This window comes from Malus sylvestris, chromosome 8, assembly GCF_916048215.2.
Source record: "Malus sylvestris chromosome 8, drMalSylv7.2, whole genome shotgun sequence".
NCBI lineage: Eukaryota > Viridiplantae > Streptophyta > Magnoliopsida > Rosales > Rosaceae > Malus > Malus sylvestris.
In genome coordinates this window covers 29,654,257-29,756,801 of record NC_062267.1, presented here as the reverse complement: position 1 = coordinate 29,756,801, position 102,545 = coordinate 29,654,257, and the positions used below count along the sequence as shown (strand labels likewise).

The window sequence follows — 102,545 nt, the reverse complement described above, 5'->3', positions numbered from 1 at the left end:
AACATTCTCCCACTGGTCTACACATATAGTATTTATGTTTATACTTGAAATTGGAGATTAATGTCACTTTAATGGCCATGTAGTTGTGATAACATCCTATCCTTGATACAAGTTTCTGTCAAATAAGTCTTTCAACATGGAACTAACAAGGTTGTAAGGTTGACACAACCAAAAACCTTCATAATCACACATGCTAAAATCCTCATCCACATGAAACACCGTCAAATTATGATTGCAAAGATGAACTTTAATTACCTGAATGTGTCTCAACTTTTATCATCTCAGGTCCTCTTTAATGCAAACTTCTACTGCAGTGGCAAACAAAAACTTCATAAAACACAATTAATTCAACACCTACGAGCAAGATGAATTAACATGTTTTTGACACTAGTTCATATACCATATTAGTTACTTTCGTGAGAAAAATTTTCAACACTTATGAGCAAGATGAAAAAACCCTCACAACTAATACAACATATAAATCATGTCATGCCATTTTAAGTCGAACCAAAAGAATTAATCCACACCTACGAGCAAGAAGATTAACCATTCCTTTATGACTTAAAATGCAATTTGCTTAACTGGATATCAGATATATCATCATCTGATAATTGACCAACACATAAACATGTGACTTCATGAATCCAACCGGAGATTAAACTGAATGAATGGATTCAATCAACCATACATACCTTATAGGTCATCTGCAAATGCAAGGCATCAATTACATGAAACTCAAGCTCCCACTGATTTGCAACATCGTCACTTAATTTGCAAATCACTACTTAAATCATACTTTTGAAATATGCTTGTGGGAACACCCTTACTTAGTCAATGAATGCATATCACTACAAAATTGTCTTTCTTTAACCTTTCCTTAACACCTTAAATAGCATAATCTCAATGAAAGGTAAAACTAAGACATTCACCGCTGTTTATACAAAACCATGCATTTCACAACCATCTATTTGCATTAATAATTCCATATTTGTGCTAAGTCCCCACGACCCTCAAAATTATTTTCTAAAGATTAACAAATAATCAATCAAGGCATCTAAATGATTGCAAGTAAAAATATACACATACACCAAGTACTCATTCTGCAACTTAAACATATTATTGTCATTCGAGTCATGGCATAATTCTAATTTCATCAACCAAAACACATATTCATGGAAGATAGAATAAAACTTTATGCAAGTCCACTTAATGCTCAAAACTTTAGAACAACTCCCACTAAACTTTTAGAGTTTATACACTTATTGCAAATAAGTTAATGAGTCAATCAAGGCATCCAAATGATTGCAAGTAAAAATATACACATACACCAAGTACTCATTCTGCAACTTAAACATATTATTGTCATTCGAGTCATGGCATAATTCTAATTTCATCAACCAAAACACATATTCATGGAAGATAGAATAAAACTTTATGCAAGTCCACTTAATGCTCAAAACTTTAGAACAACTCCCACTAAACTTTTAGAGTTTATACACTTATTGCAAATAAGTTAATGAGTCAATCAAGGCATCCAAATGATTGCAAGTAAAAATATACACATACACCAAGTACTCATTCTGCAACTTAAACATATTATTGTCATTCGAGTCATGGCATAATTCTAATTTCATCAACCAAAACACATATTCATGGAAGATAGAATAAAACTTTATGCAAGTCCACTTAATGCTCAAAACTTTAGAACAACTCCCACTAAACTTTTAGAGTTTATACACTTATTGCAAATAAGTTAATGAGTGTGAAGCCCAATTTTCTTTCACTAATTCTCCCACTTGGGCAAACACTCATTCATATATTCTTTCAAGGATTTACCTAAACAAATTTGCTTCATATTTTAGACATAATATCACAACCAACATAAAGTTATCAAAAAGAATTTCAGCAATGAGTTACACTTACTCTAGAATTTATCATAATTAATTTACAAGCTTAATTGCTACCAAAATTTTACAGATCAAAATAGACATACTAATCTTCATAAATTAAAAATATAGGGCCGTTTTAGGTCAAACTAATTGTCTAAAGTGACGTCTCGAAAGACAAAAACAATCTGCCAGCAAAACTGTCTGTACGAGTATGGGTTACTAGTAAATTCACCATAATTACACTACATGGCAAAACTTTACGAAAATTTGCAGACACATAGTAGACATATATATGTTGAACATATCAAAAATTCAGGTCGTTTGGTGATCATTAGACGTATCATTCACTCAATTTAAATCAAGACATGCAATCTGCCAGAAACAATCATGTGCATCTATCATGAATTTATACATCCATAACAATTCAATTTCATATAATTTCAATTTTGATGTCCAAGGGAAACTCTAGTAGTCAAATTTCATCATCTAAAACGACATCATACTTCAAATTGAAAAGATTTACAAGCATAAGACTTAAATAATGTGTACCTTAGCAATCCTTGATTAACCTTCATGGGTCCAATACTTTGCATCAACAAGTCTCATGAAGAGACACAAAATACATAATGATGCAACCGATTTCCAAGCCTTAAAACCACAACCTATTATGGGGCTCATAGTGGGATTTTGTAATTGATGGCATGGAACTTTATCCCCAATAAACTTCATGAAACTAGATTAATTTACACCTACGGGCAAGCAAATTAATTAGTTTCTAGTACTGAATTATATGTCACAAGAGTTACCTTCATAAAAAAAAAAAACTTCAACACCTACGGGCAAGATGAAGTTTTCACAAACTCCTGTGAAATAAAACTCATACTATGCCATCTTAATTAAAACAAAGGAAACGATCCACACCTACGGGCAAGAAGATTATCCCTTTTATTCTAATTAAGATGCAACGTTGATCAAAGTAACTTAAAACCATAGTCCCAGCATCAACTAAGCCGCTACGGCTTGCTTAGTTGACAAGACATTGATCATCTCCAGCCTTCATGACTCCCTTCGATATCCAATTAATCTCAAAAAACCTGACAACATACTTGAAAGGAGATTAATCACATATAGATCAAGTTGTATAAGAGCTATAATATCAATCTTCCACCACAAGGATATCAACACGTATGAGAAAACATGATGGAGCTAATAGATTCAAAATGGAAACACTTTAAACAATATAGTCGCTTTTAATTCAAAAGCCAAATTGTGATATCACTTAAATGCTCTCTTAAGTCAAACGAGTTCCTTTCCTTTTGTACCTTTATTTCTGCAGTACAAGACTCCTAAAACATTAGCATCAAAATCGTGCATTAGCCTTGTAAATACCAAATTAAGTAAAGGAACAACCAAAAATTCTTTTCTATTTCTAAGAAAAGAAAAAATTCCAATACATGCCATACATTAGCCTTGAATAATTTCTTTTCTTCTCCCCTTATGGCACATAAAATTGACTCATCAAAACGTTGTTTAAATTCTTTAGGCATAGGAAAAACTGACAAACTATATACAAGTTTGAAAACTTATGCTTATCAATTTTAGTCATATGCTTTGAATGAAATACATACCTCATGCCTTCATATGTTCATCACTTCTTTGTAAACATATGTATAATCACATGACCAACCAAAATTCTCATATAAGAATAGATATAAATACAAATGAGAATTGTCACATAATTACTACAAACCTTAGTCATTTGTATAATACCCTTGTTATTGTCACTGGATGCTTTCTGTCATTCTTAGTCAATTCACAAATTATACATCAATTTTTCACAAGTAACTAGTCATGTATAATTTAAATGACTTTTGAGATAAGAAAGCAAATTGTAGACAAACTTGATTGATTAGTCATGCATATTTCTTGTGCTATTAATGGCATAAAAGTTCATTCACATCTCGTGAAAATTAGTGAAAACAACACTACAATTCACTATAGTCCAAAACCCATGGAAATATTAAAAATATGTTATCTCATGCTTGAACCAAATTAGCCATACAAGCAACACTATACATGCCATTTGCTTAACAATATTAAAATTTTGGTTCAAGCAAATTAGTTACAATTTTATCATATGCTACGGTCATGGAAGAAATTGTGTCACCTTATACATCTTTGAAACATATCCGTGATGCTATAGATGCAATAACAAAAATTGCCAAATTTATATTGACCTGCTTTCAAATATAGACATATATAAACTTAGCATATGCATTCTTGCAACACAACTGTAATATATGTTACCACAATCATATATATAGGCACAAATTATATACCAATAATAGTATTGAGACATCTAAAAGTGAACAATTCCGTTACCAACATTCCAAAAGATGTCAAGCAATATTTGAACTGTTACGCCTCTTTCTTAATTCTAAGAATTAGGTTGCAGTCAAAATTGGGTTCTGAATAATTAGTTGGTTATGCTAATACGCAAACTCTTTGATGCCACCAAAACAAGGAACCAAAAACATAATATTCCAAGTAATAAGGAGATGTCACGGCATATGTTAGTTATGCAGGAACCAAATAATCACCTTTTAAATCCACCACAAAATCTTGTCAGCAATTAAGACCAAGGGAAAAGATTACACCAAAAACCCAAAATCCGAATTGAGTCGATGAAACACAATGCTCTGCTTTGGCAGAGGTCGGCTTGCTAAATTGAGAGGCCGCATCACTTTTCCAGTGTAAATGTGTATTTGCATATGCTTACAAAATTGACAAAGACATCCGTAGTACATGGTTAAACATTCCAACCAAAAACATCAACTTTAAAATAGAAAATCTGAAATATGCCATGGTTTCCGGTCATAGTTAATCCAATGAACTAACAAATCAATTTTCTTTAACATCCCCTTATCAGAACTATTGGTGGTAATCAAATTTGACTAATCAAATAAAAATTACATGCTCTTGCTTGATCAAAATATTAGCAATCTCCAGACTTTGGTGGTTCGACCCAAACATATTTTATGCAATAAAGATGCCTGATCAAAAACTATCAACTAAACCATATTGTTTGCAATTAAAATAGGTATAGTTTAAAAAACTGTTGGGATTTGAAGCTTATTCCATATTTGGATCATCACCATTATTTTAATTTTATACTTCAACACGGTTTATATATATACTTCTCCGCATGCGGCATGCCACTATTACAGTATTGATCCACGATTTGCTGCTATTCTTGATAAAGTTTCCCAGATTCATCATGCCTTAAGATTATTAAAATTCTTGGCTAAAACCGAATGGTTATATAACCTATTAACAATCATCAATTGTACCGATTGAAACAACATGGTGGTGTTGCCAAGTATATGCAATCATAACATGGATTAAAAACGCAGCTCATAAAAATATTATATAGTCCAACCTAAACCCTAATAGGCTTTAATCATATAACCAATGGCTCTGATACCACATGTAAACTTTATGTGGTTATATAATTAAAACACAAACAAGGAGTTGGCTAACCTGATCGTGAAGCTATAGCCATTGGATACCAAGCGGAATGATGTAGGATGCGGCAACACCAAAGTCTTCTACAAAGCACCTAGCCGGATACAACTACTTTATGGGAAGTGTTTGTTGTGTATCTAGGGTTTGCAGGGACCTTAGTATTTATACTGGCTAAGGCATTAAGGTTCCATCCATAAAGGAATCCCAAATCCCACTTTTTAGCCTATCAGTTAGGTATCATAATCACATAAAATCAAGGACTCCATCAATCTTACTTGTATTACAAGACACCTAATATAAGATTGATATCTTTAAGAAATAAATCACAATATCTACATTAATCTCCAATATTACATTCCTATTATATGTTGTAGACCATTTAAGGTTGATTTACATCGGAATAAATCCAACATTCATATCATGAATCATGATCTTGTGTCAACTTCTGGCATTACCTTTTGCCATTGATCTTTTTTGGAGAAGTAGAATATTCATTAATGTTTTGAACAACTAAGACCTAGTTTGGTTTTTTTTTTTTTTATACCAAAATTGCTTCACTTTAAAGTTAAGCAGTACAAAAATATTTGTGAAAATAAAATATACGTCTTATTTTAAAAACAATGGCTCCAGACAACAACTTTTAAAAGCAGCATGTAGGTTGCTTTTAAAAGTTTTTTTTTTATGAAAAGCGGAGTTGAACCTTTAGAATATTTTTAATTCTTGTAATAAACTCCTTAATTTTAAACAATAACATTATTTATTTTTGTAGACACTGCTTTTATTCCCACAATACTTTTAAAATACAATTTATCAAGCACTCAATTGCTTTATTTTGCAGTTGATTACTTTTAAAGAAAAATTAATAAAAATGGTTTTCAAAACTTTGCATTCTAATAAAAAAAAATCATCTAATAACTTTATTTAATAATAAAAAAAAAACACATAAAATAAAAACATGTGCCCAGAGCACACGACTAATAACTTTGCATTTTAATAGTAGCACACAAAGGGTTGGATTATCGTTCAGGGCAAGAAATACCAAGGTTCTAAAAGACGCTAGGCGCTAGTCGGGCGGTGGGCTGGAGCCTAACGCCTAGGCATCTAGGCGGGGCTTAGGAGGGCACATAGGCGAACTAGCCAAATTTGAGTAAATCTATTATATTTCGTGTAAAAAGTGTCTGCTTATACTTAAAATATATATACTTTCATCATAAACTACAAAATAGAATGACATACATATTATGAAGTATTGGAACATAATGAAAACATAGGGAACAAAAATATAATGCGTGTTCATTTAAGTATGCAACAAGTCTCTTACAGTTTATTGAAAAAAAAAAAAAAGTTATCTATTTTTTGTCTAAATGAGTCACGACCTAGCCATGGGTGCCTATGAGGTCTAAAAGGGCACCTCAGCAAGTCTAGGCGTCATTTCTTAATTTTCAAATGCCTAGACATTAATCGGGGCAGTGACCGGCCTCCTAGTACCTAGGCGGAGCATAAGCGGGGATTTTTAGAACAGTAAGAAATACTAGCAATTTCAAGATAGGTAGCCTCGGGGTTTCAAACAGGAGAATACATGGGTATCAAACCCATGTGCCTAAGCTGCTCTCTCACTGAGCCGCCCATTTGATCATCACATCAAAGTCATTGACGTAGAAAAATTTATGTTTACATTCTATTGTTTGTTGAAAACGTTGGCATTGTTATGAATGCCCCCACACACATTTCCAATGCCCATGCAAAGTGAAATTGAATTTGGAAATGCATGGAGATTGTATTGTCAAGGGAAGTGCTGTAAATTTCAAAAATTTCAATGTGCAGTTAATACATTAGTTTGGAGTTGCTCTAACCCTCTTCCTAATATAACTAAATAAGAAAAAGTACATAAAAATACACATACATATTATATTATGTAAGAATTAGCTAACAGTAACAAACGATGGCACACATTTTTAGGCCTTTGACAAAGCAAGATAACATAAACATACATCTGGTACTATAATCTCGTAAGATATATTTTCATGTATACAATAAATAATATATTTAAAAGTGATATATGTAAATTTCACTCGTACCTACTTAAGGCAAAAAAAAGAAGATACATAAATAAATAGTGTAGTATCGTTAAGTTTCATAAACAATGTAGTAAGTTTCATAAACAGTTTATTACCGTTAAGTTTCATAAACAGTGTAGTACCGTTAAATTTCATAAACAGTGTAATATCATTATTTATCAAAAAGTAAGAAAATTTGTCTTTAAGAAAGAAAAGAAAAAAAAAATTGAATGATTCTTATTTAAAATTATATTTGAAATTATCATAACTCTTTACTTTAGTTTAAAATCAATAAAAATGTTTTTTGAAATTGTCCACCGACAATCATTTTAGTCCAAATCTCTTTTAAATTGAGGTACTTTTGTCAAATCAACCCTTACATTGAACTTGTGGTTTCTTCAATTTAACGAATATTTTTTGCGAAATGACCGGAATAATTAAAAGTGAACAATATCTCAACCACTCATATCAATTTTAAAGGGAATTGTTATTAGCACTCCAAAAATCTCATTATACGCTCTAAATTTTATATATTTGAAAAGAAATATACGCTTATGAATAGTGTAGAATAAGATTTTTGGAATACTAATAACACTTCCTATTTTAAAACTCAGGATTTAAAATAACAAGTGATGTTAATCCGGAAAAACATTTTGGATGAAAAGTCAAAAGTTAAAATTATGAACGTTAGCTTTGGGCCGCCGTTCCAACTTTTCAAGTCTGAAACCTTTGACGGAGGAAGGAAGTAGAGCAAAAGCCGCTTCTTTCTTCGTGTCTTCAAAACCCCGAAAGGAAACTTGCCCCAACATTTTTCGATTTCAATTTGCAGCTCAATCATGAGCAACGAATAGTAAGCCATTTTCCTTCTCCCCAAACTTCCCCTTCTCCTAATTTTCCCTCCCTTTCTTTCAATTTTTTTTTTTTTATCGCGTGCCTCAATTATCTTACGGATTTTGAATTTTCTTCTGTTGTTTTGGGTTTTTATTTAGCGATTATTTGTTCAAGCTTCTGCTAATTGGGGACTCGTCCGTTGGAAAATCTTGTTTGCTTCTCAGATTCGCTGTGAGTTCATTTCCTCTGCACTTATTCTTTTCTCCCTTATTTGGAAAATTGTTTGTGCTAATTTGGAAATAAATTTTAGGGTTTTGAGGGTAATTATTCTGTAATTTCTGCTCGAATTAATGCCTTTCGTATTTTTTTCTCAGGATGATTCCTATGTTGACAGCTACATAAGCACCATTGGAGTTGATTTTGTGAGTATATGTATCTAATATATAAAATATATATATATACACACACATACATGTTTATGCATATATATGGTCGGCTGTATTAATCGTAAAAAACCGCCGCACTCGGTTTTGCGCCAAGTATTACGTGAGCTCCAATTACTTCATTGAGTCACTTTCCAAGTCTTTCTAGGTCTTTCTCTACCTTTTTGTTATGAACTTCTCTATCATAACCGCATCTTCTAACTGGAGCATCTGTAGTTCTTTGGTGCACATGTACTCATATATATGTACATGTATTTGTATATTTACTTTGTTGTTTATAGCTTATTTGTTGATATTTTGATTTTTGATTTTCAGAAAATCAGAACAGTGGAGCTGGATGGCAAGACGGTCAAGCTGCAGATTGTGAGTAGCGGTTGCTTTCATTTTTCTTATTCTACTAAATGAAATTACTTGTTGGGGCCAGCGAGTCTTCATGTATGTTTGGCAAAAATCAAAAGTATAGTTATGGGCCTATTACGGGTTTTGAATCAATTGGCGGTATCTGATTTATGTATGTATATTGGGTTTTTGGTAAAAACTGTTCTCCAAAGTTTGATAATCTTCTGATGTAAATGCACGTTATAAGTTGTCTATTTGCATTCCGTTTATGATGAAAACTTTAAGCTTAACAGAACTTTAGTTCCAAAACAACTACAAAATGTACGTCTGTGTCATATAAGAGGATAGTTCTAACTAAGTCTAAGTCTAATTTAAACGTCTTTAAGTTTATCAAGTCTTACACGGGCAGATCAGTAGAAATATCTAAATTGACAGCGGGGATATATTGGAAACGTTAGGTGTGATGCATCATGGAAAACTTAATAGGCTGTTCAATTTCTCTTGCTCCTTGATTGATCAACATTTGGTTGGAAGTTAACATATTCTGCTTTTCTGTCACCTAGTGGGATACTGCTGGACAGGAGCGATTCAGGACTATAACAAGCAGTTACTACCGAGGAGCACATGGGATAATTGTAAGAATGCTTTGATTGCTTTTAGTATTTTCTTTTGTTCCTTGGGTTGGGGAAAGTTAATTGTAAGAATAGATCTTGGGACCCGTGAACTGGAATTATTAATCAATACCCTTAACTGGGATGGATGCACATGATTTTTTCGCTGGCTTTTGACTTACAAGTTACTGATTTCTTATGCAATCATTCATGATGTAAAAACAAATGTAAAAACAACTGCAGTTACATTTGTTTTTACATTCATGATGTAAAAACAAATGTAACTGCAGTTGTTTTGTTCATCATAAAATATAACAGTTATCCCTGTGGAATGTTAAGACTACTATTATTCTGAGCTTAAGGGCCCGTTCGATAACCTTTTCATTTTATTTTTTAATTTCCATTTTTTTCAATTTTCACTGGAGATAGAGAGAGTCGATGGAAGGAGGGAGGAATCAAGAACATGGAGGGAGTGTAGTGGGAGGAAGGTGGGAGAATTGCACATGGAATGCCAAGCAAAATGAAAACCAAAAACTAGAAATAGAAAACCTATTTAAAGTTTTCCGTCTTTCGTTTTTGGTTTCGTGTAGTATACTATTGTCTTGTTGCATGACCACATGGTTTAGTGAAATAGCATGGACCTTGTGAAGGACCTGCCGGATCAGTCATTTGCTGCAATCGATCAAACTTGCATGATGAAGTTACCTGAGATAAATGTTGATGTAGATTATTGCTACCTCTTTGTATATATTTTCTTTTCTTTAAATCAAAGGGCGAAATATTACCTTAACTATATTTCTTTCTTTTCTATGTTGAAGTCAATAGTTAATGAAAGTGACTTTTTTAAAGCTATTATGCAACATTAACGATGCATAACTTTTCGATTGTAAACAATAATGTAACGTGTGGTTTAACTCTTTATCGTAAATGAATTCTCAATTCTTTTGGAACTGCTACAGATTGTGTATGATGTTACTGAGATGGAGAGCTTCAATAACGTGAAGCAGTGGCTGAATGAGATTGACAGATATGCAAGTGACAGTGTGTGCAAGCTTCTAGTTGGTAATAAATGTGATTTAGTTGAGAACAAGGTTGTCGATACACAAACCGCCAAGGTAAAGATTGTAGTTTGGTTGCCTGAACCATTAAACAATTTACTTTAAATGCTGATTTTCATCATGACACTTTTGGGCAATTGATATGCTCAGTCCCCTAAAAGCATCACTCGTTCCATAACCGTAGGCATGTATTATGTGTTACCTTATATATCTATATGCTGTTGCTAATTTGTTGCTTCAGATCTCCAGTCTGATTCATGCTTTGTAATATAAATATATATATATATATATAATTAAATATATATATATATATATGTATCATTTGTTGCCTTTTCTGTGGGATTGATATTCATTCGACATTTGACGTTTGTTTTTTTGCTTCAGTTCTCAACTGCCAGATTAGGGAAAAAAAATCCATATTCTGGTTATGTTTATTCACCCACGTCTGGTTACAAATCTGGTTATGTTTATTGCGTATCATAATGCTATAATATAAATTCTTCTTTGAAAATAAGAAGTGTACCTCCGAGTGCTTCGCATTATTAGAGCGGTGTAACAGGTTGGAGCTTTTGGGAAGACATTTATGGTAAAATGCTCCTCATGACTTTCAGGATGATTCACGTAAAATGTTGAGTTGGAGAAAGTGATTTCCATTGATGAACATACAATCTTTGTCGATTAAGCTGTCTGTAAATAACAATGTTTTGTTAATAACTGCTTCCTGTAGCTTAATTTTTGTTTCTTGTTTGTGCTGATGCACCGTAGGCTTTTGCTGATGAGCTTGGGATCCCTTTCCTCGAGACAAGTGCTAAAGACTCGATCAATGTTGAGCAGGCTTTCTTAACAATGGCAGCCGAGATAAAGAAAAAGTAAAACCACTAATCAACTCTTTCATGCTCTAATCACTTGCTTAAGACTTTCTTGTTATAGACGTTCCTAAATTGATCTTACTGAATTGCAGTTGTTTTTTTGTTGTTACTGTTTATTCTTGTCGATGGATAACTTGCTTGTAATCTCGTATCTTCGTAATTGTTTTCCTTTAAAATTTTGCAGAATGGGAAGCCAACCAACTGGTAACAGGTCGAGCGGAACTGTTGAAATGAAGAGCCAGCCAATTCAGCAGAACAGCAATTGTTGCGGTTAGCCATTCCGTTCCTCGTAAGAAATCTGTTATAAAATCGTAGAACTGTGGAACTGTGTTGACTGAATTGTCATGTGGATCTTTCAGAAACTTGTAAAATATTGCCTACTTTGAATCCTTGCCTATGGGAAAAATGGAATTAGGCCTGTTAGATGTTCGGCATTACTCTCTACAACGATTGAAAGAACAAACTTGCAGGATTACGAAAACTGTTGAATTCAAGTGAATCAAAACCTGATAAAAAATTAATGAACCTGATTCCGGTCCAACATATTGAGTAAAAAAAAAAGGAAAACTAATGAAAATGACTTGAAAACTTTGAGTTTTAATGATAAGGACAAAATAAAGGGTAAAGTGAATAGTACCATGATTGACTTTTTAGTGTAAAAATGTGGTTTTTTGTTAAAGTGAACAATACCGGATGCTTTTCGTTAAAATTCCCTAAAAAAAAATTCATAGAAGCTGCAAAATTTAGGAAGAAAACGCTAAAGGCCCCGTTTGATGCCATTTCATTTTTTCATTTTCATCTTTCGCTCTATAGATAGGGGGAAAGTATGAGTGCCCTGTGCAGTGGCACCACGCCTACCCTCAAGGTTTAAATAGAGGCTAAAAAGGGTTGTGTATGGCGTTATTTTCTCTTGTTTACAAAGATAAAACGACAAACGAAAGAAGAAGAGGAAATGCCGCTCAAAGGAGAAATGCTGCCAGAAGAAGAGGAAATAAGACTCGAGTTTCTGGAAATGTTTCACGAGGGAGTTCTATAGGAAGAGGAAAATTCAGAAAAAGAGGAAAATTATTAACCTAACATACATGGCACCGACCTATCTCAGATCAATTCAATAATTTGTTGTACCATTTTACTTTTCCTTTAAAAGCAAAACATTTGGGGAAAATGGTTGAATACAAGAACTACTTGAACCATAAGCCTCTTGCATAACGCTTCCAATTCTTAAAAAAGGTCGAATACTGCAAACTATTTTTCGTTTCAATGTACACGCCCAAAATATTATTGTCGTGACTATGGAGCAAGAGTATAGACATATCCTTGCCTATACTCCATGACTCCCTCAAAGAACATCTTGTTACGGTTTCTAATAGCAATAGTTCAAAATTTCGAATGCAGGCTTCCTGTAAATAGTTAGAAAATAATAATTTTGGGTCTGGCCTGTTAAGTGTTTCTGCAATAACAATCCAAAACTTGCGAGGCTTCATCTTACTTATAGGCTTATCATCCATCTAATCATCACTGTTATATATCTCATAAATATACCCCTTACAGGAAAAACCCGGGCAACGAACAAATAAATTACAGTTTGACATAGCAGTAAACAACAAAAATAAGTTGAAAACAATAACCACGACAGCAAGGAATATGAAAAGACAAACTCATTTTGATCAACCTCAGGTTGAAGAACAGCAAGTCTTCTTTGTATTGACCTCTGATCCTCCAGTGACTGCAATAGTCTTCCCTTCTTTGACGCTTGCAGCTGTTGGCTCGCCTGATGAGAGAGACTTCTTACTAATAATCCGGTATATCTCTGCCAGAATTGTCTGGAAAGCCTTCTCCACGTTGATTGCTTCAAGAGCGGACGTTTCAATGAATGAAAGGCCTTCCCTTTCGGCATAACCCTGGGCATCTTCAGTGGCAACTGCACGTAGATGCTTAAGATCAGTCTTGTTCCCGATCATCATGATCACAATGTTTGCATCAGCATGGTCTCTCAATTCCTTCAGCCACCTGCTTACGTTCTCAAATGTTGTTGGTTTTGTTACATCGTAGACAAGTAAAGCTCCAAGGGCGCCTCTATAGTAGGCGCTAGTAATTGCTCTGTATCGCTCCTGTCCTGCTGTGTCCCATATCTGAGCTTTCACAGTTCTCCCCTCAACCTGATAAAATCAAGAGGAGGTCTTAAACAACACAATATTCATCCACTCAAGTGGAAACAAAGTATGGACTTGTCGACCGAGGGAGGTCTTAAATGTGATCTAATGACAATGAGGTGGTGGATGATAGAGGTGAGACTTTGCTTGTACAAACCTGACCAATCTAAACTTTGGACAACTTGGCCCAAAATATTCAGTAAGTTCAGCAAGCGCAGACATAATTTAAAACATAAGTTAAAAGTCGGGAAAACGTAAGAAGGGGAATCACCAACACAAGCAACTCGAGCAACTTATAAGTGAATCTGTTTAATACATACCCACATATAAGGAAGGACCGATATACGTCCACATCATTGAAAAAATGAGGACATCAAACCTCTGGCCACCTCAACTCGTGGTCCATTTCTTAGGTTCATTTCATGGATCATTTATGGTAAAATTAGCCAAATTGGAACCCGTTAGTCATCGAACTTGTGCATACAAACACAATGGATCTGACAAATTGAAATGATACCTATTTTTAGTCAAAATGGTCCATGAGATTTGCATAACACATAACTTTGGTCCTTGAGATTTAAAATAAATAGAAGTGGTTCCTGAGATTGTCCACTATCCATTATTTTGGTCCTTCCGTTAAAAAACTCCGTTAAGTTAAGGCTATAACACATTACTTTGGTCCCTGAGATTTGCAAAATACATAATTTTGGTCCCTGAAATTTGCATAACACGTAACTTTGGTCCCTAAGATTGTCCACAATCCATCATTTTGGTCATTCCGTTAAAAAACTCAGGGACCACTTATCGGAGTTTTTTTAATGGAATGACCAAAATAATGGATGGTGGACAATCTCAGAGACCACTTCTATTGATTTTAAATTCCAAAGAACAAAGTTATGTGTTATGAAAATCTCAAGGACCATTTTGGCTAAAAAGCCAAATGACAATTATGGTTATCAAATGGCCAAATGATTTCCAATTTGTCTAATTTATAACACCACAAAAAACCAAGAAACTAACTTGGGAAGCTGTGACCAACCCCTCACATGAGTTCCCTGGGATCTTAAGGCAAAGTGAATGTCTAAGGTGGGCAAGCAAGAGCAAACCCCTTCATCCACCTATGCCTACCACTAATCGATTCCAGATGGTCAGGGATGATTTTAGTATCTAGTTACGAAATTTGGATTTCTCTTATAGGCAAAAGGATTTGGCAACTATCCATCTAATCCCACGAGGTATCATTTCTTAATTTTTATAATTTTTTTAACAAAATGCTTAGTGTTCGGAAAACAAAAAGTAATCAGATCACAAATTCGGGTACTCTATGGGAGTGAAGAACAAACCCAATTGAATCGTTTCTCGAGAATTCAACAAACCCCATTCTGGAACCAAGAAAAATAGCAGATCTGGAACAATTTCGCACTATACAAATTGGAAACCGATCCAAATTCCGGTTCAATTATGCATTTCTCAAAAAAAACAGGTCCAAATTAACTGAAAAAACATTAAGAACAAGCATAATAAATGAGATCAATTCCGGTCCAGTAACAAACACAAACACAATTGGGTGTGTGTATAATCTTTCTCTATATATATATGCAAGAGAGAGAGAGAGGTGGTGAACCTGGAGAGTCCTGGTGGCAAATTCGACGCCAATGGTGGACTTAGACTCCAAACAGAACTCGTTGCGAGTGAATCGGGAGAGGAGGTTCGATTTCCCAACGCCAGAATCGCCGATTAGTACCACTTTGAACAAGTAATCGTATTCCTCGTCCGGCCTTCTCGCCATCTCTCTCTCGTTTTTTTGCCTTTTTTGTAATTTCGTTCGAAATTAAGGCGAGCGAAGAAGAAGCAGCAGCAGCAGCAGCAGCAGCAGATGTGTGGAAACGGACGAAAAATCAAAGCGCTGACGTGGGTTTGGTTGGAATTTTGTGCAGGTCCAAAATGTCCCCAATATTTTGACTGAAATACCCTTGAATATTTAATGGTTTGTTCACTTGTTATATTGGAAATAAGAAAGGGTAGAAAAAAAACATTGTTCTATCAAGTAATCTAAATACTTTGTTTAACTTTTTATTTTAATAAATTTTAAGTATTTTATTATTAACAATTCAAATTCAATCCATTCATTTTTTAAATATTGTTCTATCTATACTTTTCTCCTTGCTCAGGGATCATACTTAGTGTTCAAAATATCGGAGTCAGTGAAAATATCGAATTCGATATGCAAATTTGTGAAATTATCGATGGATATATCGATATCGGTTGCCTTAGGCGGAAATGATAGAAATTTGCTTAAAGCATGAAAATTTAAAATGAAACTTTAGGGAATGTCATATGAAAATTTGTCGATAATTAACCGATCAATTGGAAATCTGTCAATTAGACGACATTTAATAGCTTATCCAATATCTTCACCCTGCTTTACATATCTTTCTCTAATTTTTCCGAAATATCGACCATCAAAGAAATTTCAACCACTATCCACAAGTTTTTTTTTTAATATTTAACAAGTAAACTGTAACTCTCTAAATTTAGAGTGTAACTAGTCATTTTGCTATAATAGAGAATCTTTTACAACAATTTCTTGAAGATGAATTTTTTAAATTTCTCTCTTTAAAATAAAGTTTTAGTTGTTTTACAACATCTCCTTTTACTTGTGGCATTTTCTCTACACTCCATCTCAATACTCCGTGTTCATATCAGATAACGATATCAAGGATAAAAAGGCCATCATCAACGAGACGTTGCTTCGAATTCCGAAGCATCAAGTGGCGTCAATGAGAGAGGAAGTTATAATATTGATTCCGAAAGCAACATATGCAAATCCAATGGCACCTAAATTAAAGACAGTTGAAGATGCACCTGACATAGCAGTAAAATGGAGTGCTTGACAAAGGGAAAGAGATCCTATCCGGATCTTTTCCACTAAGGTCACCGGATCAAGTGATCCGGACCTTCCAAATTTCATCCAACAGTCCACTGTTTTGATTCCTTAAAAATTGTGATAATTTTTTACCGTTTGATGAAATTTGGAAAGCCTGAATCACTTGATCCAGTGACTTTGGTGGAAGAGATCCAGAGAACTAGGAACCAGGAGGGACATGAAAGAGGGGAAGGATCCTGCCATTGCTAGCTTTTTCAGAACAAAACGGTACAAAAATTCATATGCCTCGTTAACTCTTTTGCAGTTGTAGCAACAACTTTTTCTTTTCCTTTTTATGTTTTCAGTTGAAGGGTACCATTTAAAGGATTCCAAGTCTTTACATTTAGGGGGTGTATTTAATTGAGAATTTGAGAGATTTTAATAAATTTTTATGGAGTTTAACGGCCTGTTTGGTAGTGTACTTGAATCCAATTTTTTAAACTCAAAAACAGTTTTCAAGTTTTAGGTCTTAAAAACTTGTTTGGTATGACTATTTTTAAAAACTGAACTTGAGAATAACTAAAAAATATAGTTTATTCTTTAAAAACATAAAAAGTAAGTTTTTAGAGTTTTTAAACTTAAACTCACTCATTTATTTTCTCTTTCTCTTCCCCTCTCACTCCAAATATATCTCTCTTTTCTTATTTCTTTCTCCTCTTTTTTTTTTTTTTACCTTTTTCGTCTCTGCTCCAATCCAATCACGTTTAAGTCGTATGAATTAAAAATTTTAAATCGCAAACCAATCAAATTTTTGAATCTTAAAGAAAATTGTTTTCAAGAAATGTTTTTAAGAAATGTTTTGAGAAATGATAAAAAATTTCAAATAAGATACAAAACATGCCCTAATTGATTTTTAGAGATTCCGTGTAAAACTTTGATTCAATTCCCTCAAAATCTCTTGGGAAGAGGTGAAATTGTAGATGCTTAAAATACACTACAAAATCTCTCAAATTCCCTCTAATTCCTCAACTTTTTCAAATTCTTTAAAATCTAATTTTAATTGAATACACTTGGAATGTTATTGTGACAATTTGGTAAGTGGGCCCGGGAAGTGGTGGAGCGGGCCCGGGAAGTGGTCCGTCCCGGGGCGGGATGTGACAATTTGGTATCAGAGCCAATCCCTGGCCGGAAGTGTGCCGACGAGGACGTCGGGCCCCTAAGAGGGGTGGATTGTGACATCCCACATCGCCCAGGAGAGTGATCCTTAAATGTATATTCTCATCCCTACCTAGCACGAGGCATTTTGGGAGCTCACTGGCTTCGGGTTCCGTAATAACTCCGAAGTTAAGCAAGAAGGAGGCCAGAGCACTTCCATGATGGGTGACCCACTAGGAAGTTGCTCGTGAGTTCCCAAAAACAAAACCGTGAGGGAATGGTAAGCCCAAAGCGGACAATATTGTGCTACGGTGGTGGAGCGGGCCCGAGAAGTGGTCCGCCCCGGGGCGGGATGTGACAATTATAAACTTCTTTAAAATTCTAATTGAATACACCTGGATTTCTAAGGATTTTAATAAACTATCTTAAAATCCTGATTGAATACACATAGAGTTTCAGATAATCACTTAAATTCCTGATTGAATACCTCTAGATTCATTAAAAGAATTAAAATCCCTCAAAATCTCAATTGAATACACCCCTTAGTCTTTGCACATTTACCTACATTTCTCTAATCTCTGCCGTAATTCAACGATTCATAACATGACACATCACCCAAAGGCGAATTTGAAAGTGAGAGGTTTTAGGTACAATTATTACCAAAAGCGAATTAAAAAAAAATATTTTAATAAATTTTAATATTTTATTATTAACAATTCAAGTTCAACCCACTTATTTTTTAAATATTTATTTTTTGAAACAAATATTTTTTTGGGGTGTGCTATTCACACACGTTTTTTTACTTCTCACACACTTTTCTAATTTTTAGTCGTCAGATAAGACGAAATGAAGAATATCAAATGACATAAATTAACAAGGGGTGTGAAATAAGTAAAAATGGGTGTGTGGCACCCCTATTTTTTGTATTATTATATCGATACTTTTCTCCTTGCTCAGGATCACTTACAATGGTCTAAGCTTCACAATGAGCTCACAATAATGTAATTCAAATTCGTCTTTGGCTAGATTCGAACTGAAAACCTCTCATTTACAAGTGAATAGGAATGTTACTTGATCGTAATACTAAGTGGCAAATTTAGCTCTTTAAAATAAAGATTTAGTTGTTTTCCACCATCTATTTTTTCTTGTGGCATTTCTCCAACCCTCCGTCTAAATACTATGTGTTCATGTCAGAAAATGATATCAATAATAAAAAAGCGACCATCAACGAGACGTTGCTTCGAATTCCGCATCAAGTGGCAGCAATATTGAGAGAGGAAGTTATAATACATGCAAATCCAACGACATTGTTTTTTCTGAACAAAACGGTACAAAATTCAATATGCCTGGTAACTGTGTGCGGTTTGTAACAACTTTCTCTTTTTCTTTTTCTTTTTATGTTTTTCAATTGAGGGGGACCCTTTTAGGGATTTCGAGTCTCTACATTTAGTTTTTCATGCATTTACTTGCATTTTTTTTAATTTTCATCATAATTCAACGGTTGAATTTTCACCATAATTCAACGATTCATAACATGACACATCACCTTCAATTAAGTTGATTTATAATTAAAAAACGTTTTAGTTTTTATAAAAAGAAAATAAGTTTGTTGACGTCTGTTAACTCTCTTTCCCGTTAGGGTTACTCCTTTTTGCCGCGTCTCTTGTGTTCTTTCTTTCTCCTCTCTTCCAAGGTCATTCATTTGTCTCCAATCTCATTAGAAACTGTATCTCACAAAACAGCACTGAAAAAACTAAATTAAGAACAGGGTTTGCATAGGTAAGGGAAGAACGACACTTCAGAGTATGTAATAACAAACTTCCTCTTTTCAATATTTATCAACCTCGTGTATATAATGTGGAGCAATTGTCCTTTTCACTAATTCTGTTAGAATTTATCTTCAAAATAAAGAGTCTAAAGGGCGAAAAAATATATAAAATTCTAAAGGAGTTTGCCAAAAGAACTATTGCTCTGCATTATTACAAATTCAGGAACCAATATTCACAAATTTTAGTTCAGAGACTAAAGCTCCAATTGAGTTAAAGTTGAAAGACTATTGTTCCAATTATCCCAATAAACCTTCAAGTGACTAGCATATCATGGAATATAACACACTCTAAATGGAATTTTAATTACGAAACAATACAATACATAAGTTCGAATCATAAACATGGAATTTTGGAATCTCTAAATGCGTTCCAATTTGCATTCAATTTCTTCCAAAATATTCGGATTCGAAAACTTTTGAATCAAATTGAAATTTTTACTCATGGAATTAAAAATCTGAATCCAACTTCTACCCCTAGGTGAGCTATTGGGCCTACCATATTCACACACTTCTTTTTACCTCATACACACTTCTTTTGATTTTCAGCTGTCGGATCGAATGAATTAAAAATATCAAAGTACATAAATTAACAAAAAACGTGTGAGAAGTTAAAGAAAATGTGTGGGCTTAAAATGGGCCGGATGGTAGTTTAGAGTGAAAATATGACCCGACCCATAAACAGTTGCAGTCGTTTTCACTAGGACTAAAAACCCTAGCACTTGGCTTTTCCTACACCGTCTCTTGCTCTCTTATTCGCATCACTCCACTTGTGCTGCTGCTCTCTCTCTCTCTCTCTCTCTCTCTCTCTCGCGGAAGAACGCACCGCCTCACAGGTCTCTCTCTGTTTGTTTCTCGAGAAAATTGAAATGAAAATTCTTCTCTTCCAATCTACCAATTTTTTTCCTACTGTAATCAAATTGCTGATAACAAAGTATTTTTTGTGGCCTTGCATGTTTCAGATCTCAAGTCTGAGCGAAACGTTTTTCCGGAACAGCCATGGCTTTGGTGAGTTTAGTTTGTTTCTTCTTATCTTTCGATTCGAATTGTTCTGATTGTACTGTAGTCCAATTCTTATCGCTCACGGTGGTCGATTTATGTTTGGTTTGCATCTCAAAAAAGTTCTTAATTTTATGAATAATATGATCGTATGTGTTCGGTTTTACCAGTGGCCGATTTAGATTTGGTTGATGATACAATTCAAATTTAGATGTTCTTATATTGATCCGTGTTTGAAATCGGATTCATTTTGCAATAAGGGTTTTGTTGATCTGATATTATTGATAAACACTAGAAAACGCATCAGAACTAAAGCAATTTTAGGGGTTTGTTCTGCTTTAGTTCACTTCATATTCGTACCAGTTAAGTTTCTTATATGATTTGTGGAAACCACCCGATGTGTTTTGGTTTCAATTATTATGTTATTGACTTCAATTTTGGGATCTCCGTTTACTAATAGGGTTGTATTGTTTACTTTTCAGGTCTTGCATGCAGGGAAGACAAAAAATGGTTACAAGGTGCTCATTGTTGCCGAGTACAGTGGTGTGAAAGTACTTGCACCCAACTTTGAGATTGGTGTCACAAACAAGACTCCTGAGTATTTGAAGTTAAACCCTATTGGAAAGGTAGAATTTCGTTTTCTTTATATCTACATGCTTGATGAAATTTTAGTTTATTTTATGTATTAAAGAATCTATCATATAATTCCAGTATCCACTGTTGACAACACCTGATGGTCCCATCTTTGAGAGTAACGCCATTGCACGCTATGGTAAGACTATGTTTTTCATCAAATTACATTTATCAATTTGTATTGGTGTATTAGAAATTAACTATGTTTTTGTGTTGCTTCAGTCGCACGCTTAAAGCCTGACAATCCTCTGTGTGGTTCTTCTCTGATTGACTATGTAAGAAACAATATTCCTTCCTGAGTTGTTTTTCCTTGAGTAAATCTAAAGGCTCAAGTGCATTTTTCCTTTTTATGTTTTATCATTTGTCTCAATCCTGGTGAAATAAGATGTTTGTTATGCTTACATTTGTTTGTTATTCTTTAGGCCCATATTGAGCAATGGATTGATTTTGGATCCATGGAGATTGATGCTAACGTACTTAACTGGTGGTTACCTAGAGTGGGACAACGCGTGTACCTTCCTCCAGTGAGTTGCATAATCATGATTCTTTATGTCTTTTTATATTCTTCCCAATTTAGATAGCATCTTTATCCGATTTGGGTGCTTAAGGTGTGCTGATTTTGTTTATTCTTTTGTCACTATTGAAATTGATCATTTATCATATAGACAAGATTAGATTTACATTTTGTTGAGTTAGTAGTGTCACATTGTGAAGATTAATGGCATACGATTATAATATTAGTTGTACTCTGTAAGGCTAGTTACAATGGATCCTGTTAGGTGTTATGGTTAGATATACAATCATGTCAAATACCTTGGCTGAAATAGTCAACAAAAACTTTGTGGTGACTGGTGACACTTGACCAAATTGAAATATATGATTCTTTTTCCCTGATTTACAGTGCACAATCTATATTGTTTATAAACCCCCTTGTTCCTTCCAGCTTCTTTGATGGTTCTTGGAGTCTTTCTAACTTTTTTGTATATTCTATTTAGGCTGAGGAATTTGCAATTTCTTCGTTGAAGAGAGCACTAGGTGCCTTGAACACCCATCTTGCTTCCAACACATACCTAGTTGGGCATTCTGTAACCCTTGCTGACATTGTTGTTGGATGCAATTTGTACTTTGGGTTCACCGAAATTTTGACTAAGAGCTTCACCTCAGAGTTTCCCCACGTTGAGAGATACTTCTGGACCCTGGTCAATCAACCAACCTTCAAAAAGGTAATTGGTGATGTCAAGCAGGCTGTTTCAGTTCCACCAGTTGTATCTGCAAAGAAGCCTGCCCAGCCTGCTAAAGGCAAGGCCAAGGAGGAGCCCAAGAAAGAAGCCAAAAAGGAGGCGGAAAAACCCAAGGCAGAAGCTGCTGAGGAAGTGGAAGAGGCTCCAAAGCCTAAACCCAAGAATCCTCTTGATCTGCTTCCCCCAAGTAAGATGGTATTGGACGACTGGAAGAGACTTTACTCTAACACAAAGACCAAATTCCGTGAGGTTGCTATTAAAGGTAATCATCTCAACGCTTGGTCTTTCTGGAATGTTGGAAGTCAAAAACATCAGTTGGGTTAAGTTGATGTTTGCGTCCTTGTATATTGCAGGATTCTGGGACATGTACGATCCCGAAGGATACTCTCTTTGGTTCTGTGAGTACAAGTACAATGATGAGAATACAGTTTCCTTTGTGACACTGAACAAGGTGGGTGGATTCCTTCAGAGGATGGATTTGGCCCGCAAGTATGCTTTTGGAAAGATGCTTGTGATTGGCTCAGAGGCACCCTTCAAGGTGAAGGGGCTGTGGCTCTTCCGTGGGCAAGAAATTCCCAAATTTGTGATGGATGAGTGCTACGACATGGAGCTCTACAACTGGACAAAGGTTGACATTTCGGATGAAAACCAAAAGGAGCGTGTCAACCAGATGATCGAAGACCAGGAGCCGTTCGAGGGAGAGGCTCTTTTGGATGCCAAGTGCTTCAAGTGAAAATATCTAAATCTAGTCCCTTCACTGGAAATGGTGTTTTTTGTCTTTCTTTTTTGTTAGGGTTTGTTTCTTTGGTGTCTGAGTGGCCGAGTATAATTTATATTTCATGTTTCTGCACTTTAATTTTGGAGAATGGTTTAGACATCTAAAATTCTATATGATAGTCTTCAAATGTTTATGTTCTGTGGTTTGAATCAGTTAGGTTAGCACAAGGTTAGTGATACTACCAGCCTAATCGTATGTACAGTTTTTAATTTTTTTAATTTTAACGAGTTAGATTGTATCGGATTATATCCATTAAAACTGATAAGATATTGTTTGTCATATATAAATATGAGGCATGATATATTTTTGCATGACCAGTTTCCGTGACACGAAGAGACACGGTTCATTAACAAATTGGATTTTTATCGGGTCACAACACGAACACGACTTGTTTGCAAGGTCTAGGGCGTATGACATCACTAGTAATCAAAGAATATGAAAAAGTTTGGGATCTTGGAATCTTGTCATTGAATCGGTTCTGCGCGAGGCCACAAACTATTTGGATACAAAACTCAACGCATTGTTGATCTATTTATAGTCTTTAAAATTGAACGATAGTTAGATGAGATCTAACTCTTAAGAGTATGGGGGCTCTTAATGGTGGAGTATTCAATACTCATGAACATTGTAGCCTCAATATTGTTGATTATCTAAATAAACTATTGTGTCGTTCGGTATTACTACGTCAATTGGGTGATACTCATGCACAAAGTTTCTAACATGTCTCGTTTTATGAAATATATACAATCAGAATTGAAACTCCGTGTCTTACCCTGTAAACAAAATTGAGGAGAGTGCAATGTTTTTCCTTTGTCGGCTTTCCTTGTCACACTTCAACCATCTGCTTTCTAGGTCACTTGTAGAACTTCAACCATGCAAATAAATTAACCAAATTAGAAATCATTTAACCGTTTATTAAACATAGTTTGTCCACTCTATTCTATCAAATAATCATGGCTAAATCGCCAAAATGGTCCATGAGATTTGCATAATTCATCAATTTGGTCATTGAGATTCCAAATCGATAAAAGTGGTCCCTGAGATTGTCCATCATCCATCATTTTGGTTATTTCGTTAAAAACTTCGTTAAGTGTCCTGGAGCTCTTGGTCGGAAGTTTGGGCAATTTTCAAAGCTTCGTAACTCAGTTGTTTCTTAACCAAATTCGACCCATAATATATCAAAATGAAGATAGAAAAGTGAAGAATAAGATTATACCTATTTCGAAGCCCAATGGTTGCTGGAGATGGCCGGAAAATAGCCTCAAAATTGACTGGTCCGAGCGAAAACTAGAAAACTCGTCGAAAACTGGGTAAACTTTAAACATTCATAACTTCTTCAATACTTAACGAAATCAAGTGATTCAAATGCGAAAATCATACTTCTCGATGAGACGAAGAGAATGGTACCTTTTTAGACTCGTCGTGGTTTGGTCGGAAAACGGCTCGAAAGTGGCTGTCTTGGTCTCAAGTTAGCCACTTTCGAGCAGTTTTCGGCCAAAACCACGACGATCTAGTTGTCTAAAAAGCTACCATTCTCTTTGTCTCGTCGAGAAGTATGATTTTCGTTTTTGAATCACTTGATTTCGTTGAGTATTGAAGAAGTTATGAACGTTTAAATTTTACCCAATTTCGGCTAGTTTTTCAGTTTTCGCTCGGACTAGTCAACTTTGATGCTATTTTCCGGCCATCTCTGGCAACCATTGGGCTTCGAAATAGGTATAATCTTATTCTACACTTTCCTATATTCATTTTGATATATTATGGATCGAATTTGGTTAATAAATTATTGAGTTGAGAAGTTTTGAAAATTGCCCAAATTTCTGGCCAAGAACTCCGAGACACTTAACAGGGTTTTTAACAGAATGATCAAAATGATGGATGATGGACAATCTCAGATACCACTTTTATCGATTTGGAGTCTCAAGGACCAAAATGATGAGTTATGCAAATCTCATGAACCATTTTAACGATTTACCCAATAATCATTAATAAGAATTTAATTAATTTTTTTACAAAGACAATCTTTAAAGAATCAAATATGGTGCAATTAGTAATATGGAAAATACGTGGGTCATTACTGAAAGAAACAACATTTCGTTGTATTCAAGATAAAAAAAAGGATAAAAAACACGAAAAGCGTTGATGCGTGAAAGGGGAGCGATCTCTCCTAAAAAAAACTTCGGGAGAGCGAAGGTTTCAGAGAAGAGAGTTTGGGAGAGATGAGTGAAATTTCTGGTAGCAGATCGCCGACTTTGCTTTTATTATTAGCTTCAATTTCTCTCCAATTCTTTCCAGGTTGGGCATCACAAACCCCTCATCAATTTTTCTCCAATTATTCTGCTTTAATTTCATGTTGATTTATATATTATATGCTTTCATGTTGATTTATATACATATACATATATTTATATTTATATATGCTTGGTAATTGAATTCTCTCTGTGTTAGTTGCTTTCTGGGTCTGTTTCAAATCACTTGTTTGGTTTCTGAGAAAAAGAAAGTTCTAAATTTGTTGTTTTCTGTTGTTAATTAGCTAAAACCTACCTTACCCAAACCCAAGTTAGTCATTATTTTCTTAATCTTGTCCTGATTTTGTTTCCCTTATAAGGAAATGCTTATGTTTACATTTGAAATTAGAGTCTAAGAAAAAAAAAAACCAAACTTTCCTTTTCCTTTTGGAACATTGTCTCGATATGTTTACCTTTGTATGGCCAACTTTGAAGTGGATTGTGTATCTGGGTTATCTGATTTGGTGGAATCCAAGTATCGTAGCTGGGTTTTGAATGCAATCTTAGTGGAAATCTATGGTTGAGTGTGTTGTGGTTTAGAAACCTTTGGAAAATGGACAGAAGAGAAAAACCACATATTTTGCAACATCCCCAAGTTTGAGTACTTGCTTCGGTATTGAAGCATCCCTTAAGCATTGTATGATCTAATTGAAGTGCTATTGCATTTAAGTCTTGAAAGAAGACCTTTCGATAGACTAGACCCTTGCTTCTCGAAGTAACAAGCCCTTTCGTGACACGAGGGGATTTGATGAACAGATGAAGGAATGAGATGTGATGCTGCGATACGCGTATGATTAATTGTTTCTCACGTTACCACGATAAGATCTTTTAACTTTTGGTCCTTTTCTTTCAGGCCTTTCTGATGATTCATCTAGTTCCAAAGACGGTAAAAAATCTGAGAGTCATTCCACTTCCAGCCACACTGGTTCAACGTTGGTCATCATATTCCTTGGACTTGTAGTAGTTGCGTTGTTCTCCTTTTTCCTTTTCAAGCTATGGCAAAAGAAGAAACGAGACGAACAGTATGCCCGGCTTTTGAAGTTGTTTGAAGAGGATGATGAGCTTGAGCTCGAACTCGGTCTTCGGGATTGAAATACTTTGTTTATATTCAAGGTGTGCCTCCTACCCTATTGCTTTCTTCTTTTTAGTGTGCAAACTGTTAATTCTTTCTTTCAATTGATTTACGGGGGCGACTATATTATAATTGTCATTAACAATGCGACATTGCGTGACCAATTTTCTTTTCTGAATGCTATGTAGTGTTGATACCTTTATAGTGAAGCTGTATTGTGCAAAGCTTGGTGACATTGAATGAACTAGTAGAAATGCCTTTTTAGTTTTTATACCCTGTAATTAGTTGGGTGTCAGAATACTAAGAAACTACGTGGAGCATCTTAGTTGATAGATACAAATTCACATTTTTACTTACAATTTCCGGCCGAGATGGGTATTTTTTTACATCCCCCTAAAATTCACCCGTTGGAGGGCTTTATGGCCAACAAGAACTGTAAAATGCACATTCCAAGACATTTTTCATCTTCCATTGGAGATGCTCTTTGAGATATCAAAATTGACAATAACCTTTTTATGGAGCGCTAACAGTATAGTGGGAATTCTAAAAATGTGTTAAGGGGAGAGTAAGAGTTATTAATAGTGTATTGTAAACGGGAAAGACCACTTTATGCACAGAAGCCTATATGGATCAATATAAAGTGAGATCTTATCAGTTTCTAATCTTCCCATGTTTTCATTTAGAAATCTAGAGTCTAGTCTGATGGATTTTTGAGTATCCTTTTCCTTATTTACCTGTGGTTTGATCATACTTTAATTTATGTAGATGATCTGCCAAAATTTTTGCAAGTTTATATCAAATCCTTGTGATATCCATCGCTTACCGTATCCTGGTTAAGTTTGGAAAGTTAGTCATGTTATGGTATTTCTTCATATGGGCACTTCTATCATTATGATTGTTGGTTGAAGAATCACTTCCTAATGAGGGTTTTTTCTTCTTTGTTTTTGCAGAGTTTCATGGATTATGTATTTGAAAAACTCACTCTCCTAACCAGGATGGAAGTTGGGTGTCCGGGGTTGAGGTTAGATAATTTCTGTCAATTGTGACATTTGTAACCATATCTTCAAATGTAATCTTATGCTTTTATTTTTCATTTTGTTTATGAGTATGATATCATACCATATGTGAGCTAAGGAAGGGGATACTATTTCACATGGAACGCTGAGGTTCACAAATCAGTGTTTGTGTAAATGACCTTGGTTTCGAATTCACATGCTTGATTGACATCAAAATCTTAGTAAGTGGTCTGAATCTTGATATAATTTCAGGCAACTGTAAGTCTTGTAAGCCCTTAGCGCCATATTCTTTCAATTGGTTGGCGTGGATATAAATGCCCACTTGATAAAAATATTGTTCAATCACTCTGCCTTCCGTGGAATGGTATGTCCTAACAGATATTTTGTGTGTAGAAAACAAGAAAGTTATTTAAGTTGTTTTGAGAATCAATGAAGTTAGTTCACTTGTATTTGGTAGATGGTAGGTGGTAGATGGCTTCTGGTATGGGAACTATTTTTTTGTACAGTTGTTGGGGACACCTGCAAGGAATGTCAATGATAGTAGTTGAGTGTTTCATGCTAGGCCTCACCTTGAAGTGCCTTTGTTTGTTTACGCTAAGTTATTTATGTAAAGCAGGAATGATATTACTGCTGTCTTATGCTTCTAGGTTCAAGGTGGTTAACTTTTGAAGAGTTCAGAGTGGACGTTATCTGAGTATGACGGTAGTAGAATTTACGGGGTCAGGATGTCTTTCTCGATGCATAAACTATTGAGAATGCTATTCCTAGTTATCCGGACCTAGATAGTAGGATCATCTCTAATGTTTCAAAGCTACTTGTTTTCTTTTTTTGTCATTGTTTGATTTTCATGTTGAGCTGCATTTAGAAAGGTTTGATATTACAAGATTTCGGGCAAATCTTTACCAGCACAGCGGTACGCTTTCCGTGCACTCCTTTCATGTGTTCCATGATGATCCTGTTAACATGGAGATCTCTTTTTATTACTTTCGAACTATTACCAGTGGTTCATGTTTTAGCAATGATCTGTGTATTGTATCTATTTCTTACCCGAATTTTGGGGTTACTTATGCTGCCTTTACTTTTGGAGTCATGATTTAGTTGTGTTTCGTTCTTGAACTTTTTGAACGGATTGCAGAATTTTGGTATTTTAGTTTGGGAGTGAGCTGTGAATGTCGATGTAGCATCTTCAAACCCGTAATTTATGTTTTCGACATTCACAGCTCACTCACTCCCCTTTCATTTGAGTCTCTCCCGTTCTATTTCTTATGATCTAAGGTATCACTAAATTTGTATCACCGATTGCCTTGTCTTTCATGTAAAGATCGAAGAAGGTGCTGGTGCGAGCTTCCGGACTTTAAAATTTGAAATTTATTTCTGCTCGGCTGTTAATTCTTGGGAACTTTAACGAAAAGTTTTCGGTACTGTTCATTTTAACGAAAAATCATATTTTTATATTAAAAAGTCAATCTTAGTACTATTCACTTTACCCTTTATTTTGTCATTTTTGTTAAAACTCAAAATTTTTAAACCTTTTTTTATTAGTTTTCCTTTAATTCAAAACATTGTTTCCGTGACTGAAATATTGGATAATTCTGATTTTTAATTTTCCATGCACGTACTAATACATGATTAAATGCTTAGAAAAACCTAAGGATTAGACTGATTAGGGGAAATACTTGATTCAATTCTCATTCTCTCCCCATTTCAATTACATATGTATGAATTTCATTCTATTCCGTAACATAAATGAAACTTTTTCTATTACAAGCGGTATCACTATTTAAGCTACACTGAGGGGAGGCGTTTTTCTTTTCTTCGAGTACAACGATATATTTTACACTAAGGGAATTGGGGAGTTCGGTTAAGTCACACAATAAACAACCTAGTTTAGTATCGAATTTGCCATCCACGATATTCGAACCTAAGATCTCTTACTTACAAGTGAAAAAGAATACCATCAGACCGTAGTACTGAATGGCAGGTAAAAGGGCTGGGTTTAAACCCAAGATATGGTAGGTTGAAGAGGAAGGTCGTATCTACCAGAAAAATATTCTCTTCGGATCCGAACCATCCAGATCCTACTGATCAAATAACCTCAGCCATTTATGTAAATCGTGCGGCTGAAATCACTTGCATCTTTAACATTCTTACTCCTTTTCTTTCTCCTCAACATCCATGCCATCTTCTTCGTGGCGATCGACGAAGCAGAACCGCAGAGAAAGAACGAAAGAACGAAAGAAGAAAATGGGAAGGGTTGAAGGTCGGGGAAACATGCAGTGGTAATTGGGGTGCGACGGGGAGGGGGAGGTGAGTGATGGTAGGGAGGTCCATAGGATCCAGATGGTTCAGATCTGAAGAGGATATGTCCCCATAACTACCAAGGTAATCCACCGCTTGCAACATGGAAAAAGCGAGTACAAAGACGCCAAAACAAAATGGCAAAAATTAGAAACTCATCTGAACTTATTTTTATTGTAAACAATAGCACAATACATGCATACAAGATAAATATAAACTTAGTCAATGTAGCATTTTGCCTAGTACAAGATGCTGGAATATGATCACAGGAAAATCAAACGACGGCCTACAAGCTCGAGGCTATAGGCAACAAATATAACTAAAGAATAATATTGTGTTCCCTATCAAAGAAAGAATATAAGCTCGTTCAGAAGTGTTTTTAAAATGAGAGGTGAAAATATTTTTAAAACCAATTTTTACTAAAAATCCAAGTGGACCATAGAAAAACACTTTAGTGCTTCCTGCAAGAAGCATATACTTAAAAGTGCTTTTAGAACCCAAAATCAATTTCACCAAAAGATTTTTCATTCATTTTAAAAGCACTTCCAAACGAGTTCTAGATCACAGTGGACGTAGAAGGCATGTCGTACGGAACTACTGAACCTGTTCACCTGTCTGAGAGGCCGGACGAAGGGCCCGAAATTTGTTCATCAGTTTGTCAACAAGGCCTCCCAATGTGTTGGAAATCAAAATTATCAAGATGCCGAAAGTTCTTCGACAAGGCAGATGTGAATGTTTTCAGTGATTGAACCACTAACGATCAGCATAGTTTTAGGATTTATTACTTCCCTGTCTTGGCTCGTTTCATCCCTGTACTGTTGAAGGGCGACATGCTGGGGCTTAGACTTGGGCTCATGCTGGGGCTCTCTTCCCTCAGTGTACCGTTCAGCATAGCCAATTCTCTAAGTTGTTGCTTCTTATAGTGATCGAAGGACTCGTCCTGCAAGAGACGGGTTAAAACCTGTCCAAGAAAATGAATCAAGAGTCAACTACGCGACCAATGCTATTCATACCACAGGCTTCAGAAGGTTCTCGAGTATTGCCACTGCATGATCCAAGCGAGCATTGATTATATCCTCCGGAAATTCAGCCTCCACCAACACGTGCAACGGCTCATTAAGATGTTCATATCCAGGCTCGTCTTTTAATTTCTCTTCCTGAAGAAAAACAATGTACAAGGCACATAAGGAGCCAAATGATGTCAATGAAAACTAGAATTTGACGAGGATACATGAGTATTTTTCAGACAAATAACTCTTCGATGAAGTTTGCAAATCGATATTCCGCCTGCCATTTTTAGCATATCGTGCCATTCAGAAAATGTCCAACTTAATTGTCATTCAAAAGTTGAGACCATAAAAATGTAAGGATACATTATCTGTTGAAGCACACATGACCCCAACCAAAGATTAAAGAAAATGAACGAAAGCCGTAACAATAAGCAGGCACTACTACACAAGTCCAAACTACGATATCAGACTGAAGCGGTTAGTTCCTAGCTACCTCCATCTCCGTCATTTTGGATCCATCAAGCTGTTTGTAGTGAGTTGTAATACAACTACACAAATCCAAACTAGAAACATATTTATATTTACACATTCTTGTTTTGCTAAGTCAAGAGAGAACCGTATACCATGAACTCTCACTAGCATCAATTTCAAGCTTCATGTTAAAGTTTTTGGAAACCTCACAGCTGGCCTGAAGCTCGTGTGAGTCCTCTTATTAGAGATCCCTTCTATTCTAACACTGAGTGCTATTTCAAACAGTTCCATTTTTTTTTACTCCTGTTTGTTACTCCTAGGCTACAAGCCTACAACGAGAACATATGATCTATGAAATTAATTATGTTGAGTATTTTGTAGAATGCATGAATTAATACCTACTATAAACGAATATGAATGAGCAAATTTAGAAGCCAATTTTCATGCAACCATGCCAGTGCCAACTAACTACCCAAAAAAGATGAGCAATACCTTTCCAGAATCCTTCACTGAGCCCCGGCCTCGGATGTACACCCTACACTCTGTCATGGCTTCAACTCTTTTTAGGGAGTTCCCACGTGGTCCCAAAATTCGGCCAACAAAATTGTACTGCCAAGTTTGGTGTGAAAAATTGTTAATTAAGACAAAAAGGTTGAAAATAAACTCTGCACAAATCATAACCCCTTCCTTACTTACATGTGGATATTTGTCCACGGGAAGATCAAGTCTAATAACTCTCTTTACAATAGGGGTGGTTGGAATTCCTTGCCCCCCAAGCCATCCCATAGAAGGAGATTGAAACGGGGCCATTCTCTGGATATGTCCATTGTCCTACAGGAGACAAATTATCATGAATGAAGATTCACACATACAAACAACATAAGACATGAGCAAAACCTAAACTCTCTTCCCACTATGTCATACACCATAAAAGAGTTTTATTCAGCTATGAGTAGATGATTGTACTACGAATGGTATAGTGGTTTCAACAATAACATATTGGAAGTTGGCTTGGATGGCCACCAAAACATTACAAACCGGACTACAGCTCTGGCATACGGTGTCTCACAGGCTTGTCAAACACGCGTTAAAGAAATCAAAACTCTCGTCTTACATTTCAAGAAATGAAGGCTATTAAAAAAAATTAAGAAAATTAGACAATGATAATTGAATTCAAGCAACAACTATGGTAAAAAATTCAAACAAAATACAAAATAAGCATCACCCACTTCTATTACTAGAATTACCTCCATGTGTATTCCTGGCCATCCCTCCAGATCCATTGGTCTACCATTCGCATTTTGACTTAATGACCTAAATGGACTGTCATGCGTAAATCTTTCACGATCTGCAGGAGTTTGATTGAAGCCTGATATTTGTCTGATCTCTGTCATGGCGTCAAAGAACAAAGTATGCTTCAGCAAATAACCAAAAAAGACCAGAAAAATGAAACTGTAGCTACACATGGTTTAAGCATTTTACAAGAGCATGCAGTTTCCAACCAACATGCTTAAACATTGATTGTCATAGGAGACACTGCACAAAAATTTATAATAGATGATTGTATAGTGAAGAAATTACAGTTACCACCGCCACAGCCCTTTTCAAGGACTCAATACTTTCTCTATACAGAAACTATAACTAATGTTAATTGTGAGGATCTGATAATTTACAGCTTAAAAATCATCCAAAAAAAAGATCTTTGTTCTAGTGTTCTTTTAATTCATTTCTAAATACACCATTTGGTATCATTACTTCCGACACGCAGGGGAAGCATAGACAGTGCAAACACATTTTGTGTTTTGAAATATGGATTGGAACAAACATATCCAAGAACAGCTGTCAAACACACACATGCCAAGTAGTTAAATCCAAACTGATATCACAGTACATGACCATCTGCACATACATGTAAACCTGTACAGAAAAAGTATCTTGTTTATGGATTAATCAGATTTTTAGAAAGAAAAAAGGGCGGCCAAAACTTATTGTCAACCACAAAAAATGTTCTTAGTTCACAAGAGAAAACAAAATTTAATGAGACATAAAATTTAGAAGTGAGCTACACAGGGGAAAAGCATTAGATAGAAATTTCATCTAACCATGATTTAGAAGTCTGCTACATAGAGGCAATATTTGCAGGAATGGTCCCAACTTTTGCTTCTCTGCCAGTAGTTCAGCCAAATATCTGCCATAACACCAGCCAAATCTTGTGTCAATTCCTAGCATACTTCGAAAAGCAGTAGTATGTAGTGTTTCTTACTAGTTAATATTTGGAAAATGAAAATTGTATTAAAGTAATTTTGAGAAAGAATATTCATGTTATATCATATATGCAGACATCACAACATTGCTTTGATTCTTTAAATGATTGTTTTCACGAACTCAAATTGAAGTATTATCGGAAAAAGATCATGATTTCCAAGGGAATGAGCAACATGCTCAAACATCTTCAATTGTATACATGAAGTGAGATGTGCATCAATGATTGAGTACACGTACAAACATCATTACAAAATGAACAAGATGTCGACAGGAAGCCAAAATAGTAAAGAACATTAATATGACCAAAAGGATAAAAGCAGCCCTCCAATCAGTAAAGAACAGCAAAATAAAAAGAAGAGTTTCTCTGAACTTTGAAGAGTCTAAAGTCCACAAAGACGACTGTGATTGAAATTTGTCCCAAACTTCACTCCCTCACGTCAAAAATCTTTCTATATCTTTCTTAGCACCACAATCACACCACATCTCCATAAAACTTCTTATGTTAACCTTTAAACTTCCTCATTAAAAAATAAAAATTGAAAAACAACTTTCTGGTAAAACCTGACTTTCCCTCAGCATCTCCACCACAACCAAACGCAACCGGGTAATGACAAAAAAATGTTCAATACTTTCTGCCACTCACTTGCACATCATAGACCAGTGAGGACAGATGTTAGGTTTATAGCATTCAACCATGCCACAAGTGTTTCATTAGCAATGATCCATATGTTTCACTCAAACATTATACACCAGTCAAGAGAGAGGGGTATTAGGTGTCTAGCTTTCAACCACGTCACAGGTGTTTCATCTTACCATTAAAAATGGACATGTGGGGTCTGGGGACTATCTGACACAACAACAGCAATATGCATAACAATGGCAGTGATTTGGTTGCACTTAAAAGCTCAGAGACAAAGCAGGTGAGCACGAAAGGAGGTTCCAAACTACGTCTCACAACTTTCACCTGCCATGCTAACGACACTTTTCCACTGAAGACCGTGCTCGCATCAAAAGAACGAGTGGGTTTGTCTTTTTCCTTTTATGATTTGATTCAAAATTTAGAAACATATAGCACTATGTATGATCTGAAAGCAGCGGTGAAGTGAAATAAGAACTAGTAGGGTTAAAGCCCAACGTGCAATCACTCAAATATATATTCACCCTTTGAAGCTTATCCATGTTAACAAGTTCCTGAGGATTACTGTGTTTGATATTCAATGGGGTTCGTTGACTATATCGATTAATTAATGGCATTTAAAAAAAAAAAGATTGTCAAGTTTGTATGAAATGCATGCAGAAACAACCTCCCAATGGCATTTAAGAAGAAAGATTGTCAAGTTTGTATGAAATGCATGCAGAAACAACCTCCCAAACGTATGTACAAAAGTACCAATCAATTTTTTTCTTCATTGGTAAAACAAATTGACTATCTATGGTAAAACAAATTGACTATTGTGGCATTTAAACATATTTCTACTTCAATTAGAGCCTGAAATGCCTTCGTAAAACATATCTATAAAAACATAAACATTTTCTCTTGAACAGTAAAAGAAACCGGCAATCTAGATATAATTTATGGCATTTCACATTTCAGGAAGAAAAAAGTAGTCTAATTACAAGGTAAGCTAAAATGTCTGAAAGACCAATTTCCCAAATATGAAATCGTTTACTACCTCCCTTTAAATGTTTTTCCATCGGAAACTGAAAATCAAACGGGGGTTATGAAATTAACTCCCAAAAACTCATGGAGCATACTCAAGGACTCGAGAATTCATAGCGCCATACTTTCTTAACCCTACTAAAGATAATAGACGAAATATAAGGACTGAAACCCAAAAGACATCAGAAAAGCATGGGACAGCCACAATATATGGGATAAAACACATAAGCCCTTGAAAACTAAGTATATTCTACGAAAGCAAAACCAAATAGAATGGCCATCAATGTACTAATGATAAAACCACCACTCACACCGACAGAAAACGTCAAGTACGGAACCACCAGCTACACATGTCACCGATAAATCATCGACAAGGAATCGAAATGAGATTGAATTAACAGGTGAAACATTAAAAGTTCAGCAAATTACTGACCTCTCTCGATCTGCAGGGAAAGAAGACCTGTGTGGAGAAGCATGGACACCAGGAGGTGGGTACTGGAAGTAACTTCCAGGAGGGATTCTCTCTCCCATAACACAGGCACTACTGTATATGTCAAAGAACCCACAAAACAAATTAACAAACCCACTTCAGAAAACGCACAAAAAATGGCATATCATTATGTAAGTGTCAAATGAGCAAAACCCAGTTGAAGAAAACACCGATAAAGCATTATCTTCACAAGAAAATTGATCCCACTTTGAAGAAAACACACAGCAAACAATAGAACAACACACAACCCAGCAAGAAAAAAACAACAACAATATGTAATTAGAAAGAGAGAGGAGAGAGAGGGGAGAGAGAGGGGCTTACCGGACGGGAATGAGAGAGGAGGGAGGTCGGGGCAGAGAGAGATTCAAATCTTTTCTGCCCCTTATTGGAGGCGGGTGTTGGTGCGAGAGAGTGAGCAAAGATGCAAAATTCCTACTAGAGCATGAGTCTCAACCATCCCTCCCTTGTATTTATGTACTTTCAGTCAAATCACTCGTTTTCATTTTTCCTTTTATTTTATTTTCCTGCCTGCTAAGTGCCACTCACTAGGCACTGGCACTGCTCTATTATTTTTGTTGTCACTTCAAGGTGACGTGCTATCATCGCTCGAAATCAAATTTTTTGCACTCATTGTTTGACATATGTTAAGTTTATAATAAAAAAATTAAAAAAAAATTAAATTTATAAATACGTATTAGTCAATGATGGGGTCGAGAAGCTACATTCATTTAAATGCAGAAAATTTAATCTCATAACTCAGGGTGGGTCATTTACACTAACCTGGATTTATGACGTATTTAGAAAAAAATCCAAAAAATAAATTCTAATTTAATTAGTGACTTAAAGTCTTCCAATTCAAAATAAAATACGCATTCTGTCGCGAGTCATGACAACCAAAAAACAATAACTTAAGTTACAAATTTAGTTTCAAATGAATTCAAACTTCAAGTTGATGACGAAGATGGCCCTTTTGGCCCATTCGGCCCCTTTGGGCATGAAATAGATCCTCTCCGAATCTTTCCCTCCAAAATCTAGGGATTAAGTGATCCGACCCTTTAAAATTTGATCCAACGGCTAAAAACAAAGAAATCAGTCAAAACTTTTAAAAGCTATAATAATTTTTAATTGTTGGATCAAAATTTTAAAGGCCCGAATCATTTGATCCCTTAACTTTAGAGGGAAAAATCCGGAGAGAATCTCTTTCCCCACTTCTCTTTATAGATGGTTGGTCCTTTGTAGAAGATTGGTCTCTTCCCCTTGATGCAATAGTTGTAAATGATTGACCCTTACAAGTGAATTTGAATTGGGTAGTCGTGGAAGTAGTGATTGACGTTGTTGAACTTACGTGGTGGAGACGGCGGAGAAGGTACCATTTCATCTTGAGTTGAATTCTTCTCACCTTTAAAATTAAGCGGCCCAACATATAACAGTAAACACAAATTATTGCTAATTAGTATATTATTGTTATATAGAAGATTCAATGTATTGAATACTAAAAAACTAAAAATATAAAACTAGATACTTCACTTACTGAGTCTTCAAGTTCATCCTAGAATATGAGGTCGTCATTGTAGATTATAGAAATAAAATTCATTCCTTCTAAACTAATCACTAGTACACAGTAGAGCATCAATCATTGTGGCTGAGGCCAAGAGAGAGTTGGTTTTAATTCAATGGTTGAGATTAAATCTCAACCAATCCGACGGCTATATAAATTATAATCTTATTTCGTTCAAATTTTTTTATAATCTTGTATATTATATATTTAATTTGGTTTAGTTCGGTCTTACCATACTAACCTATGTGTTATACTGACACTTGTACCGAATTTTTCAGTATTTTCAGTTTGATATATGTATAGAGTGAGTCAGTTTTGGTTTTTTTGGTTGTTTATTCCACCCTATCAATAAAAGGTGAGAATGAATGTCTCGCTTGCTCGACTTATCCTTTATACAATTAATCACTTTGATGTTTTATTTAGTTACAGTTTCACGCTATAATATTTGATAAATACACTTCTAGGTATTTAATAATTTCTCTCTAATTTCCCTAATATTTGATTTCTCTTCAAATTTTCCAAATCTATTGCATATTTATATCATTTTTAACAAATTACTATTACAAAACAATAGAAAGTGCGCTCCAAGACTTAGAACTCGTTTAGAACTGTTTTTAGAAATAACCAAATGCGCTTCTGGTCAAAATGTTTTTAAAATTAATTCTTAGTAAAAATTAAAGTGGATATTAGAAATGCACTTTACGTGCTTCCGACAAAAAGTGATGCTTATTTCAAAATAAATCATGAAAAAAAACACTTAAAATGCATTTAGAACTTAAAAAACACTTAAAAAAAACACTCACAAACAAGTTACGGGATATTAGATTTGAATTCGAATTCGCAATTTGATGAGCACATACATTTTTTTTTGTCAAATGATATATTCTGTTAAATTAAATGTTAAATTAACCATCAATAAATTCGAACCTACACCGTCGTAGCATCAAATACCTTTCCACCACCATACTAAATTGCCACTTGCTAATGAGTACATAGTACTTACATTGGTTTCACGCTATTTCAATAATTTATTACTTCCATATGTCACGTGCCAAACACACCCACGTATGCATACGTATATCACTTCTTCGTACTCGAAACCCAGAGAGAGAACTACAGAGGAGGGGGAGAAGACCTGAAGGCGCAAAACGCAACCGTTTCAACTCACTCTTGCGTCTGTAGCATTTTCGTGCATGGCGATTGGTGAATTAGGGGTTTCAGATCGACCTCGATCGATGATTTTCAGAAGCCAAGAAGATGTAATTTAGCGGAGATTTTTCGTGTATTTCCGAAGCAATTTGCGAAAACCGTTCGATTCTGCGGAGCTTTTAGTTGGTTTTTCTAGGGTTTTTGTTTTTGGATTGGGGAGATGATGAAGGGCCAGTTGGATCGAACCAAGGTGGTGCTTCGACACTTGCCGCCTTCGATTTCGCAAGCTGCGCTTGTGGAGCAAATCGACGTTTTCTTTGCTGGCCGCTACAACTGGGTTGCTTTTCGTCCTGGCAAGAGGAGGTTAGGGTTTTCTGGCAAATTTGTTGGTTGGTTCTACTTGAAATACAACTTCTTTCGCTGTTTTATGTGCCGTTTCGGCTTTGTTTTCTTAATTTTGTTGATGGGTTAGCATAAATTTTGTGTAGAAATCAAAAGGGGATATGTATTTGTTTGTGGGTTTACTTTAGTTCATACTGTCAACTCATGGTTTGTTAGGACCTTAGGTTCATGCTACTTGGAATGTCGACTTTGTATCGGATGGGAGTGTTGAGAGTGGGTTCTTCTGATTGCTCCGGTGTCGTCATTAACATGGAGTTTTGACCTTTCTTTTTTGTGCTCTTGAAGGTCATTGATGAATGGAAGGAAAGTCAGAAATTTTAATGTTGGCATTATCTATTGAAGCCATTTTTCATTTCAGTTTGCACGGTTGAGATTGTATACTTCTTCATAGCTACTGTGTTTTCGCATCTCCAAGTTATTGCATTTATTTTTTTATTTTTAGGGGCTATTTCGAATTATGGTCCTTACTCTGTCTATGGTGCCTCTAGAATCGTTTATTCTGTCTGTTGCTTGTTTTCTGCGGCATTATTATTTTTATTATTTTGATAAATAGCTTTTGAAGCGCGTTTTATGGGCGACTTGTTCTAATGTTGAAACATTTTTTCATGGCTTAAATTGTAATCATAATAGCATACTGACTAGTCATATTTGAGCATCAAGTGTTTGAAACTTTGAAGCAACATTCTGCAGGATGGAAGATTAGCTAATTTTCTTTTTCTTGAATTAATTTTTCAGCCAAAAGAATCAGTCATATTCAAGAGCCTACATTGATTTGAAGAGGCCAGAGGATGTATTCGACTTTGCTGAATTCTTTGACGGTCATCTGTTTGTTAATGAAAAGGGTACTGTTTGAGCTTGCTTTGCGGATTTATCATACACATCAACTCTCTTGTTAGAAGTCTTATTGAAATATATCTATTCAGCTTATATGCATATTTGTTTTGGTTAATGATATTTTATTCTTTCTTTTGCTAAGGCTCTCTCCTAACTTATGGTGGTAATGAAGTTTTTTCATGTGCTTTACTTGCAGCTAAAAAAATATATAAACTGCTGATTTTTATTTTTATTATTTTTAAAAGATTTAACATGCCGTTCTCATATATTTGTCTTTGTTTAATTTCTATTTGTCTCAGGAACTTTCCACAATTTTTATTTGAGATAATGAAATTTAAAAGTATTTATTTTCCATTTTCAGGCAGTCAATTTAAAGTTATTGTTGAGTATGCTCCTTCACAACGTGTTCCAAAACATTGGTCTAAGAAGGATGGTCGTGAAGGAACCATATTCAAAGGTAATAATTTAATATGTAACATTCATTTAAAGAAAAGGCTTTGTTGTTGTTGTTGTTGAATTCATTTAAAGAAAAATTCTACAGCTTGTTTTGTTGCATGTGGACTTATATATACAATTATTTTCCTGTTAGTAAGTACAAGTATTTACTTGATGAACATCTAGATCCCGAGTATTTGGAGTTTCTTGAATTCATTGCAAAGCCTGCTGAGAATCTTCCAAGTGCAGAGACACAATTGGAGAGAAGAGAAGCAGAACGATCTGGTTAGTCAGACATATCACCTAATATAATAACAAAGAAAATTTATATTTAGCATTGAATTCTCTTTTAGTGCATTCTTTCAAATGATTCATTTTTCTTGTCTAACTTTTCTTTTTAAAGGTGCTGAAAAGGACGTTCCTATAGTTACACCATTAATGGACTTTGTTCGTCAAAAAAGGGCTGCCAAGGCTGGATCTCGGGTATTTAATGGCTTATATTACTGATAACTAGGAGACGATTGATTAGTGGAATTCATACTTTCAATATGATTTTCAATTATTGCATTTTAGTGCTGTTAGGAGATGTTAAAATTGAATTTTAGATAAGCGTTGATGAGTTTCTAAGCATACTTCATCTTTGCTGACAGAGGTTACTGCCTAATGGTAAAACAAGTAGAAGAGCTGGTGCATCATCTGCTCGAAGTCCTACTTTACCTATGACCAAACGGGGTTCTGAGAGGAAAAAGAATTCTGCCTCAATGGTACTCATTTTTTTATGCATACATGTAACCGAAAGCCAGTTTATCAAATCACCTTTTTCTGTTATTTTTTTTGGCTGAATAAGTGTTTTAGTGATAAATCTCACTCTTACCCTTCCATTGATCAGAATTGAGAACTAATTGATCTAGAACACCCAGTGATTCACGACCTCCACTGTCTTTGGAATCCTTTCCGTTCCCTCGCATCATCTTGGAAATCCTAGTTAATATGGTCATAAGTTTCAAATTATAGATCATCTTTCTTCTCATTGCTTGTGTGAAACTCTGACTACATGTTCAAATATGACAAAGGCGGGTAGATATTTATGTTTAAAAATGGTTCATTAGGAGTTTGAAATTTGCATTGGCCAGACTTCTCATAATCAAATTGAGGGGTTGATAATTTCAACTTTTAACCGTTGGAGTTCCTCAGAGATGAAACAAATACATTCCGCAATGGTAACCCCCCTTTTTTGTTTATGTTCTTTCAAAGCTATAATAACATGAATTTAATACTTCTAATACTTATATTATATGCACTTTTTTTAGTCATTATATTTGATCAATGTTATTGTTATCATATGTTATTGTTCAAAAAGTAGAAGAGATGAAACTTAGAAGGCTAGTTGTTTTTTCTACTTTTGTGTATGGGTTGTATATCCAAAATTTGAATAATTTTTGTAGGTTTTCTGCATTACTTTTGGGACTAAAAGGTATTGTACTAATGTAGAATCCTTGGCTTATCCTCTTCTTGCTGGACCTTTTTCATCTTATTCACAGGGTTTTGCATTTTTCTGTTTTCTTGTAGGTGGCTGGCTTTTGTGGCCTATGACATTTTCTTAGTTTTTCATTTTTGGCAGTTCCTAGTTCCATGTTCATCTCGGAAATTTATAATTGATTGCATGTCAAATTTTATGTTTAAGGTTATTTAGAGGGCCTGTCTGATTTGCAGTATGTTGTGAGGGATGTTAGAAAGAACACGAGTGCCAAAGACAAGTCAACATATACATTGGTACCCAAGCGCAATGATCAGCAACCTTCCGAGAAGTCTTCCATTTTGGCATCTCCAGTTGGAACTCAATTGGTTGAAGAGGAGAGTGGTATGTTAATTGATTGTTTGAGAGTATTTGCTGATGACTAGGCATTTTTTGCCCTAGTACCCTCACTCACATGTAATGGTTCAATGGTTTTCCTTGTCTATGAAGTGGAAGTATCACTTTTGATATCTCTTTTAAACTTACTTTGACGTCAAGGTTCTTTTCCCTTTCATTCTTCTGGCTCTTGTGATTATGTTGCAAGTACTATAGTTTTCCCTTTAGTCAATTTCTTTTAGGAATTGTGGACTTTGCGCATTTTATCATATACAGAATTTAAGGTTTTAAGTTTTGTAGAGTTTTGAACTTTGTTCTTAGTTTGGTTATAATCTTTATTTAGTTGCAGAGAATACTTTGAGCATTTCATAGCTAAGAAATATTTTTGGTAGCTTTCATCGTTTCAATTAATTTTCAAGTAGGTTGGTTGATATAGTTTTAAGTTTTAATTGGAGAAAATCGGAAGTTCTGCATTTACAAGCTTCTTCCTTGCATCCCCTTACATTTGATTTGTAGGTTTTTTTCCTTCCTCTTTATAGTTCCCTTTTTGAGTATTATCTTTTATTGTAGCCGCCACCCCCCCCCCCCCCCCTCTTCTCTTCCTGAATTCTGGTATTGCCTTTTTTTCTCTGACAGTGAGTTGCTTTCCATTTTTGATCTATAAGTTCTTACCCCTATTTCAGGAGTTTCAGGTGCTGATGCTGGGAAAAAGAAAGTCTTGCTTGTGAAAAGGAAAGAGAAGGAGATATCTCATGTAAACCTCCTCCTTGCTTGATCTCATTTACTATTGGTTATCTTTTGGTCTACAATGGTGGGGCGAGAGGGCGTTTTATGTTTTCTGATGTAGTTCTGTCAATATGCCAAATGATGCCAGTTAAAACCAACATACTAGTTAACTTGTTCTACTTTTTGCACAGCATGATATAATTTAACACTAGATTCAGTTATGACTGGAAATATTGACTATAGGTGCAGACGGTAGTGATAACGACATGCATGTTATAGTATGCATGGATTGCAGTTTCAGCATGATATAATTTAACGCCAAATTATATTGTTTATTGTGTGCATGTTTCTGTGGAAAATCTAGGTGTGACTATCTACTTAATTTGCATAATTTAAGCATATATAAAAATAAACTTTTAGCTTCTGAAAAATGGTCATCAAATAAGTTGCAAAGTGGCAACATTTTGTTTGCGTATTTAGATGGGCTGAGGGCTTTGACACCGAAAAATGTGATCTCCTTTTACTTCTGCTCATGTCTATCACTCCTTGTGCAGGTGCCGGCGAACATGTCACAGCAGCATAGTACATATTCTAAAAACATGGGTGGTTCAGTTGCACTTAAACAGAACCCGCGTCATCATGATAATGGAAGGATTATAAAAAGCATACTTCTAAACAAGGATGCATGTCAAAGTCAGTCTTCTGGGACTCACTCCGAGCAGCAAATCCAGAGTTCAAGTTCAGATAGGGACAAAAGACTTCCTCGGTCGCAACATGTGCAATTGATTTTAAAGGATACAAATGGAGCTCCAGATCATAAGATAGTTGGGAATGACTTGCATGGTAGTTATAGTGAGAAGCAGGAGAAACGGACGAGGAATAAGGACAGACCTGATCGTGGTGTATGGACTCCTCTTAATCGTTTAGATGGATCATCTGCAAGCGATGAGTCTTTGTCGTCTGCTTTTCAACCTGATCATTCACTCCTAGATTCTTCAGAAGGTGCGACTACTATTCAAAGGAAACTTTGTTTTAGGGTTACATTGCTAGGTACTCTAATCAATGTTTATATTTCTTTCCATGAATAATTGAAAATATATGGACATAGGTAAGAAAATATTATTGTTGAAACCTTGAAGAGCTTATCAGGCATTATTTTGCATGAATAATAATAAAAAAAATCCTGTGTAGAGTTCTTATATCAAATACTGAGTGGAAGTTAAAACCCAGGTATTAGATATCTGTGTAGGTTCCAAAAACACAATTATGGACGAAAATTTTAATGTCTCTATATTGGTAAAAGTAAGAGAAACATATTTTTGTGAAACTTCAGATGCTGTTTATTTGATCAATAATTTACTATTTTGACTATAAAAAAAACTAGTTAAATGTAGGTCCATAGGAGCTCCCTTCTTTCTACATATAGTACAGCTTACATGCTTACTCTTAAATTGTTGTAGTGACTAGTGACTGATTGAAATATGTCAAATTTCCACTTGTAATTTTGGTAGAACTATTGAAATTCTGAACAAACACAGGAAGTGGCAGTTTAATGCATTTACTATTCCAGGACCAAAACATCAATATTTTGGCAAAAATACTGATGTTTCTGTATGACTAGCAAATGTTTTGCACATTAAAGCACCTATGCATCTGCACGATCTATGCATCTTTGGCTAGGCAGGAGCTTAGTGCATTTTTCTTGATGCGGTAATAACAAATACTAATACTTTATGCAGGCTCCCATAAACATCATGGTCGCCGTGGAGCAACACATGGTGTTAAGGATCTTGATGGCTCTCCAGTTGCCGGTGAAGGAAAACATTCGAAGAGAGGCTATGGCTCCCATGAGGTGCTTGTTTTTCAGCATATTGCTTAACTTGTGTTCAATATCTTGTCTTTTATTCATTCTGTAATAGGCTGTTACACTTTTACTTTAATGTGTCTGCAGAAACAAGTGTGGGTTCAGAAGTCAAGTTCTGGTTCCTGAGGATTTTCTTTTTGTTAAATTGGTAAACACAATCTTATATCCATCATCATCTGAATTATCCTGATGATCATCTGAATTACCCTGCTTTCATTCTTTTCTACACAATGGATAATTGATAGTCAGTAAAAAGTCGATACAAGTCAATTGAAAAAGAGTGATACCTGTTACTGATAAGAGAGAAACTAAGCTTAGGTGGTAGGAACATATGCATTATAGACCTCTAAGAGGTAGACCACTGAAAGTAGACAGATCAAAACTAACATGTAATTCATTTGCAATATGGGATGGCTCTTTTATGTATTTAATTAATTAGGTTTTGATCCAAGTCTTCTAATTGTTTAGTGACCAGTAAGAAGGGAATTAACTGTCTAATGATCTAGTTTTGAAAAATCAATTTTTTATGTGTAATAATCACTCTTTCGCACACCAATAGTACGGGCCATCAATTGTGGTAATCATTGGAGCTGGAGGACAGCTCAACTTAAATGAGGTCATTTGTCATCTTGTATGAATTATGGTAGCCTAATGCATCATATGAAGTTTCTTGTCCTGTTCTATATGGCTTTCATTTGAGATTCCAGGAGCCTCTCTCGTTTGTGATGGTATGTTGTGACAATTTCTATTCCCAGCACTGCCGAAGATGCTATCTTTTTATTGTCTTCTTTAACTGCTAGCCGTGCTATCATTTTCTAGAACTACTGTGTGCACAACTGCATTAATTTGTTATTTAAGTCTAGCGTTTCTTATTGAAGCTCCGTGTCTATCCGCACTTCTCCCTCCTGCAGTATAGTTGAATCCATGCATGATCTACCAGCATTGAAAATAATATATAGATATTGTGTTACATGTATGATAGGTAGTTAAGAAATCTGTGCATGCATGATTAGTATATATTGCAAGAAATTGAGAAAAGAAGGAAACAACTCTTCTTATAAGAGGTTTAAATCAGGATTTGTCTTTTTATAAACGACTTAAAATTGGTTTCTGTTTATGACTTTGCAGTGTGATGTTTGGCTACTTCAACCTTGAGAGTGAATTACCAAAAAGAAAAAAAAAAGAACCTTCAGAGTGAGCATGTACCAGTGCCCTTAAGCTGTCTGATTTTTTCCGGACAGATTACAGAGTTGTAAACAAAGCGTTGGCAGCATTGAAAGATGTTCCTTTTGGAAAGCCATACGGAGTGATGGAGACACAGGTATATAAACATAGCATGGGTTTGAAGAAATTTCCAAGTTTGCTGGTGTCGGCATGGAAATAGGAGGGGAAAGGAAGAATAGTAAAAGACATCAGCATCATTAAGGTATGTAACAGTTTTTATCAGAGTGCCCCCCAACAATGCGCTCCCCGCAGAAGGGTTACGCACATTCCTTCTTGTCCTTCACTGGTTATCGGGATATTTAGGTATTTATGTTATAGATGGTTGTCGTCCATTAGTATAACTGTAAATATGAAGGCGGAGCACTATGTGCGGCTTCACGGTTTATTTCTTGTGTATCTACGCCCTGTTGCGAGCAGTGTAGCATCTGCAACCAGTTTGTATTGTAAGGCCCTGGAGTTTTCTCAGATACTCTGATTGCTGGCTTGTTTCGAGTAGAAAAGACAGCTCGAGCCATTTTGCAGTTGATGCCCGGGTGAGTGACTGAATGATTGGGTCTATGTCTTGGCAGTGTTTCACCTTGTATTAACGGAAGGAGACATTGTTCTGAGTGGAGATTGCCGGAATATAGTTTGTTCGTTTGCTCTCTTTCTCTGTCTGTCTCTCTCTGGAAAAATGGCTTCCGACCAATCTTGCCACGGCGAGTGGGAGGGCCACATGAAGCCCGACCATCGGGCCGAGGAGCCTCTAGGGCATACGTCATGACACAGAGTTGGAATGCAATGTTGATGATTGGAATTGTATATTTCGAATTCTATATGTGCTTGTTATGGCTATAGGTTTTTCGAGGTAGCGGAACTGTATAGGAAACACAAAATGGAAACACTAACGCTCGTTTGGTGGTGTGAACGTATATTTGATGAACTGCTTAAAGTTTTTACCAATCGGACTTTTTGTTTTCTGCCATCGTAAGACAGCTAAAGTAAGATGAGAGAAAAACGGTTAAGGTGGTTTGAACACGTGAACTGAAAAATATAAGATGTTCTGGTTAGAAGAGTGACTATGAGACGGAGGCTCAGACGAAAGGGGTAGACGAAGACTTAAGAAGACTTAGAAAGTGACCATAAGAAAAGATGAGTACGTGGAGTTAACGGAAGACTTGGTGTAAGATTGAGCGCATTGATGTTCTATGATTCATACATGCGATCCCAATTAATGATACGAAGCTTGGTTGTTGTTGGTAAAACGGTTGAAATATTAATCTTAAGTAGGACTAGGACAAACTAGTTATTGTCGGAAGAAAAGTGATTTTCGCACATTTTCTCTAAGTGCACAAGGAGAATGTTGGAATCACATGTGGTTATATCTCATGTTGGGATTAATTTTTTTTAATTTTTTTTTTTATGAACGGTAACATTAGTGGATTAAAATATTAGCTAGTAGGAAAAGGGGATCAGTGAGAATCAAACTCGCATCAGGGTGCATAGGCATGATTGCTTTCTGCATTGCGGTAACGCGCCATCTGGTGACCAATTATAAAACATAAACAAGAGCAAAAAAGTAAGGAACCAATTCTAAGTTTTACTCTCACAAAGGAAAGGAAAGTAAATAAATGGAATGATCACCATCTTTGAGCGGTAATAATGCTCATCACTTCATTAATTATCGTTAAACGAATTCGATTTAATCTATTCATTACACAAATATCAAAATTTAAACTGCAATCAAATGAGGTGACGAGCAAAAATATTACTTCCTGAATGGAGTTGAGTTTTGCTCATTTTCCCCAATGCTGATGGATAAACCCACATATAAAACAAGGGATGGAGATTGGAAGTGGAAGCAGGGCTGAGAAATTGATGACGTGGCTAGCTACAAAACACCAAGTCCTACTCTCTTCTTTACCAACCAAGCAAACTTTTAGTTGGAACTGAAAACCGAGATTGCATGAGGAACTCCCAAAGCTCGAAAATATTTTGACAATGGCATTGGCAGCATTTCCAAATGCTACTCTTCAGTTTTTCCAACCTCATCTCTCTCCTTCCACCTTGCAATCCACAACGGTCAGAAATCATCCTGTTTTGGCGCGAAGTTCCGTCGGACAGGCCCCCTCTTCTTCCACCGGGGGTGGGGCTGCCTCTCTCCAAGACAACAAATCTTTCTCAGGTAACTCTCTCTCTCTCTCTCTCTGTGTGTGTGTGTCTATGTGGGATAAGTAACGCACATTATCTCATCTTTAGAAAACTACTGAATCCCCAGTGATCTCCTCCCCTAACGACTAACAGTTTAACCCTTTTAACGCTATCGTTTGTCCAAAAAAAGAAAATAACTACTGAACCTGTTGTGCAGGGAAGGCAGAGGCTGATGTTGTAGTCATTGGAAGTGGTATCGGGGGACTGTGTTGCGCGGGGCTTTTGGCTAGGTACCAGCAAGATGTTCTTGTCTTAGAGAGTCATGATCTGCCTGGGGGTGCTGCTCATTCATTCGAGATTAAAGGCTTTCAGTTTGACTCCGGCCCCTCTCTATTCTCCGGATTTCAGTCCAAAGGCCCTCAGGCTAATCCTCTTGGACAGGTCAGTTGTTCCTTCTGCTCATTTTTCTTTGCTTTCTCTTTTCTTTTCTCTGCTCGTTATGATAAGGAGGACTTATTCGTGTTCCGTAATTCAGGTTCTTGATGCATTGGGGGAGGCAATTCCTTGTGCCAGTTATGATTCGTGGATGGTCTACTTACCTGAAGCTGAATTTCTATCACGCATTGGTCCCACGGAGTTTTACAAGGTCGAATCTTGTTGTGAATTGTACATGTTTCATTACCTTAACCTTAATTTGGCCTGTCTTATGCTGGCTTATTATTGCTTACTTATCTCTCGGGAACTCTCCGGCGAGGATGCAAGTTTCTCCTGAAACAATGAGCAATTCGTAGCTAATCATTAGTCAATAAACTTGCATGTTGGTAGATTTTTCTTCGCATCCCCTTTGTTGCATCTGTCTAGCCTCTTTTTAATCATTAGTTTGTCCCATCGATAATTCGTTGAGAATTTTACAGTCAAATTCACTATGTTTGGTTTTTTCCCTCCTTCCAGGACCTCGAGAAGTATGCAAGTCCAAATGCAGTTCGAGAGTGGAAAAAACTTCTTGTGAGTACCATCAGTATATATCTTGATTTTCTGCAGTTCTCTTTTGGGTTACCTCTCATATGAAAAGTGAAACTCTTCTACAGGATGCCATTCTCCCGTTGTCTGCAGCTGCAATGGCTCTGCCTCCGCTTTCCATCCGAGGGGATTTAGGTGTTCTTTCCACTGCTGGAGCTAGATACGCTCCCTCTCTCTTGAAATCTTTTGTTGAAATGGGACCGCAGGGAGCACTTGGTGCCACAAAGCTTCTCAGACCATTCTCAGAAATCGTTGACTCGTTGGAACTGAAAGATCCCTTTATACGTAACTGGGTGGACCTACTGGCTTTCTTGCTTGCTGGGGTGAAATCTAATGGTATACTTTCAGCAGAGATGGTAACTAATATGCATTAAGTCCTACATAAATTCTCTGGGTTTGTTATAAGTGCATATATATGCTGTGCTCGAAGCTTGTCTAGCGGTCTGTACTTGTTTTCCAACTTGTTACATACAATAAAATTAATCTTTGCGGCTAGCTAATGATGTTTTCGACTCTTCAAACTATTTCTTACTTCTATGATTTCCAATTTTAACATAAAATGCAAGACGTTGTCATGTCACTAGAGCATTGAATAACACTTTTGTTCTCCGATTTTTCAGATTTACATGTTTGCAGAATGGTATAAGCCAGGTAGCTGTCTTGAGTACCCTCTGCACGGAAGTGGTGCAGTTGTTGATGCTCTTGTCCGGGGAATGAAGAAATTTGGTGGGCGTATTTCTCTAGGAAGTCACGTAGAAAAGATTGTTGTCGAAAATGGTCGAGCAGCAGGAGTCAAGCTAAGAAGCGGTCAAGTGAGTAAATTATGTGTGATAAAATAAACTTTTGAAGTCTTTGAAGTGAATTATATGTAGTTTATGTGTTAACATTCGAACAAACGTTTACGCTGCAGTTTATACGTGCAAAAAAAGCAGTTGTTAGCAATGCATCTATGTGGGACACCCTAAATCTATTACCTAAGGAAGTTGTTCCAAAGTCATTTCTCGACAGGACTAAGACGACCCCCCAGTGTGAATCGTTCATGCATCTTCATTTGGGATTCGATGCAAAGGTGAGTGATCCGATCGAGAAGCTGACATAAGTAGTAACATGATCCCGACTCTCTCTCTCACTCTCTCAAGGATCACCCTGCATATATCATAGCTATAATGATCTGAAATAACTTGCGAAACTATTGCCTGCAAAGCTCCTGGTGTTGTATAAACCTTGTAGTTCATTTCAAAAATCTTAGGTTGTTTAATATGTGTTCGAAATCCTGCTTATCAACCAGGACATACGCGAGGACTTGGGGATTCATCACATAGTTGTTAATGACTGGGATCGAGGAGTAGATGCCGATCAGAACGTTGTTTTGATATCTATACCTAGCGTACTAAGTCCGGATCTTGCACCACCTGGGAAACATGTGTTGCATGCTTATCTTCCCGGAACCGAACCCTTTGATTTGTGGAAAGGATTGGACCGTAAAAGCTCTGCATACAAAGAGCTCAAAGCTGAAAGATCTGAGGTACGTGCGTATGCTTTCTTATCATTCGATTTATTTATTCTGCAGCCGTCAAAATTACTAAAACAAGTACAATCCAGTTGCGAACTTACAGCCACATTCTCATTCGTCGAATTCAAAGAAGACAGAACAAGAGAATATATAGCGCAGCCCTACAAAAACCGAAAAAACTAAACATAGTCCTAATGCGAGCATATAAACTCAACCGAGTTATATAAACACCAACTTCCGAAAAAGCATGTTGATAGTGTATAATTAATAGATCGAATTCGATTTCCGCTATGGTTTCTCAAAACGTCATTGATCTGCTGAGACTAGTGCAACGTTACATGAGTAACATGTCATAATCTGAATTACAAGAAAGCGAAGAAACACGAGGACATGTTCCTCGGTTCCTTCCAAACATGTGTCAACTGCATTGCTTATGATTAATCACTTGTAATCCAGGTTATGTGGAGAGCCGTGGAGCGCGCAGTTGGTCCTGGATTTAGCCGTGAGAAATGCGAGGTGAAGTTAGTCGGATCTCCATTGACACACCAGAGGTTTCTTCGAAGGAACCGAGGAACGTATGGTCCAGCAATACAAGCCGGTAAAGGGTCCTTCCCGGGGCATTCAACGTCCATCCCTCAGCTTTATTGTTGTGGTGACTCTACATTTCCCGGCATCGGAGTCCCTGCAGTTGCTGCCAGTGGTGCCATTGTAGCCAACTCACTAGTTTCTGTGTCTCAACACTCTCAACTTCTTGATGCCATTGGAATTTGAATTTTCTTATTAACTTTTTTGTAACATTTCTCAGAGTTTTATTTGTCTTTTACACACTTTTGGGTTGTATAATTTCTTCCTCTGAGAAATGTGTTATAACTTATACTGCTACATATTATGAATGGATGATACAATATTATGTATCTACTATTGTATTCAAAGAAGAAAATGTGGCATCGTATATGTAACTAAAGGGTTCATCTAATTTATTTTGTAAAAAGAAATTAAAATTTGAGGCAACTGATATGGAATGGGTTCACCTTTTCCTTGTGATGCATGTCAAAAAATACATACCGTCAAACAATTTAAAAAACCAAACCGAACCACTAAACCAATTTACTTTTGGTTTGGTTTGGTTTTGATACTTTTGGAACTTACCAAGCCAAACTGAACCGATCATGTATCTTTTAATTATTTATTTATTTATTTTACACATGTCAATTTATTATAGGTAATTTAGAGGTCTTACCATACACATTTATAAGTCTCAACATATTATAAGTTGTAATGACTATCATCATTTAGGAGATCTATATGTATTTTATGTATATGTGAGGTTGTAATTAATAAATCGTTTTCTATCATGAGATTTTATTCAATTGAAACTTATTTATATTTGAATTGATGAAATTTTTATGTTCTAAAAAACTTAATCTTTCAGTCGAATTAGAATACGTGAGATGTATGGATGCTTAGAAGATTAAAACTCTTGAAATTTTGAACGTTTTCTATTTATGTATTGAATAAGCATAAACCGACCGAACCAAACTGATCAACAATAATTTAATTTGGGTCGATTTCAATAATGGAATTAGCCAAAACCGAATCAAACCGAACCGTTGAATACTAGCTGAATAGTACAAGGATTAACTTTTTGGTGTAAAAATGTGGTTTTTCATTAAAGTGAACAGTACCGGGAGCTTTTCGTTAAAGTTCCCACATTTTTGGTGTTAAACCGAACAAACTGATCCGCTCCAACCCTAACAAAAACTGTATGTTGCCATCCAAGAATTTTAAATGCTTTGGATGAAGATGGGGAATGCAAAGAGATAATGCATGCAAGAATGATTATTAAGTTCCAAAAAAGTCAACATAATGGAAGGTAGAGGTCGACCCCAATGATGCAGATGCTGACCCCACATTACATGCATTTTGATCGAGTAGTCCACTTCCATGATATATCAAAAGCTCCATGCATATGCTTTTCTTTTTTCTTATGTCAAAAGAAAATGAGTAGAGGAACTTATAGTGGTTAAGGCTTCCACAACTCACACGTAAAACCTAACTACTAGTATATATCTGGTAAAGAACTTATTCAATTGGAATTACAATGCAATACGATTTTTCGTTAATTCAATTCTCATAATTACATGATTAGATCACATAAGGACTAAGCAATTTTGCTAGTTTTGAAGCAATGTGAATTTTTAAGTTCATATGATTCACATATATATGATTGAATTTCTTACTCAATCGTAATCAAACACTTAGAATTCTTAATTATATCTCATAGCAAGTCTCCCTCGACATTGAAGATTTAAAGATAGATGCATGTGCTTGATCTAACATGTCTATGTAACATCATTAAAGATAAAGAAAACATATTCATACGACAACTATGGTATTTCAGGTTTAAAGACTAATTTGTTTATTGCAACTAAGAGATATCTTGTTTGACATGTAAGTAAAACTTTCTTGATAAATTTGTCTTATTGACTGTGTTTAGTGTGCGCAATCCTATTAAGCACATACTTATCTTAGTATTCTAACACGAATGAGTTGAGAATAGTCATTATCATAGTTGAATTAAGTACTAAATAGCGCGTGCTAGTCTTTAAGGACTTATATTAATCCTATAATATGGAATTATTTATTATACATCGTTAAAATTGAAAGGTCTCATTAATCTAACTTCTTTATATTGCTTTATTTCATTTATGATCTTTAGACTTTTTTATTTTTTATTTTTATTTTTATTTTTTTTATGTTTTTTGAAAAGACGGTAGCTTAGTGGTTAGATGTTAGATTAGAGAGTTGACTAGGTTCAAACCCACGCTAAGATGTAATGACATAACTTCTTTTCACCACTATGGTAAATGACCACTTGCATGATCCTTAGACTTTGTTGTATAAGATAATAACAATATTAATTTATTTTAAGGTTTTTAATACGATGATCTATTTACACTAATGCTGAAGGGAATAAATTGGTATGCTATTCACAAGATCTGAACCTAAAATTTTGTGAAAATAAATATTACTAAACTATAGTACTGAGTGGCTATAATAATTAATTACATAAAACAACATATTTGACCTTTTGATTAATACATCAAAAAATAAAGTAATAAGATAAACTATCCTTAAAAGATACTTCAAATTATTGGCTTTTAGAGCATGCTTTCTACCTGGTTGTCTTGTGGGCCTCTTTTATTGGGATTTATCCTAATTCTTTGGACATTTTGTTCTTGAAAAGTTATTTTTGGCTCACTCAATTGATCTTTTTTTTTTTCAAGAACTACTCAATTGATCTTTATGTAAATTCCAAGTTGTCAGAAATTCGAATTAGAGATTTTTTTTCAACATTTGAATAGGTGCAGGACCTTCATGCTTGATGGATTATACCTTGGATGATCTTGTAAGTTGAAACTGTTGAGTAATCATGCTTGTATATATATTAGACTAATTTAAACTTAGAATACAAGTGATTGGATATTAGAAAGAAAAAAAAAAATTCAACAATTTGTATTACAACATTTGATGTCCTAGATTGTGTTCCCGCGCACTGAAAAATTTATACTCTTAATTATAATGAAAAATAAGTATCAATAAATCGTAATAATAAACGACAAAAAAGGACCAAAATTAAAAGTATAGAATCTTATTATATTCCCCTCCTCATGTTTTAGATAGAGTAATGAAAGCAAAATTCAACCTCCATTTGTCCCAGCCCCTTATTTATTCCTTTTTTTTTTTTTTTTATACAAGAACCCAAAGCTGTCAACTGCTGCTAAGTACTCCTCACTCATTCACTGCTCAAATTAAATTAAAAAAAAAAATTAAATAAAACCTCAAAAAGTAGATTGAATTTTCTCGCAGCAGTAACAGTATCCGATCACTCTCTCCGATCAAACTCTTCTCCTTCCCATAATTTTCTGCCCAAATCTCAAAAATTCCAGGAGTGGAGTTTAAAATGCGCGAGCTCTGCTTCCAGGCCTCCCCGAAACGCTTGCAGGTCAGTCGTCCGAACCGATCCGTATCTCTGAATTTTGAATGTAATTGCGTTTGAATTAATTTGCCGAAAATTAATTGTTTTGTTGGAGTCTGGTTGATTTCGGAGGATCGGCGGTGGCCTTTGAATTCGTATTTTGTGCTTAATTTAGAAAGTTGGAGTGAATTTGGCGTGGATCTGAACTAAATTAAGTTAATTAATTAATTTTTAATTTGAATTTTTTTTTACAATAATTTCAGCTCAATTTCTATGTTTTATGAATTTTAATTTTAATTAATTAAATTTTTGGGGAAAAAAATTTGAAAAAGTTTGATTCTTTTGTTGTTAATAGAAGGATAGGTGCTTGGATGGGAGTGGACTCAGGAGCAGAGAGTGTTGCAAGGAGGGGAGGTAGTAGCATCGTCTGCTCTGCTGCAGTAGTGAAGTGATCAGACGTCGGTATGGCGTCTGCTGGCCTAGGGAATGGTGGAGTTGGCAGTTCAAGGTCTGTGAATGGCTTCAAGAGTTCGTCTAGTTCGGTTGATTGGCTGGGGAGGGAGATGCTCGAGATGAGGTTGCAGGACAAGCCAGATCATGATGACGAAAGAGTAAGCGGTGTTCGTTCTATACTGTTTAAATATATTGTGAAATTTTTGCATTAACTGTCATTTGTTGCAACTATCGCATAACAAAATGGTGGGTCTTTACATTTCTCCTGCCACTAGCAACCGATGAGCAAAATGGTTCTCAAGCATTTTGGTCTAGATTAGGCCCCCGCTCTAGTTGAATGCGACTTGTTTTGACTAGAATTTGGTGTTTTTATTACACTGTTGACAGTCCTTACTATTTCATCTGTTGTAACTTGTAGGATAGTGAACCGGATGTAATTGATGGAGTGGGTGCTGAAACAGGACACGTAATACGAACGACTGTTGGTGGTCGAAGTGGTCAATCTAGGCAGGTTGGACAATATTCTATTTTTCTTCAAATTTAATCTAGTAATGGTATTGCAAATCAGAAGCAGTGATTTCCTATAACTCGGGGACTTACATTTTGTTTCTTTGTTTGGTTTCTACAGACAGTAAGCTATATTTCAGAACATGTGGTTGGAACTGGTTCTTTTGGGGTTGTTTTCCAGGTAGGTAGAACTATATATTTTGCTCAATTGAACCCACCTGATTTTCCAATGAATTACGTTGTTGATAAAACTTGAACTTCTTTGCACAGGCGAAATGTAGAGAAACTGGAGAGATTGTTGCTATCAAGAAGGTGCTCCAAGACAAGCGCTACAAGAACAGGGAGTTACAGATTATGCAGATGTTGGATCATCCAAACATTGTTGCCCTAAAGCATTGCTTCTTCTCAACCACAGACAAAGAAGAGGTTTACTTGAACCTTGTACTTGAATTTGTTCCTGAGACGGTTAACCGCATTGCGAGGAACTATAGTAGAATCAACCAGCGGATGCCAATAACATATGTTAAACTTTATACCTATCAGGTATGAATTTGTCTTCATATTTATTTCCTCCGCCTTTTGGTTTAACTGTAATGAACACAATCTAAGGCTTCTCATTTTCAACTTTGTTGTGGTGCAGATTTGCAGGGCACTCGCTTATATACATAATTGCATTGGAATCTGTCACCGTGATATCAAGCCTCAGAACTTACTTGTAAGATTTGTATTTCTTCCTAAGGAACTGGGAGCTCCTGTATGACAAAATATGTGATTTACACCATTGCAAGTTATCTGTCTGACCAATACCCTGAGCTACTAAGCAGAGCCAGTGATTGCTTTTACTGGTTAAACTTAACTCTCGTATATGTGTCAAACTGGTGCCATACCTTTGTTATTTAGATGGTAATAGTGTTTTCAGAGTCGAAGGCATAATATGAGGCGTTTTGTTGCTTTTTGAACTACCATAAGCTTTTCGTGTTTTCCTATAAATATTGTAATTAAGTTAGACGATTTATTTTAAATCAAGAAGTGCTTAGCGTAATGCTGCATGTGCACAATGTAGTTCTTGTGTGACAACATGCTACTTTAATGGCACTTTGTACCTTTCATGTATCTCTATATGTGTTTTTTGTGTGTGTCTAAAGTTTTCACACCATGCTGCTTCTGCGCCTCTAGTTTATGTACCACAAGTCCTCCAATTCCAGAAATTCCCTGCAGTGTGATGGATACCATTCTCATCAAGCTATTCAATAAGAAAAGTAGTTTGATTTGTAACTTTTAAAATTCAGGGAGTTGGGGTGATTTTAGCGATTGCAGTTTCTCGTCTTCCTTTGAGGATTTGCTATTTTAGTTCTCTTAGAGCCTATATGATATTAAGCATTTTGGTATCTAGGGAAAGTGCTTGATTTTTGTTTCTTAAAGGGAGTGCATAGGAAGTTACTACCCTTCCTTATCAGTTTTTAAGACTGTATATCATTGTCAGCCTAGCAAGCTTAAAAGAAAGTTGGTCATAGACTCATATACCATAACCAAGGAATTAAGAAAGAAACAAGTTAGATAATATTGAATAACTCGGGGCACATTTTGCGGAAGTGTGAACACTCTTGTAGGGCACATTCTGCATTGTCTTTCAATAATTTGAGCCATCCACTTTTTAGGTCCCACTTTAAGAATTTATCTGATCACAATTGGATGCCTAAATTGTTTTCAATTTGTCTAATTTTCAAGGAGTATCCTTGGAAGGGTCTGAAAAAATAGAGGATTCAATTCATTGGAGTACGTTGCGGGGTGGCCTCTACGAGGATGTCCACACTTCTCTTGAAACGCGGGCCTCCTGTTTGAATAATTTTCCTACATCTTTATGCATGTGTCTATACTCTGCCCTTCACCTTTTGTTGGTCATGTTCTAATGCTTCATGTCATTCAGGTGAATCCACACACACATCAGCTGAAACTTTGTGATTTTGGGAGCGCAAAAGTGTTGGTAAGTTTTGCACGCCATCATTTTTACTGATGAAGGTTTCTTTTGGTCTTGTTATCTAATTTCATTTGCTTACAAGGCTGTCCCATTTGTGTTATCAGGTGAAAGGAGAACCAAATGTTTCTTACATCTGCTCAAGATACTATCGTGCTCCAGAATTGATATTTGGTGCCACCGAGTACACAACAGCTATTGATATATGGTCTACAGGTTGTGTGATGGCTGAATTACTTCTTGGCCAGGTGATTGGTACTCAAATGTGTGAATACTTACTGTTTTGTTACTCTCATCCTTAAAAATATTTAACATTGTCTAGCTAAATTCTCTTGCAGCCCTTGTTTCCTGGTGAAAGTGGAGTTGACCAGCTAGTTGAGATCATTAAGGTGAGGATGTCAATCTAGTTCTGTGGAGATTACCATTTTGTATTACTTTGAATATTGAATTAAAACTGTGAAACAAAACCATCAGGGTTGAGTATATGAGTTCGCTTTGACTCTTTTTGGGTTGAGTTTGGTCATCCTAGGTTCAATCAACTGTCATGAACTGTTACTCCTTAGAATGTCATCAAATTTTTTTTGGTGGTGAAATCTTATAGGATTTAAAAGTATAAAGTTCTCTAGTCTTTAAGAAGCAGTTTTTTTCTTGATATGCTTTCAAACTTTCACAATTATGAAAAGAGGAATGCTCAAATAGACATACGGTTAATTATACATTTTTGTGCAGGTTTTGGGGACTCCAACCAGGGAGGAGATAAAGTGCATGAATCCGAACTATACTGAATTTAAATTCCCACAGATAAAGCCTCATCCCTGGCACAAGGTGTGTCTTTGCACGTACTTTTGTATTATTCTTAGATGTATGCTTCTGACTTCAAATTTTATTTTAGGCTTTTTATCCAAAATGGTCCTTGAAATTGGCATAACTCCTCACTTGGTCGCTAAGATTTAAAATCAATAGAAGTAGTCCCTGAGTTGTCCACCGTCAATCATTTGGTCCTTTTGTAAATCTCCATTAAATTGAGATTATTTTTTGTCAAATGAACCCCTCCCTTTGATGGTGGTTTCTTCAATTTAACGGAATTTTTTTACAGAATGACCAATATGATTGGCGGTGGAAAATCTCAGGGACCATTTTTATCAATTTTTAAATCTCAGGGACCAAAGCTAAAGAGTTATGACAATCTTAGAGACCATTTTGACTAATATATTTAAGATGAGTGGGCGTACAGAAATACTGTATAGGTGGAGCTGCCAAAGTGGGTTGGCAATTTCCATGGAGACTATTATTCATAGATTTTTAATTATGAAATCATGGTCATGACATGTACCTGTTAAAGGTTAAAAATTATGTATGGGGCCAAGTCTTGCATTAATAGTTTATAGCTTGGATGTTGAAGGTTGAAAATTCTGGATGGAGCCAAGGCTTGCATTAATAGTTTATTTATAGCTTGGGAACCCTATATTGTTTTCCATAAGTTGATATTGATAATTTTCTTGAGTGTCATTCGGATGTCAAATAAACTCATGAAAAGTAACTTAATCATGAATTTAGTTTGACTGCCTTAACATGTCTTCCGCCAAATTATCTTATCTATTGCAATTTGCAGAATGCAGTATGCCTGTTCCCATTAATGTGATATTTATATCCATCTCATATGTATGTAGCTTCCATCATTATTGCTGTTATTCATTTCGGTTAGTGATAAGCTATTGCTCTAAAAAGGAATTCATTTATTATGGAGATTAACCATGATATTCTTGTCATGGTGCAGGTATTTCAAAAACGCTTACCCCCAGAGGCGGTAGATCTTGTTTGTAGGTTTTTCCAGTATTCGCCGAATCTGCGATGCACTGCTGTAAGTATGACTCTATTTTAGTTTCCTTCAGTCACAAAAGAAAGAAAACAATTCAGCTCTAATTACTTTTTTTGCATTGGATTTGCAGTTGGAAGCTTGCATTCACCCTTTCTTTGATGAATTGAGAGACCCAAATACTCGTCTTCCTAATGGTCGCCCTCTTCCTCCTCTATTTAACTTTAAACCCCAGGGTGAGTATGATTAGTATCCTTTACATAAACACATAATACCATTTCAGTTTTCTACAAATTTTTATGGAGATTGCTGGCATTGGCTTCATGGTGATTATGATAATTGCAAGTTCTTTAATCCGATGTGAATAAGATGGCTTGATTATGTCTATTAAAACATTACATCCAAGAAAACTTTTATTTGGGACACACCCGTATAAGCCTTGAACAAAACTACTTATTGGAGAAAGGTGGTTTAGTGTTTTTCTGTTCTTTTGTTTAGTGGTATTCTCTCTAGCTTATTAACTTGATTACTACATCTATGTTAATTAATAGCTTATAGTCCTACATATTTATATATGGTTTAGAAGATAGATTTTGTTTCTTTAACAACTTTGTATTCCATGTATTTAATTTGATGGCATTAAGTATTGAGCCACGTTGGGCCACCTTTAATAGGGATAGATGTGGTTCCCGTACATTGCAACGAGTGAAGCTGTGATATATTCTTGTCCTTGTTTCCTGTCTGGAGTTCATCTCCTTGTTTCTATGTCTACACTTGTGTCGTGTTTTGTTCCGAACTACTTTTTGCTCTGAGTATGAGTCAAAGCACTCTAAAGTCTGTCCAGAGAGGAAGTTCTGAGGTTGAGATGTTACAACTTTGTTCTAAAGTTTGTGTGGTCTGTGTTCTAAAGTTTGGGGTATTTATAATCGTTTTCTCTTGTAGCTGACCAATTGATTTTCAGTCATGCTCCTCGGTCCCATATTTTCATATGTAAATTATGTCAAACAGTTGAAATCACACCAATAATAGGCAGGCAACTCGTATCTATTTGATTTTCCTTAAGTAGACAAAATCACTGAGAGAGGATACACTAGTTGAAAACAGATCTACAGAAACCCATAGGGAATCAGTTTTTGTTTGTGTTCTATAAACGTGCGTTTTTGCATCCACCACATTTTTTATATTTGGTTTCCATGTTTCTAATGCTCCTTTTATGTTTCATTCTATTCGCTTTGATAGAGCTTCAAGGAATTCCACATGACATAGTCAACCGACTTATTCCAGAGCATGCCCGTAAGCAGAACTTATTCATGGCTTTGCACACCTAGCAACTTCCACCGAGTGTATCTTGCTTCTGCGTACCATTCTGCTCCTGTATGCGTATGGTCCTGTATCAACATGAGAATGTAAGATCTCTCTACCTTTGTACTAGTCATCATTTGTCCTGTGGTTGTGAGTAGCACGAGTGTTGCAAAAGTTCGCGAAACAATTTAGGAAAATCCGAGGCTTTAAGTTTGCATGCAAATAGAGGTGGTTTTGTATGCTTATTTGAAGACCAAATATAACTAATATGTAAGTTTATTGTGACTCCCACTGCAAGTAATTTAAGATAAAAGACCGGTAATATATATATACGCAAAGAGTTCCTTTTTTCCTTTTTTCCCTTTCCTTGGTGTATGGTTGAACTTTCTTTTCGTCTGCTGTAATTTGTTTAATGTTTTGACTCCGTCTTTGTGCTTTCAATTTGAACAATGTGAATCTTGCGTTTCCTGAGTTACCGTTGATGCTGTGCTTCCTCAAACCAAAACGATATTACCTTCTACGCGTGATCTTCGTTCTTGATTTTTGACATGAATGAAGTGTTTACGAGATGGACAGAACGGAGTGTGTACTTGGATCATCTTTGCACTGTTAGAATTTGATCCTGTACTCTTCTGAATGAGCTTTTGATATTGGAAATTCAGCTATCCACGCACTCCTCTCTTCCAGAGGAGCGAAAGATACTTTTTTGAAGTGTTAATAGCACAGCTCGAGGGAAAAAAGAAAGGGAATTTTAACGAAAAGCTTCCGATACTGTTTACTTTAACGAAAAATCATATTTTTACACTAAAAAGTTAATTTTGGTACTATTCACTTTACTCTTTATTTTGTCTTTATCGTTAAAACTCAAAGTTTTCAAGCTATTTTCATTAGTTTTCCTAAAAAGAAAATGTAGATATGCTTTTGGCGTCTTTATCTGCTTCCATTAGAAGGCTGTATGGATTCTGAGGAGCATTGGAGAGAGTTAGTAAAGGTTTGGTACCAAGGTGCTTTTGAAAAAAACGGGTATCAAAAAAAGTTGGGTGCTTTTTTGTGTTTGGTAAACTTTAAACTTCAATATTTTTTTACAGTTTTAGGTGAAAAATAGTCAAAAAAACAAAAGCTAACTTTGAAAAATTGACTTTTTTGCTTCCACAGCTCTTGCGCAAACTTAATTTACAAGAGGTGCCGAGTCCTTTAATGAAACTTTCAAATACCCAAAATGGCCTTAAACAATTAAATAAAGTACACATAATACCAACTGGAAGACGTTGCTGACTTCAATTGAGAGATCCTCCTCGTCGACTCCGTCACAACGCCGTTCACTCCCAGCTTCAACAATCATCGTTATTGACCTTGGATTCCATACCCTACGACACCGTTTCTGTCTCTGTCTTTTCACCCATCTCTCGTTTGTCCATTCTCATTCCGACGCTAACAAAATCGCACCGAGAAACACCATCATCTTTCCAGCGATAACCAGACTTGGATTCAAATTCGGTTTTGGCATCGCGGAATTGCCTAGATTTCCCAGATTGCACCACTTACAGTAGACTGATCTTCGTATTTCTGCAAATTAGGACAACCCAGATTGCCCAGACGGAGAAAATGAGGAAGAAAAATGCAGTGAGACAAGTGAAATTGAGGAACAACCCATCAAAAAACGGTATAGTCACGGCATTGGCGCCTTCGGAATCCATGGAGATGAAAATAAAAAAGAAGAAGACGGAGTAGAAAAAATAAAAATTGAGAAAATTGAGGTAGTAGGGGAGACTTCTAGAGAGATTTTTTTGGTTTTTGGAAAAGTCTAGTCGATGCAGATTGAGAAAATAAAGGGGGAAGACTCTAGAGAGAGTATTAATAAATAAAGAAAAGTGTTATTGACACTTAAAAAATCTCATTACACTCCTCACAAATGTATTTTTCTTTTCTAATATAAAAAGTTTGGAGTGTAGAATGAGATTTTTGAAGTGCTAATAACAATTCCCTAAATAAAATTATTATTCTTTATTTTTTTGTCAAATATAAATAAAATTATTCTTATTTTACATTTAATATCATACTCATTTTTGTCATTTGACAGTCACATCAGATTTATATAAAAGTTTACCAAACACTCTTACACTTAAAAACACTTTTATAAAAATAAAAATAAAAATTTACCAAACACTCAATTATTTTATTTTACAACGATTTATTCTCACAATACAACAGAAACAGTTTTTTTTTTAAATACAGTAATACCAAACTTACCCTTAATTATGGGAAGGAAGCATGGCAATTGCAAAAGGAACGCAATGATTTTACTTCGGGGACTTTAGTTCCTAGTCTTTAAGGTCACGTTTGTTTGACAGGATTAAGAGGCCTTGGACTGGACTAGACTATAGTCCGACGTTTGGTGTGCATCCGGATTAGCTTTAATGAGCTTAACCCGGACTCGCGTGGACTAAGTACCTCCTTAGCCGTTCTTAACGAGCAACCCCAAAATTGGGCGGATTCGTAAGCCCAGAGCAAACCGAGAGATTTCCCTTCGTCCTGTCTTCCCTCGTCCTCATCTCTGCGTCTTCCCTCAACGTCGTCCTTGCCGTGCTCCCTCATCGTCGTCTTCCTCACCCTCATCGGCCGAACTGCTAAGCCCACTCCTCTCCGCTACGCCCTCCTCGCATCACCCTTCCCATCCACCAACTCCCTACTTCGCCCCTCTCATCTACCATTTTTCAACCCATATCCAGCAAAATTCAAAACAAAAAGGAAAAATTTTAGGCAAAATTTTGCAGTTTTTCCATTTTCCAAATCATATCCAAATCCAAATTTCTAAACAAAAAAACAACAAAAAAAATAAATTACAAAATCGTTGTGCATATGAAATGCATAACAGTCGCTCTAATCACACATGCACCAAGTCCTGACTCCTTTTTCGCAGACCTTTGCCATTGATGCCGGAGAAGCAGACCCATAAATACCCAGATGACCCAGATTCTGATCGGGTTTTGATTCACCAATTGGTTCTTAGAAAAATTAGGAAGAAAAGAAGGAGATGAATGGAGAACAAAAGGAAGAAAAGAGGGAGATGAACAGAGAACAAAAGGAAGAAGAAGATGGAGATGAAGAGGGAGAGGGACGAAGAAAAAGAGGAAGAGGGATGAAGAAAAATTAGGAAGAAAACAGAGGGAAAGGGGCGGAGAAATTTTAGGAAGACAGAGGAGAGGGGAAGAAGGGAAAGGGGCGGAGAAAATTTAAGAAGACAGAGGAGAGAGGAAGAACGGAAAACAATTGAGAATGGAATGATGATTCTAGAATGAGAAAATAGACGGAAGTAATAATAAAATATTACTAAATATTTATTAAATAATATAAAATATTAATAGATATAAATTAAATAATATAATATTAGAATTTGTTGTTAGTCTGTTCCTTAGTTCTGACACTGCATCAAACGCTTCACTAAGTTAGTCCAGCTTAGTCTAGTCTAAGCCAGTCCAGCTTAGTCCCTGCAGTTAGTCCAGTCTGAGACAGTCCGGTGCAACAAACGCACCCTAATTGTATTTGGTAAATATGTTTATTCTCTTCAAAAACCCCGAAAGGATTTTTTGTCTTTGTTCCTAAAACCTTTTTGGGTTTTTGAAGTTTGATCATAACGTACCGAAAACTCCCGTCTTCTTCTTGTCGTTGTCTGATAAAACATCCGATGGCGTCGATGATATTCACAGACTGTTCCTCCTCCACCACCCCTCGCCTCCTCCGCTTCAGACGGAACCCCCGCTTCCACCGCAACCACGGCGCCGTTTTCCTTCGCCCCCTCATAAGCCCTACCTCCCCCAGACGCCTCTCCCTTCACTCCTCCTCGGCTTCTTCTTCGCCGTCTCCGTCAGCCACCGGTAAGCCTCTCTTCCCTCTCCTACATAGCAAATTAGAGTTTGTCATCGAACATGTGAAGGGCTATGAATAAACCCCTTTGCAAAATTATAAAAGCAATTTCCTGAATTTCTTGAATTTTTCTGTACTACTTTAATTTTGATTGATCCATTTTGCAGCTTCGTTGGCTACTGAAGCATCGGCAGCAGTGATCGATGGAAAAGGCGTTGCGAAGCAAATCAGAGATGAGATCAATGCCGAAGTGTCAAAGATGAAGGATGCGATTGGCATTGTTCCGGGTTTGGCAGTTATTCTTGTTGGGGACAGGAAGGACTCTGCCACTTATGTCCGCAACAAGAAGAAGGCTTGCGAGTCCGTGGGGATTAAATCCTTCGAAGTGCGCTTGCCTGAGGATTCATCTGAACGAGAAGTACTAAACTCTGTCGCGAGATTCAATGATGATCCTTCAGTTCATGGCATCCTTGTGCAACTACCCCGGCCTTCTGTATGCTTCTAAATTCCAATTTTGCTTTCCATTTGTGAAATCATGTTGCAGTCGTAATATAAATAACAAGTTATTCTAATGTTTTGAAGTCAAATCACTAGTTTTGCATAATTTCAAGCTCTTAGTTTATTCGATTTCGCCAATATCCTCGTTTAGAAAAGAACTGCTGGTCATGTAGGTGGGTGTTTTAGTTTCTTGAGAATGATTGACTCCGTTAACTGTTGTCGATGGATACTTTGTTGGTTCCATATGATGCAACTCTAGGTTGTTTTGCTTAGTCGGTTTCAGGGCCTATTCAATTTTCAGTATTTCCTTCAGGATTTCATCGTATCCAAGCTTTTGGATAAGGGCATGTTTGGTTGCCCCATGGATCTTGCCTTCCTTTGTCCTCATTTCGTCACTAAAACGTTAAGATTCATGCCATTTGCCATACTGGATGTATGTGGGCTTCTTTATCACTTTTCGTGACCATTGAACTGTAGATGAATTTTCAAAATTACTAGAACTGCATTTGTTCAGCTATGATTTATGACTAACTGAATCTAACTGTTTTCATCTGTATGCTACCAGCATATGAACGAGCAAAACATCTTAAATGCCGTTAGCATTGAGAAAGATGTGGATGGGTTTCACCCGCTAAATATTGGTCGTCTTGCCATGCGTGGTAGGGACCCCTTGTTTGTTCCTTGCACGCCAAAAGGATGCATAGAGTTGTTGCATAGGTATGGCATCCCTATCAAGGGAAAGAGAGCTGTTGTAATTGGCCGGAGCAATATTGTTGGGACGCCAGCTGCTTTATTGCTACAGGTGACATTTCATTTGCCTCGGTAGTAAGTTATTTGTTCATCTTCTTGAGCTAACTTGATATCTAAATGTTGAAAGAGGGAAGATGCAACAATCAGTATAGTCCATTCCCGAACCAAGAATCCTGAGGAGATCGCAAGACAAGCGGATATTATAATCTCAGCTGTAGGGCAACCAAATATGGTGAGGGGTAGCTGGATCAAACCCGGTGCAGTAATTATCGATGTCGGAATCAATCCAGTCGAGGTGAGGAAGGCTTCATTGATATGCCGTTCTATCGTGCTTTGCCAATTATTCCTTAAGCGCATCATCTCTCTCTCCAAAGTTTTTGGCTGATTCTTAGAATGCTTTAGACAATTCATTTCCTTAGTGTAGATATTGAAATTTTGGTGAAATAAGTATTGATAATTGTATTAAAATTACAACTCCCATTCATTTCACCTACATTATACACTCACTTCACATACATCATACGCTCACCTCACCTACAACACACACTCATCCCACCTACAACATCCACTTACTTCACCAAACAAATGGATGGTGGTGATTCATTCTTAAAGCCTATAAATAGGCTTCTCCATCAAACAATATGGAGGATTTTACATACATTCTCTCTACTCCCAAATTGGAAGAGAATTCACATCACACCAAAGCCTTTAAGCCTCAAAACTCTAAAGCTCTCAAGCAAATCCTGAAGAATCAAGAAAGCCCTATTCGTTCTTCGTCAAAGTCCTCCTTCAAGATCAAGCCCCAACGACCTTTGAAGAAACTTCTACTAATTCAAGATCAAGCCCCGACGGCCCTTGAAGAAAGTGTTCATCATTCATCATCCGTTCATCCTAAAGATCAAGCCCCGACGGCCTTTTGGATCAACAACATCAAATCTACCCATTACAAAGATAGAATCAGAGGCTAAATTTGTAAACACGGAAATTCCTGCGATGAACGAGACAAGAACACGTGTACAAAATAATATTTGTATTAATGATTTAAGGGTTACAATATCTTCTACAAATTTAGCCTCTGATTTTATCTTTGTAATGGGTAGATTTGATGTTGTTGATCCAAAGGGTCGTCAGGGCTTGATCTTTAGGATGAACGGATGATGAATGATGAACATTTTCTTCAAGGGCCGTTGGGATTTGATCTTGAATTAGTGGAAGTTTCTTCAAGGGCCGTTGGGGCTTGATCTTGAAAGGAGGACTTTGATGAAGAACAAAGAGGACTTTATTGATTCTTCAGGATTTGTTTGAGAGCTTTAGAGTTTTGAGGCTTCAAGGCTTTGGTGTGATGTGAATTCTCTTCCAATTTGAGAGTAGAGAGAATATATGTAAAAATCATTCCTATTGTTTGATGGAGAAGCCTATTTATAGGCTTTAAGAATGAATCACCACTATCCATTTGTTTCGTAAAGTAAGTGGATGCTGTAGGTGGGATGAGTGTGTGTTGTAGATGAGGTGAGTGTATGATGTATGTGAAGTGAGCGTATCATGTAGGTGAAATGAATGGGGGTTGTAATTTTAATACAATTGTCAATACTTATTTCACTAAAATTTCAATATCTACAAATGCCCCAACTTCAAGGCGTGTTGTTTACATGTGCTTGTCATGTGTAAAAGATGCGTTTTGAAGTTGCTTAATGTAGATGTCAATCCAAGGGCCGTTGAAGCTTAATCTTGAATTGGACTGAGAGTTTCTTCAAGTGCCGTTGAGGCTTGTTCTTGAATTTTGTTAGAAATTTCTTCAAGGGCTGTCGATGCTTAATCTTGGATGAAATTTGGACCACAAGGAGCTTCTTGTGGTAGATGATCTTTGGCTTTGGTAATGGATGAATCGACACGTATTTTGTTGTGCTTGTTGACTTTCCACAACTTTGATCTTGAACTAGGTTGGAAAGTTTTATGGTTTCTCCGAAGGACTTTCCACAGACTTAATCTTGAACTGGATTTGATTCAAGGGTGATGGACACTTGATCTTGAATCAGACTTGTGATTTCTTCAAGGGCTTGATCTTGAGTAGTTTTCAGGGTTTGAACACCTGGCAGGCAGGCACGAGGCAGAGGTGATGGCCTGTTTCTTTGTTCAATCTTTCTCATTCATATTGAAGAAGGTCAGGGGATAAGGTCAGATACTGCAAAGAATTTGCTTTGAAAGATCAAGGATGTTCACATCATTTTCATATGAACCCTGAGTAGTTTGGTTAATGGTATGATCCTCAAGGGTTGTCGAGACTTTGCTCTTCGGCGACGGTACCAGCGAAAGGCTGTTGAAGCTTCTCGAGCTCTTTGATTAGAGCAACGACGGCGGGCTTGGATTTGACTTAGACTCCTCCGTCTGGATTATGCAGTTTTGCCGAGAAGGGTGTCCTGCCATAATGATTTGTTCCAGCTCATCGGGCTGCATTCTTCTCTGCTAGTTTCTTTCGCCTAGCAGAAGTGGTGCGCAACCCTTTGCCTTTAAATGGTCATTCAGAGCATCACTTTTCGGCCACTCATCCATGCTTGGTAGCTTCAGTGTAAAGAGCCAACATCATATCAACTGTCCTGAAGTATTCGCTGAGGAAATTCAAAACCCGTCGACAGTTAAAGATGAGCACTCGAGAGTAATGCTAGGTAAGCAACCATGCAAAGGTTCCGGGCAATCACTTCCTGATCGGACGTTGAATTTCAGGTTTCGACTGATTGCTTCCTTTCTCCTTGTTCTGCAGGCAAGAGCAAGGGCAAATGAAAGGATAGGGGAAAAACATGATATGAGGTACCTTTGCTTTCGACCCTGATGATATGAGATACTTTTGCTTTTGAAGAAGTAGCGGATGATCAGTACATGTATTTGTTGCATTTGTCTCCACATGCTTCGATGCATCATTTTTACTTGCCTCTGACAGGCATATGGTATCTTCTCTGGAAGCATTAAATGTTGAAACAATGGGTACTTCGAGAGCAGTGCTAGGTGAGCAATCAGGGAAGGGGTTTCAGGCATTCGGTTCCAAATTGGAAGGTTGATTCCAAGTGCCGGCTGATTGCTTTCTTTTTCCTTGCCCTGCAGAGAAGAACGAGGACAAAGAAAATGATAGGGAGAAAACATGATATGAGATACTCTTGCTTTCAATCCTAGTGATATGAGATACATTTGCTCTGGTGTGACTTGGTTGAAGAGGTGTTTCCACGGAGGAAGAAAAATGAGTATGTTGAGAGGTTTAGTTGCAGATGTATTCTTGGCAAGGAAGAAAGGTCAGACGTTTGTATTTTTAGGGAGGAAGAAAACTGAGTATGTTGAAGGGTTTGGTTGCAGATGCATTCGGCAAGGAAGAAGAGTCAAGCGTTTTGGATGTGTGCCTTGCTATAGAGGATGAAGGTTGAATTATATAATGTTTTCCTAATAGCAAGTAGCAATGTGGATGCAGCCTTGTCACCCACGCTTGTCGGCCAAAAGTGGTGGTAGTTGGAATAATGGACTTCGCACATTTTTAACTTTGTCAGTGATATTTGACAAAGTTGCACGTGATAGCCGAAAGCTGAGATTGCGTCTGAAAAGTGTTGACGGACTTTACGCAGGAAAATTCGGGTTTTGAAATTCGAAGAGTGATGTCTCTTCGATTTTTTGAACAAGTGGTTGTGTTGCCTCTTCTTTTAAAGAGGTGTCAATTGTATTCAACATGCACATTTTGAAGATTGCCTGCTCGTGAAAATCGTCTCCGGTGTATTTCTGAGCTTTTACTCTATCCAACCTTTTTCTTTTAACATTTTTTGAAAATGGCTAACCCGTCTAACATTTGCTTAGATTTGAGTCTCAGCAGTGACACAAGTGCCCTGCGTCAGGATAATATATGGTGCTCGTCATTCTTATCTTCTAATGGTCCTCTTACAGTTGAAGACTCTGTGATGAGGGATGCAATAACGGCTACGGTTGTAGCTAGGAACCTCATCACTCCTAGAGATAATATGATACTTTCACGACGGTCCGATGAGTTAGCTATTCAAGATTCCCAGGCTCTCAATGTCCAGTGTGCGAACTCTGTTTCCAACTTGGGCCAACTCTTACTTGTTCGAACTCGCCAAGTTGAATCATAGATAGCCGAGGTGGCAGCTCTTAGTCAAGAGATCAAATAGCTTAAGCGTTAGAATAGAGAGTTGCATGTGCTTGCAAATAGTTATTCAACGGGCATGAAGAAGAACCTTGATCAGCTGAAGGACTTCGAAGGTCAAATTCAAAGTGACCATTGAAAGTTTGTGGATGTATTCCAGAGGCACTTTTTGCCTTCGTCATCTGGAGTTCGACCAAGCATTGAGACTTCGAATAATCTATCTTCAGTGCCTCCCTCTTATAGGGTTCCGCCGAGTACTAAGGCTTCAAGTACTGAAGCTTCACATAAGTGACATTTGTGAAGACTCCTTTTTTTTTTCTTTTGCTTTTCTTTTCCCTTTTTTATTTTTTTTATGCACTTGTAATTTCTTAGAGATATCAATGGACATGTTTTATTTTATTCAGTATGTTGTGCTAAATACAAATAAAACGTATATCTCACTAAGGTGTGTTACTTCCTTTTTTTCATTCTTTTTTTTTTAATGCAATGGTGTCTGATGCACCATCCTCCCCCTCATTTTCTACTTGTCAATTATGCTGTTGCCACTATTTTTTTCCGTTTACTTTCTTAACTTGCTAACAGTAGCTTGCACCTTCTTTTTTGTGTGTGTGTACCTGTTCTGATGATGAGTATGACATATTGACACTGCTGGATCCATTGGTGGGTGCTTGAATTTACATAGGATATCATTCCTCTTTAGAAAAAATGTGAGCTCCACCTTTGAATTGGCATGCGTGAACTCACGTCAAATGTGTTGATGGATCACTTTTGAACATGTGCCTTTGTCCTGCAGCTTAATCCCACCTACAACCCTTCACATGGTGCCGTGCACTATTCCTGAAATCTTCGTATTAATTTTTTTTTTTTTTTGTCGGCCAACTCCTACCCTTTATGTTCTATATATCCCGACAGAACGTAGGGAGAAATGCAGAAGAACTTGGAGCAGTAGGAGGCTAGGCACGGAGCAAGGAGGCAAGTATGTGTGAGTTGACAAACTTTGGTTTTGTTAATCACATTCACAAGCAACAACAGCCACGGCGGAGGTGCAGAAGCAGCTGCAGCTTGAGGCAGAATGTAAGGTGTCGAGCTTCACAACCGGCTAGTCGTTTGACGGTAGTTATTGAAGTTTCTTTGTTAGGGAGCGGGTACTTGAAACAGACGTCATCGTTGATGCATCTACGACACCTGCCCCAGTCACTTCCTCGTTGTTCTGCTCGACGTCGTTTGTGCCATCCATCCCTTCGATGCCGAGTCTTCCGTCGGTGAAAACCAGACCCGATGCTAATAAAGTTATGGAGCATAAAGAGCACCTGGCGGGAAGAGCGAGAGAAGACTGTGATTGTAATTTGCTCACTTACAGAATCTGGATTGGCTTGTTTCTGAAGGTGTTTTGCCACCTCTGATAGGGCTTGTTGAGTCTAGCAGCGCAGTAGGCAAAGAGAAGACTACAATTCCGCTTCAGAGTTTGTCAATTGTTGGGCATGGAGGGGTTCGTTCACCGGTGGAAATCTGCCGAATTGGTGATTATGTTTTCTCAGGCTGCTTCTTCTAGCATTTTTTTTTTTGAAAAAAAAAACATATCAGCTGTCCCCGAGCTTGACCACGTTTAAGGCTTTCTACCGTTTTCAACATACCAGCACCACTCCCTCACTGCCGCATCACCATCCAGCTCGAATTAGCACAATGGTGAAGTAGCAATCTTTCGTCTCCGGGCTCTTGACAAATGAGATTATGTGGTTGCCTTCCAAGCTTCGCAACTCCAGGTGCCTCATCACAATGGTGCCACTACCGTCGTCAGCTTCGGAGCTATGTTTTCCTTACAGAATTGAGCAGCTTGGACATGTTGCAACGGTTCAGAGAAGTTGGTGCAGCGGTAGAATGATGCTAGGGTCATCGCCATGTCTTGGAAGGAATCTTTAACGGACATCACAGGTTGCAAGGCGTTGATGACGGCGAAGGCGCAACGACGACGGTGCTTTTCTTTGTTGATGCCACTGCTAGTATTGTGATTCTCTGGCTTTGTACGACATTGCATCCCCAAATCCTTATCCTCATCGACGATATGCACTACCTCGAACTCGTCATTCTGCGACGCCGTCCTCTCCACCAAACCTGACCTGCTGCACATAGTGCGCACACCCGGAGCAAGTTAGGCTGCGCTCTCGGCCCCGACTTCCTCTTCTGCGACACTCCTAATGACGATATCGGTTTCAAGTACTCGCTCCTTGGCGAAGAACTTCAGTAACCGCCGTCAAACGACTAGCCGGTTGTGAAGCTCGACGCCTTACATTCTACCTCAAGCTCCAGCTGCTTCTGCACCTCTGCCATGGCTGCTGCTGCTTGTGAATGTGATTAACAAAACCTAAGTTTGTCAACTCACATCTGCTTGCCTTTGTTGCTGCCTGTGAATGTGATTAGCAAGACCAAAATTTGTCAACTCACATCTGCTTTCCTCTACTGCTACATGTGAATGTGATTAACAAAACCAAAGTTTGTTAACTCACACCTACTTGCCTCCTTACTTCGTGTCTAGCCTCCTACTGCTCCAAGCTCCTCTGCATTTCTTCCTACGCCCTGTGGGGATATATAAAACAGAAAAGGAAGGTTTTGGCCAACAAAAAAATAATAATAATAATAATACGAAGATTTCAGGAATAGTGCTCGGCACCATGTGAAGGGTTGTAGGTGGAATTAAGCTGCAGGACAAAGACACATGTTCAAAAGTAACCCATCAACACATTTGACGTGAGTTCACGCATGCCAATTCAAAGGTGGAGCTCACATTTTTTCTAAAGAGGAATGATATCCTATGCAAATTCAAGCACCCACCAAGGGATCCAGCAGTGTCAATGTACCATACTCATCATCAGAACATGTACACACACACAAAAAGGAAGGTGCAAGCTACTGTTAGCAAGTCAAGAAAGGAAAAGGAAAAAAGTGGTGGCAACAGCATAATTGAGAAGTAGAAAATGAGGGGGAGGATGGTGCATCAGACACCATTGCATTAAAAAAAAAAATGAAAAAAGGGAAGTAACACACCTTAGTGAGATATACTTTTTATTTGTATTTAGCACAACACACTGAATAAAATAAAGCATGTCCATTGATATCTCTAAGAAATTACAAGTGCGTAAAAAAAAAGGAAAAGAAAAGCAAAAGAAAAAAAGAGGGAGCCTTCACAAATGTCACTTATGTGAAGCCTCAGTACTTGAAGCCTTAGTACTCGGCGGAACCCTAGAAAAGGGAGGCACTGAAGATAGATTATTCGGAGCCTCAATATTTGGTCGAACTTCACATGATGAAGGCAAAAAGTACCTCTGAAATACATCCACAAACTTTTGATGGTCACTTTGAATTCGACCTTCGAAGTCCAGCAGCTGATCAAGCTTCCTCTTCATGCCCGTCGAATAACTATTTGCAAGCACATGCAACTCTTTATTCTCGCGCTTGAGCTCTGATCTCTTGACTAAAAGCTGCCACCTTGGCTATCAATGATTCAACTTGGCGAGTTCGAACAAGTAAGCGTTGTCCTATGTTGGAAACAAAGTTTGCACACTGGACACTGAGAGCCTGGAAACAGGCAATCTTCAAAATATGCATGTTGAATACAATTGACACCTCTTTAAAAGAAGAGGCAACACAACCACTTGTTCAAAAAATCGAAGAGACACCACTCTTCGAATTTCAAAACCCGGATTTTCCTGTGTAAAGTCTGTCAACACTTTTTAGACACAATCTCAACTTTCGGCTATCAAGTGCAACTTTGTCAAATATCACTGACAAAGTTGAAAACGTGCGAAATCCATTATTCCAACTACCATCACTTTTGGCCAACAAGCGTGGGTGACAAGGCTGCATCCGCAATGCCACTTGCTATTGGGAAAGCATTATATAATTCGACCTTCATCCTCTATAGCAAGGCACACATCCAAAACGCCTGACTCTTCTTCCTTACCGAATGCATATGCAACCAAACCCTTCAACATACTCAGTTTTCTTCCTCCCTGAAAATACAAACGCATTACCCTTCTTCCTTGCCAAGAATACATCTACAACTAAACCTCTCAACATACTCAGTTTTCTTCCTCCCTGGAAACACCTCTTCAACCAAGTCACACCAGAGCAAAGGTATCTCATATCACTAGGATTGAAAGCAAGAGTATCTCATAGCATACTTTCTCCCTATCATTTTCTTTGTCCTCATTCTTCTCTGCAGGGCAAGGAGAAATAGAGCAATCAGCCGACACTTGGAATCAACCTTCCAATTTGGAACCGAATGCCTGGAACCCCTTCCCTGATTGCTCACCTAGCACTGCTCTCGAAGTACCCATTGTTTCAACATCTTATGTTTCCAAAGAAGATACCAGATGCCTGTCAGAGGCAAGTGAAAATGATGCATCGAAGCATGTGGAGACAAGTGTAACAAATACATGTGCTGATCATTTGCTAATTCTTCAAAAGCAAAAGTATCTCATATCATCAAGGTCGAAAACAAAGATATCTCATAGCATGCTTTTCCCCTATCCTTTCATTTGCCCTTGCTATTGTCTGCAGAACAAGGAGAAATGAAGCAATCAGTCGAAACCTGAAATTAAACGTCCGATCAGGAACTGATTACCCGGAACCTTTGCATGGTTGCTTACCTAGCATTGCTCTCGAGCACTCATCTTCAATTGTTGACGGGTCTTGAATTTCCTCAGCGAATACTTCATGACAGTTGATATGATGTTGGCTCTTTACACTGAAGCTGCCAAGCATGGATGAGTGGCCGAAAAAGCGATGCTTTGAAAAACCATTTAAAGGCAAAAAGTTGCGCACCACTTTTGCTAGGCGAAAGAAACAAGCAGAGAAGAATGCAGCACGATGAGCTGGAACAAATCATTATAGCAGGACATTCTTGTCAGTAAAACTGCATGATCCAGACGGATGAGTCTAAGTCAAATCCAAGCCCGCCGTCGTTGCTCTAATCAAAGAGCTCGAGAAGCTTCAAAAATCTTTCGCTGGTACCGTCGTCGAAGAGCAAAGTCTCGATAACCCTTGAAGATCATACCGTTAACCAAACTACTTAGGGTTTATATGAAAATGCTGTGAACATCCTTGATCTTTCAAAGCAAATTCTTTGCAGCATCTGACCTTATCCCTTGACCTTCTTCAATATGAATGAGAAAGATTGAACAAAGAAACAAGTCATCACCTCCGCTTCGTGCCTGTCTGCCAGGTGTTCAAACCCTGAAAACTACTCAAGATCAAGCCACAACGGTCCTTGAAGAAATCACAAGTCCGATTCAAGATCAAGTGTCCACTACCCTTAAATCAAATCCAGTTCAAAATTAAGTTTGTGGAAAGTCATATGGAGGAAACCATAAAACCCTCCAACCTAGTTCAAGATCGAAGCTGTGGAAAGTCAACAAGCGCAACAAAATACGTGCCGATTCATCCATTACCAAAGCCAAAGATCATCTACCACATGAAGCTCCTTGTGGTCCAAATTTCATCCAAGATTAAGCCTCAACGACCCTTGAAGAAATTTCAAACAAAATTCAAGAACAAGCCTCAACGGAACTTGAAGAAACTCCCAGTTTAATTCAAGATTAAGCCTCAACGGCCCTTGGATCGACATCTACATTAAGGGACTTCAAAACGCATCTTTTACACGTGAAAAGCACATGTAAATAACGCGCATTGAAGTGGGGGCATTTGTAGATATTGAAATTTCGATGAAATAAGTATTGACAATTGTATTAAAATTATAACCCCCATTCATTTCACCTACATGATACGCTCACTTCACATACATCATACACTCACCTCACCTACAACACACACTCATCCCACCTACAAAACACAATCATCCCGCCTACAACATCCACTTACTTCACCAAACAAATGGATGGTGGTGATTCATTCTCAAAGCCTATAAATAGGCTTCTCCATCAAGCAATAGGGGGGATTTTACATACATTCTCTCTACTCCTAAATTGGAAGAGAATTCACATCACACCAAAGCCTTGAAGTCTCGAAACTCTAAAGCTCTTAAGCAAATCTTGAAGAATGAAGAAAGTCCTCTTCGTTCTTCGTCAAAGTTCTCCTTTCAAGATCAAGCCCCAACGGCCCTTGAAGAAACTTCCACTAATTCAAGATCAAGCCCCAACGGTCATTGAAGAAAGTGTTCATCATTCATCATCCGTTCATCCTAAAGATCAAGCCCCGACGGCCTTTTGGATCAACAACATCAAATCTACCTATTACAAAGATAGAATCAGAGGCTAAATTTGTAGAAGAGATTGTAACCCTTAAATCATTAATACAAATATTATTTTGTACACGTATTCTTGTCTCGTTCATCGCAGGAATTTCCGTGTTTACACTAAGCGCTGTCTCTCTCTTCGCAATGTTTTTGGATGATTTTCTTCAAGATTTGTGAACAAAATGAAGCACTGACTTGGTTGTTAGCGGTTTTTGAAAATCGGTGTTTTAAAAAATGAGATTAGATGATTCTGTCATGCCATGTTGATGTTTGTTGCTGATTCAAGGTCATAGGTATTGACCTCATTGTGTGTATTTTCTTTTACAGGATAAAAAGAGCCCTCGAGGTTATCGTCTGGTTGGAGATGTTTGTTATGAGGAGGCCAGCCAGATTGCTTCGGCAATAACTCCAGTTCCTGGGGGAGTGGGTCCAATGACAATAGCGATGCTTCTCTCGAACATTCTCGCATCATCAAAACGAATACACAACTTCCAGTGAGACGTTCAGAGTTACTGTTATGAGCCCGTTTCAGTTGGAGAAGCCATCTTAACCCAGATCCTAAGCAACTGTTGTTTTCTGTCGCCGGAACATTTCCTTTATGTACTTATCGGCTGTCACCATTTGAAATCGAGAGCTGTCTTTGGTCAAACGAGCGAAAGCTTCTTGGCCGGATTGCATTAATGTATTTATGGTATGGAGGTTTATGCAGTAGAGACTCCATTTTCAAGGCTCACCTCTGATACGAAAAATCTTGGAAGACATCCTCTCTATAGAAAGTTGAGATAAGGTTTGCAATCTTCATGTAAAAAGTGAAGATACGCACCACTCGATTTATCATCATTAGATGAACTTAAATTTCGAAATCTGTGATTATTTCAAATTTTTTCTATCTAGTCGTAAAGTTAAGGAATCGCTCGCCGAAGTTTTTCTCTATGATGATTATTAATGTTTTTAGGGTGCTTTTATTAATGCCCAACAAAAAAAAATTTAAACTTTCCCTATGCCTTTATCTATAACTTTCTAACAAACCAATTTTTTTTAGAGGAAAACTAATGAAAATGATTTCAAAACTTTGAGTTTTAATGATAAAAATAAAATAAAGGGTAAAGTGAATGGTATTAGAATTAATTTTTTAGTGTAAAAATATGATTTTTCATTAAAATAAACAGAACTAAGAGTTTTTTGTTAAAGTTCTCAATTTTTTTAATACAACAATATTATTTAAACTAAGCATAATACTGCTTAACCGAATTATTCACTTATACCACCAGAAAATAAAAATCTCATTTATTAAAAAAATAAAAAATATATATATATATATATATATATATATTTTTTTTTTTAATTAGTTAGAGCGCCTTAAACCCTCATACTCAAAACCCCCCAAACCCATCGTCAATTTGTCATCGTGCTCGTCTTCCTCTCCCTTTACTCTTCTTCTTTCTTCCAACTTTAATCTCCGATCAGGGTAATACAGGGGTATTTTCGGAACAAAAAAGGGAGAAATCAGCCAGACAGATTCTCTGATTCGTGGGAAATAATGGGTTGTGCGACGCTGGACCTCGCCGGAGCTGTCTCTCTCAAGCTCAACAACGATACCCACTTCCTCCGCTGCTCTCCGAAGCCTTTCCTCTCCTTTGTGGAGCTCATCCGCTCTCGCCGCCATCCCAAGGGCCCCCCTTCCAACCTTCTCAGCTGTCGTGCTGACAAATCACGGCCGTCCTTTTCCCTTCGCGCCCAATCAACCACTACTGTTGCTCCTGGTAATTCCGGCAAAAAATTAAAATAAAAATACCACTCTAAATTTACTTCATTTGATTTTATTTCCTTCAAGTTTTCATATTTTTTGGTTAATTTTCTCTGATTTTTGGTGTTTTATTTTTTAGAAATTATGAATGCATATATGTATGATGATCTAGTTTTTTGTTTGCTTGTTGAATCGTTGATACCACAGAAGAAGACCGGGTGGTTGTTTTGGTGATTGGTGGAGGGGGAAGGGAGCACGCTCTTTGCTACGCATTGAAGCGGTCCCCTTCCTGTGACGCCGTCTTTTGCGCTCCTGGCAATCCCGGAATATCCAGCTCCGGGGATGCCACTTGTATTTCTGACATCGACATCTCTGATAGCTCGGCAGTCATATCATTTTGCCAGAAATGGCGTGTGGGGCTTGTCGTTGTTGGACCTGAGGCCCCTCTTGTTGCTGGTCTCGTGAATGATTTGCTCAAGGCTGGAATCCATGCTTTCGGCCCTTCATCTGAGGCTGCTGCTTTGGAAGGGTCCAAGAACTTCATGAAGAGTTTGTGCGACAAGTACAGAATACCTACTGCTAAGGTTTGTTCATTACGTTTGATATTATGTTACGAAAGAGCGTTGTTAATTCAAATATTGCTTGATTATTGTAATTAGAACAAGAAAACGATAGGGAAAAATGAATGCCGTGTTAAAATGAATTTGCCTTTTCTTTCATACAAACAAGAGTTAACTAATGCATTGATTAATTGATGCAGTATCAAACGTTTACAGACCCGTCTGCTGCAAAGCAATATATACAAGAGCAAGGGGTTCCTATTGTTGTTAAAGCAGATGGATTGGCTGCTGGAAAAGGAGTTATTGTCGCTATGACTTTGAACGAGGCTTTTGATGCAGTTGACGCAATGCTAGTAAAAGGTTCTTTTGGGTCTGCAGGTTGTCGTGTCATTGTTGAGGAATATCTGGAAGGTGAAGAAGCGTCTTTCTTTGCGCTGGTGGATGGAGAGAATGCTATACCTCTGGAATCTGCTCAGGACCATAAACGTGTTGGGGATGGCGATACGGGGCCAAATACTGGTGGAATGGGTGCATACTCACCTGCTCCCATCCTAACTAAAGAACTTGAAGATTTAGTCATGAAATCCATCATTTACCCCACAGTGAAAGGCATGTCAGCCGAGGGCTGTAAGTTTGTTGGGGTATTATATGCTGGACTCATGATCGAAAAGAAGTCTGGCTTACCTAAACTGATAGAGTACAATGTGCGTTTTGGCGATCCAGAGTGTCAGGTCAGTAAACAGACCACTAATATATATATATATATATATATATATTTATATTTTATTCGTTGATTTTAAATGTGGAGGATTAGGATTTACTTGAACTCTCACACAATCGTTGTTTAATGCACCTCGTGTTCCTCTTACCATTTGTGAAGTCTTTATCAAGAATTTGTTGCTAATTTTATAGCCAACAATTTAGGTTCAGTAATTGAAAGGTCATCTATGTCTGTCTCCAGTTCTTTTCCGAATACTTTTCTTTTTATTGAAGGAATGGGTTGTGGAATGAGTTTGATGAAAATTTGAATTGATCTTAGTATAAATGTTAGGCTGGTGTGGGAATGGGAGTATGTATTATTAATATAAAAGGAAAAAGATGGAACTAACTGAAATGAGTTTAGTGAGACAGGAAACTATGATTGCAAAAGGCCAATTTCGTTTGGATGCGGTATTTGAAGTTTTGATGGATTTTTTGTTCTTATTTTTTCTTCCTGTTTATGTCCACCTTCAGTGTACTGTTACTGGTTTGGGTTATATACCTCAATTGCTTGTTCAGCCGCTGTTTTTTCCCCTTAATCTTTATGCTATCCCAGTGCTACTTGGCATGAGTTATGTGGGTTATGTGCACCATATGGTTACCTTTTCATGCATTTCTTTGCACTGTTCTCAAACCTTAGAATAAATTCTGTTCGACATCTTGAGTGTGGCCGTTACTTTTTGTGGTTTCATGTCATAGCTTAATGTTGTGCTTAAAGGTCGGTCAGCATCTTGTATAGTAGTTGATTTGAGGCAGGGAAATTGAGATTTGTCGTGTCTTGTTTTGATCATGTTGGTGTTGAATAAAATGTTAACATTTCTGGGTGCTTGTTTGGCTTTAATTATAAACAGGTTTTAATGGTTCGCTTGGAGTCTGATCTGGCACAAGTTCTACTTGCAGCTTGTAGAGGACAGCTAAGTGAAGTGTCGTTGAACTGGTCGGCTGGGTCAGCCATGGTGGTGGTAATGGCAAGTAAGGGGTACCCAGGATCATATGAGAAGGGAAGTGTGATCCGGAACCTTGATGAAGCAGAAGCTGTTGCCCCATCTGTTAAGGTATTTCATGCGGGAACTGCACTGGATTCAGATGGCAATTTCATTGCTGCTGGAGGGCGTGTCCTTGGGGTGACTGCCAAGGGAATAGATCTCAAAGAGGCACGCGACCGGGCATATCAAGGCGTTGAAGAAATTAATTGGCCAGGAGGGTTCTACCGCCGTGATATTGGCTGGAGAGCCCTTCCTCTTCCTCAGAAACAGTTCGTGACAGGAGGTTAAACATTGTAGCATTGCTATTCAAATGGGAGCTGTATGAAAGTGATGCCATTCTATGAGAAACGGCTATGCATTGCCCTTTTTCGGGGCTCACGAGTAGCGTTTACGTTTTATGAAGTTACCAATTGTCAACTCTCATCACTTAGAAAATCCTGGCTAAACGAGATGTAATTGTATGTTCTTCATGTTTAATCCCATAAGTGGAGCAAATTTTATATATATGGTACGTATTTTCGTTACAAGTCATATATTGTTTCTAGTACAAGCGATACCAGAGAATGTGAAATTAGGATAAGTGCTTTCGCTTGCTCGAATTAAAAGTCCTCATCTTGTCAACTTTGAAATTAAAAAGACGGCTTATTTTCTCCTTTCAGTCGAAATTCTCAGAGCAATGCCTGTGAAATGTTCATATGTTTCAAAATTTGTAGTCTTTTAAGAGGTACATTTGTTCCGCCCACGGAACAAAGCACTAAAAACCTCAATTGTTAAGTAGCATCAGTGTTTCGGCCACGGAAACCTGTTTATTGTGCTCGCCTTCACGGCCAGACAACCTTAAAATTCAAATACCAACACAAATTCTTTATAATACGAGCACTGCAGCTCTTGCTTCCTACAAGCATACCACCTTTACAGTTGATGGCACTATTTGTTTCAGCTCTTTCGTAGCACGATCCTTCCTTGCACGATCACTTTCCAATTCTTCCCGCTTTTCGTCTGTGTCAAGGTAATATAAACTCTCGATAGGACTAACACCAATTTCCTCCAAGTTGACAGCAGCCTTTGTCAAGTACTTGACATCACCTCTGCGACCATAGTACCTTAGCATTTCCACAACCTTGAGGCAACGATGGGAGCACTCGGCTCTCTTGAATATTTTTCTTTCAACAGCAAAAGATGAGTGTTCCATGAACAACACAAGTTTGTGCAAGCGAGGAGATGCCTCAATGAAGGACGTTAATTGATGAAGACGCCACTAATCTTTATATGTAACACAAATTTCCAGTTGCTTGAGACTTGAGAAGATAGGAAAAAACGCGATACTTGTTGTAGGGAATATACTTGAGCAGCTTGAGAATGTGTAACTGAGAACAAGATTCAAGTTGGGTGAAGGCAACATCGAGAAAATCACATTTAGTGTACCCCTGCACAATGGATACTTCCGCGAGCAGCGGTACATTTCTAATAATCAAGTTCATCTTATGTCCAGAATAAGTGAATGAAACAAGATTTGCATCACGTATCACAATGCTTTCGATATTGTCACAATCTTTTATCACCAAGTACTTCAATGGAATTGACAGACCAACAACTCTCAGTATACGCAAATCTGGAATATCATATATTGCCAATCGTTTGAGAGCTGGACAGTTACACGAAAAGTACTCGAGACCTCCTCTCCTCGTAAACATTCTTGACATGAGGGTCAAAACTAAAAGAAAAGTGTACTACTGCCCATAGAGAAAAAATGTCACCAAGGTTCAAAATTAAGACATTTTGAATCACAATATGGAATGGGAATGATGACGGTAGAGCTCGAACTCATCATTAATTTATCGCATTCATTCTCTTCTTTGTGTACTCGTCACGCTTGTCACTTATTCACATGCATAACACCACAAAGAAAATGTAAAACCATAACAAAATGCCGTATGCATGACATAAATCTCAATTCTATGAGTAAAATTACGACTAGTTCAGGCTTGATAATTAAGGAGCAAATACATGGCGTCGGTAGAGCTCAAACTAGTTAATTGCTCCACAAGAGACTTGTTGAAAGATAGCTCCTGTGATATTTAAACCCTCGTGGCAAAGAGGTTAGTAGTATAGCACAAATTGAAAATGTCATTTTTGTCAAAATGTTTGTTAAAATAAAATGATAAAAATGTATTTTCACGTCCACAAACCAGTTCAATTGATATTTTTCAACACGACATCGTCACGTATCCATACATATTTTCGTTTATTTAAAAGTAAAAAAGTAGTCACCAATGAGAACTTGCTCACAACTGAAAATGTTCATTAAACAACTGGGAGAAGGATTCAAACTCGAAATCTCGGATGCAAAAATCAATGTCCTTAACCATCTGAGTTACCATATGCTTGCTCTTCTTCCTCTTTTGGTGTGATTTTTCCAGCTTTGCTTAAACGTGACCTAAAGCCCGAGCCGAAACCCAAGCCCAAGACCAAGCCCAAGGCCTTTGAGAAAGCGAAGTCGACCAAAAAAATAAAACAGAAAAACCTTAACCTAAAACCCGCCTCTTTCCTTCCCCTCCTCCTCCACTTTCAGACTCCCAGTCTTCTTCTTTACACAGAAAAACCCTAGCTCTATTTTCTCCAGGTGAAGGTACACCCTACTCTCTCTCTCTCTCTCTCTCTCTATATATATATATATGTACATATACGTATACATATATATGTTCTGTAATTAGCGGTGATTTTTGTTACGTTTTGTGCTTTAATTTTTATCACGGAATAGTAATCTCGGATTCCTTCAAGTTATGACGTTTGCTTGCTCTCTCATGAATCCTAAATTTCTGTTTGTTTGCTGAGAAAATCGGTGGGAAATTCGAGATAAAAAGAAATTGGAGCTCGTTTAGATTCATTGGATTTTGATTACGTGAGTTTGTTTGGGAGTTTTTTCGTGCTTGCAGCACTCATGTAAATGTTGTCAATTTCTTGTAGTTGGTATATGAATTTTGTCCAAATTAAAATTTTCAATTTCATTTCGTTTGAGATTAGTATCCGATTATTGCATTATTCGCAGCAGCGAGATGGGGGCCAAGGCGAAAAAGGCGATGAAAAAGCAATTGAGCAAAGCCTCTGCTCAGTTAACAGCTTCTTCTCACAAAAATAAAGAAGCTGCTGCTCCTCCTGCTACTGCAATTGTTACTGCTTCTACCGCTGCTGATTTCTTGGTAATGCTTAATTTAATCCTATTTATTTATTTCCCTTTCACTTTTGGTTGTGTTATTTATTGTTTTGGTGGTGAATTTATGCGTTAAGCCATTAGAAGGCGGTCCAGCACGGAAACTCCCCCAAGAAAAGCCTACGGAGGATGTTGCTACAGTTTTATACATTGGTCGGATACCTCATGGCTTCTATGAGAAAGAAATGGAAGGTGTGCAATAGAGATTGTCAAATATGATGTATTTGAATGAAGAACAAATGTTTTGTAATATGTGCTCAAGGTTATTGCTATGTTTGTAATTGTGTACCTGCTAAAACTGCTGATTGGATGTTTTTCACAGGATTTTTTGGGCAATTTGGTTCGATTAAGAAATTAAGAATTGCGCGTAACAAAAAGGTTAGGCTGCTGGACCACAACTGTGTCACTATATATATGTTTTCCCTATTTTTTAAGTTCCCAATTGAAACATCTTTAGCTCCTTGTAACTGAAGATAAGTATAATGTTTATCACTCTTGAACGTAGTTCTACAACTCCTTCTTTCCTCCCTGACTTGTGAATAATTGCAGATAAAAGATCCCTTTCATTTAGTATGCAGTATCATAGTTACAGGAATTATTATGTTTTTGACATTTTTTAACTCTTTTTTTCTTTCATCTTATGTTCAATAGACAGGGAAATCAAAGCATTTTGGCTTCATTGAGTTTGAAGACCCTCAGGTTGTATTCAATTTCTTGGAATTTATTATCTAAACTCCCAAATGTTTCCTTTTTTTTTTTTGCGGTGCTAACACTACCCTGTTTGCAGGTGGCGAAAGTTGTAGCTGACACTATGCATAACTATTTGTTGTTCGAACACGTGTTGCAAGTCCATCTTATTCCTCCGCAGAAAGTTCACCCGAAATTGTAAGTAATTATTTGTTTATCTTTTATTATGATATGAGAGTTAGTTTGGCATCAAAGATAGTTTTGTTTATAGTAAATCTAATGTGTATTAATGTGGTTAAGCTGTTCAATGGTTCTTTAAAAGATTTATCTTACGACTTGGTTCATCTGTGTGCTTTGAATCTCAAGTGGTAATCATTTCACGTTCAGTTTTCTGTGTCACTTGAAACTGAGAACAGTGAAAAACTATAAATAGGAATGGAGGGAAAAGATGCGAGCAAAGTTAAGGGGGACTTTTATTGTAGGAAAAAAGTTTCAGGGTTTAAATTCAATGTTATGAAAAATAGATCATTCATCAAACTAGCGGAGGGAAAAGGTAGGGCCAAGGATCAGTGGTTCAATTGTACGTTGGTTGCTGGGTTGAGAATTTCTTGCGTTCCCCCTTACTGATAACTTTTGTTGCTGTAAATGCTCACCATTGGTGTCTTGTTTGACTTTAGATGGAAAGGTTTCAACTACCGAGTCAGACCCGTGAACTGGGTTCAAATTGAGCGGAAGAGACAAGACAAGGTATTCAGTGAAGACATGAAACGCAACTTCTAGCAAGTTCTCCCATTTGACATTGCACAACAAACCTGCAAGGACTTTCAACTCATTAACCTTTTCCTTGTTGGGTGGTGATTTTTCAGGAAAGAACAGTGGAAGAGCACAAGAAGTTAATGGGGAAGATTGTGAAGAGAGATCTGAAGCGTCAAAAGAAAATTGAGGCTGCTGGTATTGATTATAAATGCCCAGAAATTGTAAGAATCTGGTCCTATTTACAGTTGTATATATTCTTTTCACTGTTAGAAGGTTGTTCGTAATTGTTTTTTGTTTTCTTCACGATGGTACTTGACATTGCATCGTGCCTGCATTTCTTTGTGGTTGATTTAGTTGTTAATATTGCACATGTTTTTGGTTCCTGGCAGGTGGGTAATAGTGAGGAGCCTGCTCCAAAGAAAAGGAAGACCGACCGAAAGAAGGTATGTCATGTTCTCTTTGTACCATTTTCTGGAAGATAAAACATATGTTGTCATCTCATCTCGTCTCTTCTATGGCAGGCTGTTTCTAAATGATGAAGCACACGCTCTCGTCTTGGTCCACCCCTAAAACCGGGAAAGAGACGGTTTTTGGATATCAGAATTGGTCTTGGGTTTTGAATCTTATTTGTAAGATTTTACAAATATAACGTAGTTTTTCTCACGACCTCTTCATCACTCTTCATGTCATGTAATCGTGCATTTTTTATCGACAAGTTTATGGGAACATCTTCAGTTTCAGAGGCAATTGTCAAGTTTTTTTTCCTGTGATTTAGGCATTACGTAGTTAGAAGCGTTTATGATTCGCGAAAGTCCTACCTCTGGCCTAGTAGTTACTGCTACTTTCTGTTGTGGCAGCGGAAAATAGACACGTGGATCGCTTGTATGTGCGTGTGTTTGTGTGTGGCCGCGGACCCAAAATCTTAGGAAGAAAAACACAGGGAGATACTGAATTTAGGGAGTGTTTGTTTGCCCTTGCTAAGTGGGATTGGACTAGATTGGACTAGGTGTTAGTGTAGTCTCATGTTTGTTAGAGGAAGGGACTAGCTTTAGTGGGATTAAACCTCACTCGCCTCGACTACGGGGCTCGATAGATAGTCTTAGTGAGACCCCTTGAATACCACCGGATTGCAAAGACCCTTCTTTTCTCTCACATTGTCCCGCTTGACTCCTCGTTCTGCTCGACTCCTCGTTCTGCTCGACTCCTCACCCTGCTCGACAACCTTGCCGGACCATCCCAGGACCGCTGCCGCATCCTCATAAATCACGGTTTCCTCTGCCGCTTTCGCTTTTTAGTTGCTTCATGCGTTGTCTCTGCCTACTTCGCCGCTCTCATTTACTTCTTCCTCACTTCCACAATCAGATTGCGTAGTTGTTCCCACTGCCTCACACATCAAAAAACCAAAAACATCCAACCCCAGAATTCGAAACAAAAAACAGAAAAAAAAATTTACAAAATCGTTGTGCCTCTGAAACCCAATCACTCCATCAGGCGCACATCAATCGTTCCAATACCTCCAAAATCCAAATCACGCCATGGGCTCTGTTGATTGTATGATTTGTTCGTTTTGCTTGGCTGTGAGAGGGTAAACTTTTGTCGACGGCGACTGGGATGAGCACCAATACTTTCTGTACTAAGAGGGAGAAAGAGAAGTGAAGATGTGAGAGAAAGTGAAGAGGGGGAGGTGTGTCTCTACAAAGTTGTGAGAGAAAGAAAGGGGTTTCAGGAAGGGTATCAGTTTTCTTCCAGAAGGCAATGGCAGAAGCACGACTAAAAAAAATGTAATGGCAGAAGATATTTTTATAATATAATAGTTATTTTGTTATTTTTATAATTTGAAAGTGAATTAAAAATAATAAAAAAAATATTGTGGTTCTTAAAAATATTTTAGTCTGTAGTTTAGTCCGAAACTGCACCAAACACTTCCCTGTTTTATCCTGTTTAGTCCAAGCTAAGCCAGTCCAGTTTGAAATAATCCGATGCAACAAACGCACCCTTAAGGTTTGCTTCCTTGGATGTTTTAATACTTAAAATGTTCTCTTTCATGCACTTCTCCCTTAGCATTGAAATGTTGATAGACTTAATCCTAATATCGCAAATAACACGTGGTATAATACGCAACAGTCTTGAACTAGAATCATGAAAAAGAAACAAAAAGGACAGGCTTCGTGCACCTCGTTGCGAAAAGTCAAGAGCTTGTGTACCCACAGCATACATTGCCCCTACAGATGTTTTCGTGCAAGCGCACGGACTTTTGTATCAAAATGTGATGACGCGATTCGCGAACCAGGCACGTAGAGGGGATTAAGAAGAGTCTGCAAATTCACAAACATCTTATGAGTCAATGATCAATGCCTTTCTGTTATGAAACGGAAGTTAACATTGCGAAATGGAAACTGTGTAATGAAATAATTAAGTGTGTTTAGACAAAACTCTAAGATTTCATGAACTGACATAAACTAGTATCGTTGTTTGGATTCGCAAGAATAAAAGGAAAGACAAAAACTCTGTATTTACATATTTTCTTTTTGCATATGTGATATTGCCAGTGAGTTTCTACTCTCTAACTTCGACTACGATTCATCCAAGATACCACCAGATGATCTTCCTCACAAGGAGTTTCATTTTAAACATGTGGCTCTATTTGCTGGTATCAGAGGATACTCGGAACAGTAACGAGAATATGTTTCGCAGTCAAGGGTTTCCTAGGCATTAACAACTGACCATGAGCACTTCTAAATGAAACATGTGTAGGCAATGTAACTACGTACCTTCTAAGGAGAGCTAGCCTTTTTACTACAATTCATAATTACAGAACGCATAGTTCACCTCTATTCACCTCATGCCACCCAAGACTACGAGATTAGAAGCATACAGTAGGGAATCCGCAGAGAACACATCAACCAACAAGAACCTACGGAAGTGTAAAAATGAACTTAAATAAAAGGGCTGATGGTATGTAGTGACTTACTTTGATGTAAAGCTCATGAACCTCTTGGAAGAAGCTCTTGATTCCATCATCGTTACGAGAGTCATGAAGTAGCATAAGTCGTGTATGTATGTCTAGTTAAAGAAACTGTCAAACTCGAAACTGTACAGTACCTAACAGAGCACAACATGAAGACCTTTCACTCAGCCTTCTATCAGGTTGAACAAATACAAATAACAGCAATGTTCAGAAATTGAAGACAACATAAGTACATACATGTGGCACCGTTGTTATGCCATCTGCTGAGGTTTATCATTAGCACAAGTTAAAGATACTTTCTTGATTTGAAAAACGACGGAGTTGCTAAAGAACTGGCGCAGAAAATAACACATCCGTGAACACATACAATTCTAAGATAGGTGAAGGTGAAACGTATATTTGAGTTGGAAATACAAAGGATATGACCAGCAGTAACATAGACGGAAACCACCAAATCATTAAAGCGATCGATTGCTTTCAAGTACCTGCACCAAGAATGTTACAAAGATCAATAACATACGCATAAACAAGTTAAGGGAAGAAGAAAGGCATGGAGGGTACAGAAAAAGTGGCTGGCTCACATGGCACTGGTAGTCCAGGCAAGGTCCTGAACAATGTCGAGAGCCGCATGTAATATGAACTGATGCAACTGTGCAGCATCTTCTCTCTGTGTCAAGTGTCAAACCAACACCCATTACCCATCCAAGTATTTAGCCGTACAAACATATATATTTAGATGAATTTACATATTATTAACTACATTGCATAGAGCGGATGTGCTCCGCTGTGCACCCGAGTTCGAATCCTCCTCCCGCGGTTTAGATTAGTTTAAGGGGTGGGCTATCCACACACCCTTTTTACTTCTCACACACCCATTTATGTCCGTTAATTTTCTTCATTTCATCCAATCTGACAGCCGAAAATTAGAAGAGCGTGTGAAAAATACAAAAAGTGTGGATATCACACCTAGTTTAAAATAGAACATCACTAGTATCAAATAAATAAAAAAAATTACAAAAAATAAAGAAAATTGAAGCGAGCATTGCAGATGCAGAGAGATTGCCAAGAAATGAAGAAACCCATTTTAATTAATTGAAATTGGATTGAATTTGATGAGATTATATTGTCAGAATGAATCAAACAATGGAAAATCAGAACAAAATTGCAATTGGAATTAGAAATTGAAAGGGAAGAAAAAGAAAGAATGATACTTTGGCGGCGGATCCGACTTCAGCTTCGTAAATAGGGATGTCGTTTCTGCTGACGATGATGAAACACGCCGTCGCTGCCATCTGCTCTGTTTTCAGTCCGACTTCCGACGACTTTCACTGAGGTGATGAAGGCATCTCCAAAGGCGGGTATATTTGTCACAAACCCAATCTCCAAATGTGGGCTAAACAGAATTTGACTAAAGAGGCCCAATTGGCCCAAAAGGTGTTCGAATGTAGCAAGCACGAAGAGGGTATATTTGTCACCTTCCACTTGCTTGCATTTATTGGCGCTGTCGTTGGTGGGTTCTCTATCGGCTTCTTTCCTATTCTAGTTGCGTTCAGCTCGGTGGTTGTTGCAAGTTGTAGGAGTCACCATCTTCTTCTTCTCTGGGAGGTGGATGCTTGACGGTGGTCATGGGCGTTGGTTTTGCGTTGATGGGGTTGCACTATGTAGGCGGTGGAGGCGACAAGAGGCTATGTTGTTTTGTTTGTGGTGTTTTTGTTTTCCAACCAGTGTTTTAGGCCTTGTGTTGTGTAACTTTGGGTCCTTTTGTTTTTTGTTGTGTATCACTTATTTTTGGACCTCCTGTGTTTAGTTGTCTGTAGGTACTAAAATTCGCCCCTTTGACCCGAAAAAAAAAAAAAAGAGAGAGAGAGAGAGATACACATCCATTAATTTCTTGAATGTTAATGCATATACCAAATTTTTAAACCAAATTTTGTAAACTGTATGATGTGATTGTTGATGATTGGATTATTACTTAAGTGTTGATTAACATGTTTATTTCTTATTAATGACACATCATATGTGTTGCAAATTTAGTCTACGCATTACTCTTTGTTGAAGGTTAGACTTGAATTGGAATAAATGTCTAAAAATTGCAAGAGACTTGAATTGGAATGAATGTCTAAAAATTACAACCCACATAGCTACTAGCTAGCAATTAAAAAGAAATTAACAACCAAACATAAATTGGTAAAAATTGGAAAGAATTAAAAAAAAAAAACAAAAGCACATAGCATTTCAAACTTAAGACCTTTCTTTAATTTTAAACAACAGAAACCTTCACATAACGTTTTGAACCCGGGACCTATTTGTTAATTTTAAACATCATGAATCGCCAATTCTAGTTAAACTTCTTAATCATTTGACCAAATTTTATAAATTTATACTCTTATAAAAAGAAATCTGTAAAAATTAAAAAAGTAAATAAACATATAGTTATTTAAACCCGAGACCTCCTTGTTAATTTTAAACAACATAAACCACTAGTTCTAGTTAAACTTCTTGGTCATTTAACCAAATTTTAAAAATTTATACTCTTATGAAATTATATATGAATATAAAACCCGAAATAATTTTGGTGCCCTTTATTTTTTTGGGCTCCGGACAATCGCCTAGCCCGCACTAGGCCTGGTCGGCCTTGGTTAGAATGACATGTTTATATAGAGTATATCACATTATATTAGTGTAAAAAAAAATTGTCGTTTTGGTAAATTATTACACGAGTGAAAATTAAGTTCTTTATTTTTATTTTTTTTAAAGATAAAGGGGATGTATTCAATTGGGAATTTGAGAGATTTGAATGGATTTATAAATCTATGAATTTTTATGGAGTTTAATTTATTAATAGAGGTTCCATGTGGGCAATAGCCCTGCAGATTGGCTCCAAATTAATTTCAACCTCCCCTCCCCCCCTCTAGCCCACCTCGAGCAATTGGGCTAAGGGGAGTCCAACCAAGAGGTCAAGCAGAAATTCAAAGCCCGACCCGAGTGCCTAGATGGATGTGATGCAAGGCTAACGTCAGCCATGTTCTTAAAACAAATTGCGTGAGGTGCGTAGGGGCGCGTCTCCACATATTTTCAGATGGTGGGGCCCGTATATCAATCTCACTCAGTTACCATTGCTTGAGCAACGTGGTTGCTTCCAGTTGTAAAAAAAAAATTCAAACCTCCCCCAATAGCTAGATGACGTGGATTGATTGCCTATTGCCAAAGGGAGCCTTTACACACTTAAAGTGCTCTTAGAGATGGTCTTAGGTCTAGTTTGGTATTGCTGTGTTAAAAAAAAAAAACTGCTTCTGCTGTGTTGTGAGAATAAACAGCTGTAAAATAAAGTTGTTAAGCGTTTGGTAAACATTTTTTCTGTAAAGGTGCTTTTAATGAAAAAACAGTGTCTAAGTATTTGGTAAACTTTTATATAAATTGCTTTGAATATGTTAAATAGCTAAAAAAGATGAAGTATTTAATGTGATATAATAATTGTCAAGGACAATAATGTAGGAGCAAAGATTGTATTTTTGTAAAATATGTGGAGGTATATTTGTCGTTTAAAAATTTCATTAAATGAGCATTAATTACTATACTTTGAAAAAAAACATTTTTTTAGAAACATAGTAAAACTTGCTTTAACTTTCCTACTTTTAATTTTAAAATAAAAAAAACATTTTTTTTGGGTAAATTACATAGTAACCCCTCATGTTTGATGTCTATTACAACCTCATACAACATCTTTAAAACATTTCATTTTCATACCTCAAGTACTATTTTATTTCAATATAATACATCCGTTAGATTTTCCATCCATTAATCCGTTAAATGCTGAAGTGGTTGCCACATTTGTGCCACGTGGCTGCCAAATGTGTGCCATGTGGCCAAAAAAAATAATTAAATTTTTTTTTAAAAAAACCTGAATCTTCTAATAAAAAAAAAACCCCCAAAACAAAAGCTGAAAACACCTCCCCACAACCCCAAACCCAGAAACCTTATCTCCCTCCTCCCCCCACTGCAGACCCCCCACCCATCCACATGACCCATGCAGGCCCACCTTCTTCCCCCTCCCCGCGACCCCGAAAACCCAGAAACCTTATTCCCCCCCCCCAATCCGAACCCTACTCCCCGACACATCGTCGAGTGGGTTCTCGAATGGGCTCGTCGGCTCATCTTTCGGCTCCGACAATGAGGTATGTATTTGATTTTGTCTTTCAAATTTTGAATTTTTTCGGTGCTTGGTTGGTGGTGGTCTGGATCAAGGTATTAAATATCGATGATATCGGAAATATCGGTAGTCCAAAAACACGGAAATATCGATGGAAATATCGGGATATTATCGATATCGATAAAAATAATATGGAAACCACGGAAATTGTAAGAAAAACTTGGAAATTTTTATTGAAACTTTGCAGGATGTTTATTTAGTCAATTATCTATTAGTTTATCACAAAAAATTGGAAGGAAATGCATTGCATGATGGATTTAACTGATTTAAGTTGATTATATAACGAGATGGCAAACATGATGGATTTAAAGGATGTTTATTTAACTGATTTGAGGTGACCCAACCACACACACGCACACATGTTCTGATTAGATTACACACGCACACAACACACGCACGCAGACAGAGACTCCTCAGTCTCTCTTTCTCGATCCTTCTTCTCTCTTCTCTCCCTTCTCCCTAGATTACACACGCACGCAGACAGAGACTCCTCAGTCTCTCTCTCTCTATCCTTCTTCTCTCTTCTCTCCCTTCTCCCACACACACGCACAGAGATCTGTCGATCTCTTTTTTCCTTTAGCCTCGTCGGCGCCGTCTCTCGAAACTCTCCTTTCTCTCTGCACCGAGTCCGAGACCCACATACACACACGCACACCATCGCACCTGCTTCAGGAATACACCCATTGTCATTAGCAACCTCGTCTCTCTCCCTCTCATTCTCGTCTCTGAAACTCGACGAACGCAGGAACTCCGGCGAGTTTCTTGAATTTATCCGGTTAGGTAAGCTTCGGTTTACCTCTTTCTGTTCCACATTGAAGCTTATATGTGAAATTTAAGTTCAAAATCGTGTTTTTGCAAGGTTTTTGGGACGAAATCGGCTCGGGTTCGAACAGATCCATCTTTGGCGTTCTTCTCTGATTGGTACAGATCCAAGATATCGCGATATTATCGATAATATCATGATATTTTGACGAAATCTCATTGGATAAGCATTAAAATATTGTTAACCCGAAAAACCGATATTATCAATGAAATATTGGCGATAATATCGGCATTTGAGACCATGGTCTGGATGGAGTTAGGTTTGCTAAGGATGGATGAGGTTGCATATGAGAGAAGGGAGAAAGGGTTCGGGGAAGGTGGGGGTGGGGTGGGTTTTTTGATGGGAGGGGAGGTGAAGAGAGTGGATGAGAGGGAGGTGGGTCTCGGGGGGAGGGGGGGAGGAGAAGGGGTGGGGATAACGTTTATGGGTTTGTTTGCGAGGGTTTGGGTTTTAATTTTTTTTTAAATTCAGGTTTTTTTAAAAAAAATTAAAAATTATTTTTTTGGCCACGTGGCACACATTTGACAGTCACATCAGCATTTAACGGATTAATGGATGGAAAATCTAACGGATGTATTATATTGAAATAAAATAGTATTTGAGGTATGAAAGTGAAATGTTTTAAAGATGTTGTATGGGGTTGTAATAGACATCAAACTTGAGAGGTTACTATGTAATTTACCATTTTTTTTATATTACCAAACACAAATTTTTTAATAAATTTTCTTTTTTTTCAAAAGCACCACATTACATACCAACACTTACAAGCCGTGCCTACTCCATGGCTAACGGAGTATGATTCTCTTCCTTATTTTTTTCCCTTCACTTCCCTCATCTCCTATTTGAATGGTCATGGTTAAGCCATATCAACATCTTATATTAATTTTTTATAGCAAGAAGAAGACAAAATAAGAGAATATGAGAGAAGAAAATGGAAAATAATGAAAAAGGAGGGAGAGAGAATCTTAATCCTTCCATGACAGTTATACAAACGAGTGGCTACTTCCAGGCCGTTAGATTTTCAACGGCTATTTTTTCCTGGTCCGTTGGATTTCCAATTGTTAAAAAAAAATTCAAACCTCCCCCAACAGCTAGATGACATGGATTGAATTGCCTATTGCCAAAGGGAGCCTTTACACACTTAAAGTGCTTTTAGATATGGTCTTAGGGCTAATTTGGTATTGCTGTGTTAATAAAAAAAACAAAAATCTGCTTTTGTTGTGTTGTGAGAATAAACAGCTGTAAAATAAAATTGTTAAGTGTTTGGTAAACATTTTTTCTGTAAAAGTGCTTTTAATGAAAAAACAGTGTCTGAGTGTTTGGTAAACTTTTATATAAATTGCTTTGAATATGTTAAATAGCTAAAAAAGATGAAGTATTTAATGTGATATAATAATTGTCAAGGATAATAATGTAGGGGCAAAGATTGTATTTTTGTAAAATATGTAGAGGTATACTTGTCATTTAAAAATTTCATTAAATGAACATTAATTACTATACTTAAAAAAAAAAAAAAACTTTTTTTAGAAACATAATAAAACCTGCTTTAACTTTTCTACTTTTAATTTTAAAATAAAAAAACATTTTTTTATATTACCAAACACAAATTTTTTAATAAATAATTTTTTTTTTTTTATCAAAAGCACCACATTACATACCAACACTTACAAGCCGTGCTTACTCCATGGCTTTCATGATAGAGTATGATTCTCTTCCCCTTTTTTTTTCTTTCACTTTCTTCCTCTTCTATTTTTTTTTTAAACCAAAGGCAGAAATTTATAAACGAATAGATAAGTTTACATCCTGAGCCAAAATATTAAACAGAAAATCAGGCCTAATATGGTCCCAGACAATATCCTTTCCTTCTTGGAAAACATACTTGGCCACCGAGTGTGCCGCACGGTTACTTTCCCGAGAAACAAAATCGAAAGTTACCGACTCCAAACCACGGGCTAGAGTCGCGATGTCACCAAAAGTACATTCCAAACTGAAGTCAGGGGTAGTCTCATTCCGAAGCATTTGGATTATATTCTTAGCATCTGATTCGATGGCCACAGAATTGAAACCAAAACAAACACAGAATTCCAAAGCAGTGCGGATTGCTAACATTTCAGCTGCTGCAGCACTATGGTATAGTCTCCCTCTCGAGCCCCCCGCCGCCTGCAGCAACCCAGCAAAGTCTCGAGCAACCCAACCCACACTTGCATTTAAAGTCTCATTGCGCCAAGCAGCATCAGTATTTACCTTGATGGTGCCGAAGCCCGGCTTCCTCCACATACCAGATCTTCTTGTCGGGGCTAGGGTTGACAAGCCATCAGAAGGGTGAGCACTTATCGTTCTTTGAAATCCCGCCTCCCTGAACTCGCCCAGGTTCCTCGTCCAGAGCCCGAGGATATTAAGGGGTTGATGGGACACGCCTTTGAAAATTAAATCATTCCTGTTTTTTCAGAGACGCCAAAGCCCAAACACAAATTCTTGCATCAACTCCATTTCGTTTTCCTTCCCCTTAACTCTGCCGCAGAAAGACCCCCAGGAAGCAAGGAAGTCGATCCCTTCCAGTTCGAAGGAATTGAGTTGTAGAGGAGAGCAAAACCAAAAAATGTGACTGATTTCGCATCGAAAAAATAGATGGTTCTCCGTCTCGTCAGGTTGCCTACACCCCTCACAAATATTGTCAACTCTCATATTTCTTCGTTTCAGATTTCGTCGAACAGCCAAAGCGTTATTGCAGCATTTCCAAATAAAAAACTTCATTTTATTTGGAACCTCCAATTTCCATATTTTGTTCCAAACATGAGTGAGGTTTGGGGCAGAGCTTGGCATTCCCCTCCCTTTCTTTCCCATATCGCCATTATCCATGAGCCCCAAGGCTACTCCGTATCCAGTTCTAACGGTATACTCCCCATTCTTAGAATAATGCCAGACTAGACGATCGCTCATGCCGTACCTACTAAGAGGGATACTGAGAATCGAGGACACATCCTCTTTCAAAAAAACCCCATTAACAATGTCAGTTTTCCACTCACGGGTGCCAGGATCAATGAGGTCACTCACCATACTTGCTTGCAGTCCCTCATTCACCCAAGCCTTGAAGGTGGAAGGTTTTGGGAACCACGGATCGTCCCTGATATTGATACAAGTTCCATCACCCACCAGCCATCGAATGCCTTTGTCAAGTACCTTCCGAGCTTCAAAAATTCCTTTCCATCCCCATGATGTTCCTCTTCCTCCGCTGGCTTCCCCAAACGTTTTCCCAGGAAAATACTTTTCTCTCAGAACATTAGCAAGGAGGGAGTCAGGTTGCAGAGTGATCCTCCATCCAATCTTAGCTAGAAGGGCCAGGTTGAAACACTGAAAGTCCTTAAAACTGAGTCCCCCATTGCAGTTCTGCGTTCGAAGTTTGTCCCAGGCAACCCAGTGGATCCCTTTCCTGCACCCGCTCCCCTACCACCAGTAGTTTCTAACAGCTTTCTCAATGTCTTTACACACCCCAATGGGGAGCTTGAAGCAGCTCATGGCATAGTTGGGCATAGCCATTGCCACTGCCTTGATGAGAATTTCCTTGCCCGCCTGAGAAAGGAATTGTTCCGCCCATCCTGCCATGCGAGATTCAATACGTTCACGAATCTCCTCAAAAACAGCTTTTTTAGAAAGCCCAAAGTCGGCCTGCAGTCCAAGGTATTTCCCGAAGCCATCCCTGCATTGGATGTTCAGGATATGGACAATTTCTTTTTTAACCCGTTTCTTAGTCATAGGGCTAAACATGATAGAGCTCTTGGTCATATTTATTTCTTGGTTGGATCCGGACGCATAAACCCTCAGAATGTCGCCAACCCCACGAGCATCCTCAGCCGAGGCATTACAGAATAGGACTGAGTCATCAGCAAAGAAGAGGTGCGAGATTGGCCTCGCCGTGGGAGAGACCCTAATTCCATGCAGAGTTCCTTGCTCCAAACCTTTCCGAATTAAAGCCGAAAAACCCTCAGTACAGAGGAGAAACAAAAATGGGGATAAGGGATCACCTTGTCGTAACCCCCTCTGTGGCTTAATGTAGCCAGTTGGGTTGCCATTTATTAATATGCTGAGAGACACCGTGGAAATGCATTCCTTGATTCGGTCGTAAAAACTCTGGTCGAAACCCAGTTTGCTCATCATGGCCAGGTGGAAATCCCATTCCACCCTGTCATAAGCTTTAGCCATATCTAATTTTATTGCCATCCCCATAGTATCCTCCTTCGATTGATGCATAAGGGAGTGGAGAATTTCATGCACAACAAGAATGTTGTCTTGTATCTGCTTCCCCGCCACGAAAGCCGATTGATTATCACATATAACAGTCGGCATCACTCTCTTCAGCCGATTCGTTAGTACCTTAGCCAGAATCTTGTAGCTAACATTACACAGAGCAAAAGGACGAAATTGCTTCATATTCTTTGGGCATGCCACTTTAGGAATAAGAACCAGGTTAGTATGGCTTAGATTTCGAAGTAGTTTACCCGAGTGCCAGAAAGCCTTTATCATGTTGACCACGTCCTTTCCCACCACCTCCAGTGATCGTGGTAGAAACTGCCGGGAAAGCCATCCGGCCCCGGAGCTCTAGACGCAGGAATCTGGAAAGCCGCCTCCTGAATCTCCCTATCCGTAATCGGTCCGATCAACATTTGGTTATCCTCTAAGGTCACCTTAGGCTCAATACAATCCACGATGTTTTCCAATTGGCATGGCGGGCCTGCCTGAAAAAGAGTGGAGAAGTATCCCACCGCAATCGAAGCCACCTTGTTCTGACCTTCCCTCCAAATCCCATCATCATCTTCCACTCCCCTAATCTGATTGTATCGTCGTCTTTTCATCGTTTGGGCATGAAAAAACTTTGTGTTTTTGTCCACTTCTTTAAGCCACTGCACTCTAGATTTAGTCCTCCAAAAGCTCTCTTCTTCCTTATGTGCTTCTCCTAGTTCATTTTCTTTTGTTTGAACGTCAATGGTGGCGAAGTTGTTTGACATGTAGGCAGACCGAATCTCACCTTTCAACCGGTCAATGGTCAGCTTTGAGTTTCGAGCCCTTCCTTTGTACCAAACTTTCAGACTCTTTCCAAGGGATTTGAGTTTTTCACTTAGGCGGTATCGATGAGAGGCATTGTAGTTGACTTGCCATTCCCTCCCCACCAAGTCCCGGCACTCAGGTTGTTTGCTCCATCTTTCCTCATACATAAATCTTTTCCCTTTCCATATTCTAGCTTTCTCCGTAGTTAGGCCAATCATCGCGTGATCAGACCCCTCAAGCACCATATGTCGGATTTTGGTGTCGGGGTATATATGCTGCCATCCCATGCTAGCCAGACCACGGTCAAGGCGCTGTTGGATTGGTCCGGATTCCCTGTTGTTCCTCCACGTGAAGGGGTATCCCTCGTAGCCCAAATCCATTAGGTTGTTACGCGCCACAAAATCCCGAAAGTCCCGCAGGCTAGCCACCGATCTGTACTTACCTCCCTTTTTTTCATCATTGCTCAAGATGTCGTTGAAGTCCCCAATTAAAAGACATCTTTCTCCAGCTCTACTAATCCGTTGACTTAGGGACATCCATTGATCCCTCCGTTTTTTCTCATCCGTACTAGCATAGATAGCAAATAGGTGCCAGGCACATTGCTTGCAATCATCCCAGATTTCCGCCTCAATCATGAATTCCCTAGATTTTATCCACACCACCTGGGAGGCATCTCTCCACATTACACATAATCCTCATCCAATCCCTCTAGGCTCCACAGCGTGCATAAACTCCAAATTCAACTTTTTTTTAAAAAAACTATAGCGACTGCTTTTATTTTTTGTCTCCAGCAAGATCACTATGTCGGGGGTGTGAGTCCTGTTCATTTCCAACAGGTTGTCCACCGTCAGGTCACCCCCGATACCCTGACAGTTCCAAGCAAGTAGCTTCATGGGGATTTGGGAGACCCCTTAAGGTTGGTCTCCTTCGCCTCAGAAAATGAGCACTTCCTTGGACGGGTGCTCTCTGGTTCGAGCTGTTCCCTTAAACCTGAATGCTCCACCTCGGTATACAATCATTTTTTCCTTCTTTGCTCTTTTGTCACCGCCTTGATAATGGGTTCCAAATCAAAAGGGTCACTGCTCGCAGTGTTGGTACCTTCCCGTCCGGTTTGGTCAGTCATCTGCTCAAGCGGTTTGTTCACTCTAGTAGGCCGATCCTGTTCCACTTCATCTGTGGTTTGCATCACAACATTCAAATCAAAACCTTTGGTGCACTCCAGTGACGATTTAGCCGCTACCATTTCCCCATCCTCCTTTTCACATAGTTCCTTAAGAACGACATGCTCAACCCCATCAGCAACTACTCCTCCTGGGCCAATTAGACCCTCATCGAATGCCCTCTCCCTGGCCTTTCTCGCCTCTTCCTCCTCATTTCGTTGTCGCTGTATGTTGATTGCCAGGGATGGGTTCCTCTGCTCCGGTCTATTCGATGACCATCGGGGTTTACTCGGTGAGATAGCCGTATCAATCACTTCCTCGTCTTCATTATCCTGGCTGCCCTCCTCATTCCGAGATCTCCTCCCCCCGGATGGTGTACGAAAACCTGTTCCTGAAGCCGTGGAGGACCGCCCTGACTTCCACATTCCCTCATGTTCTTCATTTCGGTCTTCCTTCCACCTTCCAGAGCTTCTGTCTCCCCCATTGGATCCGACGGAGCCCCTACTTCGTGGCCCCAGCCCCAGTAGTTTTCCCCGGAGGTCAGTCACCGCATCCAGCCCACGAAATGCATACTCCTCCTCCAGGTTCCCCGAGTCCGCGTCTTGTCGCCCTGATTCACACAGGGTACTTTTGCAGACTCTCGTGGCATGCCCTAACATTCCACAGATTAGACAGTATCTCGGCAGCGCTTCATATTTAAAATCTATCCAAACCTTCCCCTAATCTGGGAATTTCACATAAGTTCCTCGCATCAGGGGTTCGCGAACATTGAAATTGATTTTTACCCAGAGAAATCGCCCAATACAGTCGCGGCTACCCGCAGTATCGATCCTTCGGACTATACCCATCAGACCCCCTATGGATTTAGCAACCGCCATAGTCATGCTGAACGGCGGGACATTGTGAATCTGAACCCAGAAGGTTCCCACAGATAGCAGAGCCCATCGATTAAGCCCAGATTCCGTTCTGTCCGCCACTAGTACCAGGTCATGCTTGAAGGTCCAGGGTTGGTCCGCATCCACTACTCTACTCAGATCACGTTGCCCCGTAAACCGTGCTAGGAAACGTCGCTCTCCAATATCTCGAATAGAGACTCCTTCCCTACCCCGCCATAAGGACATGAAACAATCAATAAACGCCTCGCCATTCACCTCCTTTGTTGTAAGAACTTCAGCAATCAAAGTATACTGAAATCCTAGTAGTGCTCCTTCCACGTCTTTCCTTTCACTATTGATCCCTTCTCTCTCTTTTTCAGATAATTTCAGTTTAGATCCAAAACGGGAACCCAGATCTTCTAGCTCTCTTCTATCACAGTCCTTTGCCATGTCGAATTCCAGATTCCCCAAACAAGCCCCCTTAAAGATCCCTTAGCCCCGATTCACAGAGATCTAGTAGATCTACCCCGAATCCATGATTGCCGAGACCGTATTCATCGCAAAAACACTCCAGGGAGCACCCCACCAGATGTACCTAGTCTACCCAGCGTCTAGGCCAGCGTCCTCCCGATTCCTTGAGTCAGGGGTTCCTCTAGAAACCCCGACCTTCCGCACCGTGAACACCGCCCCCGAAATTCGAAAACAGATACTCCCACATCTCACACACCCAGAACCCCTCGATCTCCTCTCGTCAAACACAAACTTTCGAGCTCCACGACTCAGCAGGGAGATAAGAATAAACCCCAGAAAAACAGGCCGCGCCGGAGAGAGGCGGCGTAGGTTCCTCGACTCACTCGGAAGTCACAGAGCACCAAACCCTCCTTTCGAGGAACCCTGCACCTATTTCTTCTTCCTCTTCTATTTGAATGATCATAGTTAAGCCACATCAACATTTTATATTAATTTTTTATAGTAAAAGAAAGACAAAATAAGAGAATCTAAAAAAAAAAGGATGGAAGAGAATGAAAATCCTATTACTTCCATGACAGTTATACAAAGGAGTGGCTGCACACATGTAACTTGTCAGTTTCTTCTTTTTATTATTTTTATTTTCTTTTGAGTTTTGGTTTCTGAAAAGTCCTACTTATTAATCTTTTCAATTTAATCCATCATCAATTACAGACATGTTTAATTACCTCATTAAATTAAGGTTTCATGTGAAAAAAGTTTGTACTTCTCTCAAGATATGTCGACGTCCCACCGTCCATGTCGTTCCAGACAAGTTGACGTCTAATGAATATGGAGCGTTAGGACCAGAGCAACCTCACATGCAATAGGCCTTAAATAATTCACGTACCACCCTCTATGTCTCGATAAAGTTTTAGTCAGGAACACAGATGCTACATCACGTGTTTTTATGTAAATAGTAAAAAAAATTAATTTTTAAGTTATTAACATTTTAATACACATAACTCACCACTTATACAGAGACACGTGATATACCACTTCGTAGGACGATCAAACTGAAAAATCTCTCATCTGTCTCTTTCTCGTCCACTCATCCCACAAAACCAAATAAATTCAAATCATTTGATGATATTAGGGGGTGTATTCAATCAAGAATTTGAAAGATTTTAATAGATTTTTATGGAGTTTAATTTATTTGTAAAAATTATATGTAAAATTTTAATTCAATTCTCTCGAAATCTCATGAGAAGATGTGAAATTAGTGGATGCTTAAAATACACTACAAAATCTCTCAAATTCCCTTTAATTCCTCAACTTTTCCAAATTCTTTAAATTCAAATTCTAATTGAATACATTAGAATGTTATAAACTTCTTTAAAAGTCTAATTGAACATACTCGGATTTCTAATGATTTTAATAAACTATCTTAAAATCCTGATTGAATACGCATTAAATTTCAAAGAATAACTTAAAATCCATATTGAATACCCCTAGATTTCCACGCGCTCTTTAAACTTTTTTTTTGTTATTTTTGACTCTCGAAATGAATTAATAAAAAAATAAGAAACAAAAATTAAAATGTGTGTGAAAACTAAAAGAAATATGTAAAAATTATTACCCTCGTTCCAAACTCTACAAAATTGACCGAATATTTCACAACACTTGACGCTAGCAATGAAATGTTTGAATGTGAAAGTTCTTTATAGAGAGATTCGATGTGAAGTTGGAGCATATCGATTGTTGACTACTAACTCCCTCCAGCCTCAAAGAGTTTATTATTTTTATCTTAAATCCGCCTAGTTTCACATTTTGGGTATAAAATTACACTCATTACAAATTAAAACATGTTAAGTCCTTAAAGTGTTTATTTGAAAAAAAATGTATCCCATGTAATAGAGAGTTTGTCAACATATCGAATTAAATACCACTACATTTTTTATTTTATTTTTGTCAAGCAAGATAACCCAGCTTTAGCAGCTGCAGTGAGAGCAGGATCTGTAGCTACTGAACCAGAAACAGAGGATGAGGAATCAGCAAAGCTCAAGTTCCTCTCCGATGGCGAGATAGGCTCATTCTCAGCCAAGGACTACCACAACCCATCGCCTGCGCCGCTCATCGACGCGACAAGAGTCTTTTGATATATTGCAAGCCGGTTGAGCTCTACAACATTCTTCGCCCTCGTGCTTTACACAATCCATTATTTCTTCGCAGATG

The 102,545-nt window shown here is 37.5% G+C and overlaps 12 protein-coding genes and 1 long non-coding RNA gene across 20 annotated transcripts; 10 read left to right on the top strand and 3 right to left on the bottom strand.

The window, feature by feature from the left end:
- The first annotated feature begins 8,153 nt into the window (after positions 1-8,153).
- LOC126632846 (ras-related protein RABD1) lies at positions 8,154-12,056 on the top strand. The gene is made up of 8 exons (XM_050303345.1): positions 8,154-8,321; positions 8,461-8,533; positions 8,677-8,724; positions 9,061-9,108; positions 9,648-9,719; positions 10,655-10,810; positions 11,519-11,622; positions 11,807-12,056. The coding sequence occupies exons 1-8, from the start codon at positions 8,308-8,310 to the stop codon at positions 11,895-11,897; spliced, it is 606 nt and encodes a 201-aa protein (XP_050159302.1). The 5' UTR covers positions 8,154-8,307; the 3' UTR covers positions 11,898-12,056.
- A 1,069-nt stretch (positions 12,057-13,125) lies between these two features.
- Positions 13,126-15,655, bottom strand: LOC126632844 (ras-related protein RABA2a-like). The gene is made up of 2 exons (XM_050303344.1): positions 15,400-15,655; positions 13,126-13,781 (listed from the first exon to the last, which is right to left on the bottom strand). The coding sequence occupies exons 1-2, from the start codon at positions 15,562-15,564 to the stop codon at positions 13,296-13,298; spliced, it is 651 nt and encodes a 216-aa protein (XP_050159301.1). The 5' UTR covers positions 15,565-15,655; the 3' UTR covers positions 13,126-13,295.
- A 4,643-nt stretch (positions 15,656-20,298) lies between these two features.
- Positions 20,299-23,410, top strand: LOC126632324 (elongation factor 1-gamma-like). Its single transcript, XM_050302697.1, has 8 exons — positions 20,299-20,457; positions 20,584-20,629; positions 21,103-21,246; positions 21,332-21,392; positions 21,476-21,528; positions 21,676-21,777; positions 22,249-22,756; positions 22,848-23,410. Exons 2-8 carry the CDS (start codon positions 20,621-20,623, stop codon positions 23,225-23,227), a joined length of 1,257 nt encoding a protein of 418 aa, XP_050158654.1. The 5' UTR covers positions 20,299-20,457; positions 20,584-20,620; the 3' UTR covers positions 23,228-23,410.
- A 1,989-nt stretch (positions 23,411-25,399) lies between these two features.
- LOC126632354 (uncharacterized) lies at positions 25,400-27,864 on the top strand. The gene is made up of 3 exons (XM_050302736.1): positions 25,400-25,567; positions 26,414-26,673; positions 27,583-27,864. The coding sequence occupies exons 1-2, from the start codon at positions 25,492-25,494 to the stop codon at positions 26,650-26,652; spliced, it is 315 nt and encodes a 104-aa protein (XP_050158693.1). The 5' UTR covers positions 25,400-25,491; the 3' UTR covers positions 26,653-26,673; positions 27,583-27,864.
- Positions 27,865-30,093: 2,229 nt separating this feature from the next.
- LOC126632353 (KH domain-containing protein At1g09660/At1g09670-like) lies at positions 30,094-36,325 on the bottom strand. Its single transcript, XM_050302735.1, has 8 exons — positions 36,164-36,325; positions 35,786-35,896; positions 33,530-33,615; positions 32,675-32,814; positions 32,124-32,258; positions 31,920-32,036; positions 30,960-31,103; positions 30,094-30,886 (listed from the first exon to the last, which is right to left on the bottom strand). The coding sequence occupies exons 2-8, from the start codon at positions 35,881-35,883 to the stop codon at positions 30,728-30,730; spliced, it is 879 nt and encodes a 292-aa protein (XP_050158692.1). The 5' UTR covers positions 35,884-35,896; positions 36,164-36,325; the 3' UTR covers positions 30,094-30,727.
- A 2,165-nt stretch (positions 36,326-38,490) lies between these two features.
- Positions 38,491-46,828, top strand: LOC126632100 (regulator of nonsense transcripts UPF3-like). Of its 4 annotated transcripts, none has more exons than XM_050302328.1 (12): positions 38,491-38,918; positions 39,687-39,793; positions 40,147-40,242; positions 40,407-40,505; positions 40,624-40,703; positions 40,871-40,984; positions 41,934-42,081; positions 42,765-42,826; positions 43,353-43,800; positions 44,538-44,650; positions 44,750-44,810; positions 45,791-46,828. In XM_050302328.1, exons 1-11 carry the CDS (start codon positions 38,770-38,772, stop codon positions 44,786-44,788), a joined length of 1,455 nt encoding a protein of 484 aa, XP_050158285.1. In that variant the 5' UTR covers positions 38,491-38,769; the 3' UTR covers positions 44,789-44,810; positions 45,791-46,828. The 4 variants fall into 4 exon arrangements, with proteins under 4 accessions (XP_050158285.1, XP_050158287.1, XP_050158284.1 ...); XM_050302327.1 differs by having other exon boundaries at positions 38,492-38,912; positions 42,756-42,826; XM_050302326.1 differs by having other exon boundaries at positions 38,492-38,918; positions 42,756-42,826.
- Positions 46,829-47,788: 960 nt separating this feature from the next.
- Positions 47,789-51,489, top strand: LOC126632099 (prolycopene isomerase, chloroplastic). Its single transcript, XM_050302325.1, has 9 exons — positions 47,789-48,050; positions 48,234-48,457; positions 48,552-48,662; positions 48,968-49,021; positions 49,105-49,392; positions 49,657-49,848; positions 49,947-50,105; positions 50,325-50,561; positions 51,006-51,489. The coding sequence occupies exons 1-9, from the start codon at positions 47,867-47,869 to the stop codon at positions 51,318-51,320; spliced, it is 1,764 nt and encodes a 587-aa protein (XP_050158282.1). The 5' UTR covers positions 47,789-47,866; the 3' UTR covers positions 51,321-51,489.
- Positions 51,490-54,291: 2,802 nt separating this feature from the next.
- Positions 54,292-60,934, top strand: LOC126632381 (shaggy-related protein kinase kappa). The gene is made up of 13 exons (XM_050302765.1): positions 54,292-54,555; positions 54,884-55,139; positions 55,400-55,492; positions 55,610-55,669; positions 55,759-56,031; positions 56,129-56,203; positions 57,416-57,472; positions 57,571-57,711; positions 57,802-57,852; positions 58,193-58,288; positions 59,241-59,324; positions 59,413-59,515; positions 60,519-60,934. Exons 2-13 carry the CDS (start codon positions 54,993-54,995, stop codon positions 60,605-60,607), a joined length of 1,269 nt encoding a protein of 422 aa, XP_050158722.1. The 5' UTR covers positions 54,292-54,555; positions 54,884-54,992; the 3' UTR covers positions 60,608-60,934.
- Positions 60,935-64,118: 3,184 nt separating this feature from the next.
- On the top strand, positions 64,119-76,988 carry LOC126632130 (bifunctional protein FolD 4, chloroplastic-like). 2 transcript variants are annotated; one of them, XM_050302371.1, is made up of 5 exons: positions 64,119-64,456; positions 64,613-64,938; positions 65,509-65,745; positions 65,821-65,988; positions 76,406-76,988. In XM_050302371.1, the coding sequence occupies exons 1-5, from the start codon at positions 64,267-64,269 to the stop codon at positions 76,574-76,576; spliced, it is 1,092 nt and encodes a 363-aa protein (XP_050158328.1). In that variant the 5' UTR covers positions 64,119-64,266; the 3' UTR covers positions 76,577-76,988. The 2 variants fall into 2 exon arrangements, with proteins under 2 accessions (XP_050158328.1, XP_050158329.1); XM_050302372.1 differs by lacking the exon at positions 65,821-65,988.
- Positions 65,995-76,202, top strand: LOC126632131 (uncharacterized). Its single transcript, XR_007626583.1, has 2 exons — positions 65,995-68,356; positions 68,452-76,202. It is a non-coding gene; the product is annotated as an uncharacterized LOC126632131 (long non-coding RNA).
- Positions 76,989-77,427: 439 nt separating the features above from the next.
- LOC126632129 (phosphoribosylamine--glycine ligase-like) lies at positions 77,428-80,657 on the top strand. Its single transcript, XM_050302370.1, has 4 exons — positions 77,428-77,841; positions 78,033-78,409; positions 78,586-79,116; positions 79,996-80,657. Exons 1-4 carry the CDS (start codon positions 77,619-77,621, stop codon positions 80,416-80,418), a joined length of 1,554 nt encoding a protein of 517 aa, XP_050158327.1. The 5' UTR covers positions 77,428-77,618; the 3' UTR covers positions 80,419-80,657.
- A 1,960-nt stretch (positions 80,658-82,617) lies between these two features.
- On the top strand, positions 82,618-85,531 carry LOC126632926 (uncharacterized RNA-binding protein C1827.05c-like). 2 transcript variants are annotated; one of them, XM_050303459.1, is made up of 10 exons: positions 82,618-82,759; positions 83,180-83,330; positions 83,419-83,533; positions 83,664-83,719; positions 83,993-84,040; positions 84,129-84,226; positions 84,706-84,775; positions 84,895-85,005; positions 85,174-85,227; positions 85,306-85,531. In XM_050303459.1, the coding sequence occupies exons 2-10, from the start codon at positions 83,187-83,189 to the stop codon at positions 85,318-85,320; spliced, it is 711 nt and encodes a 236-aa protein (XP_050159416.1). In that variant the 5' UTR covers positions 82,618-82,759; positions 83,180-83,186; the 3' UTR covers positions 85,321-85,531. The 2 variants fall into 2 exon arrangements, with proteins under 2 accessions (XP_050159416.1, XP_050159417.1); XM_050303460.1 differs by having other exon boundaries at positions 82,634-82,759; positions 83,183-83,330.
- Positions 85,532-86,749: 1,218 nt separating this feature from the next.
- LOC126632927 (uncharacterized) lies at positions 86,750-89,151 on the bottom strand. Of its 3 annotated transcripts, none has more exons than XM_050303462.1 (5): positions 88,964-89,136; positions 88,334-88,419; positions 88,185-88,237; positions 87,756-87,850; positions 86,750-87,099 (listed from the first exon to the last, which is right to left on the bottom strand). In XM_050303462.1, the coding sequence occupies exons 1-5, from the start codon at positions 89,042-89,044 to the stop codon at positions 87,007-87,009; spliced, it is 408 nt and encodes a 135-aa protein (XP_050159419.1). In that variant the 5' UTR covers positions 89,045-89,136; the 3' UTR covers positions 86,750-87,006. The 3 variants fall into 3 exon arrangements, with proteins under 3 accessions (XP_050159419.1, XP_050159418.1, XP_050159420.1); XM_050303461.1 differs by having other exon boundaries at positions 87,756-87,842; positions 88,177-88,237; positions 88,964-89,129; XM_050303463.1 differs by lacking the exon at positions 86,750-87,099 and having other exon boundaries at positions 87,756-87,886; positions 87,990-88,237; positions 88,964-89,151.
- Between the last annotated feature and the right edge of the window lie 13,394 nt (positions 89,152-102,545).

What these genes read in the sequence shown, in the direction of transcription:
- LOC126632846 (XM_050303345.1), top strand. An exon ending in GTTTGCTTCTCAGATTCGCT is followed by an intron (nt 8,534 to 8,676) that starts GTGAGTTCATTT and finishes TTTTTTTCTCAG; the next exon opens with GATGATTCCTATGTTGACAG. An exon ending in GCAGCCGAGATAAAGAAAAA is followed by an intron (nt 11,623 to 11,806) that starts GTAAAACCACTA and finishes AAAATTTTGCAG; the next exon opens with AATGGGAAGCCAACCAACTG.
- LOC126632354 (XM_050302736.1), top strand. Translation starts at nt 25,492, where the DNA reads ATGAGTGAAATTTCTGGTAGCAGATCGCCGACTTTGCTTTTATTATTA. An exon ending in TTCTCTCCAATTCTTTCCAG is followed by an intron (nt 25,568 to 26,413) that starts GTTGGGCATCAC and finishes CTTTTCTTTCAG; the next exon opens with GCCTTTCTGATGATTCATCT.
- LOC126632324 (XM_050302697.1), top strand. An exon ending in TAACGCCATTGCACGCTATG is followed by an intron (nt 21,393 to 21,475) that starts GTAAGACTATGT and finishes GTGTTGCTTCAG; the next exon opens with TCGCACGCTTAAAGCCTGAC. An exon ending in GTTCTTCTCTGATTGACTAT is followed by an intron (nt 21,529 to 21,675) that starts GTAAGAAACAAT and finishes GTTATTCTTTAG; the next exon opens with GCCCATATTGAGCAATGGAT.
- LOC126632844 (XM_050303344.1), bottom strand. Translation starts at nt 15,564, where the DNA reads ATGGCGAGAAGGCCGGACGAGGAATACGATTACTTGTTCAAAGTGGTA. An exon ending in TTGCCACCAGGACTCTCCAG is followed by an intron (nt 13,782 to 15,399) that starts GTTCACCACCTC and finishes TGATTTTATCAG; the next exon opens with GTTGAGGGGAGAACTGTGAA.
- LOC126632381 (XM_050302765.1), top strand. Translation starts at nt 54,993, where the DNA reads ATGGCGTCTGCTGGCCTAGGGAATGGTGGAGTTGGCAGTTCAAGGTCT. An exon ending in CTTTTGGGGTTGTTTTCCAG is followed by an intron (nt 55,670 to 55,758) that starts GTAGGTAGAACT and finishes TTCTTTGCACAG; the next exon opens with GCGAAATGTAGAGAAACTGG. An exon ending in TCAAGCCTCAGAACTTACTT is followed by an intron (nt 56,204 to 57,415) that starts GTAAGATTTGTA and finishes CATGTCATTCAG; the next exon opens with GTGAATCCACACACACATCA.
- LOC126632099 (XM_050302325.1), top strand. Translation starts at nt 47,867, where the DNA reads ATGGCATTGGCAGCATTTCCAAATGCTACTCTTCAGTTTTTCCAACCT. An exon ending in GAGAGTGGAAAAAACTTCTT is followed by an intron (nt 49,022 to 49,104) that starts GTGAGTACCATC and finishes ACTCTTCTACAG; the next exon opens with GATGCCATTCTCCCGTTGTC. An exon ending in ATTTGGGATTCGATGCAAAG is followed by an intron (nt 50,106 to 50,324) that starts GTGAGTGATCCG and finishes CTTATCAACCAG; the next exon opens with GACATACGCGAGGACTTGGG.
- LOC126632926 (XM_050303459.1), top strand. Translation starts at nt 83,187, where the DNA reads ATGGGGGCCAAGGCGAAAAAGGCGATGAAAAAGCAATTGAGCAAAGCC. An exon ending in TTGAGTTTGAAGACCCTCAG is followed by an intron (nt 84,041 to 84,128) that starts GTTGTATTCAAT and finishes CCCTGTTTGCAG; the next exon opens with GTGGCGAAAGTTGTAGCTGA. An exon ending in ATTATAAATGCCCAGAAATT is followed by an intron (nt 85,006 to 85,173) that starts GTAAGAATCTGG and finishes GGTTCCTGGCAG; the next exon opens with GTGGGTAATAGTGAGGAGCC.
- LOC126632927 (XM_050303462.1), bottom strand. Translation starts at nt 89,044, where the DNA reads ATGGCAGCGACGGCGTGTTTCATCATCGTCAGCAGAAACGACATCCCT. An exon ending in GCCTGGACTACCAGTGCCAT is followed by an intron (nt 88,238 to 88,333) that starts GTGAGCCAGCCA and finishes TTCTTGGTGCAG; the next exon opens with GTACTTGAAAGCAATCGATC. An exon ending in TTCATGAGCTTTACATCAAA is followed by an intron (nt 87,100 to 87,755) that starts GTAAGTCACTAC and finishes GTGAATTTGCAG; the next exon opens with ACTCTTCTTAATCCCCTCTA.
- LOC126632100 (XM_050302326.1), top strand. Translation starts at nt 38,770, where the DNA reads ATGATGAAGGGCCAGTTGGATCGAACCAAGGTGGTGCTTCGACACTTG. An exon ending in TGAAGGAACCATATTCAAAG is followed by an intron (nt 40,243 to 40,406) that starts GTAATAATTTAA and finishes ATGAACATCTAG; the next exon opens with ATCCCGAGTATTTGGAGTTT. An exon ending in CTGCCAAGGCTGGATCTCGG is followed by an intron (nt 40,704 to 40,870) that starts GTATTTAATGGC and finishes CTTTGCTGACAG; the next exon opens with AGGTTACTGCCTAATGGTAA.
- LOC126632353 (XM_050302735.1), bottom strand. Translation starts at nt 35,883, where the DNA reads ATGGGAGAGAGAATCCCTCCTGGAAGTTACTTCCAGTACCCACCTCCT. An exon ending in CCGTGGACAAATATCCACAT is followed by an intron (nt 32,037 to 32,123) that starts GTAAGTAAGGAA and finishes CAAACTTGGCAG; the next exon opens with TACAATTTTGTTGGCCGAAT. An exon ending in AGAACCTTCTGAAGCCTGTG is followed by an intron (nt 30,887 to 30,959) that starts GTATGAATAGCA and finishes CGTCTCTTGCAG; the next exon opens with GACGAGTCCTTCGATCACTA.
- LOC126632130 (XM_050302371.1), top strand. Translation starts at nt 64,267, where the DNA reads ATGGCGTCGATGATATTCACAGACTGTTCCTCCTCCACCACCCCTCGC. An exon ending in GCCGTCTCCGTCAGCCACCG is followed by an intron (nt 64,457 to 64,612) that starts GTAAGCCTCTCT and finishes TCCATTTTGCAG; the next exon opens with CTTCGTTGGCTACTGAAGCA. An exon ending in TGCAACTACCCCGGCCTTCT is followed by an intron (nt 64,939 to 65,508) that starts GTATGCTTCTAA and finishes GTATGCTACCAG; the next exon opens with CATATGAACGAGCAAAACAT.
- LOC126632129 (XM_050302370.1), top strand. Translation starts at nt 77,619, where the DNA reads ATGGGTTGTGCGACGCTGGACCTCGCCGGAGCTGTCTCTCTCAAGCTC. An exon ending in AACCACTACTGTTGCTCCTG is followed by an intron (nt 77,842 to 78,032) that starts GTAATTCCGGCA and finishes TTGATACCACAG; the next exon opens with AAGAAGACCGGGTGGTTGTT. An exon ending in ACAGAATACCTACTGCTAAG is followed by an intron (nt 78,410 to 78,585) that starts GTTTGTTCATTA and finishes TAATTGATGCAG; the next exon opens with TATCAAACGTTTACAGACCC.